General features: G+C 43.0%; 4 protein-coding genes across 9 annotated transcripts; 2 read left to right on the top strand and 2 right to left on the bottom strand.

The window, feature by feature from the left end:
* Nucleotides 1-17,829: 17,829 nt before the first annotated feature.
* Nucleotides 17,830-50,029, bottom strand: nagpa (N-acetylglucosamine-1-phosphodiester alpha-N-acetylglucosaminidase). Of its 3 annotated transcripts, none has more exons than XM_040118882.1 (13): nucleotides 49,854-50,029; nucleotides 48,985-49,073; nucleotides 42,105-42,310; nucleotides 41,305-41,572; nucleotides 35,594-35,733; nucleotides 34,372-34,480; nucleotides 30,609-30,737; nucleotides 30,191-30,396; nucleotides 29,162-29,209; nucleotides 27,055-27,183; nucleotides 26,375-26,506; nucleotides 24,096-24,177; nucleotides 17,830-19,943 (listed from the first exon to the last, which is right to left on the bottom strand). In XM_040118882.1, exons 3-13 carry the CDS (start codon nucleotides 42,301-42,303, stop codon nucleotides 19,679-19,681), a joined length of 1,707 nt encoding a protein of 568 aa, XP_039974816.1. In that variant the 5' UTR covers nucleotides 42,304-42,310; nucleotides 48,985-49,073; nucleotides 49,854-50,029; the 3' UTR covers nucleotides 17,830-19,678. The 3 variants fall into 3 exon arrangements, with proteins under 3 accessions (XP_039974816.1, XP_039974815.1, XP_039974814.1); XM_040118881.1 differs by lacking the exons at nucleotides 48,985-49,073; nucleotides 49,854-50,029 and adding an exon at nucleotides 47,646-47,825 and having other exon boundaries at nucleotides 17,830-19,564; nucleotides 19,654-19,943; XM_040118880.1 differs by lacking the exons at nucleotides 48,985-49,073; nucleotides 49,854-50,029 and adding an exon at nucleotides 47,646-47,825.
* ndufaf6 (NADH:ubiquinone oxidoreductase complex assembly factor 6) lies at nucleotides 49,570-66,347 on the top strand. Of its 4 annotated transcripts, none has more exons than XM_040118883.1 (10): nucleotides 49,570-49,878; nucleotides 50,550-50,806; nucleotides 51,825-51,924; nucleotides 52,203-52,325; nucleotides 52,611-52,667; nucleotides 53,298-53,400; nucleotides 53,657-53,790; nucleotides 59,628-59,729; nucleotides 61,042-61,098; nucleotides 65,138-66,347. In XM_040118883.1, exons 2-10 carry the CDS (start codon nucleotides 50,640-50,642, stop codon nucleotides 65,264-65,266), a joined length of 972 nt encoding a protein of 323 aa, XP_039974817.1. In that variant the 5' UTR covers nucleotides 49,570-49,878; nucleotides 50,550-50,639; the 3' UTR covers nucleotides 65,267-66,347. The 4 variants fall into 4 exon arrangements, with proteins under 4 accessions (XP_039974817.1, XP_039974818.1, XP_039974820.1 ...); XM_040118886.1 differs by lacking the exon at nucleotides 49,570-49,878 and adding an exon at nucleotides 50,897-50,987 and having other exon boundaries at nucleotides 50,699-50,806; nucleotides 51,825-51,928; XM_040118885.1 differs by lacking the exon at nucleotides 49,570-49,878 and adding an exon at nucleotides 50,894-50,987 and having other exon boundaries at nucleotides 50,720-50,806; nucleotides 51,825-51,928.
* An 18,781-nt stretch (nucleotides 66,348-85,128) lies between these two features.
* LOC120784695 (trace amine-associated receptor 8b) lies at nucleotides 85,129-86,369 on the bottom strand. Its single transcript, XM_040118698.1, is given in 3 exon segments — nucleotides 85,129-85,282; nucleotides 85,285-85,355; nucleotides 85,358-86,369. Coding segments are annotated over 3 exon segments (1,140 nt in total). The 3' UTR covers nucleotides 85,129-85,225.
* Nucleotides 86,370-110,584: 24,215 nt separating this feature from the next.
* On the top strand, nucleotides 110,585-143,572 carry plekhf2 (pleckstrin homology domain containing, family F (with FYVE domain) member 2). Its single transcript, XM_040117858.1, has 2 exons — nucleotides 110,585-110,743; nucleotides 135,794-143,572. Exon 2 carries the CDS (start codon nucleotides 135,805-135,807, stop codon nucleotides 136,543-136,545), a length of 741 nt encoding a protein of 246 aa, XP_039973792.1. The 5' UTR covers nucleotides 110,585-110,743; nucleotides 135,794-135,804; the 3' UTR covers nucleotides 136,546-143,572.
* Nucleotides 143,573-144,179: the final 607 nt, after the last annotated feature.

Genomic DNA, 144,179 nt, shown 5'->3' with positions numbered 1-144,179 from the left:
ACCACCAAACAACAAAAAAAGGATCTAACATTGGAGAAGCTGGAGGCTGAGAGGGATTGGAAATTTTTTACTCCAACTTTGTGTCAGCAGTTTGTGTGTGATAAGGCCCCCGCGCTGCACAAAGCCGGCTCCCTGAAGACACCTCGTCCTCCGCAGTTTGCTGGATCATTTTGAAGTTGACCAGCACTGGGCGACTTATCTCATGGGCTCTGGTTCAACCTCCAGGGAAAACAGCCTCCTGACCCAATCCGCCCCTGCTCGAGGCGCGGAGCTACAGAACCGGATACTTGGGTCGGCAGTGGGTTTCACCAGGCTCCGTCAGCTTCAAAAGTTGGAAATCAGGGAAACCCTTCCCCGTGCTTCGCTCTTCCTCCTCCTCCGAGGATCCATCATCTGGAGGAAAAGACACAAGCTTCAGACAAAACGACCTCCGGGGTAAAGGAGGCCGCTCCAGCGTTACCTGATGCTCATTTGCATCTACAACCGTTAACATTTTCTCTCTTCTTTATCTCAAACTAGAAAGTGGTTCTTTAATCTTCTCAAATTTTTTTTAATCTAATTTTGTAAAGATCCACGATTTTTGGATCTGAATCTGTGACATTACTGAGCTGTTGATATGATTGTTTTTGATTTTTGATCTTGATGTAAAATCCAGGTAAAACAATTCAGCTTGGTTCAAAATAAATCAAATCAGCCCGATAAAGTGCAGGGAATGAGAAAGAATGAAATATCCAACAAAAATAACATAAAAATAAGATTAAAAACTGTGACATAAACAAAGAAAAAAGATCAAATGTATTAGAACTAAAGTAAAACAAACAAGTGACATTAATAAAGGCCTTTTTAAGCATAGAATGAAAATGTTCTCTATTTTCAGTGTTCATTACCTCAGATTGCAGAAAAATCCATCTCCAGCCAAGGAGATGTTCTGTTCTGTCTTTGTACTGAAACAGGTTCTGCGAGCCAGCGGCGGAGAAAGTAACCAGAGCCTTTACCTGAGTAAAAAGCCCTGATACCACCTGTTACTTAGGTAAAAGTAAAATGTACGTCAAGTGTCAAAAGTGAAAGTTCTTCATGCAGAAATTTGGCCCCTGTGACTGTTAAACTGGATGCGTTAATGTGTATTTCACCGCAGTAGCTGGTCGGGGATTGTTTTCCTTATGGATGAACCTCCTGATTATTTTCTGATTAATTTGTTAAGTCGACACTCAGCATCTGCTAAGTTGGATCCCGCTTCATTACCTGATCTTGTGCTTCTGTCTGGCAGGTGGCACCTGTCTCACGATCTAATTATTTTAGTTTATCGTGTTCATCTGGCGCATGTTCCTCAGGTGGTGAGTAGGTGCTCAGCAGCAAATCTTTGCCCCCAGACCCACTAACTCTTCTTTTTTTTTTTTAAGTTAATCAAAATAATTAAAAGAAAAAGCAGCAAATTTATACGTTCGCAAAGACGGAACGATGAAACTTTTGGCATTTTACATGAAAAAATAACTCAAACGATTTCTTTTCTGTCAATCAATTAAAGGATCAATCATTTCAGCTCTACTTGTAAATGCTGTTGGAAAGTTTGATCTGAGTGTCATATTTTATAAGCTCTGAATGTGTTTTCTATGCAAAAAAAATCAGAATTTGAAAGCAAAAGCAGCTGCCAGATTAATGTAGTGGTGGTAGAAGTATAAAGCCAGGTGAAAACACAAAGTACAACTGCCTCAGATTTGAGTAAATCTTCTTAGGTGCTTCAGGCCTGGGGACTCGCTGTCGTTGGATTTACTAATCATCCCCTCCTCCATCTGCGTGCTGCGACCTCTGACCCCCCTGACGGCTGCTCGCTCGGCTCGGCGCAGACTGGAGTTGCTAAGAGCATCAGCCGAAAGTCAGACGAGCGGAGAGTAAACCGCCGCCTCTGGCCATGTTAGGCGAGAGTCTGTCGGATGAGGGCGTTGGTAAAGACGTCGCACGGCGAGCAGACAGACAACAGCTGGTCGTCTGAGCGCTGACGGTGACACACACCTCTGGCCTCTGCCAACACTGTCATCCCGCAGAGTCTTGTCTCTGCGTGTTTGTTATAATGACAACAGGAGCGTTGCGCCGGCACTCAGGAGGAATGCCGCATCATCTTCTGACATATTCAGACGTCTTATGCGTCGACAGGCAGGACACATGAAGAGGTTTTTCCCCCAAGTCTAAGGCCTTGGTCCAGAGCAGGATATCTCATGACTACAGGCCAGATTCTTATGATCGTAGTGACCTCTTGACCTTTTCTCTGGCACCACCGTCAAGACACAGGAAATATCTAATGTCTAATGGGCACTCACTGATCACTTTATTAGGAACACCAAGCTGACCCTGGGTGGTTCCTCCCTCAGGTCCTCGTGGCCTGGATTCCACCAGATGTTGGAGACTTTCCTCTGACATTGGAGCGTTATCCTGCCGGAAGCAGCCATTAGAAGATGGTGAACTGAGGCCGTAAAGGGAAGCACATGGTCAACGACAACACTCAGACAGGCTGAGAAGAAAACCTTCCCCGCACCGTTACACAACAACCAGCAGCAGCCTGGACTCTGACACAAGGCAGGTCTGGTCCATGGACTCATGCTGCTGATGCTAAATTCTGACTCTACCATCTGCTGCCTCAGCAGAAACCCAGATCCATCAGACCAGGCTACGTTTCTCCAGCCTTCGACTGTCCAGTTCTGGTGCAGCCCGTGACCACTGCGGCCTCAGGTTTCTGTTCCCGGCCGCCAGGACTGGAACCTGACGCGGTCTTCTGCTGTCGGAGACCATCTGCCTCAGGGTTCCACATGTTGAGACGCCTCTCCGCTCCCCTCAGTCGTGAAGCTCGGTGATCTGAGTCACCGCGGCCTCTCTGTCAGCTCCAGCCAGTCCGGTCGTTCTCCTCTGACCCCTCTCATCAACACGGAGTTTCCATCCACAGACCTGCTGCTCACTGGAGGACTTGTGTAGTTTTCCTGTCAATGTGAACAGCTGTATCTGAAGGATATCATGCACTGATGCCACAATATCAAGCATGTGTGCAGGTGTCCCTAATAAAGTGTTCAGTGAGTGTATAAAACACTAATGAAATGTATTTACAGTATGTGCCAAAAGTATGTAGACATATCTGGTTCACATACTGTACATAAACCCAACTGGATACAGGATGGATCCTGACTGGTGTTGGAAGGTGTTTTGTTTCACCTTCAATAACAGTTTCCCTGCGGTTCCGGCCTGACGTTTCTGTTATTTTGTCCACATCCATTCCTGTGGGTTTACACTTTTTAAATGTCCTTGTCTTCTTTTACAACTAGACTTTTTTTCTGGCCTCTCCAGCCGCCTGCGGTATTTTTAACCCTGAATGTTTAGACAGGCCGAGTTACACCTCAGTGTGAACTGTGCTGCTTTAATAAAACTGGATTTGACTAATGGACCAGAAGGGAGAGGGGACTGTTTGTAGAGGATGTTCTCTTTAATATACACAGTGGCACTTAAAGTTGTATAAGCACAGGAGACCTTTACCCCTGGTAGCGTCAATGCCTCCACGTTCTTCTCCTTTAAACCCCCAACGTACAGGTTCTCTCCTTAACTTAACCAACTTTAAGGTTGTTTAAGGCTCGGGCCGTATACCATATTATCTGTTTCATGCTGTCTCAGCACATTTACAGTGAGGGAAGCATTCAAACCCGAGACTCCACGTTCTTCACGGCTGCACCGTCATTCCATCAGATTGAAATATTTTACATGTCTGCCGCATCATTTAGACACGTTTCCTTAAAAATTAGCCGGAAATACCTGGTATCTTTGCAAACTCTGGGATCTCCATTAACACTTAAGATAAAGTTCTAAGGGTTTGAAACAAGTTTGGCTGCGCAGCATGAGTAAAAACTAATCCCTAATAGAGGAACATTATCACTGGGAAAGAGAAATTAAAAAAACGATTCTTCATGCTAATTGAGTTTCTCTGCTCAAGACCTGGTCTGTGCTGTAAAACACACACCAGGCTGTCATAAAAATACCCGACCTAATATATGACCTGAATAATAAAACCCGTTTGTTTCATAAAGTGCAGGTGACGTTAGCCTGTCGGACAGGCTGACATTAAGGCTAGACTCAGATGCATGACTCAGAGGCGCAGAAGAAAAGTTCAACCGGTTCACCTTTATTAAAAGGTGGTGCAGGCCAGACAGGTAAGGGCTGGGCAAAGGGGGAAGTCAGTAAACAGGCAGGAACACCGGGCAAGAAGACAAAACGGGGGCTGGCAAAGGGCCGGGCCGGTGGAGGTGACCCGGTCTGAGATGAAAGGACAGTTAGTGAACCACGGCAAAGCAGGCAGAGAACGAACGGTGACAGCTGGCCCTTTAAAACCACGTGAGACTGCAACCCCGTCTCCTGGAAATCACGTTTCTATGAGCTGCAACAGCAAATGCTGTAAATGCGGCAGGAAAACGTAATCGTGGGCTGGATTATGTCCAGAGATTTTACGCGTTACTTCACTGACCGACACAAAATGGCCAAATACAACAAGTTACAAACGTTTTTCATGTCGGCATCAGGTTGAAATCCCAGCGTAATGTCTTCCACACCATGCTAACGGTAAAATGCTAACAAACGTATTCATAAAAGACTGAGGACAAAGAAACTTGAACATTTCTCTCCGTGTGTGACTCTCTGATTTTCTTCCACCTAATCCAGATTTTTTACCCTCGTATTCTGAGACAGAAGGAGTCAACGTGTGCGTGAAAGCAGCAGAGCTTTTCCTTTCAAACTTTCGCTCCTCCGTTGCCCGGCGCCACGCAGGGAATCGAACCACCGGCTCTGTCAGTGTCATCGCCCTCACCCCGGCCCTGTGACGGTCCGAGGAGATAAACCAACGTGTGTTGGATGTTCAGGGTTTGTGTACAGAGCGGCTACGCTGCCGTCCTTGTCTTTTATCGACAGCTAAAGTGTGTGAATCATGAGACACCACATGCTACGGATCCATGTGGAAAAAACACACGCAGAGAAGCAGGACACGGGGACAACATGTTACCCTAGATTTTTCCATTCCCAAATAACAAGGTCGTACCTGTACTTTCCTCACAGCACTGATAAGACGTCCTCCACCCCTCCCTTCCTGTTTTTTCTTTTATTTCCACTGTGTGTTACATCACAGTCTGAAACTACAACTGGACTGTAAAGACCCAGAGCAGCACAATAGATACAGTACGGACTGGGAAATATGACAAGTTAAAAATGTCCTTTTTGATTTATTTTTTTAAAGTTTAGCTTCCTGTATAGAAACAGAGAGCAAATGAGGGAACAGAAATCCTTGACTGCAGACATGAAAATGCCCCATTCACGTTCAAAATAAGATAAATAAGTAACTTCATCGACTAAAACAAGTGAATTTATTACTCAACGGACCAAACAGAAGCCCCAAGTGTTTGTTCTGCTCTTACATCCACGATAACGGAGATTAAACACTTAATTTGAAGTGTGCTGTTCAGTATTTTGCAGATCCAAAATCAATAGTATTGCGTGTGCGAAACACAGCCTGATTTATCTGAGTCCTCTGAGCCACAGAGCTCGACTGTTGTCCCGAAACTATTGGTGGGTCTCGCTGTTGCACTGGGTGACCGTGAACACACACACACACACACACACACACACACACTGTAGTTTATTTAGACCCAGTCACACACCCGCACTGACCTGCTGCCCCAAATAGTCGCTACAGCACCAAATGTGGATTAATCCGCCGCTGAAAGCAGTCCCCGACGACTGCGCCGTTTCTTCCTGTTTGTTTGATTAGAAACTACAGTGAGCGGCTGTTTTAGGAGAATTACTGAGCCTCTGAGGAAGAGAAAACCAAGACATGAAGTTCAGTCATCGAAGGCACCCTGAGTGTTAAAGCGTGTGTTCACAGACAAAGAGACGACTCAGATATATTTCAGATCAGCCTCTCACATGTCCACTCACTCCATGAAAGGGTAGGACTCCATCGCCGGAGTTCCTCCTTAAAACTAGATTTGGTCACACGGTCCCTGACGAACCTGCAATGAATGAAAACACCAAAACAAACAGAAAAACTAAACAAATGAGAGCAAATCAAGGGGCCTCAGAGGCCCCAGGCTCCCAGACCCCCCAGACCCCCCGGGACAGTCGCTCTAGAGCTCTGCTCTGCTGGATTAGATGTAAGTAATTGGAGCATTTACAACACTACAACACTATTCAACTCCTCCACCATTTTCTACAGCCCAGTAGAGCAACCGGCTTGAAGCCACTCTCTCTTTCAAGCCCTCTGGGAAATGGAGTCTCATGTTCAGCCTGTTTAATATAAACTAAGACGAACTGGACCCTTATCTTCCTTATTAAGTGACACTACAGCACTGACGAAGTACACAAGGTGTCCGATGCTCTCTATGTGTTTGTGTGTTATCGGGAGTGCCACGAACAAAATGTCCTGCCCGCCACCATAACAGGCGATCGCTGTTACACCTCACAATCCTCCGTCACAACAATGAGTCACCTTCCTTCTGCCCGCGTCTTTACATAATCTGGCTAATGTTTACTGTGTGTGTTGCCCAATGATGTCCTCTGTAAGCACTGCAGGGGTCGACGACCTCGTGTTCTCGTCACTGCGGACTGACTGACTAACACATCCTGCCAAGTAGGCCGGGGCTAATTCGGGAAAAGTTTCAGTCTGTTTGTTCTCAACACGATACTTTATCGTTTGAGTGCTGCAGGCTCACTTCCCGTGGGCTTGAAATGTGGATTTAGAGAGAGACGGAAAAGGCCGAGTCATACTGGAAAAGAAGTGGTTCGAGCAACGTGTCGTGCGACCACGTCGGAAATAAAGGGGCGGTTACAGTTGTTGTGAATAAACACACCTGAAGGTGGAGCGTTTCCGAAAACAGTTCAACCTTCCGACAGGGACTTCTGTGGTAGTTTACTGCCTCATTTGTTCTCCTGAAGTAAAAGTATAGAAGTATTATCCGCAAAATATACTTAAAGTATTAAAAGTAAAAGTACTCGTTGGTCAGAAAAGCCTCCGTCATTGTGTTGTTGTTGTTGTTGTTATTATCATATTTATAAATGTATTATACATATACATTTAATAATAATATATTCATATATTATGAGAATATAATTACTGATGCTTTAACAGGTACGCAGCATTTTATTGCACAGCTGTATGAGGTGCAGTGACGTTGAGCAACACTGCAGGGTAGACTAATCAATACCAATGATCATATTTGATTGTATGTTTGTGTGTAAAAACATAATTTGCATAGTAATTACTCACTTTACCTGTTAGATAAATACAGTGCAGTAAAAAAAACACAATATTTGCCCCTTAAATGTAAGGGAGTAAAAGTACAAAGTAGCGTAAAATTAAAGTGCTTACGTAAAGTAAGAGTACCTCAAAATTGGATCAGCATCATCATGATACATCGTCTGGGGACCGTGAACGTTTGGACAAAAGTTTGTTGCAAGTTGGTCCATTAGATGTTGAGATATTTCACCGGAGAAGTGAAAACTTTGACCTGCAGGTGGCGCCAGAGGAAAAATCAGAGGATCGCCGAAGTCAGTGGGAGTCATCCTCTGGGGAACACGAATGTCCGAAAAGAGTATCGAGGCCATCCCTCCGTCATTTGTCGAGATATTTCAGCGGTGGACCGATATAGCCGTCCCTAACGTGGCTGAAAACCGTACCTGTGCTTGGTAAATTCGCAATTCATGCTCTGGAATTACGAGTTAGTGCACACGAATATTGTTTAACGACAACACAACAGCAGCAGCATTAGACCCAAGCAGCTCATTTGGATCACAATGCCCACGTGGTTATTTTTCACTCTTTATTTTGCACTTCAGCAGAATTAATCATCCGAGAGCAAAAACTATTGACCCTTGCCGTTTAATCACTTTTTCTTATCATGCATTCTAGTTTTATATTTTCTTAAAGGCTTGGATTTTCACCTTTTCTATCCATAGAGTAGTAAACTCAAACGCTGCCTCTCAGGCTGTTTTCAGTCGGTTCGTACTCCCTCCGGCTGTTGACCGTTGCCGCGGTGACGAGGCCTGTCAGTCGGGGCTGGGCGGGCGGTTTGTCGTCTCGTAAACACGCGGAGAGGGATGTGGGCCGGGCCCCCGGTAACACACTGACCTCTGTGGTGTGACGCGTGAGGAGCCTCTGCTGACCTCAGCTCTCTCTGAGCCTGAGGAGAGGAGGAAAAGCAAAACAAAAGTTAAAAAGAAGTCAATTCTGCATCTAGTCTGCACGTCTCTTCTCACAGTGGGAAGCCGGACAAATATTACCGCTGTGGATCTTGGTAGCTGGGAATCTAAAACACAAGCAGTAGATGTCGCGTTCGTCAGTCGTTCAGATTGAAAAGAGCGATGGCTTCATTCTAGAGCTTCAATTTTTGAAGCTTTCAATAATCACAAAAGGGAGAAATTTTGGTTACACTTTAATTTTACGGGTCCGTAAATTCCGGTGCCAAGACACAAAACCAGGTAACAGGTGAAAAAGAGGTAAACAGTTTGTCTCAGTTAGTCCCTACAGAGAAACAGCGATATTCTAAACGCTCTTTGAACAGCGTTCTTCTAGCTTTGTGTTGACAGTTTTCTCTTCCCTTTTTCATGAAATAGTTTTTTCCAGTGTGGTGTAGAAGAACTTGACTGGTCTGCACAGAGCCCTGACCTCAACCCCATCCAACGCCCCTGGGTTGAACCGGATCACAGACTGTGAGCCAGACCTGATCACTGTTGCTCTGTGCCTGCAGCAGGTTTGACATCTGGTGGGAAGACTGGAACCAGTGGAGGCCTTGTATACAGTACTAATCATACACATGGAGAGAGGAGTGGATTACGCTGTGGAAGTTGTCACAGTTTGAATCCACTGTAAGTGACTGAATTCAAGCTGGTCGCCATTAATGAGGAAATGAAAAGTCTGCAGGCTCTGAGTGTTTGATCCTGAAAAAGATTCTGGATGGGGGTGTCACTTTAACTCACGATAAGGTTTGGAATGCCAGACCAAACACACACACACACACACACACACACACACACACACACACACACACACACACACACACACACACACACACACACACACACACACACACACACACACACACACACACACGCGAGCACAACCAGAGGAAAAATGCAGTGTCAGAGGAGGAGGGTCTGATGAGCTGATATCAGACACAGACGAAGAGTTCGTTTCCATCCGTCTGTCTGTTTCTAAACAGTACAGAGGATTCGGAAAACTCCTCACACACTGAAGCCGGCAGGAAAACTGAAAAATGACATCCTCCTCCTGAGTTGCATCAGCTGAGCCGAGCAGACCGGGGGGGGGGGCAAAGAGCAGAGTCAGCGGGCCATTGGCTCTTAATGTCCTGTCAGCTGGCTTTGTAAACTAGTTCTCTCCTGGCTGCTCTCCAGCCCTCCGCTCCTGAAGTGAGTTAATAATAGTGGTGAAGTCGTAAAATGCAGCCTGTTTCCTTTCGCCATCAAAATAACTTGAGGAAAGAAAGTCAGTCGCAGGAAGAAAGTCAGACACCGCCTTAGAAGAAAAAACAAAAACAAAAAACGTTCCCAAACAATGTACACAGTGTGGCGGAGCGCTGAAAGAGGCCACTGCCATTGAAGGGGTGAACCTGGTCTGCAACAATGTTAAGGTAGGTGGCATATGTCCAATAGACGTCCATATGAACACCTGGACCCAGTTTTTCACTCCCTCCCAACTGGCTTCTCTTCTTCCCACAGTGCATCCTGGTGCCATCACTTCCCCGGCTAAATATTGCACATGTACCCGGCCGCTCATGTGATGTAAAAGAAGACGGGACTCGTCGGACCGGACGACCCTCTTCCATTTCTCCAAGCTCCAGTTCCAATGCTCAGCCTTTGTGAGTATTTTAAAAGGTGGACAGGGGTCGGCATGGGCCCTCTGACCAGCCTGCACCTGCAGAGCCCCATACGCGGCGCGGTGTGATGCACGGATTCCTCCCACACCCATCTTTAACGGTAGCCCTCCTGTCTGTCCGGACCAGATGGGATCAACCTCGTGCCTCGATGATCCCTCCTTAGACAACTGTCATTAGGAACTGACCTCCGCGACTACGTTGACTACGAGAACCGACCGTTCACTTACCGTCTAATATATCCCAGATATATTGTTGTTTTACATTCATAGGATTTAATCTCATACATTAGTGTATGAATTAGATTCATGTTGATGGGACGTTCTGAGCCTTAGTAACGGTAAATCTCATAGTACAAAAAACAAAAAAACAAAATGTATTCATGTATTCTGCCTCACCAATTATTTTTTGTTTTTCTACGTGGAATAAACACACTGAGTTTTGGCACTACAGTTGCCATCATGCTTTGGTTGTTGCAAAAGGAAACACAAGTAAGTTGCTTGCTAAACACGAGTCCTGTTTTTTTTAGCCTGCATTCTGATCTTGATGAACCTTCACCATGAAGAGTTATGTGGAAGACTCTTGAGTTGGCTTGAAGGTGTCAGTGGGCAAGTTTCCCGAAGCCTTGGTGGATGGTATCAAAATAAAGTAATCAGTAAAGAAGCACATAACAAGACTGTCTCTTAAACATTTGCAAAACACTTTTTTTTTTTTTTTTTTTTTTTTAAATGTCAATCGGTTTCAAAGGTTGACGAAATGATGGAACATTTGCAACCTGGATCCTTAAAGAAAACAAGTACTGAACTTCAGCTGATGTTTTTTAAAGATGCGATGTGCAGATCCGCAGCTGAACCTCTCCTCTGTTTTGGAACATAGAAAGAAAAAAAAAAAAAAAAAAACTTTAATCCAGACTGGAAACAATCATCAGATGCTTTCCTAAGCTTCTTTCTGGGTGACATAATTGGAAAAGTGAAGGTGGCTGACAAAATGGGATGATGACACGGAGAGAAATCTTTGGAGAGAAGTGGATGTCTCCACAGAGACCTCAACAGAAATTTGCTAAAATGCTTCCTGAAAGGAGGAGGATGTGAGAAACAGCAAACACAGGGAGGAAACTTCCTGACGACAGCTCAGTGTCCACCAAACACTCTAGAACTAAGACTGTGGTCAGACTAAATAGTATGCTCTACGAAAACGGCTGGAGATGTGGTCCCGTCCATCTTTGCACTTCCTGTGCAATGTGCACTTGTACGTACTTGATTGACGCAGTGTGATGGCCGGTGACATTACATCGTATGGTGTTGTATTAAAAGCCCAGCCAGGTTTGAAACCCTTGCCAGGTCCCTCTGCACCGACACAGTGGTCTCACCGAAAAGAACTGAGGGGGAAACAGTAGCCGTGCTGATGTTGGTCTGAACACGGCCGAGAGCTGCAAGCGACGTCAGCGATGTCCCTCAGTACAGTTGCGTTTACGTTCCCGCCTGGTGGCGTCGGTTCATGTCCCCTCTTTCTCTTGCTGGTTTTCAAACAGCTCTTGATGGTCCTTAAAAATTGAAATTTGCTTTTTTTTTTTAACTCATTTGTAAGTGTGTTTCCATCCACCTGTTTTCAGTTTGCTCACAAAAAAACCGGAGTGGAAATTTGAAAAACAAAAACAAAAGAAGTTGAAATATTGCGAAAATGTTTTTTAATGCATGGCTGAGGTGGAAAAGCTGTTGCGTGGATAAAGATCCAGAGCGAAAGAGACAGTAAATAACTGTTGACGCCCATTAATTTTCTTTTGGCGATTTCCTGGAAATTCTATTAGAATTTGCAGCAAATTTGCAGGGAAACGTGACTCGTGACTCTGAGTACAGCCAACCCTCTAACTCCAACCTGGTAAAAGTCGACCTCCTTAAAGCTCTCGGAAAAATGGGAGTTTCCATGACAACTGGGCAAAATCCGTCATGCGATTTGTTAGAAAGCGACAGAACACCTACTGAATGGACCCTGACAGGTAAGACTGTTCTGCCAAGTAGTCCCTGGCTGGTGTCAAAGTCCCGACTCAGGAGCAGGAACCAAAACCGGAACTATTATTTATTTATTATTATTATTAACTATTAGATCTAAATGGCAGTTAAGATCCTAGGTACCTACTGTAAAGGGATCCTGGAAATGTTACTCTAGACACAGGAGGTAATTGCTTCAGCACAGGAGTTTGAGAGAAGTTCTCTGTTTAAACCAGGCATGTTTGAAACATTTTTCAGGCAGGATTTCCATTAGTTTGGTTTGTTTGCGAGCGAAAGGACTTTTTTGGCACCAAATAATGCGATGCCTATAAACACGACTTTTACATATTTTTATGCAGCTCCTCTTACCCTAACGCTTCCTGACACGTACCAAGCCTTTAAATACTTCAGTGCCAAAAAAAAAAAAAAAGCGAGTTTCATTCCATAAAAACAAGAGCAGTGAGAGAATCGCCTGAACTAAATACAGTTACCAACCCCAGACTGAAAGCAGCTGAAACTACAAAGCTAATCAGAACAAAATGAAGAGTCGAATTCAGCTTTTTGTTCACGGCAGCGTTAAAAGAAGAGAGCGACAGGACCATCATGTTGAACCGACGTTACAGATAAAGTGGAATCACTTGTGTTTCGAACCCACATTGCTGCCAAAAACCTCAAACCCAGCAGAAAGACATGTCACAAATAAATCTAGACAAGGTACTTGTGAGCCTTTTGTTTACGAAGCCTGTTTTTCTTAGATGTAAGTTCAGACAATGTCAATACAAACAGGATTACTGACGAATCTTTGCAGAGGAAATGGAGGCTGAAGTAGCCAGCAGAGAGAGATGAGAAGCAAATGAGCAGGGGCTCATGTTGAATCACAGGCTGCGGAGACCTGGTTGTTTGTTTCCCTCCACAGACGGTCAGTGCAAAAAGGATTACTGAACGCGCTGCACCTCTGCAGAGCCACTATCAATGGCTGCTCGGGTAAGCGGTTAATGAGCGCCCTCAGTCATCCAGTAACACTTTGACTCTGCCTCCAACGAACACGAGAGAGCGGAGCGGTGGCGGACAGGAGATATCTGATCAAACTCAAACTCAGTGGGTGAAGCTGCTCAGCTCAGTGACCTACTGCGTTGTGGTGCCAGTTTGTACAACATGAGGACGACCATGTATTTTTTAATACATTTTACACACCTTTAAAGAACTAAATAATGTCAGACTGATGTGTTTATGTACTCAGATGAATGTAAAGACTGAGCTGAAATCGAAAAATGTTATCAATCTCATGTCTGTGCATTGAGGACGAAGCTGGAGTCAGGATGTGGTTAGCCTAGCTTAGCATAAAGACTGGAAGCAGGTGGAAACAGTTAGCCTGGCTCTGTCCGGACTTGAAAAATACACCCACCAGCACCTTTAAGGCTCAACGAGCAACACATTGTATAGTGTTTGTTTAATCCCTAAAAAAACAGAAATGTACAAGCGACAAGTTGTTGTTTTAAACAGAGTTGTGAGGAACTAATGGACGCACCGACGTGAGACTGATGTCAACTTTCTCATCTAACTCTCTACAAGAAAGGAAATCAGCATATTATCCAAAATGACCTCGGATTCCTTTACAATCACAGTTACAGCTTTGTCGTAGCTTTAATTTAAGGATGTGTGTTTAGCCTGGGTGTCACAACCAGGTCAAACCTAGAGCGGTGGGAGCAGCAGCAGCATGTACCTAATAATAATTCCTTATAATGAATAAGCTGACTATTCGTACGATTCCAGAAGCACAGTTTAGATTTATAGAGCTACAGTCTGTGTCTTTTAAGTGATGTGCAAGTTTTTTACCGTCGGCAGAATCAAATTTCACAAGTGTGTGTCACTCCTAAAATTCACATCATTTTTGAAGCACCGCAGGACTCTCTGTGGTGCTTATAATGATTGTTTGGATCAGGGCTCAGGACACAGAGGTCATTATGTCTTCAGTACTTTTCCTCTGCGGATACGTGCACTTGAAGTGCATTTTACCTTCTTTAATTTAAATTAAATTTCATTAACCAAAGCGACCCATAGTGTGCAGATATCAATATTTTTAGAGCCAGTTTCTTTCATTTTTTTAGGCCAACAAAAAAAAAGAAAAAAGAAAAACGCATAAAAGAATTAATATAATGATTCCTGGGAGAACAGGGAACTGTCTCAGAAAGCAGCTTTTAGACAATTAATGTAGTCAAAGAAATGACAAAAAAATAATAGAACAGCTGAATGAATAAACCACTGGAACATATCCAAATGAACAGAAACCTTTACAGAAAGCTTGGGTTGGAGGAGCTGCCTGAACTCATGAACCCCTGCGTTTCTAAAACCCAGGCTTCAGCCTCGGCGAGGAGGAAAATGCTCAGGTCACATAGGATACAGGATACGAATCCAGATTTTATCTCTGAACACAGATTGTTCGTGCAGGGTGTTTTTCTTTTTCAGTTGGCATTTGCCTTTTATTTGGAAAATGTGTCGCCAACAGCAGTAGAGCCTGGTCTCAGATATCAGCCTCACAGTCAGCAGACTGCGGGTGACACACTGGCTGCGGCTCGTACCGTTGGGCCTGTTTCTGTTCACATCAGCTGAGAGCGACTGATACGGTACTTGTAAATGTTTGGGTATTTTAAGAGCCCGTGGCAGAGAATGTATCCTGACAGGTTTTCTGTCTTTCGAAGAGAAAGAAGAAGCGATAGCAGCTGACCCGATTCTTCAGCTGCTGGAACGACGCTCAGATTCCTGCAGCTCCTCTGTAAATGACAAGGCTCACATATGTGACCTGCAGGGCGAAGCAGTCTACCGGACACGTCGCTGGGGACGTTTATATGCAGCCTGTCAGTCAGTGGGCAGAAAAACATGCACGTAGTCTCTACGACGTTACGCACGGGCATGTTTCACTGCTTTGGATCATGGTCCTGTTGTGGAAACCAGCATCTTTTCAATTTCTCGACTGACTGAACAGCCGGCAAAGGGGGGGTTTGGTGGCTTAGTAGCGCGCCCAGACTTTTGCACATGCCACAATTACTGTGGGGTGAATTAACATTTGAACAAAGGCTCATCTTTTAATTACTGTCTGCTGCTGGAGGTGGATTTACTTCTTTTCACTTCAAAAAATCAACAAAACATGTAATTTGCCCAAACTTTTGCGCACAGTTTTCCATGTGCAGGCTTATTGTCATTTGCTGTATGAAATGAATGAGGAAGGTCGCTTCACCGAAACGTAGCTGTTGAATAAATTCGCCACAAGTGTCGACAGTGAGCGAGAGCTGAGTGTTTTGTTTTGAAACACTGTTATTTTAAATTTTCATATTCATCTTTTTCATTCTGTCGTACAAAACAAGTGAGGAGGTGTGATTTCCGGAGAAATAAGGGAAAACCTCCTTTATGTTGCTTCAGGTGGAGTATTTCTCATCCAGAGTGCAAGAAGATAATGGCAATACAACGAGGCACGAACTCGGGCTAAGCCGGACGCACTCTGACGGAAAGAGACATTTAACTCACTTGCAACTGTCAGCGCAAATAATTAGATTACTGCTAATATACACAGTGAGCTCCTGCAATCTGCCAGAGGCTAAAACACTGTCCAGAAACGACAGCTTTTACCCTGAGAGAGGAGGGGAGACGCCAGACACGGTCACACAGAGTGAAAAATTTGTTTTTAAGAATCTATAAACATAAGTCCAGCATTCAGACAACCAAACATATCAGTGACCACAGCACAGATAGATCCAAAACACTCCCGCGTCAGGCTTCTGCGGAACCCCGAACATTCAAGTAACAGACAAAAAGCTGCAGAGACAAACTTGGACGAATGGTTTTCACGTCAGAAGCCGAGCGAACGCTCCAGTGAACTGACAGTCGACAGAAAAGCGCCTAAAGGTGCAGTGAACTGGGGGTGAAACTTCAGCCAGACCTGGACGTCGGAGGTAGGCAGAAAGACCGTCTGCACATAAACAACCCTGAAACAAGAAAAGTCTGCACGCAGTCAAACCTGATGGCGACATAAAGCTGCTGCTGGGTGGAACACCAAAAAAAGCAAAAGCAAAATGAAGCCAGTCAGTGCAGCAGAAAAGGCTGACAACCAAGTGTTTCTAACAAAACACACCACGTCTCAACAGTTAAAATGAGCCAGAAAACTTTCACTCCACAATAAAGACACTAAACACAAACATCATGACCCCAGTGTGATTCATCCATTGTTTTCCGTGGAAGTTGTAGAATTAACTGAATGGAAATTATAAGTGGCAGAAAACCTGGTCATGAATCTACCACTGAAGAGGCCTCGTTTTGGAGCTGCACTAGCAGCCCGGCTCTGGGATGGCAGCGCTGCTCTGCTGTCAGTCCACCACTTTGCTCCAGACTGAAATATCTCGATGACTGACAGGAAATTTGGCTCCAATAGTCATGCTCCCCAGAGGATGAGGCCTATTGACTTCCGTGATCCTCGGACTTTTCGTGTAGCGCCACCAGCAGGCTAAAGTTTCTGCTGGTTCAACACTTCAGTTCATGACGGGATCCCTCTGAAACTGACGACCAAATTCCCAGCAACACGCACGCCGGCCTTAGCACGTTAACAGAATCAGTGTGGACATTTTCATTGACGCAACGCTGGTATGTCAGATGGGGATCATGTCCTACACTAACAAGTTCCTTTCTGTGGAAGTCTCCCTTCAGACATATGCGTTAATCTAGGACTGCCATTAGAGCAAAACCACAACTATTACAGAAACATATGACTGCTAACCTGAATCACACTCATGTATAGTTAGAATTTAACAGCACAGACAAACACGATGCCATAGTTTGTTTTCTGATTCAGGGGTTTGGGGGGGAAGTTAAAGGAAACTTAAATGCGACTGATTCTTGTTTTTTTGCACCACTCATTGTTGCGAGAGGTTGTTACACACCCAGGTGAAAGTCTTCACGCTGTTTGAAACTGACTTTCTGAATTGTGAAACCGTTTATTTATGGAAGCAAGAAAAAAGGCGACTTGACAGTTTGCTCTCAACAAATGCGGACAACGGCGGGAATGGCACAATTACTTGCCAGCACGACGGAATATTTTTCAAAACCAACGATTCCTCTCATTTTTCACCACTTCCACGACTGCTAGATTTTCCAGGGTTTCCAGGACACGTTGGAACCCGGATTATTGCAAAAGCCAAGTGCTAATGCTAAAATGCTAACATTTGACAAGAAAAATCTTAACTCAAGGTCGACCTACTAGCTTTTTCTAGGGCTCTGAATCTCATCTCAGAGTCTTCCTCAGCAGATGGAGCAGGAAGAGTTGAAAGCTCCAGAAAAAGAAAGAGATTTTTTTTTTTTTTTAAACTGCTGTTTCCATAAGTCATCAAGAATGAACTTTCAAGCTCAAAATTAGTTTTAGCTTGTTATGGCAACAATAGTGTATTAACACGCTGGTGTTTTAGTTAGCATGTACCATCAGTATGCTACCATGCTAAACACTAACGTGTAAACATGGAAGCTGCTAGCATGTTAAAATTCTACGTCAGCATTCAGCTCAAATACTGCACACTTTATGGCGTAAAAAAGATGAAACTTTCTCATTTGGTTAATAAATTCAGGTAACTACAGGGCTTTTCCTCTGGCAACAGTCCAGACACTTTTTTTTTGTTTAACACTTTTACCCCCCAGTAGTGGCAATGATCTAAGAGTGGAAAACAAATAATGTGTAATGAACATTACAGTTTCACTAGGTCGCTGACGCCGCTTTTAATTTTTATAGGTTCAATTCCCCAGAAAGGCCAACGCTTTTCGAAGGGATTCCCTTGTGCCTGATCAGTAACAATCTCTGAAAGCCTCGAGGAAAATCTGTGTTTATCTGACAGAGTTACTGAGCCAAGACACAAATCAGAGATAGACTAATTTTTCAGTAGTGAAAACTGAAACTCGATATTAACATTTATTTGTTTTTTTAAAACGGGCAAAACAACCTGCTGACTACATATCAGGAGTTTGGTGATGTGACATTTACAAATTACATTAAGAATGTTTTTTCAGTGAACACTAGCAATTCCTGACTAAATGGTTATACTACTTAAGATTTCAGTTGTGGTTGATTTGGTGACACCGGTGGTTGGTGGCGGTGGTAACAGCAAGCAGGGTGTAATATACTACAAGTCCTTAAATTCTCCGGGCAGCAAACTTTCTCTGAGCAAAAATACTTGTAACAGAACAGTAACTGGTAGAACAGTAACTGAACCCAGCCCTGACAGTGCTGCAGGAGAGTGAACAATAAAAACCGAGGCTGACAAATCAAATCAAATTATAAACAGTAACGAGATTACACGCTGCGTCGTTTCGTGTGAATCCTTTGTGCATCTGAAGGCAACTTGAATCCTGCCTGGAACAACGTTAACTACTGTTTAGGGAGGCAGTTATAAAATGGGAAATAAATGGCTGTTGCTAAAATAAAAAAAAATTTAAAAAAGGGCAAGGCTTTATTTAATAAAAATCGAAGAATTACAATTATAACTTCAAAGCGAGCAAATATTTGTGGCTTCTTGATCATTTTATCTGATATGAATCACAGTCTGCACGTTAACCTCATAGTTATTTTACATTCAGACACGGAGCTCAATATAAGAAAACATCTAAAAATCCCCATGTTCACAAGAAATTGTCTGTCAAAATCTAAGTAACAGTTTGTACCCCGGCACCTTCCGTTTCAGAGTTCATAGTTCATCTGGTAACATGGCAACAAGTTGAAAGCCTCATCCTACCTGGAGTCTGTATCACGAAGCTCAACGTTCTCAGGTTCTGTCTGGGTTCCCTGCTTCGCTGAGCTCAGGAATTATGATGATTACCTGCAAGGACTACCTTCTTCCACCGCTGTACGTAGGGAGGTGAACCAGTGGCACACAACTGGAACATAACAAGGTGCTGCAGAAGTAGTAGTACACTTGACATTTTTAACACACTTAGTAGTTTTGAGGGAGTTTTGAGACATTTTGGTGCTTTTTGTTACATGATAAACCAACGATATATAGCTATAATATCTATATAGGAACATTTTGCGCGATTAAGCCACATATGCATCTGTGATTTCCATTTACTAGGCTGCTGCTGTGGTGAACTAATCTCAGAGTGGATGTGTGGTTCTGTAAAAAAGTCTTCTGACGCTAATAAAATTATCATGGGTATCAAAGTAACTCTACTGACACATAAAAGATGTCTCAATTGGTCTTTATCACCAGTGACTCTTTTGTAAACTGTATGTGGTGAGCAGGTTCACTGTTACCTTTCGGATCTACTCTGGTGAACAGTTAACCTGCTTTGTGATACTGAAAAACCTGAGTTCAGCTCAAAGATAGCTGGATAACCCACTGACCCTGCTTTGTGATACAGGCCCCTGGTTAGAGTTCAAAGTTCATCAGTTTACACGACAACAAGATGAAAACAATCATCCTACCCGGAGCCGGAATGGAGACAAAACAAAACTTTGACCTCTGCCTTTCGTCCTCAGATTCAAAGCCTTCGGCTGTAAACGGAAACTGTGAGCGATCACCTGACCAGCTGCCAACAGCTTCTTCTCGAAATACCTGCAGGCGGTTTGGTATCACCGGTGCATAAAGGATGTAACAACACAGTTGTGCTTCGTCCGTCAGCTTTCGTTTCCTTCCAGCAGGACTGTCAATGGAAATTTGTCAAGATTACATTAAGCAGAGGAACAACGAGTCGCAGTTGCTTCTCTTTGTGCAGTAACAGAGAGTCCTCACTCATCGTCCCTGGTCTTCCTCACAGCTACGACCTCCCTGAGTCCGACGGAGACCAGATTTCATCCTGAGAGTCTGAGCCGTCCAATCCAAAATCCCCGTTCCTGGATTTCCCAGTGTCAGCTTTGGCTTGTGAAGCGGCTCCGTTGATGTCAGTCAGCGGGACGTAGGAGTAGTCCCGGCGTTTGGGGAAGTGAGCTGCCACCGAGCCGCGGCAGCCCCGTACGAGGTGAATCAGCAGGCTGACTGAGAGCAGAGAGGCCAAGGTAAAGGTGATGATCAGCCATGTTCGCCTGGGGAGAGAGGGAGGAGGCTCTGATTGATTTGATGACTTTACAGCTCAGTAGGCAAAACTAAAAACATGGAAGATGTCACAGAAAGCAAGGAGCCTGATGTCAGGTGTATCAGCACTGAATCTTGGGAATTATTAAGGCACCAATATTGAAAATATCAAAACATCAAAAAGGGGATACACTCAGTTTTGGATGATATCTAGCTCTTGTTCCTACGTGATTTGAACGCACGTATTGTAAATTGCTTTGGACAAAAGCGTCCGCCAAATGAATGGGATGTAACGGAAGTAGGTAAGTAATTAGATAACCAAATGATTGTAAATCTCACTGTAATGACAGCAAACGGTTTTCAATACAGTACAAACATCTCTGCATTTTAGTGCTGTGACTGAAGATGATTTTCATTGTAAATTAATCTGCCAGTTGTTCTCTCGATTAACTGAGTAGCTTACGCTATAAAATGACAGCGTATAGTGAAATATATTCATTATAATTTTCCAGAGCCCATTGTGACGTCCCCACCTTAAGAGGTTTGATTTGGTATCTTATACTACGAGGAAAAGCATCAAATTTCAACATTTGAGAAGCTGGAACCGTCAAATGTTTGACATTTTTGCTTAAATAATGACTGAGGTAAAATTAATCAACTATCAAATAGTTGCCGATCAATTTTCTGATGACCCAATGACTGTTTCAGCTCTACTGATTTTTACCAAACGTCAAACGTTTAACAGTAGAAAACAACTTATTTAGACTCAGCGAGGCTGCTAAGTGTCAGTTTCACAGTAATTTTGAATACAAGGATGCATGTCTATGAGTAATGATCCCATCACAGTGCTACTTTCCTTGCCTGAAGTCTTTGTTATGCACATGTATACATGTAAAAAAAATAAATAAAAGCCGTGTAGAAACACAGTTGTGTGTTGACAGTGACACGGCCAAGAAAGCGACGTTCTCCAGGAGAAACCTAGCTGGGATATCGGTGTGTTCGTACATGTGCCATTTAACGAAAATCCCATTACTGCAGAAAGCCTGACTGTAACCTGGTTACATCAGATACAGCAAATCATGACAAATACTTCTAACCTGCCACCTCCCCTTGCTACTTGAGCAGAGCGTCTCACTCATGGCTCAGACGTGGCCTTTTTCCTCTGCTGACTTTACACACTGGGTCTAAATTTAACCAGGGAGCTCTGAGGCTCAAAATCCACTCGTGAGTGTCTGTGAATTCCTTTACTTATTGAAAGCTGACATGGAATTAATATGTGATGACGAATTTCATTTGTTACTGACTTTGTCTTCACATATAAACAGCAAAACCAGTTTTTCCTCATTTGTACGTAAGCAGCGAGAGAGAGCGAGACAGAGGAGGAGAAACTGGAGACAAGAGAGAGTGAGGGAGACAGTTTCCTGTTGCTATTATACAGTACTCAGGAAATACAGATGAAAGCTGTAGCATATTAATTACATTGGCAACGCGTTATTTTACTGGTTCCTTGTTTTCCGTCTACTTTCCTTGAAGCTTTCCATCCTAATTTCCTAAAAAATAGCTGGCGTTTAGCTGTAAATTACGATGATACGCAATTGGGTACGAATTACAGAGGAAATGGAGAAAGTGATAGTTGCTACAGTTATTAAGTAGCCGCTTGTTATATTTGCTTAACAAGCCAGTTTGACCAGCCACTGTAGCTTAACCTGAGCAAATACAACGCAGATATAGGACCGGGTCATGTTGCCAAGAATCTGTGTATCTGATTCAAGGACGCTTTAAAAAAGGCGCACCAGGCCAGAGAGTGGTCATTTTGTGATTTAACTAGAAACTACTAGTAGGACTAGTGGAGCTAGATAACCTGGGATAATGGCTGGATTACTGGAAGGGCTGTGGGATTCAGATGAAACTGCCTATCAAGCCATTGACGCAGGCAACAACAGCTGAGCCGAAGCAGATACAGTACAAAGGCTGGGTCAGGCCAAAGAGTATTTGCTCTTTGCTTGGGTGAGAGTAGGAGTTCAAAGCGGCTTAAAAGTATGTTAGGTCAGTTTAAAGGTGCATTAGGTCGGGGTTAGAGCATGGTGTTACCTGTCATTGGGCCCAGCAGATTTAGGATGGCACAGCCTGACACCCGCTGCGGGGCCCAGAGATGGGTCAGACATCCTGCTACGAATGTCCACACAACGTTTGACACATTTAACTGAGCGTTGATAACTGTGTTTTTTGTTTAGAAAAAAATAGAATATTGTGGCCGGTAAGTTAAAAAAAAAGTTCATGAACAGAAATCAGTATCCATCAGACTTTCCAAGAAAAAACGAACAATAAAATCTTATTTGGAGTCCTGATGACGTTGAGCTGCCATACATTATAGAGCTGCTCGATAATCAGTAAACATTCAGTCAGCTGACATTTATGCTGCATGCTGGTTGACCTGCATGCTCACCTGTAGTTTTCAGCTGCAGTGAAAATTCCTTAGTTTGTGTTTCAAACGGACGATGATCAAGAAAATAAAACACAGTCCAGGCTGTAAAATGTCACCGACTCAGAGTTTTATACTCAAACATATTTCTGCATAATTTCCACACACCGGACCTATAATATAAAGTAACTCACTGTGGAATCATTTCTGCCTAATCAACAACTGGGAATTTCTGTTAGTCCTTCTAGGAAACTCCGATGGATACTGACACCTGTTTATTAACTATTTTTCACTTACCTGCTGTTTAAATCCCGATTTTTTTTCTTAAAAACCTTGAAAGAATGGGTAATTAATAACTGTATCAGCTGACACTTTCTCAATTTCCCTAATATTTGGTACCAAACTGTGTACGCCTTTCTTGGAAATATTAACGGTTAAATATATGAAATTATGAGGAAAGTTTCCAGAAAATGTGATGGAAAATAATGGATAAAACAAAGCTTTAATGTTAAATCAAGTCAAGTAAAACAAGTAAGCACGTGTTATACCACCTAAATGAGCTGAAAACATGTAATAAATCTAACCCTATGCTCGTAAAACACAAAAAATGTTGCCAAAACTCTGCTTCTATGTGCACATCCAGTGGATGTTTGCGTTGTGATAGATAGAACAGAGCTGTAGCACAACCAGAATGTGAAGTAGCCGGATGCAGCGGACATCGAGGATACAAAGCTCCCAAAAGTAAGTATGAATGTGTTTGTAACCCTCAGTTGTCTCACCACTTCTACTCCTCGGGGCTGGTGCAAGTGAAAATGCGTTCTAAGCCAACTTATTTGGTTGAATAAGGGTTATAACAGATGATGTTGGGAAAAAAAAAAAGTCCTTTACCCATCTGTGACAAGAGCACTCCTTCACAAAGCACTTACCAGAAACCATAGCAACAACTAACAATCCCTCACTTGCATGTGAAAGGTAAGGAGGCTAATGAATGCGTCCCCTTGGCCTTGTTTACATGTAGAGCAGAGTCTGAGAAAAGAAGCCTAACGCAGGTCTGGAGAATCTCACTGTGTGTGTGTGTGTGTGTGTGAGTTTTTAACTGGCCTCCATTAATCAGAGCAGAGGACAGAGTTAAGAGATACGATTATTCCTTGTTAAATATCTCACATTAAACTGTGAAATGTGGCACTGCTGTTTGTGATTTCTCTTCATCTTACAAAAACATCTGCTTAAATTAGCCTCCAACCATTCTACATAGTTTTAGATTTATTTTTATAAGGAATTAGTGGGTTTAACTTTAAGCCCCACTGACAGAAAACAGACCCTCCTAACAATGTGTGTTTAAGTGGCTGGAAGTGAAGATAAACTGACCAGCTGCGGTTTAAATTTCCTAACATTTGGATGGCAGATGGGTCAATTTCACACCTCAGCTCACAACACATTTTCTACATCTCAGGGTGAATCTCTGTATCTGTAACTGTCAGTTATATGAGAGAAGACTAAAAAAAACAAGAAATTCAATTTTCTACACCTTTTCCTACGTTCTGTTCTCCTCATTTTGCTCCATTGCGCACGATCAGGAATATCTGAGGTTACAGCGAGAGCTGGAATCGCTGCAAAAAAAGGTGATGGAATAGCAAAATGTGGAGGAGACAGTTTATTAAACAGACACGAAGGACGGACAGAGGGGGTGAAAAGGTCAGAGGTCAGGGTGGTTTCATGTGACATGACCTTTGAAACTTACTCTGTTAGATAAGGCTGCTCTCTGTGAGCTTCTTCCTCTCGTCTCCAAGACGTAATTATCTGTTTGGCCAGACAGTGTCCAGCTGCGGGCAGACGAAGAAGAAGAGTTCAGTAAAATACAAAGACGTCTGTCACGGCTATTTTCACAAAGTCACTGTTTGTCTGATGAAAAGTTGGATACTACCCAAAAATAAAGACCAATTCAAGTCTAATTTTCACCCTTAAAGTTAGCCACCAGGCTTTCTCTGGGCTGAGAGCTGTGTAAAGATCAGTGACAGCAGAGTGTAAACACGGCTCAGCTTGTGGTTTACAAATAATGTTGGAGCGAGCTATGAAAAGAAAGGTAGAAAAAAGTAAGAGAAAAGAAAAGATTTTATTTCGATTTTATTTTCGGCAACGACTGTAAAGAAACGTTTTTGCTACTTCCACTACACTGTGTCTTTACTCCATAATCCATCCATGAGTTTCCAAATTTAAACAATCCTGTAACTGCTGATGCACAAAGCACAAGTGCCCCAGGTTCAAGTCTAAATAGTAACTCTAATGAGCTTCGGATTCTGCACTATGTTCGTGCTAGAAAAGTGACAGCATTTAGTAGACTCAGCTCGGGTTTGAGACACTATGGTTCCACAACGAAATGCATATCATTAAATGGAGGAGCCGCCCACAGCTGGAAAACATTCAAATAAACGGTGGATAAATAAGTCCTATGTGTTTAAAAGACATTTCGCTGTCTCTTTGTGAAATGTTTACATACAACATGGCACAAATATTGTGTTTCATTTCCTACAAAAACACTATGGTTAGTGTTTCAAACGTACTGTAAGCAGTTAGTCTATAGTATGGAGTACGAGTGTAGTATGCTGTCAGGAACCACAGAGCTTTATGCCAGTGAGGAACTTGAACGCCTGTCTGAAGTGGATCAGTCCCACAGAGCTGCTGCAAAACACATAATAGTTTAACAGCCAACAAGGAGACGTCTCGCTTCGGATTTAACTGACCTCTTGATGTTTTGTTTTTTCATTATGTCACCTCAAAATGTGGTGGCATTTTGCCTGTGACAGTTGACAGAAGTGGGACAGACCAGCAAAGACACAGGCCGTGTCACAAGCTGCGCTCACTGAATGCCTGTTTGTCTTCTGATTGGTGTGAATGGACAGAGCCTGGTAGGAGTCCGGGTGGAAAACCTGGCTCAGTGTTTACTAAGAAATTTGCTTGTTTGGTAAAGCCGAAGATCCCAGATGTTAAACAATGAAAAATCACTTTTTTTTTTTTTTTTTTTTTTGGAGAACTATTCTATTCAAGGTAACACCAACTGCTCTGGATAATGATGAACAGTAAAGCTGAAAAGATCAATCAATTAATCAATGTGTCGACAGAAAATTAATCAGAAACTATTTTGATAATCCATTCATTGTTTGAGTCATTTTTTAATGAAAACAATGCCAAAATGTTTCTTCTTCTCACTTCTCCAATATGAGGATTTTCTGTATTCTCAGTTTAATATTATTGCAAACCGAATATTTTGGGGTTTTGAACCGTTGATTGAAAACGCAACCTGATCAGTGAACTGAGAAAATAATCGTTAGTTGCAGCCCTTATGACCAGTATAAGATTTTGAGAGCTGATGGGCAGATGAGTACCATTTCCAGTACTCCCAGTTGAGTCGATACAGCGCTGCTCTGTTTGGACAGCAACAAAGACTGAACTGTTACCTCTGCTCTATGCAAATACAGCCGACATTTGCTAAATGTGAGAACACACACACACACGCACACACACACACACACACACACACACACACACACACACACACACACACACACACACACACACACACACACACACACACACACACACACACACACACAAAGTCCCTACATTACGAAGTAGTGGAGACACATTTGGTGAGTATCTCTGTGTGAGAGTATCTACACCTACTTCTATGAAGGATTCAGAGGTCAGAGATTTAATAAACCAACAAGTAAATGATTGGAGGTTCATCAAAAAAGCTGCAGCAGACAACGCTATGTTACAAGCTTGTTAAGATCAGACCGGATTTCTCACATGCGCACACACACATACAAACACACACGCACAATATATCTCTGTAAAATTTAAGAATGAGGATGAGGAAGAGGAAGCAGCTGAGATGCTGCAGGTAGATAATCTTTTTAAATCAATCCAGTCATCAGCTGGAAGAGGGAATGAAGACAATAACTCATTCACCACCATCAGCCACCCTGTCAACCCCCCGCGTGTGTATGTGTGTGTGTGTACCTCTCTGTAAGGTGTAGTTGGTCGCTTGTTGCAATGTGGCGTTACAGCTTCCTGTCTGCGGGTCACATGGGCACTGGTCGTCACAGTGACACTCCTGAGCACAGGACAGGCCGAAGAAACCCAGAGGACACACTGACACAGACAGAGAAATTTAATTGAAGGTGAACTAACCTTTTTTTATAACTGCACAAAGAAAAACTATATTGGCAAATGGGAGGATGTACTGTTATTCCATCGTTCAGTGGTCTAATTTAGTGTCACTAAAGGGAACTAAAAATAGTGAAAGGTAAAAGGTTGTAGTGAGCGAGAAATGGACCCGAAGCTGTAGTTGGTCCCTGCAGGGTTCACCAAGTTTAATCTAAACAGCCTCCAGCAGCTCAATCCCGTCACTACAATCCCACTTCTAGGTTAGAGGTGGAGAACGTCTCCTGACAGCCGCAGTCACATACGGGAGCATTTTACAAACTAACATTACAGCCTACAGCAGCCGAGAGAAGGAATTTAAAACATTCCATCGAAGACCTTTTAATACGTTCTAAACTGAATTCAAACCTTTTTTAAGACTTTTTAAGACCTGCAGTGAGTTCCGCTCTAACTCGTTTAGATAAAGGTGTGATGTGATTTAACTGCTCGTCAGGAGTGTTTCAGTGACACAAATTTTAAGTACACCGCAGCTCTACCTTCTTCACAGGCGTTTCCGTGGAAACCGGGCGGGCAGGCGCAGCGTCCGTGGACGGGGTCGCAGGAACCGCCGTTAGCGCAGGCGCAGGTCTGATTGCAGCCGTCGCCGTAGAAACCTGGGAGGCACTCTTTAAACAAGAAACAAAACCGACGCAACAATAAAAAGAGGTTCGTGCAATGAACGGTCTGAACATTTACTTTAAATCATCCATCCCTCATGGAATTATTCAGACACATTAATAAACAACACACCAAACATTCGGGTTTGTAAACCCACCAGCATTTAACAGCACAATAAACTGACCAACAATGGAAATTAAACAAATATATACACACAGCCTCACAAGTATCACCGTAATATAGAGATGTAAACAATCATAACCCTAACAAAACAAAATTCAGTTCATAAATAAATAGTCTTCAGGCCATATAAAGGATGAGGAGTGTAAATACAGCTAGGTGATCTATACAAACATTGACTTGTGTGGACATGGCTCACACAAAAAAAATAAAGGCACTAAAGCAACGACAATCATTTTCACTGTCCAAGTACAAAAGTTAGGAATTTGTAACAGTGCACCAAGGCTTATTATTAAAACAGATACAGGACTGATTAGTCGATGGACAGAAAAATAAATGGCAAATACATAGATAATGGGCTAATCTCTTTGAGTCATTTTTTAAAGAAAATATATTAAATTTCTCTAGTTTCAGCTTCTCAAATATGAATATTATCTTGTCCTGTTAGCCCTTTATGATAGTAAACTCATTATGTTTGAGTTCTGGACTACTCATCTGACAAAAAAAACATCAGAAGATGCTGCTTGGGCTTTGGGAAATTTGGCCAGATGACTAATCAGTTAATTGAGAAAATAACCGGAAAAAAAAAAAAAAAGGTTAGTTGCAGCCCGGGCTAGATGATTCACCACAGATGTTTATTTTCCCACTTCAGTGTCGGTTATGACCCAATCTTCACTCAATTCAACTCACACCTGTCACACATCTTCATCCTCTCCTCTGTCAAAAAATGCTGAAAGAAACCCTTCTACCTCTCTTCTCAGCCGTAACAATGTTTTCCTGACACCATCACCACAGGACCATAAACCCTACAGAGCGCTACAGCCCTGTCTCCCACTTGTGATGCTGATGATCCAGAAGCTGACGGCCATTCTGCGGCTTCGCTCTTTTTGGTTCAGACGTCCCACAATGTGACATAAAAAAAAACAATGCAGCCAACACTGTTTGTGGGTTGTATCAGTCTGCACAAAGGACTGAAGAGGGCCTGAATCTGGGCAGGTAAAGCTGTGTGTAAGCAAGATGTTTTTGTTTTCGAGCCAAGAATGAGCTGTCAGTATGTGACCTTTGAACTCTAAGAGATATGATTATAACTGCTGAGCATGTTCTGCAAAAGCAAAGTTCCCCAACAAATGACAGACTCCTGGGCGAAGGCACCTGATGTTTAAAAACTACATCAGACAGACAGGGCGAGAAGACAGAAGACACTGTGTGTGTGTGTGAATGATCTCGGTCTTCTATCCCTGTGAGGACCAATTTGAGCTTTAGACCTTGAAAGTCTGGAAATTTTGGTAGCTGAATACAGTATTAAGACTCGGTGTTAGGGTTAAGGGTCAGTTACCAAACTTGTTAGCTGGGCCCCAAATTGGATAAAAAGTTCACACGGTTTATTCAGGGGACGTATTTATACTGTACCATCGGTTAATGACTCATAACTGTTTGCAAACCATTCCCCTTTTATGGAGCAGTTTATATTTTGACAGCTCCGGTTCTCTGTTCTCTCAAAGGTCAGCACTGTTAAAGCAGCTTGCTATTGTTCAGCAGATTTCTATGTCATACTTAACCAATGTTGAACTTGATGCTAAAAAAGTTCTGCGGGTTTTCTGCCACGGATTCCAGTGATCACAGCAATTCATCTGAAATCAACTGATTTTATTGCATAAAGTTACTGTTTTAATTGTTAATGTGAACGGACCTTTAGGTTTATGTTAAGGTTTGGATTAGAGGCAAGGAAATGTTATATCAACTGTGTGTGTTTTTGTGTGTGTGTGTGTGTGTGTGTGTGTGTGACCAGCTGAAGCTCCTGATTACCTTGGCTGCAGTTTTTCCCTCTCCATCCAGCATCACAGACGCAGCCATCTGCAACACAGAAGAGGCAGACAGAAAGACATGAAACCCTGCAGCCACACAATGAGGCAAAGACTGACTCAACTTCAACTGTTCAGCACCAAAATATAAGTGTCTCAATAGAATGTAAAGGACCCAGAAAATGGAAAGAACAAATATTCCTGTGCCCCTGAAGAAAAAGATTAAAATGTAAAGTCTCAGTTTGGTAACGGAATGACAATAAACCTGAACCTGAACCTTCCAAATAAAGTTGATACATTTTTGGTTTCTGCCCAGCGTGTCTGATCGTCTGACTTCTTGTGTTTCTTTACCTTCGTTGTGGTAGCCATCGTGCACCCAGATTTCAGCAAGTAGTACGAAGAGTACAACATTATAAATTGATGGGCCAAACAGTGAAAATGAGAACCAAGTTGTAAAAAACCAGATCAATCCTTTAAGGACTGAAATGAGCAGGTGCAACTGTGTTACCACACAGCTTCAATTTTTGTGGAATTTCAGTGTTTCGGTACATTTAATCTCTTTTCCTCCTTTCCTGTTTTGTATGTGGTTTCGTTTCTTTTTTTAAATGCCCTGAACACCCACTCACACAATTCATTTGAATTATTTTGGCTGATTAGACCTCTTCTCAGGACTGTGTGGGTGTGTACAGACTGTGCTCGGCATCTCCTTCACTCTCCTGTTGGGGCCCTTGTTGCGTCTGTTAGGTCGGCAAAAATTATACCTCATTAAGTCGAGTGAAAAAAGGCATTTTCTCTCAGGTTTACTGGGTACGCCTATTTAGATCTCATCCAGTCTGATACAACTTTCCTGCAATAAATCCTCCTTTAATGGAGGTTATAATGTTCGGTTTTTGATAAAGCTGTTTTCGAGAGGTATTGATTCAACTGTATGATCATTTTGTAGACTGCAGTTTGTGTGTTATTGCGTTATAGTTCGAGGTTTTTCTAACAACGCTCATTGGTATTTATAATAATCAAAACAATCCACACTTACTGGCAGTGCAGACACCATGGGGGCTGCAGGCTGGCGGCTGACACACCAGGGAGTCACATGCAGCGCCCTGCCAGCCCTCCTGGCACCGGCACCTTCCGTCCACACAGTCACCGTGTCCGCTGCAGTCTGACGGCCTGCAGCGCCGCTGGTGAACGCACAGGATGGTGGAGACATGCCGGCCACAGCGCCACCTGTTGTCTGGTTTACTGGGAAGGGAGGATGAAGGGTGGAGAGCATAGAAGGATAAAAAGTAACAGATGAACCGCGTGATGAAAGCAGACAACAGATCCAGAGCTCTGAAGCCCAAAACACAATTAGATCAATCACATAAATCAAATCTGTTATTGAAACTTTTGATGGTACTGTAGGGAATAAGATGGTCTTATATAACCCATGTGTGATGGGTCCATTGGCTCACCAGTGATCAGAGGGATAGCTGGCCAGTGAGCCATCAATCACGTAGGTGGAAGACCCACCTCCATCCAGATTAATGGCATTAATCACTCCGTACTTCTTCAGGAACTCAGCCATCTCCCAGAGACTCATTCTGCCCAGACGCACAAAACAATAAATTAAATACAGGCTGAAATGGAAAGACTGGACTGTGACCAGATAAAGTTAGTACAGCAGATAGTATTTTTAGCCCTGATAAGAGTGTGACATTAGGGAAGGCAATGTCAGTCAGGCGGTCAACCCATCTGTCAGTCTGTCACAACAGAATCTTGACAACCATTGGATGGAATGTTGTTTTGTTTTTGTACAGATATTTGTGCTCCTCAGAAGATGAATCCTACTGACTTTGGTGATACTCTGAACTTTGATCTGACGCCACCAACGAGTCAAAATTTTCACTTAATTTCAGAGCAGGATAAATCTTTTTTAAATTTTCTTTTTAGATTAACAGAAACAAAGAACGTTAGAAGAGCGCGTTGGTGGATATCATGGATAAGGGATGAAGTGTTCCGATGACGTATTTCGGACACAGTCGTGCTGGTAAATTTTCCTGGGAGCTGTAATTTTTTTGAAGGCTTTTATTGCTTAGGAAATCTGGAAGAAAAAAAAATCACAAAAGGTTTAAATTAAGTGCTGTAGTAGATAACCAATAATATTAGACTATGGATAGTGAACCCAAAGGACATGTTTCAAAGTAAAACACGTAAAAAAGTGATACCCTCAATAAGAGATTGCATTGAGCTACGAAAGCTAGACGATCAGAGGCCTGAGATGTGCTAAAATCGCCACAGTGCAGAGGATAAGTGGAAAGGATTCCGGTGTGAAGGATCTAAGAACAGTGCAAATTATAATCCTGGAGATTTTTATAACATCAAACCCTGTTTTTGCCCTCATTTAATGTCTGCATTTTTTCTGCTACAGCCATTCAATGTATTTATATTCTGTAATTACCTCTCCACGTTGAAGGTTTCATTGTAAGCAGCTGAGTCCACCATTCCCATGCAAGATTTAAAACGCCTTCACATGCAGGAAATTATGTTGCATGTAACGCAGCGTTCCTGTTTGTAATTCTATCTCACTGCCTGCAGCCTTACTGACTTCTTTAGTAAAACAATATGAGTATGTTTGGCTGCATTGTAAACAGACACACCAGCTGCTCATCTGTTGTGTTTCTGACAAAAGTAGCTGCTAAAGGAGTGTTAGCTGAGGTGTTAAAATGCACATGCTGTTACCGCCAACGACCACACGTGCCGTCAAATAAACCAGAGCTGAAATCTTAAAGAGTAACTAGAACCTGAATTATTCGTTTTGGGCTGCACACATAATCACATGGTGTCGACACGTGCGTTTTTCCTAGAAAATTCATGTTGTGCGTAAAAAAACAAGTTCTGTCTGCTATTCCAGCTGCCGGTGAAGCCAGATAAGAGCCGAAAAACGAAGTACTGTATAACAAAATGTAATCCTCTGCAGGGGCAGTATTCTGAGTTTAACAATATATTTAATGTTGACCAATAGTAGAAGAGATGCTTCTGGCTGAATTAGCTGAGTCATAGGATGTAGTTATCCTTTAAGGATCATAACTTTGAGTTCTCCAAGATTTCATCCATCAAAGACATTTATTTTCCAGTGCGTAAGAATTATCATCAACAGCCATTAAATAAATTTCTGTCTGTTGACTTAATAATCTAAGCACTAAAACACACCTCACCCGAGCCCATGTGGATGTCCTCTGAAGGTGAACTGGAATTTCAGTTCTCAGAAATGCAGGTTATTATGGGAGTGCCAAATGTAAATCCAACTCTGAATCCTACCTTTCAGGAAGAAGTAACAGAATTTATTATGAAAATGCTGAGAGACATGAGCAGGCAGAGCTACAAGGAGAGAGTGGACATGTTCAGACATGTCGTCTTGCTGTGCATTTGAAAGCCCGATCATTAACACCAACACATTAATCTCCAGGGTCACTGCAGGTCTGAGGGAGGAGGGAAAGTCAGATCAATAGTATCGATTGGTGGCGAGATCTGAACGGGTTGATGTGACGCGAGTCTGTTAGTGTTAATTCATCTCACAAAGTGGCTCTTTCAGGGATTAAAATGCCCTCTTCTCCTGCACCCCCATTTACCACTTTCACCGTCACATTGTTTTTATTCTCAGCCCCGGGTCCACCTTCTGTGTCTTCTCATTCTCCTTCTCAGCATTTTCAGCATCAGGCCATCATCTCAATGTGCACACTTTTCTGTCTTTCCAGGCAGTCTATCAACATGTGTCGCTCTTGTTATCCAAGGATTTCTGTTACAACACGTTTACCAAAGTATCCCGCTGCTTCTTGAATGCTGCAGTGCCCGAAACAAGCTCCGCTTTGCCATGTGTATGTTTACGTGCCATAATCATTGAGAGACCAACTGTCACATCCATCTTCATCTTGAGTATGTTGTGAAAATGCACATGTTCTGTATGTAGGGAAGTGTTTTGTTTGCCTGCTGTGATTAAATTATTTTGTGGACACATTTCACTGAACACAAAGCCGGTTTTACTTCATTTAAAGACAGTTGTTTCCTTGTCACGTATAAACTATCAGGAAGCAGACAGACAGGCTGAAGAAGATTATTTGTGTGTTCAGACAATAAAATTTCTGTTTGCTTTGTTTTGCTTTATACATTGCCTTCTTTGATGTCTGTCCCAAACAGCCATGAAAAGTGTTCCGAGTATGTGGTCCAATCGAATTAAGGTTTCACCTTAACACTTTTCCAGTACCGACGTCAATGTGTCTGTTGTGTATTGAGTATTGCAACTGTCAAGAATCAAAAGTTGTCATTGAATGCCTGAGGAGATCTTTAGTATCGTTTACTTATTCTTTGATCAGCTACTTCTTGATCTAAATCACAATTTATTTGTGTATTTTAAGCTGTATTTTATTCAGTCAAAGTTCTTGTATGGCTGCTCATTTTAAGACAAGTTTAAACATATTTTGTTAAATGAAAGAAGGCAGATTGTCTAAAAACACGTTTATACCACTCAAACTAAGGTAACAAAACAGTATTGATTTGGAATCAGTACAGAAACTCTGGTATGGTATTGGCACAGGCATTACGGTCAATATAAAATGAGCTCCTATCTATCTGAAGTTTAAATTTCAACACATCATGCCATATTTATTTTTATACCAGTTTCACATCTTTTAACTCTCAGAGTTACTCTCCGAGTTTCTGATACAAGGACTAGCAGTCTGTGTAAACCTGGAAAATTCAACTTGGTTTTTGAGGTTTTAAACTTTTTGCTAAATTTTCCAATAGTGATATTAAACAGACATGTTCTGAGGTGAAGCAGGTAAGGAAATTGCAAAACTTTATTTGTCCTAATCATATCAAAGGATGTTCTCACAATGAATGGACAAAGAAAACCTGAAGTGCATGGAGCTTGTTTTTCTCTGTGTTTGGCTCAGTGGTGACTCAGGCATGCAAAACCAAACCCTGCATATTTAATTCCTACTTGAGGCACTTTGTATTGATCAAGGGCCAGTGAGTCACTTTATGTTAATGGAATAAATTATCATGTTTTTGCTCATGCACATCTGTGTACGCTCTCTCTTTCCTCCCCAGAGAGAAACTAACTCTTTCATCCACTTCTTTTCATCAATTTTTGTAGCTGGCTAGATTTTTAGAAGGTGCCAGTTGCTCTGGATAAAAGCATCAGTTAAAAAAAAATTTTCAGCTCACTCCTTTTCTCACCCTCTTATTCTGGTCTGTCCATCAATCTGGAAAAGGATAAGTTTGCCCTCAGCATCGTGACCCACCGCTGTCCTGGCCGACACCACATCCACAAAAGTGCGGAACAGCCCTGTGAAAAAGGTTTTGTATTAAGGTTTAATACTAATAAAAAGGACTAGAACACTTCAAACTAATAATCTGTCATATTCATTCTGCAGCAGGACAACGAGCCCAAACACACAGCCAGAATCATAAAGAACTGTCTTCAGAGACAAGAAGAACAAGGAGTCCTGAAACAGGTGGTCTGGACCCCACAGAACCCTGATCCCAACTTCATGGAGTCAGCCTGGGATCACATAAAGAGACAGGAGACACTGACACTGACTAAATCCATCGAAGAACTGTGGCAGGTTCTCCAAGATGCTTGGAACAACCTACCTGTGTGCAGGTGCACCGAGTAGAACTGGTGCTGGTTTTAAGGCAAAGATTGTTTTCTTGCTTTACTGCACTTTTTCACAAACATGTCTGAAATCAATTCCCTCATTTAGATCTGGGTGGATGTCTTTACAGAGTTTTATACCACGACCTTGACTTCATACAGAGCGGAGGTCAAGTTTCAGCATCATGTAAACACTGTCAAATCAGCTCTGGGAAAACTCATCCTCATCTATAAAGAATAAATGCGTATGCAGTTATGAAACCTGATGTGAACTTTGGCTGGTCCACAAAGTTTCACTCCTGTCCCTGTTACTCAAAAAGTGCAGTGCTGCGTTTTGGTGGTGTGACAGAGTTGTGTCAGGTCACAGACAAATTTCTGCCTAATGCAAATACTGCAAAGCAGCACTCTGAGATACAGTTACACTTAATTACTGCTGAAGTGAAACTGATCCAGTGGCTGCCTGCCAGCCTGTACGGTGAACCGATCCTGGACGAGGGGACGGCCAGTTAACTCGATCTGTTCAACTGAAATTAAAGGAAAAACCTTGAATTTTCCTGGAAAGCCTCTGTTCCAGAAACCAGGCTTATTGAAAGTCCGTGTCTGTCACTATGGCAACCTGTGACCTGAAGCTAACCTGTTAAAGTTTCCTCTCTTGTGAAAGAGGTTTGTCAAATCTGCCCCTGCAGTGTTTGACTGGACTGAACACTTACAGACTCTTCTACGGCCAAAGACTAAACCCCGCTAGTTGAGAGGAAATTTTGCTGTTGACCGTTTGCATTGTTGAGGTGCATGTACACTATGTACCTGTCTCCTGTGTCGTGTCACACTCAGCTTCCAGGCTCTGGTTGATGTAAACCTCGCCATTCCTAAGCAGCCACACAACACCACTGACCAGTTGGACGAACGGGTTGGACTGGTCCAAAACATCTTCCTGTGACAGATACCTGGGTGGACAGAGGGGAGTGGGATAATCAGGACATCACGGTTGATCAGAGATGATACTATTGTATTTTTACAATATTTTTTTTTAATTATTATCTCTGTATCATCATTTTATGTTATTCCATTTAATGACTTCAGTAATATACCAGTCAGTCAGTCCAACACTCTGGTCCAGACTGAACTATATCAGTAATTATTGGATGGATTGCCATTAAATTTTATGCAGACACCCATGGTCCCCAGAGAAAGAATCCTAATGACTGTTGACCAGTATAACGTTCAGCCTCTACATTCAATTTCTTTCAGACATTCACGTTCCCCTCAGGCTGAATTGTACTAACTTTGGTGAACCTCTGACTTCTCCTCTAATGCCATCATCAGTTCAAAGTTTTAATTTGTCCAATACTTTAATTTATGACCGAATGCCTGCAAAACTAATGACATTCCCATCAGCCCTGCTGTTGCGGTCCAGCCAATGAGAAAACTTGGGCATATAAAAGTGAAATAAAATAATTATGTTTCCCAAAAATGATCAGTCTTTTTTCCCCCATTGTATATTAATCCTGCAGCTGGACGAAATAATGAAAGCACAGCCTCCCTGCTGACTGTGACATCCTGATGTCAAAAAACGCAGAGACAGAGATGAGGTGATTTAACCAGTATTTACAGCTGTAGACTGTTCTGTACAAATAATTAATATGCATGAGCTTTGAAGTGTTTTACCTTTTCAAGCTCATCGAGCACTTAAACCTGCACTGTTGTATCAACTATGATCTGTAAATTGAGCTGAAAAAGGAGGAACAGTGTTTGCACTGCAGGTGACTCATCGACAAGTCAGCACAGCTCCATTAATTTTCTGTGAGCTGGGACAAATTACAGGACAGGTGTTTAAAGATAACGAGTAAGAAACAGGATGAGTGAGGTGTGACTGTGAGGAGACAGTGTCCTTATGTAGAAAAGAAAAACAAACTATGCGTCCAAACTGCATGCGACTGACCAACATCGTGATCTAATGATCACCAGCTGAGGATGAAAACCCAACACAACCATCACAGTGGAGAATAGTAATGATGTGAGAATCACAGGCTAGTTCAGTTAAGAGAAAAGTTTAGAAAAAAATGGAAAATTTATTGGTATTCTCTTCATTTTTTTAAAGAAAAAACAGATTGTCATTGTTGGTTTCACAGTTAGGCTCTCAATTTACCGTTTGCTCTATAAAGTGTCAGGAAATCTTTTTCCCCAGAGCTCAAGGTGGACTCTTCAAATTGTTTCTTTTGTCCAGACATTAATGCAAAGATATTCAGTTGGATATCATATATAAACAAAGAAAAGCATCAAATCCTCACGTTTTTGAAGCTTGGTATTTGCAAGCCTAATATTTTTTCTTGGATTAAATGATTTAACAATGCTACTTCATTAACTGACTAATAGCTTCAGTTCTAAATTAAATGTTGCAATACAGGGAATTTTCTGAAAATGCAGGTAAGAAACCATTTACAGATAAACATACAGTACAATTTCCTAAAGGCTGAGGTGACATTTTCAGATTGCTTGTTTTTTCCCAACGACTGTCCAAAACCCAAAGACTTTTAGTTTAACATCAGTGAAAACTGAGAAAACCAGCAAATATAAATAAACAAATAAAACATACTCAAAAGATACAATAAACACAATAAAGAAAAGTTAAATACCATCGAAATGTGCAGTTGCATACTGAACCACCAGCAAACACCTTCTTTTTGTTACCAGAATTATTCCTTATCTCAGTATATCCTACAACTCTCTATCTTATTCTGAGAATCTTAACCCAGCTCAGGTTGTTCAAACTGATGTTTTGGCAGCTGACGCGATGCCACAGATGTTACACAACTCCAACCACTCTGACCTCGCCGGTTATTTTTACTCCTGTAATGTTACTCCAGCTCAGGGTGAGGAATCACCTTACCGTGTATAACCTGACCTAAAATTACCAGCCGGATCAACCAGCCAAAAGTGTTTCTTTATAAATACAACTCCACCGTGTGTCTGGTTTATATGATGGTTAATATGCTCTATTAAATGTTGTCCTGTCCTCCTGAGCTCACCGAGGCAGGGTCCTAACAAAGTTACGCCAATAACTCCGCAAAATTATGAAATCCACAAGCCTTTACAACCACAGAGTGAAAACGAGTGACCTGACCTGATACTTCGACCTCTGCAAGAACTCCACGTGTTCCAGGTTGCTCAGTTTTTATCTGTATCACTCACCTGAAGTGACACAAAACTATAGGCAACCAGTTTGTTTCTCCACTTTGAGCTGTCAGACCGGGAAAAGCACAGGTGGAACCGATAACATAAATAATGATAGATGAAGTCAGCATGCACAGTGTCAAGGCCCCGACACTGACACACCTAAATGGAGAGCATTATTATTACGTTATTTTAAATGTTATTTGTTACACCTGTGTTTTTCCAGCTCTGACATGTCAAGTGTCTGCTGTAAAGAGGCCCATTCTGTCTTCTTTTTTGAAATGCTTTCTGTAATTTAATCTTTGCATGCTCCTCTGTGGGCTGAGAAAACCTTTTAATATACATCCTTTACACTCAGCAAAGTCTGGTAGCTAAAAAACATTATCATTTTTAAGTCTATTTCGTATCAAATCACAAATATACATACACACATAAATACAACAACAACAAAAAACTTCACCGTTTTCGAGCAAATTAAGTAACACTATCCTACGGAAATAGACTTTTCAGGATTTTTCATCTGGTTTGTTTATTTATAAATGATTCTTAATTTAAATTTTCTGAAAATGTACTACATGGAGATACTAGATTACATTTAATGTGTCAGAAGATTTTATCAGCATCCCCCAGTTCTAAAACTGAGTAAAAGCCCTTTTTACATAAGGCACATTTTTCAGGGCAAATAACACCACAAACACACGGCAACATTTTTCTCTGCTGAAATGCAGCGTGAAATTGATGTATTGACTTCAAGGTCAATTTTCTCATTTTGTTGCTCGCAATAAGAGTTTCAGGCAATTACAACAAGCGACGTCACACTTGGAAACAGCTACATGGCAACGTACAGTATCAACGATGGCAGATAACCTCGTTGTTCATGGCTGGCAGCAGCTAGAACACTTCAACAAAGCTCATAAGACAACACTCATATATTGACACTTCAGACCTAGTTAGAAGTATGTTAATATTTACACGGTTAAAAACTCTGTTATAACAAACAGCTGTTATGACTGGACTTTATTTATCTCAGCAGACGGAGGCTCCAGAGCTTTTGGACAGAGGGTCACGAAGCTGTGAGGCTGTTTTTCTACGAGCCGGTCCCTGTGTGTTTTTCCTGTGCACGGGAGCGCGGTTACACACGAGCACGTGGATGATACGACCATACAGCCCCACTAATGGCGTCACGCAATTCAACTGATGGACGGTAACACGCCAAGATATGCTGCAATATGCCAGCAAAGGCAGTAAAAAAAGAAGACTCTTTACCAGTAAACATGGAAGTCAACAAAGCTGGATTTAAACTACTTTTAAAAAAACAGATTTGTAAATGTTTTTTGAGGAAATAAAGGCGCACAACGAGTTTGTTGGACCTAAAAGATACACACAATGTGTAGTGGGGAGTAACACTAAATGTAAACATAACTTTTGTTTGTGAATAGGAAACGCATTGGGCCAGCTTTAAAGCTCCACTACATGACATGGCTTGCATATTGTATCTTTAATCGAGCTGGTTTACATAAGGATCATACTGGCAGAATTCTATGACTTCTACTATTTATTTACACAAATGAATACGTATCTGATCTGTGCCACATGTGAATGGGTCAATTCTTCCAAGAGGTGCAACGAAACCCGACTGTTGCATCACACTGGGACCAAAAGTTGAGTTTCTGTGGATGAAGCAATATTTTCATTTTTAAGTGAACTGTAGGTCCGTTGATGGCCTGACTGACAGCTTTCACTCACTTGTGAGGCAGGACAGTGGCTGGTTGTATCAAGTTTGTGGTTTGCTGTGTGTGAGGTAAATCCATGTTTCTTTTATTTTTTATCTGAGCTTGACCCACAACACCCACAAAGGGGGTTGCATCATGTTAGAAGTCCTGGGATTACTGACCTCAGGTATCAAAAACAAGTTTAATTGATTTTTTCATGGTATATAGATAAACTGTGTGAGCATGTGTGTTTGTTTGTTTGTGTGGGTGGGTGAAGTCTTGACCTTAGAGTGGCATTACAAAATCTAGTTCTATCCTTGGCGAGTAATCAAGGAATGACTTTAGAATTATTTATTGACCTCTACCTATTTCATCTGCTGGGTGAATCTTCTGTAACCGTTATTTTAAAGAAACTTACTTTGTTATTTATTAGACAATCCGAAAGCAGTTGTATCTTTCCACTGTGAAACTCATCACATGTGGATTGTTATTTAGTTGTTCATCCAAATCAACCAGAAGTTATATGTTAAAGGGCCTACACAAACAGGAAGCTACTCAATTCTTGCAAATGTGGTTCACTTCAGTCAAAACTTGAGTGGAGGCTGGCAGCTAGTGAAACGTGAAGAGAGGTGATATTTTAGAAACCTGCTGTCAGGTGCAGACGAGCAGAGAGAAGGGACTGAAAGTGGCTTGAGTTTAGGCAAAGTCTAGTTTCTGATTGTTTGAAGAGACATTCCAACACTGACGGTTACTCTCATGAAGAACGGTGCCCTGTGCCTTATCACAATACAAGTCGGTGGTATACTGAGCTTCTGTTGTTACTTAAAAACATCCTGCTGTTTCTCTAGGAATTTGTGAGTTTGTGTAAACAATACCATTGTGCTTATTTCACAGATTTTTAAAAGCAAAATCAGAGCTGATTTTTAAAAGTCAGCTTTGAGATTTTGCTGTTTATTGTGATAATGCCAACAGTTCATGGCTGGATCTCAGATCAAACTGCATCAGCACAGCGTCCAGTATCACAGTGAAAAACACGTTCAGTATTGCTGATCCAAATCATCAGAGGTACACATAGATGGTGCAAAGGTGTCCATACACAACTGCACAGCAGACAGTCAGTCTAGACGCACTTATAACACTCACAAATACCATTGTGTTGCCCGCGTTTGGAGTTTCTTCATGCATCATTAGTAAGGTAGTTAGCACTGTCACCATTGATTATTTTCATTACCGAATAACCTGTCGATTATTTTCTCAATTAATGGATTAATTATTTTGGTATTTAAAATGCCAGGAAACAGACACAGGGTTTCTTAAAGCCCGGGGTGATATCATCAAATTTCCAGATTTGATCAACCAACAGATCAAACTCTAAACATGCTGAATTTATTATCACAAAAGACTAAGAACAGTATCAAATCCTCACAAATAAAAAGCCAAGTGGGGAATGTTTTGGCTTTAAAAATGACACACTTTTCAAAATAGTTGCCAATTATTATCCTGCGATCACTTAATTTAGGGGGCTGATTGTCTTACATTGGGGCCATATTTAGGCTGGGGTCCAACTATCTGTGCCTCAAAAATCATTCTCTGACTTTTGTCAGCGTGACGGCTCCTAGGTGGCTCTCTTACCCGAATGTGAGGGTGCCGTCCTTCCTGATTCCAAACTGGGCGTTCTGCACCCCGCCGCTGTCCTGCACCATCCTGCCGTCGCTCACCACGTTGCCCAGACACTTGCCTGACTTTGTGTTGAAGAAGCCGGCGTTCTGGGCATACAGACACCCAGCAGCTTCGGCCGTCTCCTCCACCGAGGCCCTCTGATTCATCCCGCAGCCGCCCGGCCCACCTGGCTCCAACACTGACACCGTCCTCAGCGGGTCATGGACCACTGTCATGTGGCCTGGGAAACAAACACGCAATGGCTTGGGGTGACACTGAGGCTAATGCTTCAGGGACACAAACCAAAACCCACACAAATAAAAATCAGAATATAAGGCTGGTATTATATCATTACCCCTACTCGGAAGCAGACATATTCTGAGCTTCTCTCCTCTACAAAGGCAGAGTGCAGTAACTACAGAAGCCGTGAAGTTGAGGAAAAAAAGGGTTAAAAGTTAACTATAAAACAGGTTGTAATGATTTCGTCTGAAGTCTTTTTGGGCTGATGCCGATTGGTCGTTCAGCACAACCCCCAAGAGTGCAGTACCCAAGGGCAGTTGTGTCTGTGAGAACATTGTTTGGTTAAATCAGCAGCACGTTGATGTACTGCACTGAATTTGTACTGTCGGAGCAGATTACTATACTTTCAACCCAGATGCTGCATAACTGGATTTGAAAAATGATGCCTTTTCATGTCAACTTTTATAAATGGATCAGAAGTCATGGAGTAAATTACAATTATTTTGTATTCCCGTAACATTTCCATCACTGACCGTAAACATATCTGGAGCTTCCCGGCACATCCGTCACAAACACTGTGGACTCGGCCAAAGGCAGCACGCTGTGGTTACTGGACGGCCAGCTCTCATGGGTGGTGTTGCCATGATTGATGGGCTGGCAGTCTCTAATATGGCGGTGAGAGTGGGAGGGACCGTGGCCGTGGGCGTACGGTACCAGAACATCATCGTCCATAGAGACTCTACAAGGGAAGAGAGAGAGAATTTTTATTATTATTTTTTTTAAAAATATGTCGAGGGTAACAAAGGCTAACTGCAAATGACAACTGCGGTATGTGTGTGTGAGACACTATATATTGTATGGATGTGGGTGTGCCTTCAGTCCCAAGTTGCATTCAGGGTTTCCATAGTGTTCACCAAGTTAAATTCACGGCCTTTAAAGACCTTTTAATAGCACACAGAATGCAATGTAATACCGTTTTCACCTTCATAGCAGTCAAAGAATGGTGGAAAACCATCCATCCGTGCATCCATTAGCTATAATGCTCATCCTTTTGAGGGTCGCGAGGGGGCTGGAGTCTATCCCAGCTGACAGTGGGCGAGAGGCCGGGTACACCCTGGACAGGTTTGTCAGTCTAGCACAGGGATGACGTACAGAGAAAAAACAACCATTCACGCTCACATTCACACCTACGGGCAATTTTTAGAGTCGCCAATTAACCTGCAAGTCTGTGGACTGTGGGAGGAAACTGGAGGAAACCCACAATTTAAAAAAAAAAGAAACAGTAAGGACAAAAAGGCTTACACTTATTATTAAGTACATAAATTTATTGACAGTTATAACACATTGAATTAAACTCCACAAAAAAAGAGATTGAAGTCCTTTCACAATCCACTGTGGCAAAACCCCACTTTCAGTCTGTAACATCTCCCAGAAGCGTGCACTCACTTTTGTTACTGTGAATTTGGTGCTTAGACACCAGTATACCTGTCCAAGTCCACCAAGCTCCTTATGGCTTCTATTTGCAGTTTGGTTTTTTTTCCATTTTTATCAGGTGAAAGAAAAGGTTGAGTGCTTGTCAGCACTGAGTCGTAATGTCCTGCCCAACAAAGGTCCAAAGTCAACCTTTCCTTTCACATGATTTCATTTTCCTACGCAAAAAAGAGCACATCCTTTTAAACTGATTTTCTTGTGCACTTTTCCCCCTCCACTTATCTAAAACGTGTTTTCTGCTGGAGGAAGACACAGTTCACTGCAGTTAACAATAAGGTAAGTCCTCTTTTGGGAAGCACAGCAAATAAATTTGTTCATGTAAGAAAAATAGTGAGAAAATGTTAATAATTTCCTAATCTTGCACCGAAGTCCCTCACAGTAGTTCAAAAAGTTAAATTACAGATAGAGCTGCAACAGTCATCTGAATAATTGATTCAAAGAAAATTCACCTACAATTAATCTCTGATTTGATCATTTCAGTCATTTTTTAAGCATAAATGCTGAACATTTGCTGGTTACAACTTCTCAAATGTGAGAATGTTTTGCTTTTCTTTATCATATATGACAGTCAATAACATATCTTTGGATTTTGGACCGTTGGTCAAATCAGGCTCTGGAAATTACAAGGGGCTTTATTCACTAGATTTTGACATCTTATAGACTAAACATTCAATTAATCAAGAAAATAATCGGCAGATTAACTGATAATAAAAATATCTGTTGGTTGCAGCCCTAGTATATTTATAATCTGATTTACACCCCAAATTTTGCACTACTTACCCTTTTAAGCAGATTTGCATTTTAAAATTCAAGATATACACTGATAAACTGGCAAATTAAGGTTGGGTAATATGATGATACACAGTGAGATATAAATCTGTTTACAGAGAGATTCTGCCATACCGTTAAAATGTTTCTGGGTGTATTGGGCGATGTTAGAAATCAACTAGCAGGACCGTTTGTGGTCATAATGGATTTTTATAACATTGTGATGGAGTATTTTGATTTATCGGGTATTAAAGTTTCTGAAATTGACAAAAAATAGATACTGTATTTCTACTTAACACTTGTCGAATTACAAATACTGCAATAGAGGATTTTATCCATGCTGCCCACTGCTCATCATGTTTCGGAAAAATAAAAACCAAAAACAATGAGCCCTGTATATGATGCTTACAACTACACACCAATGTGTTACTGTCAAAATATCCTGCAGTAAATCAAGCGTCATATCTGCTGACTGAGTGAAGAAGAAAAACATTCCCACAACTCTAAAAGAGCTAAAAAAATAACTTTACTCAAAATCGTCTGAGGGGAATGCTGTACAAATAAAAATATGTTTTTAGTCTCCGAGTTCATAAATAAATCCTATGTTGGGTCAATCTCCCCATGTTGACTCGTTTAATGGGCTCGATTTCATCACACAGCCTCCGCTGGTCAAATTAGAGTTTCATCACATGAAGGAATGTGTTTTCTGAACTGTGGTTTCACCTCGGCCTCACGTGTAAAACGGGTCCAGGCTCTATCCAGTTTTAATACGTCTAAACATGTTTTAATATTTACTTTTATCCCTGACTTTCTCTTTTTGTTATGCTGCTAGTAGACACGTCTTGCTCCTGGAATTGGGTTCACTCACCTGTCACGAATGATACTTAAAATGTCAACATAATAATGTGGGAATGTTTATCATGAAGAAATTTAGAAAATAATGACAATAACTATGTTGCTTTTAATAAGAGGCTACTCTGCAACCTAATAATTGTTAATGTTATTCAAAGGCCAAACTACATGGATCTGAGATGACTTGTTAACTTGTTTTGCCCTGTAGTTTTGCAGAGAAGAGATTTTGTGCAATCAACGGAAAATACATGCAAAATTATTTTTTTGAAAAAGACTTGTTATATTTTTATATGATTTTTATATTTCATATGAGACCAAGTTAATGTCTACAAATATCTTTTTTCTGATCAACATTCCAAAACCCAAAGATATTCCCTTTACAATAACATAAAACAGAGAATAGTGGTAAATCCTCATGTCTGAGAAACTGGAACCAGTTGGACATTTTTGCTTGATAAATTCCATATGATAAATCCATTATCAGGATTGTTGATGCTTAATTTTCTTCCGATCAGCTAATCTATTCATCGATAATATGTTTCTGTATGAGTTCCCAAAAATAAATGACTCCGTCTTAGGGCTGCAACTAATGATTATTTTCATTATGGATTAATCTGCCCATTCTTTTCTCTATTAATCATTTAGTCTATGATATGTCAAAAACTAGTTTAAATATGGCATTTGCAATTTCTCAGAGGCCACAGTAATGTCTCCGATTGTTTGTTTTTTTATCTCTCTACCAGTATTAAACTTAAAAGGTAATCAATTTACACTCATACATGATCAAGAAAGACAGCAAATATAAACATCTGAAAAGCTGTAACCAGAGAATGTCTGAAATTTTTGCTCGATAATTTACTGAAACGATTAAACGACTGTCAAACTAATCGCAGAATAATTTTCTGTCGATCAACTAATCGATGAATTGACCAACTGTTACCTCTATTCAGTTTGCAACTATAACACTGCAACCGAAACACTACTACAGTTTCCAGGTGTTGAGGTAGAGTGCGTCGTCAAGGGTTGGTAGTTTGACTCCTGGTCGCTCCGGTCCACATGTCTTGGGATTCAGTGTCCTGCTCAAGACGCTGAATCCCGATTGCTCCTGATGGCTGGAACGGTGCGGCGTGGGAGGGTGTGTGCAGGTGAAAGTGAGGAGGCACAATGTAAAGCACTCAGGTATAAAAGCCGTATATAACGCAGTCACTTTACCATTCACTAAACTGAAAACAACAAACACACCAACAAGGTCAAGCTGAGGTCACCACAGGGTGAAGGGATGAGCGGTTATGCAACTGCAATCTCAGGGCCACATAGGGTGTGTGTACCATGACATGGCTGACTTCCAGGCCAAGATCAGATATGGGGTTAGTACGCAAGTCTTTCTTATTTTAGTTTCCCTCATATACATGCAGGCCTGGGCAAAGTTTTGTTTACACTTACAGGTTGTCTTATTTTTGTACTTTTTACTTTTGGCATTGGCAAGTAAATTATTATTTTTTTTTTTGGCACGAGTTGGCCTGTGTTGCATTTGTTCATTCCTCATAAGTTTGTGTCTTGGTCCAGGATCTTCAAATTTAGAAGTTTCGATTCTTCTCCATCGGGAGTCGTCCGATCGGTCTGAGATTCATTCTGCAGCGTGAGACAACGAGCCCAGACACACAGCCGGGGTCATAAAGAGCTGTCTTCAGAGACAAGAAGATCAAGGAGTCCTGCAACAGGCAGTCTGGACCCCAAAGAGCCCTGATGTCAAAATCATGGAGTCAGTCTGGGATCACATGAAGAGACGGAAGACACTGAGACACAGTAAGTCCATAGAAGAACTGTGGCAGGTTCTCCAAGATGCTTGGAAAACCCCGAGGCAATATCTGAAAGTTTTAGTGCCCAAAACCTTTGGACAGCGCTGTAAAATCGGGTTTGACCTCAGCGTCAGTGTCTCTACTCTTAGTTTAAATGTTAATGTTTTATTTCTAGGGCCAGAACAAACACTGTCATTATTTTCTCAAATGTTTTGTCTGAAAGGTAAAGTCTAAAGTGTCAGAAAATATTGAAAAATGCCTGTTAGAACTTCTCTTCAAAGCCCAAAGAGACGTGTTCAAATTTCTCATTTTATTCAATCAAATGTCGGAAAGCCAAAGGTGTTCAGTTCACTATCATTTATTAATAAGAAATCCCTCAAATTCTCCCCTTTGAAAAGCTGGAAACAGAAAGCGTTGAGAAAAACGAACGAAGTGATGAATCGGTTTTCCAAAATAGCTGCAGATTCATTTTTCTGTCCATCAATTAATCGACTCTTTGTTGCAGCTCGGTCCATTCAATAAAGGCTTAAATAACGTTTGCCATGTTGGAGGAGCTGTGGACGAACGATGCAACGGGACCACCTTGTGGCCGAAGCGTCCAACTGCAGCGACGTTTTCACCGGAGCCGTCAGTCTCTCCTTGAGGAACGAAACCAAAAACGTGACGGCGAGTCTCATCCCTCGTGAGAGGGGTTCGGTCAGAGCGAACGTTATCGGCAGTTACAACCGTTGCGGCGCAGAGTTGGTCTAATGTACCGAATGCTGTCAATGAGACAGACTGGCCACGGTTGTTTTATACGTATGTCATTCGAGTTTTAAGCTACTTGTTTTGATGTTTAGTCTGGTGGGACGATTAAAGGCTTTGTTTGTGTTCGAGGACTCTGCACCCAACACCACTGATAAGAAGTTATCTCATTGACAGCCAGTTGGACGCTGTTGCCCAACAGCTGGCAAGTTAGCATGAGTTTACTTATGTCTTTGCAAAGAAGCACTGTGTCATTACACATTAACTACATTTTTCTCAACTCTAAATACCTCAACTGCCACTTAAAAAAAAAAAAAAGAAGAAGTCCGGAAACACTTTTCTCTCGGTCCTCAGGCTCCGCCGCCAGCGGCTAGCAGGCTAACATTAGCAGCTGGCTCAAACCGGATCCGGCTCTCTTACCGGGTGTTTCGGGTCCCGGACGGCCGGAGGCAGAGCCACAGCAGCAGCCACACACACGGACATTTCACCGATACTGCTGCCATATGAGGAGGAACGCTAGCCTGCCAAACTCCTCTCTCTTCCCGCGGGTTCCCACATCATCCAGCTACCATACGACATTAAAGTCAACACACCAAATCACGGAACTTCCTGTTACTTTACAAAATAAGAGCCGTTTGAGCAATTGTATTTAATACCACTACTACTACCAATAATAATAATAATAATAATAATAATAATAGTATGACTCCTAATTTTGACTTTAAACCTCACAATCCTGACTTATCTCATAGTTTTGACTTAGTATCTCATAATTTAGACTTAAAAAACTAAAAACTTTGACATCACGTCATGATTCTGACTCACTCTGAGTATTTATTTGTTCATTTATCATTTCTTTTTTTTTTTTTTTTTCTATAACATTTTGGGTTTATCACCGGTCAGAGAGATATGAGTCTGTTTCATTTGCTGTGTTGACAGCCATTGCTGGTGTAAACTTGATTTACATTTAACTACATCAGAAAATACTGACTAAAAAAGTTGTTGTTATCAGGGATTTAGGGATTGTTACAGGGTTTGCAAAATGGAAAAGAAAACGAATCTGTTAAGATGCAAAAAGGAGTACATTTTGTAAAGTGAAAGGAATGAAGTTATGCTGAAGTTAGTCATTTGACCAAGATGTCAACTTTTTATTCACATTTTTTCACGGTGTCACTTTTTACACATGAAATAAAAACTCTTTTTGCATCTTTAGAGCCTCGTTTACTTTTCTATCAGTGAGCGGGTAGTTTTTCTATTAATGGGACTGTTATCAGGGGTTTGCCTGTCAATTAAAAGACCTGTCAATCGGTTTGGTGATAGCAGGTTCTAGCGTTGTGCTTCCAATTTTCAGTGGGACCACACATATTATTTACATTTTTCATCATGGTTTGAAAGCAAATATTCAGTTTAAAAACTTCCAAGTATTTATTGTTTTCTTGATGTCAGATATGCTCTTCTACTGTAGATAATATTTTTCTGCATTCAATATATGTTGTATTAGGTCCATATCAACAACAGTGTTGGCAACAAAAAATCAACTGTGAGTCTTGGTATTGTTGCATATCAAATGAAGAAATTAAATACAGTAAAGCAGCAAGGGCTGTCTACAATAAAGGGAATGTATTCCCTCCAAAAGCCAAGGTACATCACTACAATAAAGAACAAAAAAAATAAAAAGCGTTGATTAACAAAAATGTTAATACTTTTGTTTTGAAAGTAATACCAGCGTTTTCCGGTGTTCTATGATGTAATGTAGTACCTTGACACCGTGCGGTCACATGACTGTCACCGACTCCTGACTATTGTCACCGCGTGGCAGGCATCCCCGCCTCACCTGTCCTGACGTCACTGTGAATAAACGGAAGGAGGGAAGAACGTGTTAATATTAGAAGAACACACACAATTATAATCAACCCAAGCGCCCGTAATTGTGTCCCTTTTCCTCTCCCGTCCAGGTGGTGCTACCTGACCAGGAGCACCTGGCCTGGGAATGCAGCGCTGAGAGGCTCCGGTGCCAGCATCAGAGGGCAGGGGCCTCCGGCGTGGGCGCTGCTGGCCTCTCTCAGCCTGGGACTTTATTTTCTGCTGCTGTTGTGTTGTGACTTCTCTCTCTTTTCTTTCTTTTTTTTGTAGTTTTGACTTAGTGTCCTGGTTGCCTTCTATGCTTAGGTTAATACATTCCTGGGTTTTTTTCTGTGGTCGATTTGGGACAGTGGTGGAGCGTTGTACGCCCCATCGGGTCACCCGAGGCCGGGGCACAACAGTGCAAAAACATATTTATATGAAGTGCTCTGGATTGCAAGCACGTCCTACAGTTTCCACGTCGTGTCACGGTTAAATCACTGGCCCGTGCGGCTCAGCGCGGCCGGACCGTCTCTGCAGTTCGGTCCGACGCAGCTGGACCCGACGCTGCTCTGTTTTCCTGAAGGCCCCGTGGGACCCAGGGCCATGCCCTTGACGTTAGGGGGACGTGTACCGAGTTCGGGTGCTTCCGTGCGGCATGGAGGGGGGGCGTCCTCCGCCGGGCCGGCGTCTCAGTGAGGGCGAGGCGAGCGTGGTCCCGTCGGCGTCCCTCGGGGGAACATTTGTGCAGGAATGGCGGAAAAAACACACCGTTTTCAGACTCACCCAAGCGAGATGAGCCAGCACGCCGGTGATTATCAGCCACGTCCGTCTGGAGAGAGGGAGAAGCTTAGATTTACGTTTTGTTTGATTGTGTTGAGGTCTTCACATCAGTGAAGCAAACATCCTCCAGCCACCCTGCTTACAAAACCAGGCTGACACTGGGCGAGAGGCAGGTCACACCCCGGACATGTCGCCAGGGGGGGGGGCGACAACCATCCGCACTCGCATCCAGTGCAAAGTTAAAGGAATTCTTCGGCATTTCGAGAAATATCCTTATCGACACCACTCGCGGTGTCCGGAACACGAAGCCAAGCTAAACAACTTAGAACCACGTACGAGAAACAAAACGTTAGAAAAAAAGTAGGGCCCTTGACAGGGACGACATGAGACAAAAAATGATCAAATTGGGACACTTTCAGTTATTTCTTGGCAAAGTAAACAAGTTACAAGCAGGGGATATACTTTTGGCCAAATAATACTTCATATAGTCCCAGATATTTAATGCAAAACAAAAATAAAATCCAAAATATTGCAAACAGATAGGCCTCGTAATAATACCGATTTGACCGAAAAATCGTATGTAAAGATTGCTTTTTTTATTTTTCTAATGAGAAATAAACAATATAAAAAGAAGAAAAGGGACCCGTTGAAAAGATGACCCATCATTTATCTATGTTTGCTGTTTGCTCTTTTAATCAGATGCATCGGAATTTAAAGTCCGCGGTTGAGGCTCGACCCGGGGAATGTTTTTAATGTGGCACACGGCGAGGTTGAAAGTTGAAGGGGAACATGGCAGCTGGCGTCACCGCCAAACGCGGGTTATTAAGCAGTAAAACCTCGCTGTACCGCGCTCTTCACAGAAGGATCTCACCCGGCAGTGTCTTTATACGAAGAGCGGCTGCCAGCGCGACGGTGGACTCGCAGTACAACGAGAAGTACTGCCTGGAGCTGGTCAGGTGGGTCTGACCGCCCTCGATGCTAACAACACAAGCTAGCCAAAGTTAGGAGACTGTACATTGACACAGCTTGTATCTGTATGACAGCAGCGTTTACACCGCTTAATTTACGACCAGATACATCCCGTCCTCACTGTAAAGAGAGATAGCAATCCTACACAACGATAACCAACAAAGTAAAGTAAAGTAAGTAAGTAAAACCAAAAAGTTTTGTTGGGAGACCCCACCACGCCAGACTCCATTCAAATATCCAGTATAAATGTAGACGACGCAAAAATTCATAACACTGAAGCATATGTTTTGAAAGCTTGGTATGCTCTCGAAATATTTTGCGTATACTGTTCATTTCAGCTCAACCCAGCTCACCAAGAAGTACGTATTTAAATGTAGTTTCAGCTTCTAAGAAATGTGAAATTAGTCCTACTATCACTACTCAGTCAGTGCAGCGGAGTGAATGTATCGAGCCACGTTGGTGAGATCCTGGAAAATCTTTGTTTCCAGCTATTGAAACGTGTTTTGGAGTTTATTATAGTTGGTTTTATCTACTCTAAGATAATTATATGTGTAAACTTTTTATATAAGATGTCCTGGGGAAATGTCATTAAAAATGAGACGGCATTTCATAGGTGTGCTACACACTGACTGCTGAGTCTCAAAAAATATCTCATTATCTCACAGGTTTTGTAAAAAGCAGGCAGGGCGGATGCGTAATGGCAGCATACAGTTAGGATGATTTCTGTTCATTTGTTTTTGTGCTCTTTTTTTTCTGCCAAATATCTGTTGCACCATTGTTTGTCTGATAAATGTTTTTACGGTCCTCTAAGTCCTGAGCATTTGAACTTACCTGGTTCGCTTATATAAAGGTAAAACAGGCTGGATGAAGAAGGGGAGAGAATGTCGTCAAAGGCATTGTGCAGCAGTGGCAAAGTTTAATTCGGTGTAAATGTAATTTATCTTTTCACCCTCTCGCCCCGTTCTCCTTGCTTCCACCTGCCTCCCTGTCACTCCTCCTCCTCAGGTCCAGAGACTATGATGGCTTCGTGTCCTCCCTCCTCCTACCGGAGGAGCCACGGCGCTCCTCTTTGGCTCTGAGAGCCTTCAATGTGGAGCTGGCACAGGCAGGTATTCCTGCAGCCGGACTGGATGGGGAATTAAATCTGTCAATACTGCTGTTATTACCATTTTACTGTTACTAATCTTACGGTTACTACTGCTACTACCACTGTTCAACAACTGTTACATACTGCTATTATTGCTACTATTGCTATTCCTAAATTATTAATATTTTATTACGAATACAAACTGTATTGCACTCTGAACTGTCACATTTCTGATACTAGTCCTTTTTTAAGTGGCTTGTCGAACATTTGCCATCTTGTGTTCGTTTCTCCACAAGGTGAAGGACTCAGTTTCCCAGAAGACCATTGGTCTGATGCGGATGCAGTTCTGGAAGACAGCCATAGAAGAAATCTACAGAGATGAGCCTCCAAACCAGCCGGTCACCGCCGAACTGTGGAGGGTAAATATCAACCTACAGGGAGCAGAACGTTAGAATGTATTGAATTTCTGATTTCAAAAAGCTCCAAACTTACTCAGGATGAACCAACGGAAACTTACTCACATAAGAAAGAGTGTTAGGATTTGTCATCAGTTTAATCATAGCCAACAATGTCGACATTTCACTCGAGAAAGCATCTGTTTAATTCTGTTGTCTCCGTGCCAAGCTTCGTTGTTATCTCAGGAACTTTAAGTTGATTAATTCATGCGAGCTCAGTTGATCAACAGTCTGAACAATGTTTTGTAGGCGGTGAGGAAATATTACCTGACAAAGAGATGGCTGCTGAAGATCATAACAGAAAGAGTAAGACACAAATGTAACATTTGAATGATGTGTTTTTGTTTTTGTTTTTTTATTCACCCAGCTGCTATTTGTAGTTATCACAGTGAGAGGTTACATAGTATGTGTCTTTGTGTGCTGATTTTACATATTCTGTTTTGTTTTTTTGTTTTTTCTTCTTCTCTTTTTGATCAGTTGGTAACGTAGAAGAACATTATCACTTTTAAGTCAGTGTTTCTGAACCTGAGGGTCAGGAGCCTCTCAAAGGGCCGCAAGAAAAATCTGAGGGGTTGTGACATTATCAAGGGGATAGGAAGGAAGACATTAAAAAAAAATCTTCTTCAGAAAGTTATGCTCATTTTTTTGTCAAATACTGGAAAGTTTTTCTGGACCTCTTCCAGTCTCGAAAATAAACAAATAAATCAGTCTGAAAAAGGAAAATCCCCCACTGATTGAACTGCACACAGTTCCAAGACATTATGAAACCTCAAGTGGTCACAAGTGGAAAATGCTTGACCTTAAGGGTTTATAAGCCAAAATGATTTATATAAAAAAAAAAAAGTTTTAAATAAAGACAAGTTAAGTACTGTAATGTAGCAAGTCACCATTTAGTGCAGATCACAAAGTCAACTTTGATACTGTGTGTTTGACCAGGAAAAGGATCTGGATGACAGAGCCTACAGGAACCTTCAGGAGCTGGAGTCGTATTCAGAGAACACACAGTCCTCCTTACTATATTTGCTGCTGGAGTGTTTAGGTAAGGAGACTTGAGCCCAGTAGGGCGGCATTTGTTGAAACCCCTCTTGGACTGATACATATCCTCTCCTAGGCTGGGTTTGCCATACACTGCGCCCTTCCTAGTGATTAGTTATATAAATAAAAATACATTTGGTACGCTAGGGTCCAGCTCAGGATTTGGTCTTCGGTGGTGAGAATTGATGAGAAAGTGTGACTACTGTTAAAGTAAGCCTGTCAAAAGTAATCCCAGACTGTGGGTCTGTTTTTCGTTGCAGGTTTGAAAAATGTCCACGCAGACCACGCAGCGAGTCACATCGGTAAAGCTCAGGGAATCGTGACGTGTCTGAGAGCGACTCCTTATCACAGCAGCCGGCGGAAAGTCTACTTGCCCATGGACATCTGCATGTTGGTGAGTCGATGCTTCACAGTGGTGTCAACTCTGTTTGGTCAGAAATTGTTCAGCCCTGAAGGGGAAATTATCCCCAGAGTTCCCGGTATCCCAGGCTCCTCTCATCCTAATTTCAGGAAAGTGAGGAGGGTGATGTGTCTTAGTGCTGCGCTTCAAAATTTCTTTTATTGACCCAAGTTAGGATGGAAGTTAAAAGCATGAAGAACACTTTTTACTGTAAACTGGGTTTAACAGTGTCTGTTCTAGGTGTTTGAAAATTTTCAACATCAGTGACAGTATGATAAATGACTTTTGGTACTGATACCCAAACCATACTTTTTTAAAATAATATCATCCTTAATTTTATAATTTATATAATCTTAATTTGGAGGTTATAATCCTATTTAATCCTTGTTTTGTTAGGATATAATCACATTTATTTCAGTGTGTATCATATGTTTATTTGAACATATCTGAGCATGTTCAAAAAAACTGCCAATAGTTGAGTCAATGTATGGTGGTCAGTGGTCAATGTATCTGTTAGACACTGAACTTTGCCTAAATAAAATGTAACCTGAGGTTAGATCAGGAAATATCTCATAGAAGAGAAGTAAACAAGCCTAAGAATCAAAGCAGGCTAACTCTTTCAGCCTCCGTTTTGAGAAAGTGAAAATCATTAATATGATTGATTGTTTTGCTTGGTTTTTTTTTGTAAATGTGTGTTTGTTTTCCTCTTTGTCTCTGTCTTTCATTGACTGCTTGTACTACAAAAGCTTTGCTTGAATATGAACTTTTTGGTCATTCGATTCAAGTCTCCCCTTAGCCTTAGTTGACATATTTCTTACCTTGACTCTAACCTTTCCCTAACCCTAACAGAGATGTTAAGTAGTTAAACCGTGTCCCCTGTCAGCTGGTTTAAAGTCTGAATTCTGCTCCCAAGGATAACATAACGCAGTCCCCCACGCACGCCTACACACATTTGTCCGCCTCATGGCTCAGCTGTGACATGATGCCGGCTGATATTTTTGTCGAAGCAGTAATGACATCGTCATCCCGCACAAAGCGTCAACAAACCAGTGAGGGATCGTTACACAACGACCATATGGCAAAAAGCAGAGAGCCTCGGATTTAAACCCCGGTGCCTGAGATAAATACACACTGCAGATAAACAAAAAAAGCTTCAAACAACTCGCAACCTTTGTCTGGGCCATCTGTCCCACATAGAGAACAACAAACTGCTGCTGCTGGAGGATCTGAAGGGGGTGGGTTGCTGTATATACTGTGCAGATGTATTTGGGCTGCTGCATGAGGCACGCAGGCTCTGCCCTTAAAATCTTCTGCTGGAGAGATGACGCCTGTGACCCGAGGCCTCCTGAGCACACTCACCTCACATCACCTCCACTCTGCTGCCTGAAGAGGGGGCTGGTGGCGTGCGGGAAATCCCCCCGCACTCACACAGATTAAGTTCATGGTCTCCATCCAGGGGCGTATCAGTTAAACGAGCACAACAAGTGTACTATGCAGGGGGAATGCATACGTATAAGCCGAGGGGGGAAAAAGAGGCTGACCGAGGAGCCAACAGACAATGTTTGTGGTGTGTCTAAAAACACACCAACAATCAAACAAATCAAAACTAACAAAATCACACCACTGAAATGATTCGCGTAGAACTCGTAATTTTTAATTTTCTTTGATTCTCTGGAATGGCAGTCATTGTCTTCACAATAACCAATAATGACAAAGTAAAATCGCATCTGACGGTTGAAGCTGTTTTCCATTTTTTTATTTTTGGATGCATCACTCTCAGTTCTTGTCTTAAAAAAAAAAAAAAGATTTGTTGTATGTTGTCTTTGGGTTTTGTCTTCAGTCAGACAGTCGACAGGTTGAGAGGGGGTGGATGGTCAGTGTGTAGGTGGAGGGGCAGGGCTTTTGGTTTGTAAACGGATCCCCAACAAGGTTGTAGGTTTGGCTGTAAATGTGTATCCACACTAAGCCAGTTAAATTAGTAAATACGTCTCTTTTTATGTTGGTTTGTCCGCTATTTAATTCACCGGATTAGCCCAAAACAGATTTTTTTTTTAATCTGGTTTTGATCATGTTATTTTAATGTCAACAGATTCTTAATCTGACTATAAATGGAGGAATCTCTGTCTGTATTTCAATTTTCACGACAACCGCTCATCCGATCGACTTCAAACTGCACGTTGGTATTGCTGAGGACCCAAGGAATTGCAGTGTCGACTGTGAAGTTTTTTTTGGATGGACGGTTCTCGAGAAAGCTTTAAACATCACTACTACACTACGAGGGCACCGCAGCACCCGGTTAATTTACAACTTGCTCGTGCCAGGGTTTCAAGAAAAACGGAACTCAACCTCGACGGCATGACTCCAGAATTAACAAATGAGACCGACTGACCACACACACCGCAGCCCGGAAAGGATTCCTAGCAATCAGCCCCCACCGACAGGCACCTTTTGAACGGACACTGCCCTGGTTGAATTTAATACAATTTTGCAATATATACAAATCCTTTGTTATATCAGAATAGAATATCTAAACTATATTGATCAGCTCTGGTTTCTTGGCCTGGAAGAAAAAGGACTCCTGCATGACAGACATATTAGTTTGAAGACACTTAACGTTCAGTTGAAACAGCAAAATGAGCTTAGAGTTTTGGATTAGTTGAATTTAAGGCCCGACAATCAGGCAGGAAGGACTTGTTTTAAGACTAAATATACAGTCACACACACCTTTTGTTCACTGAGACTGACAACTGACTGACTGACTTTTGGTGGGACCTCTTGCCTGTTCTGGCAAACTCTTTTCATTATGGACTACTGTGGCTCAGGAGGTCGAGTGGGTCGGCCGTTAATCGCAGGGTTGGCGGTTCGATCTCCAGCTCCTCCTGTCCATATCCTAGGACACTGAACCACAATTTGCTCCTGATGGCCAGGCCGCCAAGCTTGGCATGTCCGCCGTCATGGATGAGACGCCAATTGCGCTTTGTCCATTTAAGGTAGAAAAGCATTTTCAAAATGAATTCAATTTTAAGTCTTTATCAGCAGTGAAAGAGGGGAAAAAGGGATGGGGAATGACATGTAAGCAAGGCCCGCAGCCGGATGCTGTGTTTCAGGGCTGTGACCCCTAATCCACCAGGGCACCCCAGGTTCTGGTAGACTATAGGTAAACACTACGGTGATGCATGACGCACGTCAAAACCCCTGCACCTGTTGTTTTCCCCAATGGTCCACACATTGTTGGTGTCTTGATGTGAGTCATTATGCCCATTAACTCTCCAGAAAAGCAGTCATTTTAGTCAATTTCACTGCCCAGGTCGGCAGGTCTTCTGTCTGTATGACCTGTCCCATTTTGTTAATCCAATTTTGATACTTATGTTTTGACAGTTTAGCATAGACAGACAGGATATGTATGGGGAGAGAGAGGGTATGGCATGCAACAAGAGTTCCCCGGCCGGGAGTCGAACCATGGACGTTGGAGTTATGTAGTATGCACATTAATCATTAGGCCCTGGGCCGCCCCAAACTTTGATGCTTATTACTTTAGACACTCAAGGTATTATTATCTTTGTGCCTCCATACTTATTTGTACTGTACATACTGTGTGACTCCCAGACTACAAACAGCAGCATTGCTCTTGTAGGCTGTTTATAGTCCACGATCACCCTGCTCAGTTTCTGTTTACTTATGTCGACCCCGTGACATAACGTGATATTTCAGCGCTGAGTGTGAGGCAGTTTTGTGGGACTGAAAGCAAATCTGACTGTACCCCGAGTAGAAAATCTGCGTGAGAGACTCGTTCCAGGGCAAGAAAATTCCCCCTCATGTTCAACAAAGGTCACAAAGATTATTTGGTGAGTGCAAAGTAAAAAATCGAACACAAGAAGAGATGACTTTGTATGGATTTATATCTACTAACCGCATTCATACTCGGGTAACAGCTCGGTAGTATGGGTACACCATATGAGCCAGTTTAAGAAATTCACCCATATCTTTGCCCTCGAAATTTGTGCGACAAAGAATAGAAATCCCCCCCCCCCCCGATCATTGGCAGATACTGTAGGTAGTTTGGTTTAGAGGTAGATCAAATGTGATTGAACTGTAAGCTGATGGTGTATAAGTTTGGTGGTTTATAGGTAAATTCAGGTGACTCTGAGCCAGTAGAATAGAGTTAGACTAGTGTTGTTCACAGGTACATTAGTTGGCGCTTAAATGGCTTTGTTAGTTGGACGATCCATTGCTTGGGTCAGAATTGACCATTCACCCCTCTTCTCCTCGTCTGGAAAAACTTTCTCCTCTTCAACGTTCCTTCCGTTATTCATGCCTCATTTTTTTTTTTAGCACCATTTCCCAGCTGCAAGCGTAGGCAACCCACAGGCAATTTTCCCAGTTCTTTAGAAGACGGTAGACATTGTTCTCTGAGAAATTGGTCTGTTATTTTGGACCAGTATTAGAGAAAGAGATGAGGTCAGATCACTTCCGCCTGAGAGCCTCAGTATAGTAATCACAGTCTGCAGGTCTGAGATGTTGAGAACAGAGAATATCTGACTAAAGACATTTAATGTCCTTCGTTGAAAGGAAATTATACAGAAATTGTTATTCATTCCACTCATCATTCTTAAGATGAAGTTGGATTATCTTATTTCTGAATAATACTGTTTCATTAAGGCTCACCTTTTTCACAGAAAAATACACAGATCTTCTAAAAGAAGCATATTAGAATAAACTGATTTTTACCTGGATTTTATCTCCTCATTCATCCACAACTGTATTCCACCGCAGGAAGACACTGACCACTGTGGCAAATGACAATTTCACTTTATCCTGTAGTGTGCATCACAGTTTCCCCAATTTTAAGGGCTTGCAGTTCGTTTCAGCGTCAGTATAAATTGTATTATTATGCCCTTGTATTATTACGTTGAAAAAATAATTTTAATACAAATTGCAAAACTCAAGGTGACATCAGGTCCAAATAATGTCAGTCATTGGTAATAAAGAGTAACTTAAACACCAAGCTGAAAAGTTTCACTGGCCTCCCTGGTTGAAATTTTACCAGTGTGATCTGCGTCACCTGTAACCATGCCCAACAGTGATGTCACACACCTGTACAGGACGCTATGACAACAGCAAGGTGAGATTCAAACCACTGGAGCTCAGCAAATCTAAGATTTTCAGGGGGTGCTATGTTACTCTCTAAATATTTTGTTACTTAAAAGGTTTGTCACATACAGTTGTTAAAACTAAACCAAACTATATTCTATTATATTATATTATGATATATTTTTTTAACCCAAATCCCACCGTTACCATGACCACTAATGATTTATGATCCAACTAAGAGGGAGCTAAGTTCTAACCTTGAAAAAGAGCAAACACCTCGAAGAGGATAAGATGAAACTTACCTTTAACTACGGGTTAAACAAAGGGAGATGCAAGTTACAAATGAAGTCGCGGATTTAAAAAACAGCAGTAGTTAACATCAGTGGAGTGAGAGGTTCCATTCTGGTCTGCAGCGATCTTGCATTTTACTAGCTAGACTAAGTTAAGGACCATTGGATTTGAATATGATTCTGTTAAACACGACCAGAGTCCAAAAGTGAAACCTTATGCAGTCCGATGCGGTCGAAGCTGGCAGAATGTGGAAGTGCAGGGGGGTACACGACCTGCGATGCGACCTGGAGCTGTTTTAAATGTCTTCTTTCAGCAGAATAAAGAAAAGCCTCGGCTCACATGTCACTGGAGCTAAGATGGATACAGCTGAACTGGACTGATTTGTTGTTCAACTGACGTGTCAATCATGGCCCCAGAGCACAAGCATTTTTGTTTCCGTGTCTCTGCAGCATGGAGCTTCCCAAGAGGACTTCATCCGCGGCAGCCGGGAGCAGAACGTCCGGGACGTTGTGTACGACATTGCCAGTCAGGCTCACGTACATTTACAACACGTACGTACCACACACACATACAAAAGGGCCAAAAGTATGTGGACACAGGACCAGCACACTAATATGTGATGGTTGTCCAAAACCATAGGCAATAATGTGCCGCTGTAACAGCCTCCACTCTTCTGGGAAGGCTTCGCACCAGATTTTGGAACCTGGCTCACATCTTGATTTACATTTACATTGACATTTATTCCTTTGGCCGATGACTTTGTCCATTTTGCTGGAAAATTTTGGATTCTTTAATTCTGATTTTTAGTCATGAAAATCAGTAGACACCAGTATCAAAATGGGAAAATTGTCCTGGAGAGCAAAAAGTTGTCCTGCAAACATCACATTTAGGTTGCACAAGCTAAACAACGTATATCTGCCTCTGCTGCAGCTGTTGACTGAAATTAGTCACAGGTGATGCTCTGACATGCAGCCATTTACAACCTACCAACGTCTATACCCAGGGTATAGACACACAGTACAGTAATGTAGCTGAGAGGAGTCTGGAAACAACTGGTTTGAAGGTTTATTAACCTCCAGGTACATGCCTCATTGATTGCTTTTTTTCATTCAGCTTCAGCCCAAACGTTCATCAGCATTTATGTTTTATTTGAACCTTGTTTATAGCAATTACGAATGTTTTTACCATTCAAAGCAGGATATGATTGAGGATTTACTTCTTCCTGTATGTATTTAATGTGTTTACTGTTTACTTTCCTCTCATGGACCAGAGTCAGTTAGAAAAGTGCCACATTAATTAACTAGACAGAACAAGAGAGGATGTTCAAATAGAAGTTATGCAGTCATTAGAACGTCTAATGGCGTCTGTGTTGGAAAACATTTCAATCCAAATTCCTGCCTTCAACCAGCAGCAAACCATCTTTATACAGTTGGTTTTGGAAGTCTGGTTCACAAAGTCCAGATACAGGGACCTGCTGTTATAGCTACTGTAAATAATCTTTCTCTGCACAAGCCCTGTGGTGTGTTTAGGTGCAGTCTGTGTGTATTTACTGACAGTCCAGACTGATGGTGCATTTTTTAGTTTGTCTCTGCTCGACAGCAGAGTGTAGCAGCTCACATCTGAAAATTTTTTTAATGTGCCTGAGTGCATCTTTCCCTAAATTTGCACCACCCAGAGTGAAATGATCCGTTTTATGTGTGGTCACATCTTTGCAGTGACTTTATGTGCAATTGCTTCCCCTCTAAAATTCGGTTTGAACACACTTTTGGTTTGTCTGCTTTTCGTTTTTTCCTGGGGTTTTTTTGTTTGTTTTGTTGTTTCTTTTTTTTTTTTTAATGTCTTTTTGTCTCCTTTCTCTTTCAGGCAAGATCATTTAGCCACAATGTTCCAGCAGCTGCCACTCCGGCCTTCCTCCAGACGGTAGGTCATCAGTAAATATTTAAAAAACACAGATGACTTTTAAAAATAAAAACCAAATGTCTTACGATGTGTTTTTTTGATTGTGAGCTGTGCACGTAGAGAAAACACGACCTTCCACCAAGGCTAAGCAATTCTTCAGGTTTCTGGTCAACAAATCAGTAGTCTGAAGCTTGAAATCCCAGATCCACATCACCTAATCAGATGCTCCTTAGCCTGAGGGCAACTGTCCACCGAGTTCCACGGAAACCTGCACATATATAGTTATTTTATATTTACCAAGCTTCTTGAGCAGATGAGCACAAACCAAAACATGATGCCCTTGGTGTCAACGACTCATCGTTCTTCATCCCCTTAGATGCCAAAAAGGAAAGGTCACATACAGCAAACACATTAAAAATGTGTTTGCTGACCTGCATGTTACCAAAAAATTAATCCACGTCAGGTTTTGTTTTTAAAGCAGCAGGAGTTCAGTGCTTCCGAAGGTGAAAATACGCAGAGAAAAACAGTTTATTCTGTGCAGTGATGATGTAAGTTGAAGGCCATCATTAAAAACAGTGATGACGTTCTGCTTAAAGGAATAAAAAACATGATGACGTTCTGCTTAAAGGAATAAAAAACATTCAAAATTAGAGCACGTGTTTTCGTTTCTACGTGTAGTTCATCCATGTGGCACGAAGAATATCGAATTGAAACGTTTTTTAGATGCAGAGCAACTCGGGAAAGTGACTTAAAACTTACAAAGAAATTAAAAAACACTCTCAAACTCACTTGTGTATGTTGAGCAGCTGCAGATTCTCCACAAAGGGGAGCAGTTCAGTCTTTGTCACACCAGTTCAACAAATAGGAAAGGAGAGTAACGACGGCAGTAGTTCAGACCTGCAGATGTAGAAACGTTGATGTCGGTACTTCTGCCATCTGCAGGCAATGAATGTTAACAGCTGCAGGTCTTTTTGTCGTTTTAAACTGCGTAGCTTTTCACATTCAAGGCATTTGCCTTGTTGTCATGGTGACAACATACAAAGTAAATTAAAAATGGGTTTTAAAAATGGTCTGTAACAAACTATAACTTAGTTGTTAGCAGATCTGTTTTTATTAATGTATTTGCTGACAGATAACTCCCGTCAGGGGTATAAACAGATAATAAATGATAACATAGTCGTACACAGTTGTAATGATATGAACTATGTCCTGGTAGGAGATGTTATAATTCATTCATTCATTTAAAATGTCCCGATATCCGCTTACAGCTACATTACAGTGTGATATTAAATGTTTATATACTGCTAATTAAATGCCAAATATGGGGGACTGAGAGTAAATTTTTCCTGAAAAAAAAATATATATATGTTGTTAAAATGAAAGGAGCTGTACGTTGTTCAGAAGACGAGAATGGAATGTGCAAAAATATTGACTTGGAAATGTGCACTGTGTAAAGAATAAATGGACAGAAGCGGGAGTCGAGGAGCAGTAGCCTGTTTATCACGTTTGCTCCGTGATTTGGCTAAACCGTGGACAAATGACTAGCGCTGATGCTGGGGAATAAGACAGCGGTGCTTCCTGAGGCGCTAATGCCTCTGCTGTGTGGGCTTGCATAGAAAACAGGCTGTTTTAATGTGAGTCATACACCGCCTGTGTGTGTGTGTTGCCCTTCAAAATAAAACATCACTTTGTCCCTTTAACCTGTAGTAGGTATTTAAAGGCTGGGTTTACATTTTTCCAGATCAATCTTAAAATGACATGCGGGTGCCCATATGAATATTAAAACGGGTTAAATGCTTAGATGATCATTTATTTACCTCTGTGACCAGACATTAGTGAATTTCCATTATTACACTGGACGACCAAGAGAGAGCCCCTCAAGTTTCTTTTGTTTTTAGCCGTTTTTAGCCCCTCAGGTCAGATAAATGCTGTCATAGCCCTTTGATGGGTGGAGGTTATTGGGATTGTTTGTAGCAGGTCTGGTAAGTTTGCACTTCTCAGGGCTGAAAAAACCGAGCTCATCGCCTCAGCGTGTTTTTGAAGAAACAAATCATCGCATCCATATTTTGACTGACAGTTGATAAAGAGTGCAAGTATAATATTTCCTCAGAAAGAGCCTAAATTGAACATCAGAGATGAGGGAGTAAAGAGACGGTACCCTTTTTGTAAATTGCCAGGAAGAACGATATCGCCGTCATAAATGGTCCGGCCCTCTGTCAGTGAAATGAAATTCTAACAAGGGTTGCTGCATTAATAATACAGAAATTTACACAGCATTCTTAATTTGAAGAAACAAAAAATCCTCCTGACCTAATTTTTTCCCCTGCGCTCCCTTGGAAACAGTGATAGTGAAAGAGTTTCACCAAAGTAAAGCACTAGTATCTTAAAATTGAATGAGTCGCCCCGACAACATGCGTGTGAAAGTTTGTAATACAACACATCTTGAGCAATACTTTCTCTTCAGAAAATGTAGAACACTGCTCTTAAATGCTTACTTATACATTCAGCATGTACAACAGGATGTACAAGACAAGCGCTCATTGTTTCTGGGTTTAACTGATTTTCACTGAGAAATACCCAGATTTCTTAAAAGTAGTAGATTGGTTCAAACTGACTGTAACCCAGGCTTTGTATCCTCACACATTGGGATGGTGATCGTAGTTTACAGTGAGTGAGTTGCCTTTACGATGAGAAAATCCAAATGTGATGCTGCCGGACCGGCTACGAATACAGCACGGAGCTGAGAAACGCTTCGTTTTTCCTGCAGTCCGCACTCTGCCCTCCTGAAAGTAGAATTATGATTTTCACGCTGCGGTGGACCTCTGCACTGCAGCGGAGGCTATTTGTCTGCATATGTGATTTTGTGTGTGTGTGTGTGTGTGTGTGTGTGTGTGTGTGTGTGTGTGTGTGTGTGTGTGTGTGTGTGTGTGTGTGTGTGAGAGAGAGAGAGAGAGAGATGCTCTTCCAGCTCAGTGTGCTTGTCAACATGAGAAAGCCGACGCAACGACTCGGGCTTTCTCACCGCACTGAAACTTTAATTCGGATGAATCACAGGTTTGGATGAGTGTCATGTGAAACAGCAGGCACCGCAGACCAGTGCTGGTGAGGCCTCAGGGACGTGAAACACATCGACTGGCCTCTGTAGCTCTTTTCCTTGAACACATGAAGCTTTATTTAAACCTCGCTGAGGCAGGTAGCGCCGTCAGAGCTGACCAGAGCTCCTGGACAAACAGTATCACATCTCATGTAAAGTTCTTTATGATTTTGTAGATTACAGATTTCTTTACAGTTCACCCGAATTTCAGAAACAAACAAATACTGCTGTCTACTGAATTCTAGCAAAAAAATCTAGCGTGTTTTGCTCAGTGATTCAGACATGTCTGCTACTGTGTTCACTGACAGATGTTTCTGTCAAATTATAGTGTCAAACCCACAGAAAATTATCACCTGACTCAGCCCTACTGTGCTTTTAAGTGTCTTTCAGCCCTTTTTTTTGGGTTTTCTCGGTTGCACCTTTACTGTCCTGGTTCACTCTCACCGCTCTCATAGCTTTTTTTTTTTGGCCACAGCAGGCAGATGTTTTCAGAGAAACGGCTCTAAAAAGCCACCGTCCACTACCTGCTCACTAGCAAACAGCAGACAGAGCCGGTCAGAGAGCAGCTGGTGAACATAGCGGAGCATTTAGCAACTGAAGAGCCAGATGTTTCCCTCAGGAGCTGGTGGAGACCAAAACCAGAGAGAGTGAATACTGGCCATTCACCTGGTGGATACAAACACCACCCAGAATAAATGATGATGTTGCTAAATAAGCAACTGTTTGCGAACAAGTTCACCATATCAACTTAAATGATGATGATAATAATGCTAGTGTTGTGTTCGCAGCTTGATTACACTGCCCAGAATTGTTAGGGAAGAAATGCAGATCAAAACTCTTAAAATGTCTTCGATTGCCCTGAAAAATGTTAAATGAACTGCACGTAGAAACCACAGCTTCCGTGTCGTCTGAAACTTTCAGTCAAACCTGATTAGCTCTGCCTCTGTGGTGTTGTGTGTGCTGCAGGTGGTGTTGGAGGACTACCTGAAGAGAGTGAGGAGGGCAGATTTCGATGTCTTCCACCCCAGTCTGCAGAACCGAAACCCCCTCCTCCCCATCCAGCTCTACATCCGCTCCTGGAAGAAGACCTACTGACATTACTCCCCCACCCCCACTGAAGTCTGCCTCTTTATGAAAACACCGACAACACCAGAGACACTGACCGTCGTTTCTCAACCTCTGGCTCACACACACCACCTTTGGTCTTGATAATATTCAGGCAGGGAACATTTACCGCTTTAAGACGAGGGTTCTTTGGGGACGACTTGTTGCAATGATCACCAGAATCCAGGCATTTAATATTTAATATCTAGTCTGCCGTCTTAAAGAATAACCCTGGTTCAGTACAGCTTAGTTTTTATTTTTGTAGTTTTAGGCATCATTTCTATCAGTGTTAATAACTGTAACCTGCAAGTTTAAATCCTGAGATTGGTGAACACGTCGATGACACTAAAGAGAAGTCAGACGCTCAAGGAGCCAGTGTAGACAAACTTGTTTGGAAGAGAAAAAGTAAACGGTAAAACTTTTACACAAACATCCATCACGGTTTGCTGACGGACTTCCTGCCTCGACACTGAGCTGTGCTGCAGACTCACGTCCTCCTGTATGGGCACAGGGACATGAGGAAGAGACCAGTGTCTTCATCACGTTGCCCAAGCTGTATTAACACTTCTCTCCGATGCGATAAACACTGCCGTCACATCAAAACAGCTGTATTTAAAAACACGTGGAGGAAGTGTTGATAGTATCTGATAATACTGACCTCTAATACTGACAAATGGACCACGGACTAGTGGTTTTAGGACTCAACTACTCATCAAGCCAAGTAACAGTGTTTTCCTCGGCAATGAAGGACATACCCACCACTTTGGGTGCGCTCACTTCCAGTTTTACCTCCAAATAAAGTGGTTTAGATTAGGCCCCGAATCCGGATTTTCATAGTCAACGCTGATGCATTGACTCGCAGGGGGGCGTCTTTGGTATATTCCCTTGTCTTTTTGTCACGCACTTGTGGTTCATCCTTATTCCTGTCTATAGTTTTTTGTTTTCATAAACACTCATCTGTGTTTCTGATGTCTTTTCTCCAGTCACCTTACCTACAAGTAGGAGAAATACATTATTAATACACTCCCCTGCACACTTGTGGGTGCGGTCTTTGCTCTGTGTACAATGAAGCAAAAAAAAAAAAAAAAAAAATGCAGTGACCCATGTGGACGTGGGGTCGACTTTTAGGGGGCAGCCCTCGGTGAGATAATCTGACTGATAGTATCTGACTACAACAATAAGGTCCAAGTTGTCACAAACTTGAATTAAACATGTTTTGTAACATTAGGAAGAAGAAGGAAAAGAGAAACTAGAGGAAGGGCTGAGAAAGACGCGTCAGTCTGCCAACGACACGTCAAATCCTGCCGGAACAGCTGCCGTACAGCGTTCAGTGGGTTTCCATGGTAACAGAGGGAATTTCGTTATCCATAGCATCCAACAGCATCCGATCCAGATCTTCAGTTTTGCTGAATTATAAAACGAAAACTTACTCCCAGTATTTCATCAAACACAGACACGTTCTGGTCTGTCTTACTCCCGTGACAGTCAGCCTCACCGGTTTCAAGGAGTCTGTCGTTTGTTGCCAGGAATATTTGTTCTTTTGTTGTTGTGTTGTTTCTTTTTTCTTTCCTCTGCTGGATGCAGAATTATTGAGGCAGCAGAGGAAAGGATTACAGAGAGCTTTGATGCCATTTTATAATCAAATTCACTGAGCACAGAGAGACACTCGGAGGAGAGAACGCTGATCGGTCACCGCGCAGGCAGCTCCGAATAAGGAGCATTTTCACAGGACAGGCTGGTGCAGCCGTGGAGACTTGCCGGAAGTTTCCCACCGGTGCTCAGTCGCGTCCCGCTGTCTGTGTGTGTTACCGATACGGTATCAGTATGTGTTTCTCCTGAGACAAATCTCATCATCTGCAGCTGTTATCAAACCAAACTGAGCCCAGAATGGAAAGGAAGCTGCTCACACTGCGGAAATAAAAAAAAAAACATCTGGGGGGTTGAGAAACGAAGGCGACGGACCAGAGGACCAAGCGCTGCTCTTTAGACTGAGATGGTGGAGTGTGTTTTGAATTAACCCGAGACGAAACACACAGCAGCTCATCCTGTCTGTTGTTAAAATACCACCAGTATCTTTAAATAAAGAGTATGACGTGTGTCTTGTTTGACTGATCTGTCTGTGATTCATCCTCTCTTCATCTAATAGAAGCAGAGGTGGAAAGTACATTTACTCAACTCACTGTACGTTTGAGGTACTTCTGTCATACTTAACGTGAGTATTTCAATATGATGCTACTTTATACTTACACTCCACAAGATTTAAGAGGGGAAAAGATGTACTTTTTACTCCACTTCATATACCGGACAGCTGGAGCTACTTTCTAATGTTCAAATTTTATATTACAATGTGTGAAAAGGAACTGAGTATAGTGATATCAAACAGGGATTGGCAGAAATTGGAAGAAGCCACAAACCAATTCACGGGCATGGAGGGAATTTAATTGGATTTTTTTTTTTTAATCACACTTCAACACTGCTGCAGAGAATGTGGTTCTGTAAGTGTGGATCATTGTCATTTATTCTGGAAATGCCCCGAAGTAACCAAATGCTGGGAAACGCTATGTAGGGCAATGAAAAGAATATGAAGACGATATGTTCCGATGGATATTTCTCTGCTCTGTTTTTGTAATTTTACAAACGGCCCCCTACAGCGAGAGGATGAATTCATGGTTGAAATATTAATAGGGCTCGTAAAAAGGCTATAACCTGGAAACCTGACCCACCAACTCTGGATCGGGGGATACAGATAGTGGAGTTAATCTGTGTGATGGAAAAGCTGACAAACCTACTGTCCTGTGTTTGTATTTTCTTAATCTGTCACCTCAGCAGCTCCTGCGGTTTGAGAATAGCCAGGCTAGGCTACACTGGCACGTTTACAGACACGTTGATCTACGTGCGTTGTCCTTTTTAAATTTAAAAATGAGAAAGAAATGAGAATGAAGATGAAGTCCGTTTCGTGTCTGCACTTTCCAGTAAAATGCCCTTTGTTTCTGTTGAGCTCTTCTTGATGGATGATTACGAAAGACTTGTCCTTCAGGTGGTGCCCGGAGGTTCCTGTGTTACTTCGCCTCAGTATTTTGAGTTTTCGAAACTTTGGCTGTTGCACACGTTTCAGGCCACAGGAGTGCAGGGCAAACTAACATGATATGCAAATATCAAGCGGAAGTAAAGCTTCTATCATTATCCCTTCGAAATACGAAGCTGTAGGCTGAATACAGATGATGAATTATGAACTCGAGATGTGTCTTTCTCAACTTAAAATTTTTATTCTTAAAAAATGACCTGGAGACGTTGAAAAGTATTTAAATCAAAATGTAAGAGACAAACGGACGCTGGAGCCGTCCATCCATAAAACAAACTGCAGCAACGAGTCTTGCCAACGTTCACAGGCAAACAAGCAAACAAGCACCGTACCAGTCAACGTATAAAAATCCGAGAAGGGAGGAGAGGGCGAGAGCTTTTTTCAGTGACGGACTTCAGAGAGCAGCATGTGGCTATTTCCTGGAGGCAGCACGTACCAGTGCAGAGCTGGTGGACATCAAAATCCAACCTTCTTTGTTCATATTGTAAAGTTATATGTCAGAGAGTTATGCTATGAAAAATGCTTCACCACTGCAGCAGAATTTTTTTTTGTGTCTTACAAGTCCCAGCGGGCTGGGCACTTGCATGTGCATTACACAATAAATTACATAACAGCAATTCCACACGAAGGCGAGCAGATTAAGTACTGGCAAGGAGCAAGCTGTGGCTGGAGGATGAGAACAGTAGCTCTCCATTTTCTTTTTTCCTGAAAGGAGCTTAATGAGACACTAACAAGCCAAATCAAAGTAATAAAGATGATAAACTACCAACGGACGACAGGCAGCTGTGCGGATGAGGTGAAGCCTACAGGGGTTTGAAATCGAAAAAACTCTTCATCAGACGTAGGTTTTCAGGCAGTCGGACGCAAGGTCGTCCACCCGATTCTTTATCGAGACGTCGTTATGCCTTAATTTAGCCGCATCCCCTCTGCCGCCACAGATGTCACTGTCAGCGCAGAAACCTGTAATCACCAACTCCGACCAAGGATGTTCACAGCGTCAAACGCACCGGCTTCAAGCTGCCTTAACTGGACCATACCTGCCCTATCACGAGTAATTACGGTCGGTGGGGGAGACGCTTGTTTGCCTTCACTTCAACTCTAAAGCTCCGCTCATCAAGTTTTTGGCCACTAGGGGGCAAAGGACATAAGATCGCTTTATACAGTTGTTATGGAAAATATATCAGCAAACATTTATCTAGGGCTACAGTGTGTGATACATCAAATTGGAGAGGTGTTTGTGTCCAACTGATGTAAGACCAATGTTCACGCTTTTTTTTTACGCTCGGGTTTCGCACTCCACCGACTCCTGTCGACACTATTTTGTTATTTTTTTTCATAACCTTGGCGGCGTTGGCACGATACGAAAATTGAGTCAGAAAAACCACCAATTCAAGACTGTGAGATAAGCCGAACGTGAAACTCAAACGGCTTCGTGGGAGCAACTAAAAATCCCGCTTTGCCTGACCTCCGTTGGTCTCAGCTTGCTGCAGTGGATCCACGGTGCGTTCAGTTCACCCTGGCATCACCGGTGGTGGTTCTGGGTGCTCAGCATCAATCGGCGACGATGGCTGTGGGCGGAGGCGAAACACTTGCTTGTTCTTAAGTTACTTTTTAAGTACAGCGTAACCCACAACGGGCCCTGCTGTCACTGAAAAATAAGATAACGTGAAAACTAAGGTTTGCCTCTTTTTTCGGTACCACTTTGGTCAGTGTGGATTGTCACATGTTCTGTGCTGAACAATGGCGCCAACCAAGGCCCTGGGCCGGACTTGTTTATCGATCGCCGTGAGACGTAATCGCGACTAAATTGGCTAGAATTTCTTGCGACAGGTGCAGCGCCCTCCGAAACCCTTTCATTTGAGTATTTTTTTTTTTTAAAGAAAATGATAAATTTGACGGTTTCCTGAACTGCCGCCGGTAGGATCAGCACTACCTGTAACCATGGGATGAAAAGGTTCTCCAGCCTCCCACCCCTGGGTACTTTACAACAACATCAGAGTCTTAATGACCACGGCCATTACAGCGCTTCGTCACTAGAACGTAAACGTATGTTGCTTCGGTGCATTTGCTGAAAGGGCGGATGCCGTCATGTCTTTTGGGCGGACGGTCTCTGAACACGGGGTTAACATGATTATGATAAATTCAAATAACTTGAGATTTTTGACTTTCACCGGTCCCTCTGTTACGGATACCAGCCCACACCTGTTAGGGTACGGTCAAATGACGCTTCCGTCCTGCCGATATCGATACAAGTACAACTGACGTATTAAAGCATGTCTCGCGTTTTAACGCAGTCTCGCTCGACTTTGTGCCGCTTCGACGGCCAGAAGGTACAGTGATGCCCCGTGTGGGGAAATAGAGATTATTCTAGTGACACGTCAACCCCTTGTATTTTACTGTATTACACTGCTAGAAAAACAAACTGCAGATCCGCTACACATGGACCGACTGCGGATCAGTTTCCTTCGATGGAAGCGCAGTGTGAGCTAGGGTGTATTATACGTATGAATATTTCAGCCCGTTTGAAAATTAGTGGAAGAGCAGAAAATCAAATGAAGCTTAACTAAACCCCTGGCGCAAGACCAAAAATCCCATCGAGAACTTGAGATGAAATCGGGTCGGTGTATCACGGTGGATTAGTGCAGCAATCCGAAGTTTAACTCAGCCTGTGACAGCATGTTATCCCTGGAAGCAGTGTTTGTGGAACTAATATTCCAATTTGCAGTCACAGCGGGAAACTTGTATTAAGATTTATCCAGAACACTGACGTGTGCATGTATGTGGTCCTGGTAATGTCACCGCAGCATCGGGAGCACCTACTTCTAATCCGCCCCAGGGGATTTTGGGACATGCTGAAACAAAAGAGTCTTTAGATGTATTGGAGGTCAACACGTCCCTTTAGGAAAGAGTTTGATTCAAATCTAGAAGATTTAAAAGACTTAAGACGACAATTTGGCCCTTCAGTAAAGATGGGAGACGTGTGGAGCTTGATTCATTTCGAGTGTCGTTGCCTCCGCCGGGGCTGAAAGCAAAAAGCTGAGACCCCGGTCAGTGCAAACAGTGATGAATGTAACTGTCAACTGTAATTGGACGATGGATAGTGAGGACAAATACAAAAAGGAAAGCAGATTCTCAGCAATTTAATTTGAGGGGGAGAAAGAACCACACTGCACTCACTCTTCACAATGCGAGACATTTATTTGGTTTTCTTGCATCACACGGCAGTGGTCGTGACTGACAGGAAAAAGCCAGGAGCCATCGCTTACACGCATAAGTTGAAACCGTGCACGTTCAAGTCTGTGTGATAAACCTGAACATTCGAAAGGAACCAGTGCTTGTGGGACTGTATTGAAATTCAAGACTTCTGCAGTAAAAATAGGAAAAAGTTGGACAGAAAGCTCGGTTGCTCTCCCTCTGCCCTGAGGCCTGCACACGGGTTTGTCCATTCTTTATGCACAAACACACCTCTTACAGAATTCGTTATATAGCGCTTGGGGCTGTTTACACAACAAGTACTGAATGATGAATATAACTGATGAAAGTCTTCTCTGTACAACCCTGAGAGACAAACCTTGACATGAGAAAAACATGGGATCCTTTTTTTTTTTTTTAGCCACGGTCAGGACTGAAATATCTCAATCAATCAACCAATGGATTGCCTTGCAATTTGGTACCAGACATTCGTGGTCCACTGAGGATGAATCCTGATGAAGTCAACATTTTAGATCCGTAAAATACCGTGGTTTACGACCTTTAATGTCTACAAAACAAACGACGGTCCCATCAGCATCCGATGATCAGCGCTAATTATCAAATGCTAGGATGTTCACGCGCTAAGCCCAGATGGCGAACATGCTCACACTGTCACTGTGAGCACGTTAGCATTCTAAGGCAAGACCGGATTACCAACTGGGCAAAGTGTGCAACTGCCAAAGGCCCTGAGACCCCCAGGTTTACTCCGTCATATCAGTTGGGTCTACACAATTTGATTAATTACAATGTAGTTGGAAATCTGCACCGCTGTAGTACCGGTACTAAAGCACAGTATCATCCACGGCAGCTTGGTCTTACGGAGGAACTCTGTATCAAAATCTGGCGCGAAGGCCTTAGCGGTCACAGTTTACGTTGTAGTCGTTTGTTGTGAAAGTGTTTTATAGAATTTCTTCAATTTTTTCAGACCGTGTCGTATTATTCCATCATGTGATTGCTCAGTGTGAAGAATGTGAGAAAGTAGTGGGAAAGACCCTCTCATCCAGAACACTGCACAGAGGTTAGTAATACTCCGAGAAAGGATTTTACAACCCTGCAAAGTTGGCACAGCGACAGTCATTTCTCCTTTTGTCCTCACGGTCACAAGCTAAAGAGAATACGTTGTCATGACAGAGTAATCTACTAGGAAGGTGTGTTCTCACACGCTGTATTCGTAGGCCAGTGCAGCACCTTGGCTGGTGATGCTGCACTGTGACCTGGCAGAGGTGGAGCCGGGTTCGTCTCTTTTGCTGCGGCGTCGTACGGCCTCACAGAGCTGCATTGCTGAGAACTCTCGGTCTTGTTTCAGCCACGTTGTGGGGCTGTCGGCGCTGGTCTAGAGAGTCAGGAGTGAGCGAGCTGGTGTATGTGTAGTACGATACAAAAGTTTTAGGTCTTTTAGATGTTTCGATTCTTCTCCGTCATCGGTCGTCTGATCGGTCCCAGATTCACTCTGCAGCATGAGACAACGAGCCCAAACACACAGCCTGAGTCATAAAGAACCGTCTTCAGAGACCAGGAGAACACGGAGTCCTGCAGCAGATGGTCTGGCCCCCCACGCAGCCCTGATCCTAACATCGTGGAGTCATGATCCTTCCAGCGTTCTGAGAATCGGTTATGATACCGAACGCATTTGTATACACGTGCAGATGTGTCTGGAAACTGCAGCTGCGCATTAGTTAACCATGTAACACAAAACCCAAGCCTTTTGATTCTGTTCTGTTACTCCTCATATCAATACCTTTTCCTTTCTGTTAATCAAGGTGTAGGCTTTGAGAAGTGTGAGACAGCTTGGGCATATTGAGGCAGGAAAATACAGGATTCTGCTTCATCACTGGAGTGAGTCGTTGTCAGTTGATGGTAAATAATTTGAAGGTTACCGGTGATGTGATTTTTTTTTTTAAAGATATTTTTCTTCTACAGTGCACATTTGACATGTGTACTGTCAGTTCAAAGGGATAATCCTAGCACTTGCTCAGAAAGGTGGCGACGTCCTGGCAGAGTGCAGCCAGATGCAGGAGAGAGACTTTCAGCGCAGGGAAGACAGGCAGCACAAAGTCACGAGACAGGACAGGCCCTGAATTTCAGAGACGTTTGCTCCTCCCTCTGTCATGAAAAGGTTTGTTTTTCTCGGGTCCATTTGCCTCGTCGGTGGACTAAACAACTGAATCACTCACTGAGACGGTGGCGTGTGGTCGCTGGATGTTTGGCGGCCGCTCGCCCGTCTGCTAAAGTCATCACACAACACTCGTTTTACCCGCATCCCACCGGTGAGTCACCGCCTGCAGTCTCTCATGTTACGTCTCCAGAGAGCCATACTGACGATGTGGACGAGCACGAGCGCGTACATTGGTAAACATTGAAGGCCCACCGGTCACTAATGGCTGACACTGCTGCACAAAGAAACCAGTGCAGGAGAAGGGAGCTTTTATAGCAGCGGCGTTGTCTCTGTGGGCAGAGCATAAACCCTGAGATGGGAAAAATCTGAAGGTTGTGTAGGTTTGTAAAGTATCATTCTTTCCCTATGTGCTCATCGGCTTCCTTTGGAATAATTCCCATTAGTGAGCATCACAGTTCTCAAGAAAGGAGGCAGACGTAAGAATAAAGAGCTTTTAGAAAAAGGAAAAAAAACGAGATACGAAAATCCAAGCAGGCAAACCGAGTACAAAAGGTCGGGCCGAGGCAAAATCCCAAAAAACAAAGTCAAAGAACAGAGCGCTGGAAAGTTGAGGCACATGGCACCAACACAAGCCGGCAGAGAGCAAGCGGAGACGGACCAGTATACATGCCAGTATACATACCAGGGAGCTAATGAGGGAATGGGGCGCAGGTGAGCAGGCGAGTGGGGGGGACGGGGAAAGGCAGGCAGGCGGGAGCGGCAGGGTCTGAGACGACAGCAGAGAGAGACTGAATGAATGAGCAGCCTGGAACTCCAGACCACGATAAGGGGGTCAACCCTGGCATCGTACAGGTGTCTCCGTGGGACAGTTTACTTCACAGAATTTACACTTTGCATTGCTGCGGAGCATCTCTCAACGGACGCCTCGACATCTCTCTACAGTTTTGTGGACCGTCTTTAAAAACATGCTGCCTGGATGGATACTTGTGTGTAAAAACAACGTGTGGTATCCTGCCGTAAACTCCGTACGTAACACGTGGAATCCACCGCTGCATATAAAGTGAATTCATGTATGCGAGTAATTCTTTTTCCCCGACAGTGGAAAATCGGTGACACAGCTGTGATCGTAATTTCCAACGTGGTTAAAGGCCGGTGTTCTTCTGTATTTTTCTTTCTATGTTGCTAACAACTCACAACAATGTGTTAGTTTGTCGCTTTCTCGACTCTGTCTGTGGCTCTCAGCTCCGAGCCCGTCGGTTCCTTCTGAAGGAACCAACGGGAGGAGCCAACAGGAGGAAACGGGAACCAACAGGAGGAAACGGTGCATTTGCTGGGGACTATTTTCATCGGCGGATTAATCCACATTTGTCGCTCTAGTGAGTATTTGAGGCAGGAAGACGGTGTGTGTGTGTGGGACCGAGTCAAACTAAATTACAGCGAGTGTGGGTTCATGTTGATGAAGGAACATGTCCCAGAGTGCAACAGTGTTAAAAACTGTTAAAAAAAAACAGCAAAATAATCACCTCATGTATTGATCTTTCAGATGAACTTATTTACAAGCGAGTGGCTGATAAATCTGATGACACAATTAAGCATTTCTCAAATAAATACAGAAGAAAAAAAGGTTTAAAGGTGAATGAGTCATTTAGAGAATGTGGGACTATTGTGTTTAATCTTTCAGTCCAGATCATTTCTCTTTGACACGGCACCACAAGATAAAGAACTTCAACAGATTTATACTTTAAAGGACACAGGCTCTGAATATAGTTGTTTAGTGCACACGAAGATGTGTTAATTTGTATAACTGGGTAAAACACAGCCACATTGTCCCTTACAAGGAAGTAAATAAAAAGCAGATGAGGACAAAATCCACGTCGGTGATCTCCGCAGGATTAGAGTCAGTGGAGTAGAACGCCTGCTTCACCGGCAGGGTGGAGCCGGCGTTAACGTTGTAAGTGACGCGTCTAACTATCTGCGGTGGAAAAGGCCTGTCGTAGCAGCCATTCTTTACAAAGGCCCCTGATTTATCCCTTTTGGCTCCTACCAACACATCAAAGTGAACCTAAATGTCGATGGACAGTGTAAAAAGTACTCTGTGCTTCACCCCGAGGCGCTGTGGCTTGGATTCACCCTCGCTCCTCTCCAATAAGATCATTACCCAACAGTAAGGTTTTGTGGAGTCACGCTCACTTCAGGCAGGTCCAGCGCGTTCGGCGAACATCCAGTCAACTTCTTTTCAATCTCACGGTGCTTCCATTATTTAGCGCGTTTTTTTTTTAGAGCTTATTTAATATTAAAATGACAAAACGCGATCCCAGGACTGTTTGCAAAAACTGCAGCAGCACGTCTGGGATGAACACGGGTTTGTTTTTAAAGAAATCAGCTGAAAAAGTTCCGGACACAACGCTTGGGGACATTTCTGCCCCCGTCTTGTCTCTTCTGCCCTCTCGTTTCTGACTGAGCGGATTTAAACCTATATTATCCATAATTGTGACAAACGAAAGCCGCTTTCAGGCTTCATTCCTCCCGGTTTGTCGTGTCCTGGGTGATAAGTACCTTACGCCGGCAGAGGTTTTAACTGGACCCTCTGAAACATTCACCCGATAGCAGGGATTTAGCGAACGGCTAAATCCTGACACACGCATCAACGTAATTGGTTAGATAAGGTGTTTGTTTCTGCATGGCTTTGACTCTTCAGCGTCTCTGACACTCAGAATAATTTTCACTCTTGTTATTTTTAAAAAAAAACACTTCCACATAATAACCCACCACAAAAGAACACTGTGAACCAAGATGCTTCGGCAGCATGTAAACATCAGGCTGAATGCAGGTTACTATAGATACTTATAGTAATGTGCACAGAGTGGACACAGTAACACAATAATTCACGTTTTTAAATGTGAAACATCCCATTTTACACGGGAAACGTCCCATAACCACATATGCCTACATGAAAATGTATCACATGCACCACAGGTGCCAATAGTAAGTGAAATTCCTCACATGCGACGTGGTTTTCCACCTGTGATAAACATGTTCGGTACGTTTCACAGATAAACTCTTTTGTAAAGGAAACTGTCCTGAGAAAAGGAGAGTAGGAGCTGAATGGACACTTCAGTGACAAACTGTCAACAGAGAGTAAAAATGAAAAAAGCTACTGTACTGGATTTCACCGGACCGTGTTAGACGGCGCTCTGCACCTCCATCCTCGAAACGCCAAATGAGGGAACGTCTGCTGGAAGAATCGTGTCCATCCCTTCCAGCAGAGTCCGGAGAAGGAGCACTGACGCTGTTCTGGCTGAGACCATGTTGGTTTCTCCTCTAGTTTCTCACCCGCCTGTACATAAAAAACACACTGTCTCTGCCTATTCTGAAATCAAACCGCCGCTGGCGTATGTAACGATTGACTGCGGTGAAAGTAATGGAACCGTGTGCTACGAGGAACAGAAAAAACGCACACAGGAAAACGTTAAACGTGAGACGATGACAGGAAACCCCTCTAATAACTTGGGCCACATCTGTTGCCACGGAGACCCACCTCTCCTTTCGTCCTGAGGCTCTGAGACCTCGACTCATTTTTCTCCATTTATTTGCCTGGTTGATCATCAGACTCCCGGGAGGGTCGCAAATCAGGGCTCCAACTGACACCTGCGACCAGACCGCTGATGGAACAGCACCTACAGCATTCAAATCAATGAAACACACGCACACACACAGGCGGTGTGTCACATCTTGAAACTCCCAGCCACTTGCGACGAGACCGGCTACTATTTTAGTCGTCAGTACCGGAGCATCTACCCACAGCATCGTGCTGCCTTCACGGTGCTGCCGGATGTGTTAGAAATACGAACACACACACAAGAGAAAGGAGACCGGGAAGATGGGAGACGCCTCGGTCCACGGCTTTACATTCGAATCAATTTCGGTTCTACATTTAAAACTAGTCGTGAAGAGACTGCAGGTGACATTGTGCTGAGGTTCACGCTGTGAATGTTCTTTCTTGGACCTTTCTGAACGCCCAACATCTGCATGTTGTCCTCCTGTTCTGACCCACTTCCACAGTTTGTGAAGCCATGTGGAAGATATTGGAACAAAGACAACAATTCCCGTGATCTCCGTGGCTGATGTGGATGTGGGTCACGGACCAGGTTTGCGAGTCCTTATATGTGAACACCGAGGAAAACGGGGCTTCGGTCCGGCTCTTCCCCGTTGTCCTCCCGCTTCACATTTCTCAGTGAGTCCACCCTGGCGTTTATGTGCTGAGCTCCAGAAAATGACAGAGTGAAATTCATATGGTGGCCTACTCTGAAAAGGACGCCTGTTCCTTCTGGCATCGAGTTTGTATTTACATATTCACACATTCTCCGGAGTGGTTCACGCTCACGGTTTGTAGAAAAAGGAAAAAACATAAATGAATAATCACACTGTAATATAACACACGAGCTGGGTTGAAGATTCCAGACGAGCTGCTGGAACCAAAGCAGCGAGAAAAAGGTTTTTTCTGAACATTATGGAGTCGTTCTGAATCAGAGACCCAGCTTTCTCCCGATGCACGTGGCTCTGATGCTGATTGCGCTTCCCTCAACGCGGCCTCTCACGAAAGAGTCACTCTGCCTGGGGAGGAAGCTGCAATGATTTCTCTTTTTCTAACTGTCTGAAACTGGAGTGTGGTCACAGTGGAAAGAGAAAGTGCCAAATTCTTCGGCCTCGTATTGAACCCCGTTTTTTAATTCAACAGTTTACAAATGGCTCGAAGACAAACGCCTTCATTACTGAATTTCACTCTAGTTTGAATTTTAGTTTCAAAATCAGCTCTACATTATTCAGATTCAGGCTCATGAGAGACATAATTTAGGGAATGTTCATCCCCAAGTGCTGACTAAGAGGTGGCCCCCTTTGCTTCTCTGCACCCAATTGAATTCATTTAAATCTAATTTCCACGGTCAGTGGATTTGCTGGCGGCGACTAAGTAGCTTTAGCTTGGAAGCCAACAGGTAAACTGACCAGTAGCAAACTTCCTGCCTTTCAGGGGACAAAGATACATTGGAAAAGTCAAACTGAAGGGAAGGTGTCGCCTACATCCGGGCCTGAGGGATGTTGACCTCTGACGTAAAACTCCTGCACCAGTCATTTCAGGATAAGCCCAGAAATGACAGGTTGACGTTCAAGTGTCAAACCCCTCAAGTGGTGGTATCTCAGTTTGGTGAATCTGAGAGATTTAGGATGAGAGTACACAAATGGCCCCGTCTGTTTATTTGAGTAGATTCTCCATTCGTTTTTCATTATCTTGGATGCAGTTTCTATGCTCAGCTCATGTTAACTGAAGTTTTCCTTCTTGGCCGAGCCCTGAGAGCAGAGAGCGCGTGTTGACCCCAACGCTACGGGCGGGCTGGAGCAGGTAAATCCGACACTGGCCGTGAGCTGTGAACAGGCCGAGGGTCGTCGGTGCAGCTTCAACGCCGTGAGAACAAAACCGCATCGATGCGAGCTTCCGAAGCTTCTGGACGAAGCTCCCTGCTGCCGGGGATATCGACACCGCACGCACGCACAAAGAAACACATACAGAGAATTGATCCACCATGTTAGTTAAAGCCAAAAGCTTTTTGTCAGAACCACAAACTGTGTCCTCAACTTACCCCTAATTTTAACTTAAAATACCTCAAAAATCCAAACTTTAACGAGCTTCTTTGGGAGAGAGAATGACGGCAAATGTCAAAATGATTACCCCAATCCATCTGCTGTGAACATCCAATCTATTTTGCAGACTTCCTCCTTCAACTCTGACCCACTGTTACTCACTGTAGCTGTGAGCGCACGTTTCTCTGGTGCGATCGGGGAACTATAAGCAACATTTTACCTCCAAATAAACCGGGTTAGTTAATTTGGCTGCCCTAGTGGTTTGTTCACAACCTGACTGCTCACGTTCCCGCCCTGTTGAACTCTGTTCTTCCAGTGCCGCTGCCCCTTTCCAGAGCTCAGCAATCAGCGACCAATCGGAATGACGATAGGAACCTTCCCCGGGGATGTTGCAGTTGGCGGTCAACACCTTCATGGCAAGGCCACGTGGGTAGGAAAGGCACAGCCCGACCCTCAGGGACAAAACGCATCAGCTGGCACCAGGCAGTCGTCCTTCATCCGTGATCCGCAATCTATTTCCCCAATTAATCATGGATCTAAGTATACGTGTGTGTTTTTATCTCTTTGAACGGTGACACGGCAGCCCCTCCCCATCGTCACACACTGCTCGTTGCTGTGGGGACCTCTGATCCCCGTATGCTTGAGACCGTCTGCGGATGCCGATTGAAACTTACAGAAAGCCGGGAGTTGACTCTAAGCGCCTCACCGAGCAGGAATTGCCGCCGCAGGCTGTAGCAGGATGTCGACTGACCCGTTATCTGCGTTCAGAATGCCACAGGTTTCGATCCGCGATGCAACCGGTGGGAGTCCGGTCAGCGTGGCGCTGAACACCTGCCCGCCCATGGTCTTCTATCTCTCTCTCCCCCATTATCTCTACAGGTGAAACAAACAGGGGCGCTAATCTCACTGGAGGTCGGAGTTGATGCTGCTAAAAGCCTCAGCTGGAGGCGTACAGTGAAGTGTAACCACCCCCGCTAAAGACGTCTGCTCTCTCGATGGAAGATGCTCTTTGGAATCTGCGCTAATGGCCCTTTTTCCCCCCACTTTGATTCATTTACTCATGAAGTTGTTTTCCGTAAAACTCTCCCTAAAACTGACTGACTGATTGGATCGATCGGCCGTCTGATTAGATTACTAAACAAACCAGATTCACCAGCTCCAGAGGACTGAATCCCTGCGGAAAGGCAGCGAGCAGATGGGAATATAGACTGGAGCCAAGTTATCAGTCAAGCTGTATTTCATCTTTAAAGATGTAATCTGGGGCCAAGTCACGTCTACCTCATGACTTTTCGAACTTGTTAGCTACTTTTCCGAGCTTTAAAGAAACAGGTTTTTGAAATAAATCATAGCCTCAGTCAGTCTGTGAACCTTGAAGGTGATATATGTAAGAATGTATTCATCACTTTTTATTGTCAGCGTGTGAACGGATTGTAACGTGATTTAAAAAACGAGACCTTCCCCGACTTTGTCGGGACCGATCTCTGCGTAAAGGACTCGGGACGGATTTTCTGGGAAAATCAAAAAAACTTGTTCCAGTGACCAACAAAATGTTAAACAAGTCAAAACTGACGCACTTCAGACTATTCTGAATGACCACACTTCACATCACTAAAGTCAGTCTTTCCTCCCAAATTTCTCTGTGCTGTGGTTGAAGTTATTGCCCCTGGTTTCTTGCTAAGGTTCATTTATCTTTATCTCCGGCTGCCCGCATTCAGCCGCTCTTAGAAAGAACCAGGTCTCGGTCCTTCTGACTTCAGCGAACCAACGACCAATTTCTAAATTACCTTTGAGTGCAAAAAGTCTGGAAAAGACAGCGTCCCTGCAGCTCCTAAAATCCCGCAAAGGTAGCCAAGAAAAAATCTCCTTCAGCTAAAGTCCAACAAAACACAAAATTCCCCTGCCCCGACCACCTGCAACCTCAAATCCAGTCCTCACTCGGTCCCCTCCGCAAATGTCGACACCTGTCAGAAACCTCGGTGGGATGATCGACTCTAGCATCAACTTCCAGACACACGTCGCCAAAGTAATCCAGTCTTGCTTCTACCATCTCAGTAACATTTACAGAATTCGTTCAGTTTCAAGTTTTGAAGGTACTGAATCCATCATACGCGCTTTCATTTCCTCACCGTCAGACGACCATGACGGCCTCCTAACTGGCATAAATAAGGTGTGAACCTCTCGGATGAACCTGCACATTTACCCAGCTGGCTCTACATCTAACTGCATATTAAATAATAACTATGCATTAAATAATATTCATAAAATCAAGAATTATTAAATTTTAAAATGTTTCTGTGACACCATAAACCGCTACATGAGTTTCATGGGAATGATTTTTCTTCCGTTAAGGTGCTGACAACACGTCTCGGTTGCAGGAAAACATGCCTCTTTTCCCCCTCGCGCTCCCCCAGGACAAAACCCACGTGTGCAAAAACGTGACTGCCACCCGTCCCTCCGCCCGCCTGCCCCGCCCCTCCTCCTGCTCTGAGGGGAGTAAAAAACAAAGCCACACTGACGAAACATCACAGGCATCTGTGTGAGGGTAAAAGGTCTTATAACCGACATGTCAATAGAGGCTTGAATCACAGAGCCTGTCTCTGAGTCGGGCTAAATCGAACCCACTAACAGTCAGACGCAGAAATTCGGTAATACAGCGTGTAGCACCGGGGGACCAGGCAAAGCAGGGGGTACAAAAGAGCACGTGTAAAAGCCAACAATCTTCCTGTGAGCAACACACCGAAACACGTTCGTGCTCGCGCCTGAGAAAACAGATGTGACGGAAGCAAAGTGAACCCCGTCGAAACCGGTCTTGAGTCTGTGGTGGTGTCCCAGCTGGAAAATGACTGAATTAAGTACGCTCAAAACAGCCAGTGCACGTGTGGAAAATGCCGGAGTTTTCGGTGTGCGTCGATGGACCCTTTTTGTTATCATAACAAAATGAAATGAAATGTCGCCAGCTGTGGAAATGTCCCTCGTCGGCCACCGTAGGGCTCGGGGAGTCCTCGCCCTGGATGTGTTAAAAGAGCTGTTTACGGCGCTGCCCCCCAGCCTCGCTGCCAATTTGTCCCACGAAAAGATTTCCCCATAGACCACCGTAGGAGGGCGAACAATATCCATCAGATCGACTTACGAACAGTCACACTGCGCCAGTGTTTTCTGTGAACCCCTCGTGCATCTGAGGGCCAATCTGAGAACGAGGTTTGTGTACCCAGAAGCAAACCTGCGCACGCAGCAGCACAGCGGCTGATCAGTGCACATCCCCCCCTGGAGTCTTGAAAGACCTGAGCCTGCGGGTGGATGAGGCGACACGGAGGGATGAACGCTGCAAACAGACGGACCGACGAAACAAACTCGGCTCTACACTTCTCTCTCTCTCCCTGCGGTTCGGCTGCGCTAAGGTGGCCGGCTCAGTCTAAGCTGAGACTCGGCGCAGAGGTCTCCACTGGTCCCCTTGGTTTCCAGTCCGCGGGACCCCTGGCTTGGGGTCTCAGGACACGTGTTGCTGTCCCTGTTTCGACACCAAATCCACTCAATGACCGCATTTTTTAAGACTCACAAGCTATTTTTCTCTCTCAAACTCCACCACCACCCAACCGCTGTGTTCACACTCCCTTTTACTCATGTTTATATGCTCTTTTTATTTGGCTGAAGAGAGGTGTGTGATGAGTTCCAAAGAAGTGACCTCAGCACAGAGAAACACGGGTTAGTCACCGTAAACATCCAAAAGACGTCAGAAGATGTTTGTCCAGCCTAAAGTCATGTTTGGTTTTGGCCACATACTGATTCATTTCTAACTGTGAGAACAGGCCGACTGTGATTTTGTTTTTATTCTCAGTGAACCTGTTTCCTCCTTTCTCCACATCTGCCTCGCTCCCCTTTCACGTCATGCCTCCCGTCACGTCACGCCACTCTCTTTCCGTCCATCTTTCCGTATTGATTGTGTCCTTGCTCCTTTTCTTCCCTTACACACTGTGACTCCTCAGAGTCGACGTACGTTGCAAAGTGAAGCGATATCTTCATCAGCGACTGTTCGGGTTTTCTTACTTTTTTCCCCTTCTGCAGCTTCTGTGTGACGAGGACAGTTCAGGGACGACAAGCTCCTCGTGTTTCTCTGTAGACGTCGGTTCCGGCATCCTGGCCTGTTTTCAGTCTAGAAATACTGGTCAATTCCGACTCTATTGCTGTTTAAGGCTCATCCACCGCACCAGGCTTGTTGAGGTGATACTGGGTTCTAGCATTAGTTTTGGCATGTGGTGATATGAAGAAAGAATAATTCATTTCCAGCACTTTGATTGTTTGCTAGATAGTTTAAAATATGCAGCAACCCTTCGTTTTTCATTCCTCTCATGCATGAGACAAGAAGAGAAAAAGAGACATGAGGATTAAATATTCACACCCTGTCTCATACACACAAACAAACGATATGTAAGTAGTAGATTTTTGATTTGTATGCTGACGTCCTTCTCTCCGACATGTTTCAGATGTCTTTACACCTCTTGGCCAGGCTCCAGAGGACGAACCCTGATGGTTTTGTCCACCTTGCGCCAAGATCAGCCTAAAAGATGCTAATCTAATAAACAGATTGTCATGAAATTTTCATGCTCCCCACGGGATTGAGGTTGTGTTCTGGGCTTTGGGATCCCAGGATTTTCTAGGAAGCGTTGTGTGAACCTATGTGGCTGGGTTTGTTGTTGTCGTTGCCGTTTTTTTTCTAATAATACCAATGCGTGTCCCTCTATCTGTCTGAGGACAAAGAGTGAAACAAAGACATCGTCTCCCAACCACCTCAACCACCGGACGGATAAACAATGAGCTGAAAACTCACCGTAGACTCAGCTGCTGATTCTCTGCAGGCTCATAAACCGGAGACCCCAGATAAACCCAAAGGTGACTGAGCATTTTCCGTCGCTGGCCCTAAGTTGTGGAATAGTTTGCCACCAACTATTGGATCTTCCCCTTCACTGATGTCTTTAAAAGCCATCTCAACATCCATCTCTTTTCTTTAGCCTGTTAATAGTCATCATGAAAATGAATTAATACGACTAACATCCTCTCATTGATGTCTTGTTTTTATTTGCTCATTCCTGTGTGCGATGTGATTTTTGACTGTAATCAAAGAATATCATAATTTCGTCTCTCTGTAAAGCGCCTTTGGTCGACGTGTGTTGTTTTGAAATTTGCTCTGCAAATAAACGGACTTGGCTTCGCATTGTCACGTTGCTTTCACGTCGTTACTTCATGCGAGGAGGCTGGTTATAGCCGCTTTAGGAGAAAATACAGTCAGCAGTGTGTTTTTATTCCGTTTCAAAGGTAGTGTACTTTCAAGCCAATGAATATGAAATAATAAAATTAGAAAATGTGATGTCTTGTTATGGGTGTTTAGTATTCTAATAATTATGGCAGGAGTGTATACTTCATATATTGTATGCTTTTAGTCCTGATCATGTAATGTGTCAGTATCTCATTGAGAATCTGTGTTGACTGACGTCCCATTTCTCAAATGGAAATATGTAAAATGCATCTCCCTCACCGAGACTTTCAGCGACTGAGGAAAACATTGTAACCGTGACTTCCGTCCGCGCTCCGGCGTACGTACCGCATCGGTACGTCCAAACACTCTTCACAACACAGATCTTACTTTTTCTCATGTTTTATTTATCATGTTTTAATCAGTCAGGTCAACAAACCACTCCGCAGACTGAAACAGGGTTCTGTATTCGCAACTTCACACAGAACAAGACAAATGCCCACAAAGAAGGACATTTAATATTTGTGATATTAAAACTTCTCATGCTTTTTAATGATGTAGAAAAAATCTGAAATAATTTCACAACAGCAATCCGAAGACATGCAGACACATCTCTTAACGAGACTCACAATGTGTGCTGAACAAAGAGTTTGTGCGACAAACAAACATCTAAACGATGCAGATCTGCTCAGGTTCGTCTGCGGGCTTTTGTCCCCGAATTTCTTGAGGGTTAGGTTGTGTTTATTCTCTGGAAAGGCATTAGGAGCTTGTGTGCACAAAGTCTGAACTTCTGATCCCTCACACTGTAAATAATGACATTCCAGCAACTGTTGCTGGCCAGAATCCAGAAGGCGAAAAAGGAAAAGTTGCACCATTTATTCCCCAAAACATTCCCCACAACGAAAACGGCAATGGGGGTGAACGATGCTGTAAACGCCAACGTTAAAGTCCCGATAGTCTTAGCCGCCTTAATGTCAGAGAACGTAGGATTGGTGGTGTTCTGGCTCTTGGTCATGGCCAGGTGTTTCCTGCGCTTCGAGTGCTGCCTGATGCTGGACAGAGAGATGATGTTTATCACCACAGTGCCGCCGAGGAGGGTGAAGTCAAAAGCGGGGAACAGGAGGAGGATGTTCCAGGCCTGGCTGGGGAACTCGCTCATGGTCCCCAGCGCGTAGTTACACATCCGGCTGCAGGAGTTGTACTCCAGAGCGATCTCATTGCTGAAAACCATCGGACACACGGCCATGAAGAAACTCCCCACCCAGGATAGGACGATGAGGATCATGGTCCTTTTACGGGTAATCACAGAGTCCTTGTGCAGCGGCCTCAGCACAGCGATGCTCCGCTCGATCGTCAGCAGGAAAATAGTCGTTATGGAGACAAAGGTGCACCCGGCGAAGATGGGACCAATGACGTTGCACGGGTGGAAACTCACCAACTGCGAGTTGTATGAAGTCCATTCTGGTGCACAGTCGGTCACCATCAGATAGACCTCGGCGTAGACGGACACCGGCACCACGAATATCCCCACCGCCAGATCAGCCACAGCAAGGGACGCCTTCAGGTACCCCTGTGGGGTGTGGAAGTGTTTAGTCCCCAGAACCACGGCCAGAGTCACCAAGTTCCCAAACAAGATGGCAAAGATCAGCAGCACCATGAAGACCACCATGAGGATTTTGTTGGCCAGCGTACAGCAGCACACGGTGCAGTGCGCCGGTTCAGTTCTGTCCAGCATTGTCGATGTGCTGGTCTCAATCATCGGGTTGACTGTCGCTGCAGTATTCACTTCATGACCTGAAATACCAACAAACAGAGACAGGTGTCAGGTCAGTTACATGAGAAAGTGAGAGGCGTTAATGTGTGTCCATGGTTCTGGAAGTAAAACTCCCGTTCATTTTTTAGCATAGGAAATGTGATGAAAAAAAAATCCTCAAAGACACTAGCCTGCGAACGTAAAAACACAAAGAGACGTGTCAACTACAACTCCCAGGGTGCATTTCAGTAAGAAACATCCAATCACAGAGATTTAAATTCAGTTGCATGAACCGCTGAGGGCAAGTTGAAGCTAAAGATTACACAGTAAAAAGCAGCTGATCAATCAGTTCCGCTAAAAAAGCAGCAATGTTGATCACATTTGATCCCTGGATCAAAAAACCCAGATACTGCAGCCAACTACCTCTTTATGTCTGGTCTGTGCTACAGGCGTTAAATGATGCAACGTCCTGCAACACAGCTGAAACCGGATTGGACAGGGTAAAGAAACGGAGGTGGATAATACGTATGACAGTTTAAACTGAAGGCCATGGAGCGCCCCGGTAGCCGAATGACTACTGTGTGTTCCACACCTCAGCGAGGTCCCTGGTTCGGTCCACGTCCGGAGTCCTTGTTGAATGTCGTACTCCTCTCTCTCCTCTTCACCGTGGCCTGCGCAACGAAGGCCAAATTTCCCGGCGGCAGCCTCAGCCCTGTTTTTCCTCTCTGTCACTCCCCCTCAGCCGCTGTCCCACTACCCCGGGTCCCTGCAGTCGCTGCCACTCCCCGTCCATCCGCCAGCCGCCCTCTGACTTTCCCGCCTTTCCCAGTCACCTGGGTCCCACATCCACCCGTGTCCACCAATCACGCTTGTCACTATATGCAGCACGCCAGCCCCTTTTAACCCCACGCAGCTGCCAGATCGTCAGTAACAGGGTTTCCATCCCAGCGTAGCACAGCTTTCAACTGAATTTTGAGAAAAAAGAGACGTTTCCATCCATTTCCATCCGTCCTGTCAAGCGACTAGTGTGAGTTAGTTCTTCAAGATAAACAGTTGCCGGAGCAACTTTTCCAATCGGCTGCCATTAAACCGTTGCAGAAGAGGAGGGTGACATAATTAAAAGAGCTCAAAACCTCAAACTGTGAAAAACAATCTAGAAAACAAGTTTGGCATTTTGGTTTGTCTCATGCATTAATGTGATGAAGGTTACAGCCTGCTGATTGCTCCACACAGATGCAATGTTTTTGTCTCTTCAGCTGTGACATTTAAGTCACTTGCTTCATTATATTCACAGGGTCTGTTTCCATCGCACTTGGTCGCATTTTGCTTTTATCAATAAACCAACTTTTCCACCTCGGCCCAGTGTAAAAAGGTTTTTGCGATACTTGGGGACTTTTTAAAATGTCTTTGCATCATCATTTTACCATTAAAAACCACCAAACTGTTCCTGTCTGCCTGGTTGTCTGCATTTGGGTGTGTCTCCCCGCTACTTGACGGAAAACACAAACCAGACAAACTGATGGCCGGAACGTAAACCGGCGGTAGAGTTAAACCATCCGGGAGGAAGCCGCCCTAGAATTTACAGTCATGAAAAAACTACCAACCCTGTGCTGTGGAAATAAAATCTCCAGCCAGATTTCACTGAGGTCAGAGGCTGAATATAACCTACAAAAGTAAACATATAAATAATTAAACAGGCCAATGGTCCTTTACAGATCATTTAAGTTGTGGCTCCTGAGTGGTCAGTTCTCAGTAAACGTTTTAATTTAGTGTTTTAATGAAGCTAAAACAAAAGCTTTTAATTAAGCAAAATACGTTTTTTTTGGGTTTTTTTTGTTTTTGTTTTCCTGTCTTAAGTTCCCACACTGTCCATCACATCACGTCGGGGATGCGGTGACGTCATGATGAGCAGCATCAGCATCACCTGGAATAAAACAAAAAGAGGTTTTGACGTCGGATATCACGTGCGCTCCACTCCGCTCGCTCACGTGAGGCTGGACCGGAGGACCCTTTGGTACTGGAAGGATGGATGGATGGATGGATGGAAGGATGGAAGGATGGATGATGGAAGGGTAGATGGAAGGGTAGATGGATGGGTGGATGGATGGATGGATGTATGGATGTATGGATGGATGGATGAATGGATGGAAGGATGGAAGGATGGATGATGGAAGGGTAGATGGATGGGTGGATTGATGGATGGATGGATGGATGGATGGATGGATGATGGAAGGGTAGATGGATGGGTGGATGGATGGATGTTGGAAAGATAGACGGATGGATTGATGGATGGATGGATTGAAGGATGGAGGGATGGATTGATGGATGGATGGATGGATGGATGATGGAAGGGTAGATGGAAGGGTAGATGGATGGATGGATGGGTGGATGGATGGATGGGTGGATGGATGGATGGATGTATGGATGGATGAATGGATGGAAGGATGGAAGGATGGATGATGGAAGGGTAGATGGATGGATGGATGGATGGATGGATGGATGGATGGATGGATGGATGGATGGATGGATGGATGATGGAAGGGTAGATGGATGGGTGGATGGATGGATGTTGGAAAGATAGACGGATGGATTGATGGATGGATGGATTGAAGGATGGAGGGATGGATTGATGGATGGATGGATGGATGGATGGATGGATGGATGGATGGATGATGGAAGGGTAGATGGATGGGTGGATGGATGGATGGATGGAAGGATGGATGGATGAATGGATGGAAGGATGGACGATGGAAGGATAGATGGATGGATAGATGGATGGATGGAAGGATGGAAGGATGGAGGGATGGATGGATGGATGATGGAAGGATAGATGATGGATGGAAGAGTAGATGGATGGATGGAAGGATGGATGGAAGAATGGATGGAAGGATGGATGATGGAAGGGTAGATGGATGGATGGATGGATGAATTGTGGGGGGGGGGGGCAGCTGTAGTGGTAAATAAAACCCAGGTGGCGCGCGACACTAATCTACACGTGCTGCAGAGTCAGACATCCTCCCTAAGGTACAATAACATTTGAATTTGAATTTAAATTCAGACAAGGTCCGTAATAAATATAGTGAGAATAAAAAATGCACATTTACACCACGAGTCAGTTTTCTTTTTTCACGTCCCGCATAGCTGAACAGAAAACCCATACGTGGTCTGGAAGCGATCCACGGAGAGAAAACACCGCTTTAGAAATGTTGATCGGAACTGTGAAGGGATCATAAACCTGTCTCCAAAGACAAAGGCGCAGCTGTGGGCGACCCTGTCACCACTTATTTTGCTTTTCACTTTCAGATGTCGTGACCTCCGGCTTTTGTTTTTCTTTTCACTGTATATCCATCTACCGCGCTCAGCCATGCAGAAACATGTCCGGCCAATGATCCTCGGGATGCAAAGGGAGACACTTTCCAGCGCGCACGGATCAGCGCTGTCCTGCAAGACTCTGTGCGTCCTGCAGGACATCCACTTTAAAAAAAAAACATCTATTTGTCTTCAGGCTGCTGCCACAGTCCCTCTGTTCTACCGTTTCTCACAGGAATGCAGGCAGTTTTGGCTGTGAAAGTTTAGGAAAACGCTGAGATCTTACGGGTTCTAGCGCCCTTCCAGATTCCCTGGAAAGACCCCGTTTAAAACCAGCTTCCCTACGTTATTATAGAAGGTTGACTCATCCGCTGACCCACGTATTCATGGTCAGATAATATTAAATATTGCAGTCAACTCACTTCAACTCACTTACTTCGGCTTTAAATCCCCCTCAAGACGCGGAATCCAGCGGTGCGTAAAGCAACAATCCTCCGCTGGTTATCCACACCGCAGGTTGTCACTGCGGCTTAAAACATCCTCGAGATGAGAATAAAGGAAGGAGAGAGTCCAGGACCGGGAGCACAAAACTGACTTTCCGATGTGCAGATGCTGGTGCACGTACGGGAGGATGGATCTGTGGAGCCGGGCGCTGGGCGCTGAGCTCTGGTCTGCTCCGCTCCGGAGAGACGGTTAAAGTGTCTCCTCCGCTGGTTTCACCATTGGCTGAGGATGTTGATGACACCCCCCCCAGACCCAGCCCCAGCACCAGCCCCCCCACCGCCACCCCCGCCTACACATGAAGCCTGCTTTTTACACCAGGACTTGAGGATGGTAGTCTATCCTGTCACAGAGACTGTGGATTCTGGGCTGTAGAACAATTCCCCATCATTAACCAGGATCCCTCCTTTCATATATATACATATAAACCCAATTTTATTCTTTTTCACTATTTTTGAATGCCAGGCTTGAGTCCTTTCAAAGAAACCGACCTCGACGCCGTAGCCTGAGTCACTGCTGCAGCATCGAAACCAGGTCCCACCTGACTCTGGGTCCTGTAAGGACAATGGCCCCGACCACCCGTAATTCACACCTGTGAGTAAAAGGCACCCGATGTTTGCTTTAACAGCGAAACAGTTTGAACAGACTGAGCTTGACAGTTCATCCTTTACCCTGGCACCGGCGGCCGACAGGCCCGATCTCAACCCAAGGTCCGCTTACTTGCTTCTGGCAGTATGGCGCCTACTTTAAGCCAGGCGGCACCAACGAGATGCCATAGAAGTGCCCAGAATAACCCGAGAGATTAAACACGTCCAGCTCGTTGACAATTTGGCAAACTCCCTCCGAAGATGAAGATCGTGTGTGATCGTGTGAAAAGCTCCAGAACAAGTCGAGGTTGTGTTTTTTGCAGCTGGGAACGAGTTTAAAATCGGGTTCGTGCTTTGCGAATGTTCAACCACAATTTGAAAAACTACAGTTGAACACCGTAAGAAATGCAACAGATGTAACGTGCAGTACGTTGGGCTACTATCTGAAGCTGATTCATGGCCACAATCCCTAAATTCAATGCAAAACAAAAGGGAAGAAACAAATTCCAGGAAAACATTAATGAAGTCTGGTGACACTGTGTTACAGTGGAAGTCTCTCCTTTGACCCTTCTATTTCCTGCCTTCCAGGAAGCTTCAGAAACCCTCTGACTCCAGCGGTCTGCGTGTGGTAAACACTGCCTGTGTGTGGTTTGGCTCCGGTCCTGCACTGGCAGCCGTGGACACAGCAAAACAAAAGCATAATCCCACGCTTCTCAGTGTGCGGTGGTGTGTAATCCTTAATCCAGAGGTCACCGCAGGCGGCTTGGGTCCAGTGCTCGGGGTCGCAGCGCGGGGAGCTTCGCACTGAAGCTTAAATCAGCCGGGTAGCCACATGAAACCCGTCGGCTGCTCCATCTTAATGTTGTTTTGTTACAGTTCTCCATTTAACCTCCAGTCTTACATATCATGAAGATTTAAGAGGCATTCCACCCATTTTTTAACCTTCACATACCTTCACATATGTATGTCTGTTCCGCAAAGCACTATAAAAACATCCATTTTAATTTCATAAAGCTGTGAACTGGAGAAATTAACCACCGAGCATGACGACAATGTCACAAGCGTTTCAAACCTGCTTGTCCATTGACAGTAGATCCTGAATTACTCCTTGAAATTGGCCTTGAGATTTAAAATAAAAGCTTTCTGCACTGTATGGAAAGATAAAATACACATTATGCATCTGCCTGTAACTAGTATTATTAATTATTATTTTTTAGACACTATTTACTTTCACAGTCTTTTCCACTCTCAGTGTTCTTCCTCTGTTATCCAGTCATTTCGGCCTCTTGGTGTTTTCCATTCTGTTAATCTCCCTCCCTCCCTCCTGCTCCACCATCACCGAGGACATTACAGTCTCTTAAATGCGTCTCGGAGGAGACAAGGGGCGAGAAGAGACGAACCACAAGCGTATCCTATCTGGCAGTTTTTTAATTCTGTTGATTGGTCACCTGATCTGATGGGACAGTAAAAGCAGCAGCCAGCCTTGTGTTAATAATATAGTGTAGATCTGACAGGAATCATGAAATCTGTTTCTTCTCGGTTCTCTCGGGAAACCTGTTGGGCTACAACGCTGTGGTTATTGTTATTGGTTCTATAATATCAGCCTGACGTCGGGCTGACTTTAGCGCTGGTATTTCACGAACCAATAAGGTTGAATGTATTATTCGCCACACATATGCAGTAATAAACGTATTTCAAGTGTCTATTTGTCTTATTTCTTATCAGCCACCTATGTCCTCCTGATGCCACAGTAGATTTTTAATCAATATTGGAGGTTATCGGTCATCAGGTGTCTTCCCGTCGTTGTTACTTATTTCTGCACATTTGACGGTTGAGATCCGTCGTGAACAGTTCAAAATGACGCTGGAGGGAGAGAAGACGAAGAGAAGATGTCCCGCTCGGTAAATGAAATTCCTCCATCCCCGTAGAGAGGAGGCGGGGGAGGGAAGCGAGGAGCCACATGGGCCAAATCAGCCGAGAGCAACCCATGTCGCACTCACTCCTGGCCAGGTTGCCTGGTTTCTCCAGCTCTCCAGCCTTCATCCTGGTTTGCTGGTCACAGAGAACAGGAGGCTGCCAGGAATCCCCCCCACGCTCAGCCGCCCGGGGGAGGGGGGGGTTGTCACATCTCAATCCAAACGCACTTCACGCCTGAACCTGCTGCTGTTTCAGCTCGCAGTGATACAGAGCAGCGCGGGAGCTGCATCCTTCCAGGGTGTTGCGAACTAGCTCTGATTCACAGACGAATGTCACGGTGGATCTCAGCTGCTGCTGGTGCAAAGCAGCAGAACTGCAGTGATGAGAAATGACACGAAACCTGAAAGGTCAAACAGAAAGGAGTGTAATGTTGTGATTTCCTGTCACTGCTTCTTCTTCTTCTTTTTTTCTGTGTAAATGGAACCCGGTGCAGCCTGTGACGACTTCTTCCTCATAAAAAGCTCTTCGAAGTTTTGCGTCAGGTAAAATCTCCCCCTCCCTCTACGCTGCCTCATCAAACACAGAGCGAGAAACGCCGCTGTCAGGTTATTAATCATTTCATTTAAAAGTCAAGTCCGCACACGGAAATAACACCAGCCTTATTAATACTAGTGCTGGACTGAAATGTCAGTTTGAATTTCATTACTGCAGCTTCCAAATGAAGAGCTTATTAGGTCTCCAGCAAACGCGGGCTGTTCCTCGGCGTTTTTACTCCAAAAGGATTAAGTTGTGGAGGAAAAACTTTTGCTCTCAGCAGTTTCAGTTCAACTACTGACACACGCTGAGGTTCTGATATAAACATGCAGAGGAAAAGCCTCGTGTTCCACTGCACGCAGACTGAGTGGCGAAATGCCGGTTGGAGACGGATCCAGCTCTGCATCCTGTTGTCGGATTCATCTCTTCGTGTTCAGCTTACAGGTTCTCTTTCCGGTAGCCTCGCCGGTCAGATGTGAATGGAAGTATCAGTCTGTCGGTCAGCCCGCCGTCCTCTCGCTTCTCCTCTAGCGACGCCAGGAGGCTCTTCGTTTGCGATTTTCTAGTCAAATATCCAAACAACCGTTTGGATGTATTGTGATGAAATTAGGTTCAGAGGTTCATCTTCAATTTGAATAACTCTGGCGATCCCCAGGACTTTTCTCCTAGCGCCATCATCAGGGCGACGTTTAAATTTTAACATGCTAACCTGAGATGGTGAACGCAGTGAAACATCCATATGCTAGCATAATAACAACAATGTAAAAATGATTAAAATAGCACGAGACAATATCTTTACTACAAGAGAAGTATCGCACATTCTTATTTAGGGGATAAATAATAAATGAATATATGGGTTGAAAGGAAAAGAGAAACTATACGGGCAAAAAATGACTATCGCATATGGTAAACAAAACATTTCGGCTATAAAGGATGGATGCAAAGGTGTTTGATTTCCCATCTTTTCACAAACTTGTCTCCTGGACAAACTCGTTCGCTCCATCTCTCCTGTGCGCAGCTTGTTGTCGCCGCTGCGGATGCCGCTAGGTAGTAATTCGAACCCACCCACACCGTCCCCCTCCGCAAACCTCGACTGAAGCACCTCGCAGGCTTCCTCCTCCTCGGCAGTGAAAACCCAGAGAGAGTGTTCGAGGCATCATGGTGAGAAAAGCTCCAGCTGTTTGCCTGCGAAGAGCCGGACAGACCCGCCGGACGTCAGGCTTTCACCCAGAAGCCCGGACCCTGTCTGGGGCGCTCCGGTTTGTCTGGAGCATCCGCAGAACAACTTGTGAAAAGCTGCCGAAAGCACCTAAGCAGGGATGGCTGGATGATTTGCAGGTTAAAAAAAGGTTTTTAGGTGTCGTGGTTGAGCGTAGTTATTGTTGCAGCAGCCATTTGGCAGCAGCATAGTTCGTCCTGCTGTTAGAACCTTCTTCACGCTGGAATTTAGTCATTCAGATGCTGCTGACCTAAAGGTTAGGTGTAACCCTAGATGTCTAAATATCATAACCTTTCAACCTTGCGGAGGATTAATGTTCGCCTTTTTATTATCATAACCACAACCTTTTTCTAACCGTGACCGTGGCGTTGGGAAATGTGTGGATATTATAGAAGAATGTTTAAAATGTGTCACGGAGCACAACACGTCGTTCAATTTCAACGTCTGGCAACAGGGCAGCTTTCCCCACACTGTACACTGATGCCATTTTAAATGGGCTTTCCAGGTATTTCGCACTGCACTTTCATAAGCTGGGGGACAGATCAAAAGAAGAACGGCCGAAATGAACATAACACAGGAGACAAAGTGCTAAATTGAGAAGTAGAAATGCTGTATGTCGACTGAGTGCATGGACCAGCAGTCTGAGGGACTGATTTGTAAAACACATCGCCACACTGACGCCCGCTTTGTTTCACTAGCTCCTTCAAATCCCCGAGGTATTCTCGATGATGATGATGGTGATGAAGATGAACCCCCTGTCCAGAACACCCCCAGAAACAACCTTAATAAGTCTGGACCAGAGGATTTAGGCTGGGTGATAAAACGGCCGGCGTGAGAGGGTTGAAACCTGCGGCCTGACTAAAGCTCTGGAGTCGGTCGACGTCGCATCGGGTGGAGCAGCTGCGGGGGGCGCTACATGCAACAGCGTCCATGTGTGTCCTTACAATGTTGGGAGCATACGAGAACGAAACACATTCATCTGAAACTCGCCTCCGTCACTTCCTAGCTCCGTTGGCTCCTGTGTGGCAGCGGCGCTGTGCTCTGAGGGGCGGCAGCGTCACGAGTTAGTACTTGAGCCGCTTCTGAGTACTTCAGCCTTGATCATATGAAAGAGGAGGTCTCACACACACACACACACACACACACACACACACACACACACACACACACACACACACACACACACACAATATGACAACAAGAGCAGACAGATTTTTTTGAAGTCTCGTAAATTTTCATGAAATTTGCCCAAACTCCAGAAAGCAGATTTTGTGTAGTGCACTTAAAGTCCCCCCTTTCAAGTCACTTGGTCTCATTTTCAAGTGTAATTTTATTTCAAACAGGAAAAAAAAAAGAGCCAAAAATGATAAAAAGATTATGTTTCTCCGTCACGGAAAGATTATGAGACAAACCCAACCTGATACACCAGTTTCCCATGGAAAAAGGTCGGTAAATGTTTTCTTCTTGTCATCTTTCGTGAACTGAGCACATTAACGATGTTGCACTCACCTCAAGTCATTTCATAAGACACAGATGTTATCCGGTAGCTGGTTTCCTGTTGCGAAGCACACTCAGGCGCAGTAAAATGCCAAATTGAGTGGTGGCAGGAGACCTTATTCGGTTTCTCTTTCTTTGAGCTCAAACTGTGAAGCCGGGAACAAGAACACGATCGTCCAAGTCATTTCACAGTCTTCCAAACAGAAATGAAGCTCTGCCTCTGTGGCTCACGGGAATCAATTGAAAAACCCTGAATCCTTTTTTTTTATATGTCACGTTGGCATTTCTTCCACAGGGAAGCACATTGCATCTCTCGGTCTGATTGTCCAAACCGAGGTCGAGTTGTCTCTGCTGACACCGCTCTCGAAAAGGTCAAAGCGTGCAGTCAAGAGTTTTACACGTGTAAGATTAAACCCCAAACAGAAAACGCGCGGCTCTCGGCTTTGCCTTAACGAGCCCTGCTTTGCTTCAGCTGCCCGAAGCCGCCACGCTAGCGCCGCCGTTCCAAGGATGGCGGTCTCCCGCCTTGATCCAGACTGCTCGACGGATTGCCGTTAAATTTTGTACAGACACTCACGTTCCCCAGAGGATGAATCCTGCTGACTCGGTTAAGCCGCTGGCTATTTCCTCTAGCGCCACCAGCTGGTCAATGTTCTCACTCACACAGTGACCTATCTACAGCATATCAAATCCCTGTAGTAGCATCATGCAGTAATATTTACTACGTGGATGTGTCACAAAAACAGTCGGCGTATTTTTTCCAGGGACCTGAGGGTTTTAGTAAACACCTACACATCGGGTCTGTTTTATAGAATATATAGTTTTTTTAAACGCAACTGAGCAGCTGACTAAATAAATAAGATATTAAAAATGCCATTGACTCAAACAATTTTGAGAGTTAAACTCACGACCTCAGTATTTCATGGCCTCGAAGACACCTAGTGCTGCGCGGTCTAAAATTAGACCAGATGTCTACGTCTATGGTCAGTGATATCCCTGACCATGTAGCTTATGTTTGCTAACACGGTTTGTTTGACTTTTTTTGTTTCTTTTCTTTTCTTTTTGACGAACTTGCCTGTCGGTTTCAGTCACAGTTTACATTTTACTTCTCTGCAGCTCGACGGACTGACTCCGCAACGCATTTCACTTTGTCGGGAGTCACTGACATCCTCGGAGAGCGTCCCCTCACAAACGCTCGTCAGTATCTTGTGAATATGCAAATTCAGCTGCATATCTTTGACATTTAGAGTTGTTTATCCATTGTTTATACCTGTACACTAATAAATCCCTTTCTTATTTGTTAAAACCAGGTCTCACATGGCCCAACGTGGCCATTGTTGAGCACGTTTTAAGCAAGTTTCTGAAATTGAGCTCGACAGTTCGGTCTCGATCTTGACTTTCTGAAACTTTCGGCAAAATAAAATGGGAATCGGTGCCTGTTTCCTTCAGCTGTCTTCATGTAAATATATCCAAGAGGACAGGACAAGACTACATAATGAGGGTTCATCGGGTTAAACCTGCGCTGTTTCTAATGCCTCCTGTTGACGGTCTGTCAGTCCGTCCGTCCTCGGGGGAGTTTCTTCAGATTTGGCACAGACGTTCCCTCGGACCCAAGGATGAGCTGATTAGATTTTGGTGGTTAAAGGGCAAAGGTCACTGGGCCCTCACAAAACACGATTTTGGTCATAACTCAAGAATTCATACTTTGATTATGACAAAATTTAACGCAAATGTCTGATAGGATAAAATGATGAAGTGATGACTTTTTATATCCAAAGGGTCAAAGGTCAACTTCACTGTGACATCACAATGTTCTACAAAATCTTATTTTTATGTTATTTTTTCAGGAGCAGAAGGGGAGATTGTGACCACATTTCCTAGAGCTTGACCGGTTGGCGGAGCCCTACAGTCACAATTGAGTCATTAATTCTAGTTATTTTTTATTTTTTGGTCTCACTGTGAGGAAGTGGATCGAGGCCTGTAACGGGACATTAATGCTTTGTTTGCAGTAGAAGATCAAGTACCACAACTTTAAGTGAACTTGAGAAATCTGCGTCTCAACTACATCATCTATTTTTTAGCATGCCAACTTTTCTGCCTCACGCAATATTTCAGCTTTCTTCTTTATGCTCCAACTGTGCATAAAAACAGGCAGACGGAAACATACTGTACCTTGTAGAAACTGTTTTCCTAGATCACTAAATATCTACGACAAAATATTGTAAACACAAGGTTCATTTAATTAGCCATTGCCGAAGCTTTCAGCCGTACCCCACAGCTTTCCTCCGCAAGTCTTTCTCCGGTTGACCACCGACTCCTGGTCAGTGGCCTTTGAGCCCTTCCTGGTCGAAGCTGTGACCGGTTTCGGTCTGTTTCCAGTGTTTGTTTGCTCCTTGCCGTTTCACCGGTTTCTCCACTGTTCAACACAGCTGTCGTAAGTTCCCAATGTCAAGAACCACACCACAAAATGTGTTTGGTGTTAATTAACAGAAGAGGATTACTGAGCTCCTCCTCCACATTATTGATGTTGACTTCACTCATCGGAAAACGTGAGCAGGGGCAGCACAGCGGCGCAGTTGTCAGCACTATCGCCTCACAGCGAGGAGGCTCTGGGCCTCGCACCCCCCGACTAGTCGGGGCCTTTCTGTGTAGAGTTTGCATGTTCTCCCAGAGCCTGCCTGGTCTTTCTGTGGGTGCTCTGGTTTCCTGCCGCAGTCCAAAGACATGCAGGCTGGGCTGAGTGGTGACTGTGAACGTGAGCGTGACTGGTTGTCTGTCTCTGTGTGTCGGCCCGGTGGCTGACCGCTGATCTGTCCCTGCCCAGTGTCAGCTGAGATCAGCTCCGGCCCCCCTTGACTCTCTGAAGCGGTCAGCGGGTATAGGTATTGGACGGATGGAAACGCAAGCAGCCCAAGCTGACAATCGTTCTAGTGGTCTCTGCAGGGTATATCTACAGATGCATTGACTTTTATATAGCATTTTAAACGATTCTGCAAAAAACCCCAGAGTACCTTCGATGCCAGTGTTTTTAAAATCCATTCTTTAGACAATATCTGCACCAGGCAACTACATCTTCAAGGTTTGGGCAGTCTCGTGGTTACGGTTAGTAAAAACGCAAATTTTAGTCATAGGCGTGTGAGGTGACACAAACTCTGGTCTCCTGCATGAAAGCTGGATACGTCACATGCCCAGTCACGACCGCCACCTTTTTCCACCTCGCTATGTAGAGGACTCACTACTTTCTGCACTAGACATAAATCATGAGGTGCGAATTCGTCCAATATGAGAGTAAATTCCCCAGACAAAAGCGGAGCTCTTGCACAGAATTTACATTGGACATTTACATAGGTCAAATCCATGTTCAGGAGAAGCCAAGACCGAGACCAGTCCGTTTAAAAAGAGGCATGAGGACGACAAGTCTGCAGATTCAAGGGCTGCATCTCTCTGTGTCATCAAACAACTTCAAAATTCCCCAGAGGCAGAGCAGCAAAACAACAACAGAAGAGAAGAAGCCCGAGGGCAAATTCTACAGTATACAGAGGGATGGAGATCATTGCTGTGGAGGTGGGGGAGGATGACACAGCAGCTCGCAAGGCAAAGGCGCCCCATCCGACGGTCGCAGTCGGCAGCCGGCACGCCACCACCAAGTGTTGGCTTAATTCACTCTGACTGTGACGTGCTCGCTTGTCCGTGGGGAAAGACAAGCACTGAAGCGCCCTCCTCCTCCTCTTTCTCCCTTCGCACCCTGACTCCCGCTCCTCACAACTACCTCCCCGCCTCACCCTTCACTCCTCACCCCAGCTGGGTCAATCTCCGGAGGGCCGATGAAGCGCGGCTGGGGGGGGGGGGCTGATGCTGAGGATTTCAGGCGACAGATGGGAGACTCTGCGGGCAGCTGAGCTTCACGGTCCGCTGGCCCGGCTGGCTGTGTGCAGAGTGCGGCCGGTCGCTCCGAGTCACGTTTGAGCGAGCGGTGATGTCATCTCAGTTTGGTCTTGCGTGTCCGGGCGAGCGAGGGGGGGGGGGGGGGATTTGTGGGAGGGGTTGCCTCAGCTGCTGCTATAAGATCATTACAAGAGATACAGCCAGGCCTCAACAGCTGCACTTTAAATTTATATAACAAAGTAGGGGTTTTATTTAGACGGACATGATGATGGCAAGCTGAAACATGAAACACGAAGATGCACTACACGGCCAAAAGTATGCGGAACATTCTTCTCAAGTGTGATAGTTGAACACGTGATTCTAAAACCATGGGCATTAATGTGCTGCTTTAACAGCCTCCAGTCTTCTGGGTTCAGTGTTTCAGCAGATCTGGGATTATGCCTTAGATTATGTAAAATTTAAAGAGGAAGTTCAGCGTTAGCAGCGCCAGAATCCCAAAGTTGCCGGTGGAAACAAAGGCTGTGATAGCAATCAGAGGGTCTCTAAACTTTCTAATGACGGGAAGTAACCCCGTCTCCCACAAATTACAGTCATATACAACTAAACGGCAACTGCAAATACGTTTTACAGGAAACGTAGTCCTGTAGGCGTCTTGAGTCAATACAAAACTAAAGAAAAAAAAAAGAATAAAATAAAATAGAATTTTTAAAAAAAACCAAAGCTCCAGGGATTTCCTCCCGTTCAGACACAAGAGCCTCAGTGAGGTCCATGACTAAGTCTGGCTCACGGTCTGTGATCCAGCTCATCGCAAAGGTGTCGGACGGGGTGGAGTCAGGCTCTTTTCACAGACTGGGAAATCGTTTCTTCATGGAGCTGGTTCTGTGCAGGGAGGCTTTGAGGTGTTAATGGGATGGTTTTAATAACCAGGATCTGCGCGTGTAAACAGCTCCTACTCTTTTATTGTGCACTTTTTCTGTCTCTGACAAAAGTATGTGGACGGGGGGTGTCCACGGATTACCTTTCTTTTAAATTCTGATATCCTGCCAGACGAAGGCGTCTGAAGCTGGGTATGAACAGTCAAAAGAAGGTGCCCTCTTTCCTTTCCAAACCGGTTTGCCTTGATTCTGATTAAAAGCATCATGAGGTCAATTCAGAGATGCGAAGGAGAAGTGATGACGTTACTATTTTTATTTTGACAAACACTCCCCCACCAATACACTCATCAGGAGGAATTTTGGCATGTGGACAGGAAGAGCTGGGGAGCTGGGAGGGCAACCACAGTGCTACAAATGGGACTAACTGGAAGTCAACTGCACAATGACGACTTGAAAAAACCATGCATCACGTCTGTATGGTTGATTTATGTTGTGGAAAAACAACGTCAAACGCTGACGATACTGCTGCTCGCCACAAGCCTCAGAATATACACAGGCTTGTCCCCAAAGTGGCTTTCATTCAAACATATCACAATGACGTGTAGTGACATGCCTTTCCGAAGCAGCACATTCTGCATAATTCAGCCGTCACAGAAATAAACGACAATGGACGCCTGGTTTCCCTCCATCAGCAGCACACGCGGCCTCGAGCCCCTCGGTCAAACGGAGCCGTGTGACCGCTGCACTGATGCATCGTGGGCCTGCAGAGACTGAGTCAGCTCGGCTCTCAGACGTGACGACCTGAACGGGTTGAAAGGGACGGAAGCGGGAGACGAAGAGGAGCAAGAGTCCAGAATTAAAGAGCAAGGAGGGTCAAAGGTCAGTGATCTACCTCAAAAACCAGACCCGAGTCACACAGCGGCTGTTTGTGAGAAAAGCTTTTGCTGAATTGATTGAATATATTGACCATTATAAGGAAGAAAACATAGTGACAGACCCACAGACCTGTCAAATGATCACTTTATAAAGTTGTAACGGATAAAATGTAATGCTAACAGTCGCCTTCTACCACATCCAGGAGACACGGAGCAGCGTGATCACCCCAAAACCTGATGAACATTAAAGTCCAGTATTCACTCTCCTGTAGCTCTGCTTTGGGTCTCCACCAACTCCAGAGTTTCTTTAGCTGATAGATGTTCCTCGTCTGCCGCTTGGTGCTGCGCAGGCAGTGGCCAGTGGGTTTTTACCAGAGCCTTTTTGCTGAAAAACACACTGAGACTGAACCACACAGTAAATGTGTCGCAAAACCAAAACCACGGAGCCAAAAGGGGCTTAAAAAAAGCTCTGCAGAGCGGCAGAGTCGATTCGTTACTATGATCAACCTCTTTTAAATTTCCGTTGGTCATTTGATCCAGTGTTAATATTTTTTAAAAAATTCGACTCATCGAGCTTAGAATTGTTCAGACACACACATGGAGGAATTTTGTCTCCAATAGTACATTGTAGAACTAAGGCTGGTGTAACACCAGCTGCCCGAGTGTGATTCGGTCAAGTCGAGACAGATGAGCTGGACATGAATCCGTGAAGTAGGACCAGTCTCTCACAGGGGCTGTGGATGTCAGATATTAAGGTATAGACCTGGTGCTATTCTGTCATTCATCAGGTTTATAACTCATTCCATTCACACACTCGCAACATTCAGCCCTGAAACATTTGGTATCTTTGGAAACTCCATCCACCACTCGCCGCTTGTAAATCGATCAGATTTTCAGTACCCATGTCCACCCCTGAAATCAAACTGCAGGAGTCACAGAAGTGAGGAGTAAAGTGATTTTGACGTGACGATGATGATAAAGACGATGTCGCAGGCGGGAGGTGGCGGTGGCACCTTGTGGCCTTGCCTCGCTTGTGTCGTGCTCATAATCGGCCGCTCGCTCACTCATCAATCTTGCAGCACTCGCCGCGCTGCAGGACTGACGGGAGCTTGAGCTGCTAACGCTGACAAAGTCAGATTTTCCCTGCCCCGTGGTTGTGCGCTGCAGAGCTGGTCATCTTTTAACGGTCAGCATTCAGAGATGTGAAAGACCCGCTACTTGTGTATGAGGACAGTCCCTAAAGGACCTGAGACTTCAGTTGTACTCGCTCCAAAAGACGTCAGGAGTAACAGCAGTGTCCCACGCCTCTCTCTGGTTCACCACGCTCAGCATCGCTGTCATCATCACGGGTGGGGTGGTGCGCGGACACACCTTGGAGTAAGCCTCTGTATCGCTGCATCAAGGCGGGACGTCAAACCGCCCTAGGTCAGCAAAAACAAGATTCACAGTCGCTCTCTAAGGTCCAGGTCTAGTTCGACCACGTCTGAAGGCAAAAGTGCTGATACAGCAGCTGTTCTGAACGGCCACAGCTGGAGGGCAAAAGCCCGTCATCATAGCGAGTGGCAGGACGTGAGGAATCTCCCCGATGGGGATGAGTGAATGTATGAGTCTCTTTCAGTGTAGTTTCACAGTCCCTTTCTCTGGGTGTTAGAAACACTCCTTTGCAGGTCATTTAGATGTCATTTCGTTGATTTCTTCCGACGATCTGCGGCTCAGGAGCAGTATTTATGTGCCTCGATCAAATTTCGTACTCTTTTTCTCTCGTCTGACAAGAAAAACAGAAATATAATGTACATGAGAACATCGACCTCATAAATTCAGCTACTTTAAAACACAACATACGTCCCAGAGAGTTGGAGAAATTTGCTCTCCTGCTTTTCTTTCTCTCACTAAATACAAACACAAAAAACAAATTTTGCTGTTCATCCTTAGTAGTTCATTTGAAGACAACTGTCTTGACCACACTGAAGCCTTTACAGCTCCGATACGCTGCCTTCATGGCTTTGTATTATTTTTACGTTGGTAGTTGGTTAGAGGGTAAGATCGATGTTGACAAGAAAAAAGTGGACCGTGACCCTCCTCCTCCTCCTTGTCCTCGTCAAAAATGGTGGAGATATTTTGCTGTGCGCCGTTTAACACCAACTGTGAACGGAGGCACATTAACGGCGGGTCATTCATATTCTACAGCGACCACAGGAAACGCGACCCCATTTAACGCCACCAGTGATCTCAGACCGATGGCCAGATGTTCGAAATGAGACACTGGGTTGTGGACGAGCTTTAGATTTCTCAGCTCCCCCACAGGACCAACCAGGATTTCCCGTTCACTTTGGTCGAAGGTGCTGCCTTTCTTTCCCCGTTCAGGGAGGACTTCATTTGCATTTAGCTGACATGACTTTCATATCGGGGTTAGCAGGTCTGGAGTCAGTTTGGAGGTCGGCTCAGGGTCACAGAGCTGCTGATGGGCTCTTTGGCAGTTTGCGGGATTGAACCCGTGACCTCTCTGTTACAGCACTCAGTTTTCAGATCGCCAGGCCGTCCTGCCCCCAATTAAATCCGCCGCTACAGATGGCTTACCAATCGGCAGAACAGGTCATGATTCTGGGAAGATGGGTTCCTTCTTGCTTTTACTTTTACATAACTAAATTATGGAGATGTGTTTTATTTTCATCACACAACACGTACCGTCGTCAGAACTAACGACAAACCTTCGGCTCTCATCTGACAAACAACGAGCCAGAAGCAGAAATGTCCTATAAGACAAACAAAACGATCCAAAGTGCATAACGTTCCTCTCAGTCACCTGGTGACAGGACAGAATGGAAATCTCCTCTCCTCCTTCAAAAACCAATTTAATTGCTACAGTTTGTATTCACTGTATATAAACTTCCTACTTGGAGCTCCAGAAGGCACCTGAAGAAGGGAGAGGTGCGAACAGCGGTGAATCACAGAAGGACGAAGGAGGCGATGGAAGGAGGGATGACAGGAGGAGGGGAGAAAAAAAAGAGGGTTGAGATGGGAGGGAGATGACAGGTTATTAAACCCCAGTCGGGTATAAGTTTCCCTCACGCTACATGTTTCCTTTTCCTCTCGTAAGTCTTTGGAGTTTATCATCAGAACAACAGAATTAATCTGACGAAACAAGCAGAGACACAAATGTGGTAAAATGAAGGGTTTTTTTTTGGTTCTGATGTGTTTGGTATTCACTCCTGTTACAAATCAGAGACGGCTGTCACAGTGACATTGGGATCAACAGCAACAGTAATAATAGAGTAATGAGACGCGGGCCTTGGTTGAGTGAAAATCTCGTCCCAACCCATACTCAGGCCACAGCTTGTGTATCCAGATTTAACTGGGTATGAAGGGAGCTCACATCTGTACATTTAAACAGGAAGACACTTTTTTCATCATTTCATTTTTTCTACTTTGTCATCTCTCCCGGACTCAAGCTCTGAGTTGTTACCCAGGGATTTGATTTCGGTACTTCCTGTCAATAGCAGAGCATCTCAGCTGAAGAATACGTAAACCAACCCTTTTTGTCTCTCTGCAGTCGATACCACTTTGCACATCGTCAGGCGCCCGATCTATGTGTCCCCCGGGGTGACGTCCACTTAGAGGAGGATGTCAACACCACAGTCTCTTTACTAAAGGAATAGCTTGGCATCCTCGGAAATAATTATCTTCCTTCTCTCCGAGAGCAGGATGACGATCCATCTCTCCAGCGCTCCTGTGCAGCATCTCCAGTGGTTGCCAGGGAAACTCTCGATCACAAGTCTCCGGGAACTCACTGAACCCAGGTTTTGTTTACAGAGAAATAATCCCATCGCATAACCCCCTCTAAAAACCACAACTTCTGGTGAACCAGTCTCGACAGGTGATCGGAGGGATGGTTGAGACACGCCCTGCTCCTCAACCTAAATTACTTCATTTAACAAATCTCGCTTTTGTACTTTTGTAAGCGGAGATGTTCAGAGTGAGGTCTGAGACAGTAATGTTTTAGACTTTTTTGAAATGGCAAAAAAGGAAGGATAAGTTACTCAGTGTTTAAATTACTGAGGGAACATACGCTGTATAACCAGGAGTGAGTCGGCCAGAAGTGTAAACGACGGGCGGCGGAAATGAGCTGCACATGAGCCCCAGCTACCTGCCTCGGGTTTGCCCGTGTGTATTAGCTTGTGGTCATTTGACCTATTTAGAAATTTTTAACATACAAGCATAACGTGAAGTGAGAAAAACATAGGAATTAAAACTAGATTTGGCACGAGCCCCTCCTCAGTAAGGCAGGACCTTCAGATGAGGTAAATATGCAGAAGCTGCCTCCTCATTTCAGTTTCTAATGTGATTTAGTGGCGCACAACACCAAAAAATGACTTTGGTACAAAAGCTCTGGCACTGATCGAGTCCGGGATTCAATTCTTTTCGTTCTCAACAGCTAAAGTTTGATTAAATATGGATTCATTTATGTTACAATGTGTCACTTGCATCATTTCATTACCCGAAAAATGAACCCGACTGGCCTTGAATGTGTGTGAAATATTTCCCTGAATCCATTCAGCAGAGTCTTTTTTTCCCCCCACTGAAAATGTAAGACGTATCACTACTAAAAACTGAAAACTAAAAACAGCCCGGTCAGGTCACCGTGTTATTCCAGGAGCGGTGATTAGTGTTGCTATAATAGTTGTGCTCTAATCTGGTCTCTTCCAGTGTCTCAGTGTGGCATGAAGCTCACTGATGATCCAGGTCAGTAATCACCTCTACAGATGGATCCAGGAGGTGAGTGTAATCGATGCGTGTCCTGATCCTCTTAAACTCCCTTCTCGGGTCATCTGGGACTGGTTTGCTTTGGCCAAACTCGCGTTACAAATGTCTCCAGGCTCAAAACTAAACATGGAGAAGAAGCGTTCAGTCTTTATGCTCCACATATCCGGAACAAACTCCCAGAAAACTTGAGGTGAAGGTTTAAATTTCATCAAATTAAACGATGGACTATTTATTCATATCTCTCTCTGCACTGTGGCTGCACTGTTTTCTGTCTATTCTGTTTTATTTTCTTATCAAAACCTCGTTATCAGGTCTCTTTTTTATATTGCTGCGTATGTATTTTATTCTGTAGCTTGTCTGAATATGTTCTTATGAATTATGCACAGCACCTCACGTTGCCTCTGTGTTGAACGGTGCTGCACACACAGACAGGCTTTTTCTTGTCTTGCCTTAACTAAACCAGGGGAAGACGCAAACTGGGTCTTCAAACCGGTGCGCACGATGACTTCTCCTCCCCACCATTACCAGTGGCCAGGACCTGGACTGGCTGCGCGTCTCAAAACATCAACCCTGTCTCAGAAGCACTTAAAAATACCAAAATAAACGATCTTCACCGTGTCAGATCCCTTGATTTATGGCTCTTTTCCTCTTCGTCTCTCTGATTTATTTGCAGCCGGTGGTGAAAGGGAACTAAGCATTTAAGATCAGTTTTGAGATATCTCCACTCGGCTTGACTATTTCCATTTTTTGCTCCTCTATACTTCTGCTCCAGTACATTTCAGACTGAAATATACTTTTTTACTGAACTACATTTATCTGACGGCTGGAGATACTTGCTACTTTGCAGATGAAGTTATTGTAAATAAAAAACCTGTGATACACTTTATGAATATTGTATTGTTCAGTATATAATACAGCAGTATGTAAGTTATAATTAGCTCCACTTTAACCAACTGCAACAAATAACGCAGCTTACGCATTAATGCACAGCCATGTACTTTAAGCACATTTCACAGCTAATGCCAACGTACTTTTACTTGAGTGACATTTTCAGTGCAGGACTGGTAGTGGTTTATACGTGGTGACATTGCTAAAGAGCCTGCGTACCTCTCCCACCGCCGACTGTGGCACACTCAGCAATCACAAATCCTCCGCGTACAGATCCTCTCCGACCCACCTTACGTCCGTCTCTGAAACCCTCATCTGTGACCTGTATGTTTTTTCTCTTTTGACCCATTTTCGTCCTCTTTTCGCTTGTTTTAACTTCTCTAACTTTTGCCTCCTCTCAAATCCAAACCCAATTTTAAAGTCCCCCTCTATTCGAAACTTTCAACCCTATCATGCAGTTTTCGTCAGCAGGTGCAGTTTGTTCTTCTGTTGACGTACAATCTCAGAAGCTGTTACGATTTTATCCACAGAACCTTTAGGACTTCTCAAGCTCAAAAAAAGAAAAAAAAGTTGGGACCGTTTTGTAAAAGCTACTATTTTCGAGGTCTAAGCCAACACAGCGGAGGAGTCCTAAAAGTGCTGTGGACGAAAAATCGCCCGCTACAGAGCTTGGATGTCAAGGCCTCCATCTCCGTGACCGCTGAGAAAAGCTCCATATGCTGATGAAGACCGTGCAATATTGACTGAAAGCTCCTGAGAAAAGTAGCCTTGGGGATTGTTAATTACAGCCTCCCAGTCTTGTTACAGTGGTCACTGGTGTGGGGGGGGTCAAATCGAAAGCTGCTTTGGGCCCCCAGAACTGTTGGGCTGGATCAGGTCTGACCTGATATGGGACTAATAAAGCCGCCTGCCTGAGGGGAAAAGCAGCAGAGCTTTTCCTGCCTCTGGCATCCTGAAACGTTTCGAACGGGCGTGTTGTAGGAAACGTATTTCAGCGAAGACAACGCGATTCAAAGAACCTGAAGAGGAAATTACACTCGTTTTCTCTTTTTTTTTAGACCGGGTGACTGTGTATTTTCGCCTGGTAAGCCGCAGCATGTCCTGTCCTCTTCACTTCTCTGAACCAGAGGCAGGTCTCCTCCCAACAGTACAGCTCTTCTGGCCCTGCTCATGCTGCCTTCGCAGCACGTGGGAATGATCTGCTGCGGCTCTGTGGTAGAGGAGTATCCCCACTTGTTAAAACCTGTTTGTACGCAGGTGTCAGAATGCCAGGGCTGAAGATGATGAGACTTTTGTGGAGGCGCACTCGTGCGCGTTATGCATAATCCCATTTGACAGTAAATCAAACACCACAGTGGCAAACACAAATGAGAAATCTTGCAAGATTTCTGTCCTGACATGTCATTTCAAGAGTCCAGATCGCTCAGTATAATCAGTCATTTTGATCATTATATTTAAGCATAAAGTTCCACACACTTGACTCTTTAGTATTGTCGTTCTGGTGAGTGGTGAGAATACAGAACGTTTGTTAAATCTAGGCTCCATCGGCTCTTGACGAGGAAATAAAAGTTGTGGTTTAGGTATGATTTACTGAAAGCTGACGTCACAGATGTAAAACATTATTCACTACCCTACCGCTGAGGTAAAAGGTCATTTCTGGTAGAATCACTCAAAATCTATGGTAAGCGCTAGCTCTTGGTCTGTTTCTGTTTATTTTAATAGTTTAAACAGAAAAAAAGGAAAAAAAATCACAGAGTGTCTTGTTGTGAAATGAAAATCATGACGAGAAACTATGACCAAACCAGGAAACTGCACAAAAAATATCTCGTGAAACATCTCACAAAATTAAAACTTCCTATCTAAGAATTATGTCTTGGTGTAGTTCTGATTCAGAATGCCAGAACATAAAATGTCACCATTTTGATATAGTAATTTAGAATTCATAGTTATTGTTGTATGATTGTAAGTCAGGTTTGACCCAGCAAAAATGCTTAGTAATAATTGTGACTTAAGAAGTAATCAATATACATGTTTATCTAATAATTCTGACTCAAATATCAATATTCCATCACAATAACTGCACTAAATCACGATCGCGACCACGGATGATTTAATTTGTCAGCAGTCACACGCCGTCGAGGGCAGTGATGAAGATCAGTGAGCGATTGTTTATTAGATCTTCGTCTGACTTTGCATCAGTGTGTTTGCGTACTTTGATTTGTCAGGTATTTCATTGGCCTTGTTAGCCCAAAAACAAACATTCATGTCATGTTCTCAATTGATTTTCAAGAAGTTTACCTTATAACAATATGTTCAGATATCAAAATATAAATGACATATAGTAGAAATAATGAAAAGGTTCTTAGAAATTGTTATTTTTTACAGTTTCTAATTGAAATTCCATTTTTTTTCACTTAATATTTTTATTTCCGTGTATTTAATTGCCATTTCAGGTCAGGAATGGGTTGCAATATTTGGTGACACGTGGTGTAGAAGTTACAAAAGATTGAGTTTACTTTACTCAGTGCTGCTCTTTATGCCAGAGGTAGAAGAAGAACTCAGCTCCTTTACTTAAGTAAAATAACCAGAGCTACAATGTAAAAAACACCTCATTACAAGTGAAAGTCCTGCGCTCGAGATCCTTATTATCAGCTACGTTTAATTAAAGTAGTAAAAGTAAAAGTACTCATGGAGATGAAAACTGTCCCTTGTGACTGATATAATAATTGACATTATTAATACCGAGTCATCACTGTGTAAACAGCATTTTACTGGTGGAGCTGGTTTTAAATACGTTATATAGAGTTAGTTAGTTGGGCCCCATCCCAGGGCTCACCACATAAATCCGAGGGTCGTGGTACGATTTGTGGAAGAGGAAAGAAGACAAATACACTACTTTGTTTTTTGGGGTTTTTTTTTAAATTTTTTTTCTTTCTCTAATCTTTGATTTTTTTTTTGTTTGTGAAATATTGGTGAGTTTTGCCTCTTTGAACCTCGATCGCTTATTTCAATGTCAAATTGTCAGAGGTTTAGAGGGGAAATCTCTCTTTAGTAGAGCCGCTCACCACTCTGAAACGTGACAGGAAGCCTCAAATACACACTGTTGTTTTTTAAAAAAAAAAGAAAGACAAAAAGTGGTTGGGAAATAACTGGTTTAATCCCTAACAATGTGCTGTATTTTATAAACTGATCATATGTCTTAGAGTAACAAGTAGGATATTTTTCTCCGAGTTGCGGTGGAGCAGAGGAATAGAGCAGCATGATAAAGATAATAATACTCTATCAGTGCTATGAGGCAGGATTTGTTTTTCGCAGTTCGCCCCCTGTTAAAAACCGACCGTGCCGTGGTTCCGTGAACGCAGCGCGGCAGTCCGCTGCCATGTTGTTGTTTTATTTTCGGGGCAGCGGCAGAGTTTCCAGCTGCTGTCGGTGTCCACGGACACAGCGGGCACTTTCTGAGGGGGAGGCACGGCTTTACTGACTCTATCTGGAATACAACTCAGCTTCAAGTCACCGTAAAAGTTGCCGTCGGGTATGTGGGTCTTTTTCTTTTTCTGATTTAAAAGTTGTCTCTGTAGACTAGCTTCGTTGGTCGGTGCTACTTTTTTTTTTTTCCCATTCATGCTAACAGGCGCTAGCTGCTCAACCCAGCGCAGTAAAATCTCTTTTTCGACTTTCCTTAAATCGCCGCGAGTAAACCGTGAGATAAGACGGGCCTCCGTTTGTGGTGTTAATGACAAGCAAGCGGAGTTGGGTTCGCTTCGGCACAAATATCAACAAACGAGCGGTGTTTTTTCGAAGCTAACTTGCGTGCTAACTGGCTAACACCGGCCAAACTTGGGCGATACCTTAAAAACCACTTGGATGTAGATCGCAGGGAACTCTCAGTCGTGTTATTGGCAAAAAGTGTGACTATAAAGGGACAGTAAAGTCACGGTGACTGTACGCGGCTCGCTTGTTGTTGGCTCTTTTAAGCCTGCGGGATAAAGTCACTGTGGTTTATTGATTTGTGGCAGATCGGGACGGACTCTAAACGCACCACTTATCAGGTGTTCCTCGGGTTATAACTTTAGCCCCGCTGTGTCATTATTTAATGAGCACTCTTCCGAATAGTGCGAAGTTCTGGGTTTGTCTGGGTTACCCCACCCACCTGCACCTCGCTGTGCGGGGGTGACCTACAGTCAGCGACAGGTCCCGACTCCGTCGAAACGGCCGTGTGGAAGTGAATGTGTGGTCCTGGCTGCTGGTGAAACTTTCCTGCCGCAAAAACGGGAAGTTTGTCTTTTCTCTTCGTTGCCTGAGTCAGGTCTGTGGTTGGGATTACGCCGCTCTAAATCTTCTCCGGTTTTCACTTGACTTCTCCTATGAAAGGAGGGTGTTTGTTTCTCTTAAAGTCAAAGGGTCGTTCCCGTGTTGCTCTGCCCTGGTTGGATTAAGCTTATTATCCGTTTACATCCAGTAACCGATGCGTCTTAGTTCACGAAGGAATTCCTAACCCTTTGCACTGTTTATAGACCTGCTTAGAAACTGCCTGTTGTACTGAATTTCAAAACAGCAGCCAGGCGGTTTTTTCATCTTTGTCTGCTACAGCTGCAGCTAACTAATTACTTTCATTACTTACTTTCATCAAGCAATCTCCTGATTATATTCTTAAATAATTGCTTAACCTGTAAAATATAAAATACCTTTCACAAATTCCAAAGGTGTAATGTGACATTTTTAAAATGTCTTATTTTGTTCCACCAACATTTCAAAACCCAAAATATTCAATTTGCAATAATATTAAACACAGAAAAGCAGGAAATCTTAATATTAGAGAGGGTGAACTGCAGATCTTTTGGCATTTCTGCTGCTGAAACAAGACTTAATTCATTTATCAATTAACCAGTTTTTAAAATATTTGCCAATTATTTTTCTGTCATTCAACTAATTGATTTATCGATTAATCATTGCTGCTCTCCCTTCAACGAATGATTATTTTCATTGTTGATTAATCTGACGATTTTACCAATTAATGGAATATTTATTAAATGTCAGAGAAGGGTGAAAATGGTTAAGATTATTTTGATTATTGATATGTTGGTCAGTTATTTTCTCAGTATATTTATTTAATTGTTTTGTCAACAAAATATCAGAAAAGAGTTAAAAAGTGCCCACTATAACGTCCCACAGTCCAAGCAGAAGGAAGAAAAAATCAAATCATCACATCTGAGAAGCTGCAACCAGCCAAGTTAATCGAGAGATTCATTTGATTAAATGTAGCAGCTCTAGAAATTTTTTTTTCCATGGCTTGTCCAACCAACAGTCCAAAATTTGAAGCTTGAGAAATACAATTTAAAAAAAAAAAAAAAAAGAAAATTTTAATTAATTATTCATTTTAATTTTTTTGTTAAATCATCTCATAACAATAAAATTTACTCTGAAACAATTCATTTAATATGCAAAAATATCCAATATTTGCTGAACCCAACTAATCTAATGAGCATTTCCTGATTTTTACCTGTTTTTATGTCATTGTAAATTGAACATTTGTGAATTTTGGACTGTTGGTCGGACAAAACAATCCATTGGAAGATGTCACCTAGGGCTCTGAGAAATTAGGATTGGCATTTTTCATTTTTTTCATCGACTAAACAAGTAATAGATGAATCAAAAAGATCAACGTATTATTACATACATATAAATGATGAAAATAATAGTTTGTTGCAGCTCTAGTAAAATGGCTAGACAAAAAACTGTCTACACTGAATCTTGTACACAGTTTTTTGCACAAAAAAAAAAGCATCGAGTTATTATTTCCGACTTCTGTGGAGAAGAGAGAGTGTGAAGGGCGGAAGATTTTCACTTGAACTTTGAACCTGAACTTTGTGATCTACCTGCCAGGAGATAAATTACCTTTTAATAGCTGTTGGGACACCTCGGAAAGAACCGGGCCAGCTATAATCCAGCTGACCCACACCAGCAGCTTGGAGTAGAGTAGAAACACAGAAAGCCCGTTTCATGGAAACATTATCTTAAAACATGCTCATGCCTCGTCTTCGGCAGAAGTGCAGTCATAAATAGATATATACAGTCCCAGGCGAAAGACGGTTTTGGAATTGGATGTGGAAACGTGGTGTATTAAACGTGAGATTGCAATTGTTTATTTAATGTTATATTAAATTATTTCATCCACATACATGTTGCTTGGTTAGACTGAGCACCTCTGCAGGCAGAAAAACATTAACGGAAATGGTGGTTGAGATAGGATCTTGTATCAAAATGTGTTTTCATCGGCAGTGACACAGAGTATTAGAAGTGTTTGGGGGGGTTAATTAGATTGTGTCCAACATGACAATTTTGTGTGAAATGAAACTGCTGCAGATTTACAACGACAAACTAGACGTGGTTATGCTCTCAGTTTCTGTTAAAGGTGGTGTTTCTGGCGTTCAGTGTTGCAGCTGCGAATGCCGGACTTAGACTCTTCAACTGGATACTTCGCTCATAATTGGCTTCAAGGCCTGTGTCCTTATTTAGCCTTTATGAGACTGAAATGCAGGCCTACCTTATATGGCTGAACAGCCATCTAAAGATTCATAAAGATTATTCTCGTTATAGGTTAATATGACAATTTTTTTTCAAAATTTTTGAATTGTTTAGTCTATAAAATTTAAGAGAATCATAGAAAATGGTCATGAAAATTTCCCCAAGCCTGAAGTGCCGCCTTCAAGTATGTGTCTTGGTTTTGTCCAACCAACAATCCACAACCTAAAGATATTCAGTTTACAGTGATACAAAACAGACAAAAACAGCAAATATCCTCAAATAACGTGCTCAACCCAGTGGATGTTGACTTGGTAACTAACTTAAAGATTAATTGATTCAGAAATGTTGTCGTTTAATTATAATCCACTGCTGGAGACATAATGTTACACAACCACTTCTGCAATTGCAAAACACATTTAACCAGTGATGTTGGTCAGTAAAGTACACTGTCATTTCATTATTCCCATACAGGCAGAGGACTATAACGTGCTGCATCATGATCAGTTAGCTTAACGTCCAGTTACGTTTCATATTGTATTTCAGTGGAGTAGGATCTGTTCAGTTGACTATCTGGTTTTTAACTGGTAAGCAATTCTGAATCAAATGTGGAAGTTTGCTTATAAACAATTGATGCATATCAGGATATCTTCTTTTGTTAAGTAGACAAAAGCTGCAAATGTGATTATCCGTACTCTGTAGAAAACTCTTGTATTTCTAGCAGAACCCAGGAATTGGCACTAGAACTGGGGTAACCATCATTTTAGTCAGATGTAAATGAAGAACTAACAGGGGAACCTCCAGTTATTGACTCCTACGGGAAGAAACTGTCACTCTCCATTTCCAGCCCCTGATCAGAGCAGCTTTTGGGCGCAAGCAATCATCCGTTCTTTGTGATTTATCAGCTGCTTTAGCCGTTGGACAAGACTGCGAGGTTCTCACTGGCAAATCAGTCAGTGGAGCTGTCTTCTTCCTCTTTGTGTCACATGGTGAAACTAGTTCTACCAGTGCCAAAGACAGTGATACTGAGCTATAGTAACTACTTGACAGGTTATCACCTCCACCTCCCCCACCTCCCGCCCTTTCACTCTGCAAGCACAGAATGTCTGGTCTGCCTTCCTCTGTAATCCAACACCCAGCACATAATCCAATGTGTACCTGTTTATAAATGGATGCAGATTACATGTGTAAGGAGAGCGGGTTATTTCCTCATTGCCACGTAAAGCAGTTAAAGGTTACAGGTAAACAAACGGATTATGCGCTTTATTTGATGCACTACAGCTGGCATGCTGGTTGGGACGGGTATTGTCTAGATTTATTGTTTAGAAACCGTTATTGCTTGACGGTAAGGATACATGGGGCCTCAAGTAATGATTATTTTCAATATCGATTAATTCACCAAAAATGTTCTCAATTACCGGATTGATAGCCCCATCTATTAACCACAATAAAATGCTGAAACAAGTGCATCACAATTTCCTAGAGTCCATGGAGCCCTCAGTAATGCTGCAGCTAATGATTATTTTCATTATCAATTAATTGGGCAATTATTTTTTCGATCAATCCTTGTGTCAAAAAATTTGAATTTTTAACAACATTAATTAATTTGTATTGCATATAAAGCGATGTGGGAGATCTATACGGTGACTGGATTACTATCTTACATGTGTTTGTAAGGAAGGAAGAACAACCAGCTGCTATCTCCAGCTGCCCCATCAGAGTGGGTGGGTTGAAGTTTTGTGAAGTGCTGCATGGTTGGTCAGCTGCTCTGGTGTCTCAGTGGAGTTGGGTGCCTCGCTGTAATACTCCCCAACACCTGTAAACAGACTTGGATGTGTAAAATCTGTTGAGATCCCCTTCGAAATGAGCTGTTACACTCCATAAAGTTAATAATGTAAGAGCTATTATATCTGAAAATGATATTTATCTTGATTTGAGGTTGATTACACTTGCTATACAGCGGCTTTAAATGAGAAACTGCTAACATTCATCGCATGTTTTCGACGTACGACTTCCCTTAGAAAAAAACAACAACAACAAGGAGGGATAAAAGGTCTCTAAGAGATTCGTTAGCATCGTCGTTTAACAAATCTGGGTATTTTGCCGACCAAGAACGGGATCCAAACAGGAACCAGCTGTCGGAACCCTCAACACACCTAGTGCGTAGTTGTGCAACACTACAAATGCATCAACAGTAGTGGATGGCAATATTTTAGGAGGAAAAGTTAATTTAACAATATGCAAAGTGAAAATCCTGCAGAACAGTTGGTGTTACTGTTCTGATTAGGGTTGTCCCCTAAAAGTGGATAAGTCAATGCATCAGTCAAGAAGACCCTGAGTTGACTCCCTGCCCTTTTTTTTTTTTTTTTAAATTCATTTTTGATTTGATTTGATTTAGGAAGATGCCAGTGTTGCTAATGTTTTCACTTCCCAAAAAATAAACAAAGACATTAAAACGTGACTTTTTAGGTCAAACATGAGTCATGTACAGACGTATGGTGCGTAACTGTTGCTAAATGTTGAGGAGGGTGAATGATATATTTCTAATATTTATAGATGGGGTGTTATGAAGAAAAGACATCAGTAATAATGTTGAGTGTTTATAAAAAAGAAAAATGGTTGTTGCATCAGTTAGAAGTGCTGACTCCAAGTCGACTCTGAAAACCTTAACTCAGAGACAGCCCTAGTCTTGTCCAGCCAGGAACTGGAACCATTGGTAGTTGTGAAAAATATTCATTGCAGCTTAGAAAAGTTAATCGAAGATTCCAGTGTCTTTACAGTTGTTATGACAATGCAGTTTAATGCCATGAATATCATTTTGACTATAAAACCATATCAATTTCGGATAAGCCATAGGACAGTAAAGTAACAGTGGCCTAATGAGGACAGTAGCATTTACATTCAGTATCCACTTCCAACATCTACTACTTACAAGTGTTTTATAGTAAGACGCATTTTCACTTCTGTTTCATGTGCGGCCTAGCAGAGCATTTCACACTTCTGTCCATGTAGATTGTCTTGTCTCTGCTGTTTTCTGCTGATAAACAGAGATGGAGAGAGAGATACCGAAGCTGCACCTGAAAAGGGATTAATGAGTGAAATGCACCTTTACTACAGGCATGGGGGGGGACTGATTATTATGAGCACGTTTTTTTTACATCGCACCTTTTCATATCGCCTTAATGACTCCTTCATTTGTATATTCATCTGTTTATAGGAGGCACAAACAAAAAATAACTAATAAGTTGGTGAAGTTTCACAGACGACATTTTTTAGACCTTTAATTATGCCGGGAAGTGTGCGTAATTTCTCTGAATGGCCAAGCCCGGGTGTGGACCTCCTAATTGCATAGAGTATTTTGGGTTTTTGAGTATTGGGTGTTGCCCACCTTGCAGGTCACAAGAATGCAGGGAACACTAGCGTAATATGCCATTATCGAGTGGAAGTAAAACAATAGGCTTCATTATCCCCCCAAAGGATTAAGCTAACCCTAACCCTACATAAAGATAACTTGTGAAATCAAGAATTGTTTTTACTTAACTCAATGTTATAACTGTGTTGATGCTATATGTGTATTTTATTACAAAAAATTATCGAAAACCTATTAACTGCATGTGGCACGATGGCAGTTGCAGATATGAGAAAAATAACTTGGAGATGATAAAATTATTTAAGCCAAACGCTAAAGGAACTAAAAATTGTCTATCAACCAAACTGCAGCAGCAAGTCTCTAAAAACTCTGCAGTTTGTCGTAATAACCACAGGTTAACAGGCTAAAAAGCAGAGAGTCTACTGTCGAAAGCTCCCAAGCGGTCTCTTTGGTACTCTTTGATGTACAGGCTGCAGCTGGGCATGTACGGGAAGTGTTGAGGGCAACAAGTCCGTACGAGAGCTGGTATCACCAGCAGCCAAGTCGAATACGCATGTTTATGTGGAAGCTACCCGCTACAACAACCAGAGTCTAGTCAGTTGGCCCTAGGGCATCCTGCTGGTGGGGAATACACCTGACAACCTATTGAGAATTTCCATTCACAAACCTGCTTGACGTGCGTATAGTTCAAATTGCTACTGGTGGAGGTTTGGAAGAACCTGCCCAGGTTAAATCCAGGGTATTTTGGATTTCACAATTCCAAAGATGAAGCCAAGTTGTATAGAAACTCAGTTGTTGCAATATATCCAACACACAGGCTCACGCCCTTTGAAAATGAGGCTAGAAAGGTTGCATTACTTGCCTACAGACTCCAGAAACATGTCTGTAAGTTCTGTGCTCATTATGTAGAAATACATAGGCAAAGGCAGGTTGACAGTGTTTACTGTGAGATGATATAAATTTGTCTTACCATTTAAACTGAAGCAGCTGCTGTATTTCTTTAATATCTCTTGAGTGTATTTGATTATTATGGGCAGTTATGCGTGCGTTGAGCAGGACTGTTTCATGGCAACTAAAGATTTCTTTCATTATATATATATATTATCTGCCAGTTGCATTATTGATCAATAGTTCGGTCTGTAAAGCACCAGAAACTAGTGAAAATGTCAATCACAATTTCCTAAAGAGCACAAGGTGAAACCCTTGTGTGTCTGACAACAGTCCACAACCCAAAAATACTCAGTTAACAATTGTAGAAGACCAAGGAAAACAACAGATGATCACATTGGAGAAGATGAAATCCAAGCTTTTTTTTTTCCTTAAAATATAACTCAATATTACACAGTGCTTATTGGACTGCAAGTCGGGTTAAATAAGCCATTTAAAAGACATACCTCCAGGCTCTGGTTCCTTTTTATATGAGCATTTGTCATTATTTTCAATAGATGTGGCTAGATTGTGAAAATAATTATTCATATAGCCATTAATACAAAACACTGAGCATGTTAGTCAGCATTCTGGTTGTAACTTCTTCACAGTGATAGATTATCTTCAGGACAGAGTTCGTAGCCCCGACTTCTTTTCTCTGCTGTTTGGATTGGGTAAGAGTGAGTAAGCTTGAGGAACTGACCTGAAGTGATTCAAAAAAAAAAATTTTTTTTTTCACAGTGCATGCAGAAACACCCTGAATTAACAGTGTAGGGATGGAAAATGCAACACGAAAGCCAAAACTCTGGGTCACAGCTTTCTGCTACCTGTTGGGTTTATTTGCAGTGGAAAGGCTCAAAGGTTGACCTGCTGCACAGACGAGTTCAGCAGAATGAGGGAAACAGATGGAGGCCTGATCAGAGTACATTCCTAGGAGACACCATCCTGTCAGTCTCGTTTTCAACACACTGAGCTACAGGCTGTGCCACTTCGGGTTGTTAGTGTGTGTTTGAAACCACAGGCCAGGAAACCTCTGCAGCTGGAAAGGTTACAGTGGCACGTATGTCCTATAATTTCCTCCTCACTGACATATTCTACCAACCAAATAACCTATTTTAGTGTGAAAGTGAAAGTCTTGACTAATGTGGATAGGTTTTTACACTGAAGTTTATATATATTTGAACATATGTTTGTGGCACGGATTATGAGATACCGTCGAAGAATCTTGTCAGGTTTGGACACTTCTGTGAGCATGTAGTCTGGATCATGTGGCAGTAAAACTCACTGAAGCTCAAACCATTCAAACTTCTGGATGTAGTTAAAAGCTGAAACAAGTAGGCAACAATTTTGATAAGTGATTGATTACTAATCGTTAATAAGTACTTTTTCAAGCCAAAATGTCCAACTTTCTCTGGTTCCAGCTTCTCAAAAATGAAGAATTACTGCTCGTCATTGTTTACTAATTTAGAAAACTGAATCTCTTTTGATTTTGGACTCTTGGGTGGACTAAACAAGCAATGAATATCACTGTTTTCTCTAGCCTGTGAAAGAGTTGCATGCTTTATAGTTTGCAATTGTAAGGATTTCTGGCTTGAATGAACACTTTCTTGGAGAGATCATGTCTTGCCAAACTTCACACAGAATTTGGGTCAGATCTGTTGTGTATTGATGCATCTTTGTCTTTTGCATTTATTTTTTATATCATTTATCCTCTACACCCCAGTCAGTATACTTGGTCTGGCTGTCCAAGTATATCCTATGAACAGGAAACACTGGATGGAATTTGCAAGTTACAGTCTGTTTGCAAAGACTTGATAGCATGAGAAGACACGAAAAATCCCTGTGAAACTGTGTGGGTGTTTCAGATGCTGAAACAGCAGCAGCAACCAGTCATTCTTCTTGGGAATCCTCTTCTTGTTTGAACGTGCACTTGACTAATAAGTTTGCTAGATACCCTGGCTCGAACACTTAATCTGTTTGAACCTGTATGAGTGACTGATTAAACCTGCCTGGATGCTGACAGCAGTGAGTTCAGGATTGTATGAGTTCCTGGCTGGTTCACTGGCTGCAGCTTCCACAAGCGAAACAAAACCCTGGCACTACTGATACAAAACTCTATCATCTGGGTCCTTAATCCTCCAAACACCCACAGTTTTAATGCTCAGGACTGACATTTTTATAATGGTAACGCGTCCAAAGAGCATTTATTGCTGCACCACAGCCAGAACAGCTGCAGCTGAAGTGTCCCGGTTTGCAAATTCCCGTCAAAAAACCCAAAGAACTTTTATTACCAATTTTGAGGTAAGTCACATGGATATGTGAATTATAATCAGATCCTACAGATTGTAACCTCTGTACAGTCAGTTTCACAGTTCTTTATTTTAAAGGATTTTTTTTAAAATAAACTTTCAAGCCACCTGAAGCAGTCGTGAAGATGTTTTTTTTGTTTTGTTTTTTTTTCCTTTGGTCCTGTGCTGTCATCTTGTGACGATGGTGATGACAGTTTGCATAAAATTCTGGAAACAAATGAACAAAGGCCTGACTGCCTCCTGTATTAGCCAGAACAGTGGCCCGTGTAACTAGCAAAAGAAACAATTAAACAGAAGTGGATGCAACAACTTAAGTTAATATTGCATAACTAGAGCTGATGTATAACTTTTGGTTTCGGTCAGACAACAAGAAATTCAAAGACATCACCTTGGACTCTGCTAATGATGGATGGATTGATAGAAAGATAAGATATTAAAACAATACCATCATTTTCAGAATCATCTTTGTGGTTAAAAGTTGATGTGAGTATTACTCCACTTTAACAAACTTCTCTAAGTTTCCTCGTGTCTACTGGAAGTCATATCTCTGCTGATGTCAGCGTGTGGCCTTAAAAGGGAAAGGGTTTGGTTGGGAAGGCGTTTAATCACTGCGTTGGTCAGCATTTGAAGACAACTGAGGTCCGGAGGGAGCAACTGCCGGAGATGTCTGTTTAGGTCAGTTGTTCTTCTCTAAGGCTCTAGGAGCTAAAAATGAAGACTTAAGAGCTTTGTGTGGTTATATAATTAATGACTTTATGCTCTTAGCCTCTGAAAAATGTTATTTCTCATCTCTCTGTGCAAATATTTGTAAAACGTCTTCTTGGAAAGTGTTTGTTTTGGGCAGTGTTTCCTTGGAAGAGATAGCTTACTCTTAATTGGAAGAGGGAGGTAGTAAAACTTAGGTGGTAATTATTCCCCCTAGCATAGACTGCTCAAACAAGCCTGACATTTCAGTACAGGAAGAGCGTGGAGTGTTTTAAAAAAAATTGATATCTCAGTGTTACTGAACTGTCATTTATTTTGAGGTTTGGTCTGTTATTGCTCTGATTATAACCCTGGACCTGCCCTCATATCACTGTGGTTTTTAATCTGCTGTACGTGCCTTTTCCTTTCCCCTGAGACCTGTTGAGTGCAGAGTGTTTATGTGATTAGAGGCTGTTGTGATGAGTTGAGAAAATTGTCTTCACTATCCCTGCATACCGGTGGACTGTCAGAGAAGGTATGGAAACAGGTCTTTAAAGGTTTGAATAGTGTAAGGGGAAAACTCTGTCATTCTCAGTCACGTGGCCAGGAAGATTGTTTTGTTATCAGATATGACATGAACTGTCCTTGCTGCAGCTGGAGAGCAGCCCATTAACACCAGACCTACACTATAAAAGGAAGGAAATAACAGTGAAATTATATGACTCATTTGGACCTCATTTTATTGGAAAGTCCTGTTTGAGGAACCTTGAGCCTAATACATACATATTAATGTGATATTTAATTCAAACATAAATGTTTTTAGTTTTTATCACCAATGGACATCAGCAGCTTTGGTACGCCTGAGATCAGTCAGTTGCAGTGTATTTTAGGGCTGCGATGATTATTTTGCTATTAATTAATCTGCCAATTATTTTTTATCTATAAAACGTCAGAAGATAGTGAAAAATGCCTGTTTTCCAATGGTGACCTACTTTTAAAAAACAGCATAAAACCCCTCTCTTCCAGCCATCTATATTTTTACTATAGTAAGTTTAAGCATCAGACTGGATTCGGTATCGGCAAATACCCAGCGTTGGACTCAGATCAGGATATGGGCCAGTGAACTTCATTGTTGAGTCTGACCTTGGGGTTCATGTTAACCGTTTTCTTTTGCCCTGACCAATCAGTAGTGAGTGACTTATCCATCCCGTGAGTGTCATGAGTTGTTAATTCTCAAAGTTTACAATGACGTATAGAGCTGTGCCGCTTTCATTTGTGCTTGTTGCTATACTTTTACTATACTTTTCAGTCTGTGTGTTTCTGGCATACCTAAAGCTCTGGCTGGTTTGGTTATTTTTCCAACATCTGACCTCCTGTGAATCCCTGAACGAATCAGAAATGTGTTAAGCGATTCACAGGTGTCATACCAGGCTATGAAAAATGGACGGATGGATGTTTTGCTGAAATATCCGTCCCTTGAAGCAACATTGGTAGGTCTATGTACATTATATTCATTTATCCAGGTAGTTAAGTTACAGGTAATAACACGTTCAGTAATCAACATGGTAGGGTTAGCAGGACTATCCTGTCAAATTTCTTCTCACGTCTGCTTGACCTTTCTAGTGCATTCTTGTCTTGATGTGTTTTGTTAGAAGTTCCCGGACATGTTCGAAAGTTGAGATCATTTAATTGAACTATCCGCACACATTATAGTAGTAAAATGGAATTTGGTCATATGACATTCTGTCTAATTAGCAGAAAAGGTACTTGTCATTTTCCCATCCAGTTAGTGGTAAATGAGATACTGTGTGCTGGCCTTCAGGAAGAAGGGTTATTCACTGTTTTTAAAAGCAATTTAGGTCAAGTATACTGACACAGTAACTGCTAGGCTGCACATACGGTAATCAACAATAAATATTGTGCCGTTTTTGATGCATTAATGTAGTATTTTTTTGGTCATCCTAATTGTAGCGCTAATAATTTATCCATTCTTGGGAGTTATACATTTTGTCACTGCAATGCAGTGATAATGAGCAACATGCGAGTTCACTTTCGATTTTCAGACAGAAATGGGGACTGAGCAGACTGTATCACTGTTTCAGTTATTTATTGTGTGGAGACACAGTAATCTGTTAAAAAATCCCATTGCAAGTTGGTTAACAAGCTGGAGCATTGGCTCAGTGGTCATACCATCATCTCTCACTAAAGATTAACCTCCAGTCCCTACAGATGTATAATCCTGTGTATGGACTGACAGGATGTTGTTGACACATTCCACCAGAGTGGCATGTTCAGGTCAGCCAAAAGCTGATAAGAGCTTCTTGTAGTGGGATCTCTGTTACCAAGAACCATCCTGCTTCACTTCAGTCAGACCGGTGTACGTGCTTTATATCCAAAAATACTTGTCTAGGTGCTATGCACTTTATCAAAAATAACAAAAAGAAAGTTAATCCCCTCAGCTGAATAGTAATCCTTTATACCCCTTTCACACCAAAGCAGCTACTCTGGGGGAAACCTGTTTTTAGCCAAACTAGCAGTGTAGCCGGGGATTGCACCCTCTCTCCGTCCATCTGTCCAACACTTTGGTCCAGTCTGAAATATCTTGTAAAATGTTGGATGGGTTACCAGAAAATTTGGTTCAGACTTTCATGTTGCCCATAGAATGAACTGCACTAACTCTGATGATCCCCTGACCTTAAATCTAGCAAAACATCATGTCAAAATTTAAATTTACCCAGTACTTTGGCTTAGAGCTGAAATGATCAGTGGATTATACGATTAGTCTGACAGAAAACTAATCTGCAACTGTTTCGATATCGATTTATTGGTAAAGTCAATTTTAAGCTAAAATTATTTTTCAGTGTTTGCTTTGTGAATGGTTTTGAGGCAGGTGAGCCTGTGTGATGGCTGTCTTGCTGCAACAGATACATTAACAGTTGGTCCTAATATATGATCTATATAGAGCTAAGAAAACAGTTTATTAATTAATTTGTTGATTTACAGAAAAATAATCTACAGCAGTTTTGATAATTGGTTAATTGTTTTTTTGTTTTTGTTTTTGTTTTCACTTTTCAAATGTGAGAATTTGCTGCTTTTTCTTGTCTACTATGTTAACTGAAGATCTCCGGTGTTACGACTGTAGGTTGGACTAAACAAGAGATTCGAAAACTTAAGATAGGACTCTGAGAAACTGTGATGGATATTTTTCAGTATTCTCATTTACATTTTATAGACCATATGACCAATCAATTAATTGAAAAAATAATAGACAGATTACTCAGGGTTGAAAATAGACCTTAGTTGCAGCGCTACTTTTGTTTAATAACAAATACCTGCAAAACTAATGATATTCCCATGAACCTAAACTGCTACTTTATGTGTAGTGCTAACATGCTAGGCTACTATGCCGACTGTAGTAAACATTACCTGCTAAACATCAAAATGTTAGCATTGTTATTGTGAGCATATCAACAAGCTGGTGTTTTGTTTCATTTAGCTTAGAGCTCTAATCTTAATTACAGCCTCACAGAGCCAATACTGTGCCTGGAGACTCTACTACCCTATTCACACCTGCCATTTAAATGCAATCTGTAACAAGAAGATCCATGGATCGGATGTTGTTATCCAGATAAATTACAGATCAGGTGTAAATGGGGCCTTTTCTCTTGGTGTGAACAAGTTATCGCGGTTTCTTTTAACTGGTCTGCAAGGCTGCGTATGAGCTGGGTTTTTACGTACTGCTGCCAGTGTTAGTGTTTTCACAGTGTCTGTTTAGGATCTGGTCCGTCGAATGCATTTTGGATCTGGTCTAATTCGGGCGTGGGTCCATGCAGAGTTTTTCTCTGGCAGAATAGCGCTGGCAGGGCATTGGGGAGCGCTTCATCCCAGCACTCCATCAAAAATGCGCTGCTGGTTGGTTTCGTTTCTATGACAACAATATCTGTGAACAGAGGCTGTGTTAACAAAGGGTTGACTCACAGCTAACAACAAGCTTACAACGTATACGGTGATAAAGGCACAACACTCATCTGCTCCCGCAAATGGGCTTTTCTGAATTTGTTGTGATAGCTTCTGTGTGACGTATCATACAGCTCGGGATAGGCGGAGCAGAACGAGCTTCTCTTTCGTTTTCTTAGTTACCAGTGACGAGTCCCGCCCCATCCGATTGGGTTCCTGAAAATGAGCTACAGTGACGACACCAGCGCTTTTCTGAAAGGCTCTGAGATTTTCAACTACAAGCGCTCGGAGCAGCTGCACATAAAAGTCGGAGCGCTCCGAGAAAAGACGCTGGGTGCATTGCTTTTTCTCTAGGCGGCTGCATGCGGCCAAATACACTCTCTCCTCATTGTGAACAACTGAGAAAAGACGCTGGCGCTCAGAAAAAATACTATATAGACACACTCCCTTATCTTTGGGTCTGACTGTGCTCGATCGGGTCTCTGTTTTTTGAGAACTCATTTATGCAGGCCAGGTTCTGGTAAAACTTCAGGGAGTCCATTTTAGACAGGGTCCGAAATGTTGACCTCTAATTCTCAGTCCCCTTACAACAGGACAGAACTTGAGTAGTTATTGAAATATCATGATGTATATAACTAAATACTTTTTTAGTCAATTGTTTTGTGTTTTGTATCTGCATAGGTCTGTTTATAGAGATTTGATTTCACCTATAAAGTTAAGAAGCAGCAGCTTGAGCACAAAATTGTACAACAGGAAAGGCAAGGAAACTGACACTGCCTCATCAGTGACAGCATCTGCCCTCACATTAATCCCTCGGGATAAATGGGTGTCCTTGTGTTTGCGGCTGCTGTTTACAGCCCACAGAAAAACTCTTTCTCTCTTCACTCCCTGTCTTTGTCATCGTCACTCTCTCCCTTCAGCTTATGACTCATTGCTTCCCTCCCTTCTCAGGCTTCCCAGTGTGGTACTGCTGGAGGTTTAACTGCAGGTGATTTTGAGGCCTTAAAAACCCTACTTCCCCTTTTTTATTTATAAGCAAAATCACTGGTTCACAATGCTCCCACAAAAAAATATTTTTTTTTAAATATCTATATATTTCTATATATATATATATATATATATATATAACTATAGATCTCTATAGATAGATCTCTATAGATAGATAGATATATGTACACACACACACACACACACACACACAATTTTCATTTATTTGATTATTTTGCAAAATCAAACAAACTTTGCAGATTAGGTGACTGGTTGCACTGTCCCTCTTGTTATTAACCAGGCAGATTTTTAAAATAGGTTGAAATAGGTCTGTCCTGTGCTAAAATGGCATATTAGACTGAATTACTGGATGTTCTCTGGAAAAAAGAAAATAACTTCTGTAGCAATGAAGTCTTTAAAATGCGACCAGGATCAACAGATAGTGATAAAATGACTGTACATGTAATTTTCTAAGTCAAAAGTGGATCTAATGTTAAGTTACTCTTTAAATTAAGTTTAAATTTTATGTTACAACAGTAACTGTTTGTTTACTTAGTGAGCAAGTTCTTGTATAAATGGGTAACTTCAATTTTATATTGTCTCATTACTGGAAAGGAGACTGCTGATGTACAGTGTTAAGGTTCTTTCATTCAGAGAGTATTGATTGTGGTGAGCAGAGGGTTTGAAGTGTCTTTCTTAGATGTGAAAATGAAATGACAGCTGAGGAGTAGACCACTGAGAGCCCTCAACTTCCTTAACGTTGTCTTCACTCTGACCCATCACTGTACTGATGGGTACTGTCCCCACATGGTGTCTCTGTAGCTGCCATAGGCCTGATGTGTTGTGAAATTGTTGAGGAGGTGCACATCAGCTACTATGTAGCCTACAGCTGGAGTTATATTTGTGCATTAAGGGGCTACGGCCCTCTACAGTACACAGTTGTCAGACGCTGAAGAAGGCCAATGGCTGGAAAGTGTGGTGAAGCATCAGTGTGGCTTCCCAAGAACCTCAGGCTGAAGATCTGTTATTTCTTTATAGTCTGATTCTCTACCTGCTAACCAGTCAGCAGGACTTTTAAGATCTAGGAAAAAGCTTGTTAATCAATTTCAAGACATTTCAATATGCTTTTAGGATCTGCAGATGCCTTGAATCTGCTGCCAAATGACTGTTGGAGCAACATTTTGTCCTGGCGTCTGAAAAAAAACTGGCTGCATTTTTCTACAGTAGCTTTTGGAAAATAAATTAACTTCCACAAAAACCTGTACTTGAAGCAGCAGAGTCACAGAGGTGGCATGAGCTACTTTTTTTTTACTGAGTCAGGTTATTAATGGTTGTGTTTTACAGTGAACTATGGCTGTGGCCAAGAAGAACATTATCGTGCCCTATACCACCTGTAATTTCATATCTTTGTTCTAACGGTTATGGAGAACGAAGTACCTTATTTCCATAGGCTTTTTTTTTTTTCCTTTTTCAGAGAAAGTTTCATCCAATTCCTTCCTGGCAGAAAATGGCCAGCCCTTGTAAGCTGAGATAGAGGACGGCGCTCTTGATGAATAAATCATTGGGCCTATCTAAAGCCACTGCTGTTCCTATAACCCAAGGTAGCAGAGCCAGTCGCATGGACCGCATTGACATTCAAAACGGCAAACTCCAACTGAGCATTACCAAAAAACCCCCATGTACAAAAATAGCCATTCATTTTCTGCCCTCATCTGCCTTTCTCTGTAATTCTTACCCATTTGTACATGATGGCACCAGGGTGGTATTTTGTGGCATTTGTTGATGGATTTAAGCAGCTGAATATCTAGGGTATAAAAATGCTAATCCGTGAGACTGGGTTGTGTTGGTGCACACACTGAGAGCATTTCCCAGAGAGAAATTTAACTGTAAGCCTGACATTACCTAAACAATCAGAGGTACTTTGAAAAGCACCTTTAAGTACAACACAGGTGCCTGGAAATCAGGAGTCCATTCATTTATATGTTGATCAAAAGCGCTTTTGATGAATCCAATGTCATTTATCAAGCCAAAATGCCACAAATACCACATGTCTTGTTCAGGCTTTTTAAATGAGTATTTGCTTCTTCTGTGTTTCATTTCATTGTAAATTGAATAGTTTGGGTTTAGGACTGTAAGTTGAACAAAACAAGCCTATTCAAGACGTAACCTTGGACTCTGGGTTATGCGATTATTGTAATTATTGTAGACTGAACAAGTAGTTGATTAATCAAAAAATTGGCGATAATGAGAATTATAGTTATGTATTTTACTGGTGTGTAAATTCCTAATAATTTCTTGATCAATTCCTACCTAGAAAAAACTATGTAATTTGGAAATAGAAAGAATGTTCAATTGGTACACTTCCAGTTAAATAATTCCAGTAAATTTATTTCGATAAACTACTCTACACTGTCATTTTCTCCGGGTCTCTATGTAAAAGAGATAATTAATCTCAAGAGACTTCCAGGTTAAATAACTCTTAAATAAATTAAAAGAATAAAACTGTAACCTAGAGAGTGTTTCAGATGTTCTACAGAAGGTCAGCTAAACATGCAAAAATGCAGCTTCTCCACAGGCAAGCATACAATTTAACCTTAATGAGTAGTAAAGTTTTCAGTAATATATGGATAATGAATAAATACTTCCCTGGGTTTAAATGAAGCGTGTGTTTCAAGGGAAGTCCTCTGGAAATCAACAACTGCTTTTAAACTCAGCACACTTAACTAAACTAAAATTACAACCTCAAAACTTCTCTCTGATCACATACTTCAAATTACATAGTTATTTCCAGGAATCCCTACAGAAATTATTAGGAAATAACAGAGCTATAAAATAAACTTTCTGTCATTTGCAGCGCTTCAAGGGGGGGATTCAAACCCTTAACACTTTCAACTTGTCCAAGACTAATCTGGTGTTCAGTGGCCAATGCATGAAATGTTTTGCCCTGACCTGGCTCAGTTTAGGCTACATCAGTCTATCCAGGAGGCCACAGGCGGATCATTGCTGCATTTTATTTTCTCAGATGACACAGCAGCTGGTAAGGGTTAGGTCTACAGAGAGTCCGCCACCCTCCAGCTGGCTGACAAAGCCAATCTGTCCCCAAGGTGGGAAACTGACACCTCATGCCAACCTAATACTAATACAATACACTACTGGCTGCGAAGTTTTTCTCCACTAAAAGCCACTCACTGAGGTCATTTACCTATATTCTTATAATCATGTCAGTTATTAAATGATTAAAGATGGAGTAAGTAGTCGTCTGGAGTCTAACCCAATCAACACTTAACAAGACTAGGTCAAAACCTGGTATGTGGCCTTTATCTGTTTGCTTCTCTCCTACTCTCTGTGCTCACATATACAGTCATTCAATACAACCGAATTCCCAATAAAGCCGTTCTCATTTAAATCTTTTCTGTTTCTATTGTCAGAAAACAAGAACAAGTATGAAACAGTGACTGAAACGCGGCCCATTAAGACGACGTGTTAACCAGCAGTCGATTCCGAGACATTTCCAAGCTGCTGCTCTGCACAGCTACAATCCCGATTATACAACTGCAACGTCGCCTGACAAAATCACCAGACACATAGGTTAAAAACAACGGCGGTGCTTTGATTTCGGCCTTATTTACTTGTAAAATGAAACCCACTCTGTCATCTTTGACTTAGTCTTGTTTCTAAGTGTGTGTCCACCAGCAGAAGCCCTATCTCTTAATTGTATTTCCAATTTTAAATCTCACAGAGATTAGACTTGAGGTGGCAGCTGTATTTCTGGAGCTCAGAACTTGGTAGAGCAGCAATCGGTGCACAACAGAGAAATTGCATCTGTAGTATTTACATGCCGATATTTATTCGGGATTTGACATGTCAATTTGATAATTAGAGATAATTTAAAGATAATAAAAAACACACCGGAGGTTGCGGTGGCTGTCAGCAGCTGAAATATGTGTTTAGTCTGTGATCTGGGTTATTAAAGAGATTACGTTACTTTGATCCATGATACCATTGTAATTAAAGTAATTACTCCCAGTAATTGTGTGTGTGTGTGTGTGTGTGTGTGTGTGTGTGTGTATCCTCTCTGAAATGCTGATTAATTTGAATTATGTTGCTGCAAAATTTTGGGGTCACCAACAACTGTGGACAGAAAATGAGATTCCTCTTATTATTTTCATAAAAAGTGAGCAGACCTTGTATTGTTATCTGAATATTAGCCTGAGTCAACAGGAGGACTGCAGAGTAAGCTTGGCTGTCATATGCAGCTGCTGAAGGGACGCGATGCTGTAAAGCAGAGCAGCCCGTCCCCTGGACACCAGCTGACTTCAGCAAACTGTGCCAGACACACAGAAACAAAATGCACAGAACAGACACTCGCATGTTAAACACATTCTTTTGCTCCCCTGTTTAACAGCAGTCAAAGCATGCAGCTGTCTGAGGTACAACTGTTCATCATGCAGTTTGTTCAGTTTCTTTATGCGCCACTGAGTGTACAGTATAGAGCTCAAGGATTAGTCGATTCATCAACAAGTCAGTCGACATTTTTATCAGATAGTTAATTTCTATGAATGATTTATCATCTTAAGTATTTTTTTTTTTAGCAAAACTGGCCAAAATTCACATTCTATCTTCTCAAATGGTGAATATCTACCGTGTTTCTTACTCCAATATGATAATAAACTAAATTTCTGCGGGTTTTGGACTGTTGGTCAGATCAAAAAAAAAAACAAGACATTTGAAAACAATTTGCTGATATTTCATAGACCAAACGATTAGTTGAGGAGTAGTCCAACATTTTGAGTTAGATGAGAAGGTTGACACCACTCTCATGTCGGTAAAGCAAATATGAAGCTAAAGCCCTGGTACAGTACCTGTGACATTGAACAAGCAGAATTTTTTTATGTTGTTCTTGCAGTTTATGTTTCAGAGAGGGTATCTGTTTTTTAAACAGCGCATCTGCTGGTCTTAAAAAGACATTTTACAGGAACTGAATTCAGTGTCTTCAAAATGGCCTTGGAACGTATTAAAAAGTCTTGAACTGCTGTAGGCAGTAATGTTAGTTATGCAGTGTTTTTGTATGTGATTGTCGGCAGTTGGGAGCTGTTGTACATCTCTAAACTAAAAGTGGGATTGTTGTGGCAGTGGATTGTGCTGTTTAATCCCTTCTTTTTGTGGAGTTCAAGTTTCAGCACCATCAGACCTGCAGCAATCTTTGTCACTACTAAAAGATTTAAAATGAATTAATCCTTTTTAATTGATTAATCTATCCATCCATTTTATGATGCTTATCCGGGTCCAGGTTTCATCAATCAAATTAATTATGTCATTAGGAGTTACTGTTACGTGGTGCTCTTACGTACTGAAACATTTGGTAATTCTAAGTCTTACCGTCTCTAATAGTTTTCAGTAATACATTAGTTAAATCAGTGCATTGGATTAACCAGTAAACTAATGACGACTGATTTTACTCTTAAATTGTTATTTATTTATTTCTTCCTCCCACTTGTCCTCCGTTTGCTCATCGACGCCGTCATCACTGTCATTTGTAACTGCAGAGCAAAGAAAGCAAATCCTTTTTTTTCCTTCTGTATTTTCTGCGCTTTTTTCTCTCTTTTCTCTTTGTGTCTTTCATCCCACTCCGCCTCGTTTTGATTACTGGGTTGGGAGCCTCCAGCCTGTATTTATGCCGCTCTCTCTCTCTCTCTCCGGAGCCTCTGCTCTTTGTGCCCTCATCTGCCTGCTGACGGGAGCTGGATGCACATTTGCCTCACCAGTGGGCAACGAGCCCTCGCTAACAGGGTTGACATGTCAGCAGCCCCCCTGTCCTCTCCGGGGCTTTCAGCAGCATCTCCCTCTCTGGGTTATTAGTGTGCAGATCACTGGGGAGCCGGGCCCAGGCTGCACCGGCATCCTGGCTAATTAGCATCGTTTCTAGCTCAGTGGTTTTTGAAAATGAGCAGGAAAGCATGGGTGCAGTCACACCTACACTTTGTTTTCTTTGTGTTACAGTTAGTTTAGTTCTGGATTGTTCAAGCGCAGCCCACCGACTCACAAACAAACAAACAAACAAGTGCTCTTAAATAAACCCACAACATGGACGATGGGGCTTGTTTATTGGAAGGACTTGTGGTAACTTTCATCTTTTTAAGGTTGGACAGTTTGGAAGTCAGGAAAGAATGAATGTTGAGAATGAACCAGAACAGTAAAGCTGTGGTCCGGACAGATAAAGAATGAGCTGAAACTCACCGTAAAGCTCTGGATTCAGCTGATAAGTCTCTGTGGTTTCATCACTACCAGAGACACTTTTCAGATTGCCATTTCATACATTATAATAAATAAATCAGCTAAAGCGCTTTTAAAAAAATATTGCAATCCAGTAGAACAGTCCCTCAATGAACAGTGCCCGTCTAAAACTGACAATGTTCAGCTGTTGTTGGAATTTTGTCAGAGCAGTTTATTTGACTGGTCATATTTTAGGCTCTTTTTCTTTTTTCTTTTTTTTTTACGTTGCATTTACTTATTAGGCAGTGAGGGAGGACACTAAAGCTTCTGTACAGTCAGAGACCTTAAAGTAAGCGCGAGTGCAAGTGGAGGTCAGGGCCCTGTTCCAGAAACTGGGTTTAGTCAAAACTCTCACTTTGTTAAGCCTGAGATGAGGGAAATTCTTGAGTTTTTTTTTTTTCCAAAAACTGAGATGACTTTAACTCTGAGTCAGTTACTTACTCGCCGGGAGGTTTTCTTCAACTAACCACGAGTTTCTCTCTGTTTCCTCCTGGCGAGCCTGAAGGAGCGGTCTACACGGCGCTTCATTTCCTCATTCATACAGTCGACGTCAAAGCACAAATTAATAATAATTATCTTTAATTATTATTTGATTAATAATTTTTTCTGAATTTTACGCTGGGAGAAAAATTTAAATTCTGACTGGACATTAGTTCGATACCCAAGACCCGTCTTTACTAACGTTACCTCTCTTATGATCAGTCAGTCATCAGTGTAAGGGCAGAGGAAAAAAAAAATCCGAAGCTTTAGACACATAAGACTGATTGTCGCAGTGATTGGTCGCACTGATGGGACGCTCCAATCATAGTTATCATATTGTAAATTATGTGATCTTTCTGAGTGAACGTGATTGCAGTGCGGCTGAAGAGACTTTAACATTGAAAAACTGAACTGAATATAGTTTAAAAAGTTTTTGAATATAGGCTGCATATAGTCTTCACTTGTTTTACAGGGTCTACCACATGTTGAAATATAGTCAGTAAATGCTTTTGAGCAAGATTTTTAACAGTAAAATACACATCTTGAAAATGTACCTGAAAATCCTTTTCAACTGCAAAACACCAAAATCATGAGGCTGCTCCTGGGTCAGACTTTGAGGTTCCAATCTCAGATCTGTAAACTCATATCTCATCTGTTTGATCCATATTTTCATCTCCTGCTGCTGCCACTTTGTCCCCATCAGGTTACAGCTGAATAAATACATTTAAGATTTTAATCTAACAGACTAGGAGGATTCCAGCACTTTATTATCGTTCGTTAAGGAACTGAAAGTCTGCTAGCGGACGACGCTGAGTGTTAATAAGGCAGTGTGTTAATGTGTTAATAACCTATTGAATCTTTTCTCCAACTCAGGCTCTTTCACTGCTCTGGTTTTTAAAGAAAAATGTGCACTGCCACACATTAATCTTTCCAGCTCAACTGGATTAAAATGGAGGCTCTGCCCTTTATTTATCCGTCGCCATGGCGAATCGCAGTATCATTTTTTCCCATTCACCATGCCCACGCTTAATTCAGCGTGAACATACTCAGAGTTGATTGAACTGAATGATATCAGCTAAAAACTCTCTTGAGTTCCCCCATCTCAGGATTAGTCAACTCAGCGTTCAGGGTTAGGCTACGGGTCCATCTCAGGATTAGTCAACTCAGCGTTCAGGGTTAGGCTACGGGTCCATCTCAGGATTAGTCAACTCAGCGTTCAGGGTTAGGCTACGGGTTTGTTACACCTGCATTCTGGAACAGGCCCCAGGTAAAGAAGTGCACCAAAAGTGCACCGTTAGACATGTTAGGGTGTTCAGAGGTGTTGGGAGAGGTGGTGTTCTCGGAAGAGATGAGTCTTCAAGAGATTCTTGAAGATAGGAGATTGAAGGTTTGTGGTGGTATTGTATTAGACTGTCGAGGAAAACCGCTTGCAGCCCGGCATGGTGGATCAGTGGTTAAGCCCTGCTGCCTCACAGCAACAAGATCCTTTGGACCAACTGGAAAGCATCACACAAAATGTAAAATAATACTGTGAACTAGTATTCACAGCAGCAGAAAGGGGGGAAAAAAAAAACCCAAGTCAGAGAGGATCTAAAACAAGATACTAAATAAAAGTTCACCTGACTTGTGTTTTTGCCTTATGGGTTTGTGTATGTGTTACACAGTGTACATCATCATGCATTTGAGCATCTCTCTGAGGTCACGACTCTGCACTTGAGCCTTGGGGCTCGCCAGAGACCACCAGCTCCCTTCCATCTATATCGTCAGTGTACTTTGACCTCCTCCGTTGTGCTGTAAGAAAAGCCGGGGGGGGGGGCCCATTAGCTCTACTCTGCTGACATCTGGGGCGCAGCAGAGCTGGTGTGTGCTTGTCAATCTCATAGCTGAATTCTCTCTGGGGGAGGCTGGAGTCTTTGGAGCTGAAACCTTTATTTTCAAATAATATTCCAAGAGCATACGAAAGTTTGCTAAATGTTCAGGAACTTGAGATGCACTGACGTTGCGATTCAAATCAACACTGAAAGACACAGTTGATTCTCCACATTGCACATGTTGCTTGGTGCTAAGATTTCTATTACATTCCTCTTGTAATAAGTAAAAACTACAAAGTTCTCAGTTGTTTTTTTTTTTTTTTTTTTCTCTCCTCCAGGGCTGCCCTTTCAATTAGCTTTCGGATCTGTCGATTAACAATTGTTTGGACTGTTGTGTTTTTAATGGGGGATGAGCTGCTAGTAATTAGCCATTGCTAAGAAAAGATACAGAGAATATCCCATTGCATTATAACAGTATTCACAAGTACATGCTGGCCTATTTTAATATTTCCATTATTAATTAATGTGCCGACTATTGTTTCAGTTCCTTGTGTTTAGATTTACTGTTAAACAGGAGAATATTCCAACAGGGAAAAAATTGACAAGAATATGAAAAAAGGTTTTACTTGTAGTTCGCTAACTCTCTCTTGTGACGTTTTGGGTCATTTCATATTCCTGACTGCTTTGCTCGATAACCTGCTTAATTATTAACGGCGGTCTTGATGATTTACGAACAATTGAAGCCATGAAAAATACATCAGAGATACAGAAATGTTTTTCATGTAGTAGACTCCTTGTTCTCCCCTCTTCTAAATTTTAAACCAATGCTGAGGGGGGGACTATGTAAACAGGAAATGTATGAATAATAGTTTAACACTGTCTCAAACTGGTTGGGCGTAGATCTAATTCAGGGGCTTCACATGACCATGGGTGAAAAATGTGGATGGATTTAAGTAAATCTTGTTGGTGGAGGAGGAAAGAAAAACAGAGCTCCCATGCTTTATATTTACTATATATACTATATATACTACATACTATATATATTTATATAATGCTTTATAATATCGCCTTGACTAGTTTCACCAATATTACTAACGGTTGATTAAAGAGGAAATTGCTTTGGGATGAAGGAGCATTCATTTTTTTGTCTTTCAAAGGAGAGTTTGAAAGAAAGTTTGAGAACCACTGATTTAACGGAGCTGTTGATTTTTACCTGGAAGCTAAAAACGCTCAAACTTCCCCTTTCCTCTGTTTTCCTTCAGGTGAGGTGAAGATGGTGGACCGGCTTGCAAACAGCGAGGCCAACTCCAAGCGGATCGCGGTGGTGGAGAGCTGCTTTGGCGCTGCGGGTCAGCCCCTGGCCATCCCCGGACGCGTGCTGATTGGCGAGGGCGTCCTCACCAAGCTCTGCCGCAAGAAGCCCAAGGCGCGGCAGTTCTTCCTCTTCAACGACATCCTGGTCTACGGCAACATCGTCATCCAGAAGAAGAAATACAACAAGCAGCACATCATCCCTCTGGAAAGCGTCACCATCGACACAGTGCCGGACGAGGGCGACCTGCGCAACGGCTGGCTCATCAAGACGCCCACCAAGTCCTTCGCCGTCTACGCCGCCACCGCCACTGAGAAGTCAGAGTGGATGAACCACATAGAGAAATGTGTGGGAGACTTGCTACAGAAAAGCGGCAAGGCTCCCACCGGAGAGCATGCCGCCGTCTGGGTGCCCGACTCGGAGGCGGCGGTGTGCATGCGCTGCCAGAAAGTGAAGTTCACACCCGTCAGCCGCCGCCACCACTGCAGGAAGTGCGGCTTTGTGGTTTGCGGGCCGTGCTCTGAGAAGAAGTACCTCCTGCCCAGCCAGTCGTCCAAACCCGTCAGAGTCTGCGAGTACTGCTATGTGCAGCTGACGTCGGGAAGCCTCGCGCCGCGGTCAGACTCCATCAGCCGGCCGGGGTCAAAGTTCAACAGCAACAACCTGTCGGACGACGAGGACGAAGACGACAGCAGTGACTGAGGAACGCACCATCCTCCCGATGGCCTGTCCCCTCCCCTCGTCGAGGAAGAAGTGCTCTGCTGATTTTTCTTTTTGTTTCTTTCTCCTCCCCGATCGTCGGATCATGCTCCATGCAACCGTGAGATGAATTCCACCCCTGAGGATTAATTCACCAGTTCGCTCTGGAGTTTCAGTCTCATCTACAAACCAAATAGTTTTATTTTTTTTCCTCTAATTCCAGCAGGGATAAATATTTTCCTGAACATCGGTTCATTAATCAGTGAGATGTGGAATTAACCGGGTGACCAGCAGAACTGTGAGGGAAAAAGTCTGACTGCTCGTCGCTTCCACTCTGCTCAGTCCGCCCTTCTCTCTTGACTCTTAATTAGGCTGCAGTTAGTCACTACAGGACACAATGGTGCTAATGAGAAACTTCTCCTCCCCTCTGTCCTCCTCTTAAATTAATTTCATCCTTGAGGATTTTTTGCGGAAGACTCGTTTTCTCTCCCTTTTTTAAAAATTTTCTGTCCATGAACTACACAAGGTGACTGCTTGTAATTTCTGCAGGGAATAGCAAATGTTTGGGCTCTAACCTTTATCTCCTCTATCCTTCAGGTATTTTACCAAACAGGGCTTTTTTGTAACAGGAGTTTGGTATTTTTCTCTCCAGCAAAACGTTCAGCTGAAGCAAAGATCCCTTTTATAGATAACAGAATGTTCAGAGCTTTTCTAGTTGACATAATGTAGTTGCTTCTGACAAATCAGCTAAAGCTTCTCTCTCAGTGAGTGTGTTTGTGTCTGCTAACACTCCTCTGTTTGTTTTCTCAGCAGCTGCCCCCAAAAAATAACTCTACCTTTTGCCTATATGGTCACGTAGTGCCTTTATAGAAGAAAATTGAGCTCAACCTTCAGTCAGAAAAGGGTTGTTTGTTAATGAATCCAGGCTGCAAAAACCGGGATTTCATGTTAGGGTGACACTGAAACACATTACACAGGATGGAGTCGTTTGGTTTTGTGCATGTGTGCTGCTAGCAGAAGGGTAGGGATATTACCAACCAGCTGCCAGACGGGAAGTTCAATTTGGACTTATTCTCAAAAGTTTGTCTTCTACCAGAAACTTGAATCCAGAGAATAGACTTTAACCAGCCATCAGTCATTGTTACTGAAATGAGAATGTGTTTGAGCAGGTAAATAACCAGGTGTTGGTTTTGAGATTGAGCTGCTAAAAGGTATTTTTTTCCCACTACTGGAACTTCCAACAACCTGAACCTAGGTTTTAGTTCCTGTTTTGTGTTTCCGACAGACGTGTCATTAACAAGACGTCATTTTCATACAGTGTTTGGTCGGTCGGTGAAGTTCAGTTGTTGGGGCTAGTATCCGGCTTAACCATAAGTACCGTTGAATGGATGAAGGGCTCCATCCGCAGTGGGAGGTGGACAGAATGCATCAGAGACTGAACGAGACCAGCTTCGGACCAGCACCCCGGAGCCGGCTGAGTCCTTCCGGACAGGTCGGAGGCTGGTCTCGCTCTCTGCCTGCTTCATAGTGTCAAATCACCCTGTCTTCTGGTCCTCTCCGGAGTCCAAAGACAGGGAGGTGACGGAGAAGGTGCAGAAAACATTCTGTGACTCCAAATCACAAAATCCGGTTTATTCAAAAAGACACGTTTGGCTCCACGTTTGATAGGCTGACAGGCTCTATCATGGCAGGTGTGGCACCCAAATACCAACGCTACAAAGGCATTACTAGAAAATGTAATGAAATGGGTAAGGTACAGCCCAACACTGTGTAAACAGTCTACAGCCCAGTTTATATGGTCACAGCAGAATATCACCTTTATTTTTTTATTTTTATTTTTTATTTTTAGCTTTTCTGCAGAGGTTTAGACTTGTTCAGAGGCTGTGTGACCTGAGAGATGCATGGAAGAGTTGAGTTTTGTTTTAGAGTCTTAATTTTATTTTAGCGGGGGGAAAAAAAAAAAAGAAAAACTGATCAGGAACATGATATAAATAGGTTCTGTCACAGTTGATTGATACCTCCAGTGAATGAATGGAATGTAATGAAACGCAATAATGAGTCATCAATAATCAGTCTAAGTGTTAGGACCTGCTTTGTGTTTTCTTTTGCAATCACAAGATTGTGTGTTGCATCATAGTCTGTGTAGTTCTTCCTCATTCAGTTGTTAAGGTGTTTTGCATTTACTGGAATGAAACAGTCAGGAAATCGGTGTGTAGTCCTCCTGTCAGTGCCACCCCCCCCGAACTCTGCTCCTCCTGGACGGTGGAGTTGATGAACCGCACTGGAACGTTTGAGACTCTCTGCCAACACAAGCTAACATGGCCATCCCTCCCTCCATCCTTCCTGGTGTCCTTTCATCCCTCCTTCCCTTACAGCACCATAACTTTCCTGTGAAAAGCACAGTCTACTGACCATGTGACATTTGTGTGTGTGACCCAGATCATGTGATCAGACACCGAAGAAGGAATTGAAAAAGGCTGCATGGGGAAATTCTGACAAGGTACCTGCTGCAGCTTGCAGAGGATTCGGGTTCGCTTTCTCTCGCAGATGTTCGTGTCGTCCATTTCTCTTCCCAGCGACTCCCCTGAAGAGTTTGGTTCCTTTTTAAACGGGCGATATTTAACAGAACTGCAAGCGGCAGTGACTCATCCCAGACTCAGAAAAAAGAAGTGAAAAACACCTAGTAGATTATTGCTAATAAATTAGAAATGAATTTAGTTTTGGTTTCAAGTTCTTGTGTTTGTGTGATATCACCCTATTCTGCCCATTTTTTTTTTTTTTTTTGGGATATAAATGCATTTCTTAAAAATTCCCCCATGGTCACTTAGACGTCTTCACAGGTCCATTCAGTTTCTGGTATCTGAGGCCAGGCCCAGGACTTGGATGCCACTGGGATTGTCAGCCAGAGTCCAGATTGTATTCAGTCTAATCGGTTCAAGAAGGGTCCCGTTGTATCTCTGCATTTCCAGGGTCAAGAACTAAAGGGCAACGCGAACTAGCGGCGTCTTGACTTGCATCGTCGTGGGTTGATACACGTCGGTATCCCGTGTTTTTCCAGGGAGATGAAGAGTGTGAACTCTGATCATAGCTGCCCGCGTAGGTGTACTGGCTCTGTTTGGGGTTTGACCCCATTCTGGACCAGGTCTGACTTTCCTCGGGTGCCTTTCAGAGCCGGTCTCTCTTTATTTGGAGAACTGATGACTTATGGTTTTGGATAGGGTCTCCACAGAGCTGTTTTGTACTGGGTACAGAATTTTGGCACCTGTGAAGACTTCTATTGGTCTTTGTTATTTTACAGGCTTTCTTACTTCAGACCAGTTAATTGATGTGGTGCCTGAAGGGATTTAGATGTCGGTTTGTGGAACGAAACCCTTCGGAGGAGCAGTTTGGTGGAAACGGGAAACTGTGGAAAAACGCGCTGCATCTGTGCCTGAGATTAAGCAGGGAAAAAATGTGGCTGCAGTTGCATCTTAAAGAATATGAACAGCTCGGCCTCTGGCAAGCTGCAGTTGCAGCTACTACTTGGGATGAGTGTTACAGTGTTGTCTTCAAACACTCAGCGTCATCTTTCTACACAGTCAGTTATTGGCATTTTTGACAAGGTTATAGCGGCAAGCAACTCTCAGAGCAGCGGAACAGGGAGAAGAAAGGGATCATTTTCTTTTTATGTCTTGATTTTATAGATTCGTGTTACTGTTAACGTTTATGTTACTGCAATAAAAAGCAACCTAAGTGATTGGAGAGATGAACACAGTAATGATCACTAACCAGCTGTCCTTTTATACTCGCTGCGGCCGAGGTGCTGACGGAGGAGACGACTTCACCGTCGAAACTCAGAAGCACAAAGTCCGGCCTCAGGTTTGCTGTGGATTGCACTTAACGTAGCTGTGGCATGGACTCTGATCCAGGATGAGTTATCGCCTCATACTGTCAGATCCACAGTGGCTCTGTTGGATGTTTTAAAATGAATCTTCATGTTGTTTCAGTCCTGTTGATTTTTGTACATTTGTACAGATTTGTTGTGGGTTTTTGTGTTTTTTTTTTTTTTTTTTTTTTTTGGTTGTTGTACAGTTATGATCAGTTCTGAAATGACGATGTTTCAGGTCTCGCTGTGCCCTGCTCCTCCTCCTCCTCCTCCTCCATTAGTCACATCTGAGCAGCATCTCCAACCCTTTCACACCAGCACGATTTAAAAAAACAACAAAAAAACCTTTGTGTGCCAGTCGCAGCATCAGGTTGATTCCTGAGCTCGGCGGACACTGCTGACGTTTACCGCATCTGTACTTTAAGCATCCCTGTTCCTCAGGGAGGTCAGAGGTCAGCAGCAGCAGCAGCTGGAGGGGATTCAGTGATTTTTCTAGTGTCCTGGTCGAAGATGTGTCAGCAGCAGGGTCGGAGGCTTGAACGCAGCTCCTCCTGTTGACAGCTTCAGCGTGTCTACGTGCGCTTCAGTAACCAGGTCACAGTCGACTTTCTCCAGCGAACTGATCTCGTAAACGTATAAAAGAGGAAACTGGGTTTACCCGGCTAAGTTTTTCCTGGAGAACGCTGGTTTCTTGCCCATGTATACAACTAACCAGGTTTCTGGTTGACTTTTTCCATGTATGCGTGTGCAGGACAAAGACTGCAGACGGGGAAAGCGTTAGAGCAGCTGAATAAATGAGACATAATCAGGCTACACGCAGTGAAGTGTTCTCACATAAAAAACAACTCCAGTCTGAGTCTGAGTCTGAGTGATACTGGCTCCAGGTAGCCTCTGGAAGGCTCAGTTTGTGGGTTTCCACTGCTGAACATTGGACTGTTTTTCTAATTCAGACACTTGTGTCCCGAGGAAGAAGCTCAGAGGCTCGGTCTGAAAACATCGAACCCCCTCCAGATGTTGGCTGGTAGACGAACGGAAACGAAACCTCACACATCGGCAGTGTTTTGGTTTTTTTTGATCTTCCAGACTGGTCACAACTGGTCTGCTTTGAATGATATCGTCCAGCTGCTTGCTTGTTCACACTGCGAGCGACGTGTTTGACACGTGGCTCGCTTCTTTTTGAAATCCCCCAAATAACAAAAAAGGTGCTGATAAGGTCCCGTTAATAAAGAACGTGAAAAGAGAGGGAGAAACGAGGTTCCCGCTTCTCTCAGACCTCAGAGTCGATGTAGTTCGACTTCTTCAAACATCGGTTTGGACCTGTTTGGTTCTGTTTTGTTTATTCGACCTTAACAAGCCTCTGCCGCGTTCAGTTGATCCCTATCGACTCATTAAGTCTGAAAATGAGCCCTTCAGCGTGCGACACCCCCCAGGTCCTTATGCCGGCTGATACTCGTGACCCCGTGGAGCGATGATAGGCCACCGCGGGCCGTGAATAATAGAAACCAAACGTAAACACTGTTGTTAATCACACGTAGGCCGCTGCATTCATTTACGGCAGAATGGTGATAATGGAAGCTCGGTGGTTGCGTGAAGCTGGAATCGGTTCCCCGGACTAACCTGGTTCCAGTCCTCTGAACCGACACCCACGTCAGATCTGGGTCAGAAATCTGTGTCAGCGCGGCCGGAATAAATGAGTTGTGCTGAATGAATACGTCCATGTATGCAGGTTTCCAGTAGAGCATTACCAGAACCGCCACAACGTCTGCTCTCCGCCCTGCTGTCTTTGTCGTGGTCCAGTCCCGGACTTCATGGGGTCCTGTCATCTCTCTGAGCCAGAGCCAGAGAAATGGGGACAGAGAAGTGCGTGGATGAGATGTTTGCAGTCGCTACAGGTTGTTGTAAGTCGACCTACAGAAGTAAGTTTTAAAAGGACACGTTTCCTTGACTGACATGACAAACACTAAGCTGACCGCTCCCAACAACCACCGCTGCAGCTTCTGTCGTCTGAACCCGACAGGACGGACGTGTCACGTGCTAACGACGGCTCGGAGTCGAATAATGCCTCTGCTGTCATGGAAAACATCTGAGCGTGAAATGATTTCGAACTAAATAAAGTGGCGCCTCAGTCTGACATCGAGCTTTCGTCCAACAGACGTGACACCTTGTCCTTTCAGATGCAGTTTCCAGGTGATTAAATTTGGGCATTTTCAAACTCAACAGGTTGACAGGGATCACCCTAAACTAAATCTGCAGCTATCCATTATATTCATTGTCAGTTAATCAGTTAATCAGTCGACAGTCACCCAGAGGCAAAGGTGATGCCTTCAAATGTCTTGTCTTGTCTGAGCAACAGTCCAAAACCCAAACCAGAGATATTCAGTGTCCAGTGACATAAAACGAGGAGAAGCCGATAAAGACAGAAGCTAAAACTTGCGAATGTTGCGTGTCTGTAGTTAGTCTCTTGAAGAGGTGTAATTATACACATATGAAAACGTGAAAAGAGAGAAAAGTAAATGTTCTGCTGAGGATCCGCCTGGGATCAAATCATCTTTTTGGAGAAGTGTGCAAGCGTCACATTTCAGTTAGTCTGTCATCAAAATAGTCCGTCGATTGACTGACCAACGAACCGACTCACCGTGTCAGCTCGACCCTGAACGCATGGTAAAATTCCACGGGGGGGAAAAAACGAAGGAGCCGACCCACGTGGCCGCCGAAGGCCCCTGCCGCTCACAGTGTGAACACGCAGCAGCTGAGGTCCACAGGACTTGACTAATCGCTCATTTCCGAAGGCGAATTGAAGAAGAGCTGCAGATCCCGAGACTTAGGAGGAGGAAAACCGGATTTTCCCGGTGAGAGACCCGTGAGGAGGTCACCTGGGACAGCTGACAGACAGACGGTTGTGTGGTTTGAGTTTGGTTTTGTTGTGCGAGCTGCTCACTCCTGTCTCATGGATTTTTCCTGTTCTCTCTCTGTAAGGCTCATTGATGGTGGCAGATTTGGTGTTTTTTTGTTTGTCTGTTTTTTTTTGATCATTTTAATTCTTTTTAAAAAGCTTCTAAAAAGGGCTTCAATCAGAATGTAACCCAGCATATCAATGTTCAATACTAATTCCTTCAGAAATCTTTAAGTTTATATTATATATAAATAATGTATTGCTTGAAGTCAGCCTGTTGTCTCGTGTCTTCATTGGGCTCCTCTGGATTCTGTCGTCGGAGTAAAAACCAACTGAAAGCAACTCGAAGTAGAGTCCTCCGTCGCTTGGGCCAGTTTCGTTCGACGGTGTCGACAGGTTGTTACCATTGATGCGTTTCTCCATCTCGATTTTCGTGCAGTCGTGGAAAGTAGCTGAGAGCATTTGCTCCCTTACTGTACCTCGGTACAAATCTGAGCTATTTGCTTGAGTATTTCCGTTTTCCGCTGCTTCCTACTCCTGCTCCACTACAACTCAGAGGGAAATTTATGTGTAAATGTGTTTGTATTTTCTTTTCTACTGCGCTATATTTACTTTATTACTTAAATTACTAGTTAATTTGTAATTTAAGATTTCACATAAAAAACATTCTGTAGAATGAGCTTAAGATATGAAGCTTTGTCCTAAATGAAACAGTAAATTAGAAAACTTGGAATTGTAATGTGATACCAGGATTAAATTATAACTGTTCCCTAAACTTATATGTGTTACATACATTCATCATGTTGCTGAAACTCTTCAGCATAATCTGAGCAAAAACAAACAAAAAAAAACAAACAGGCCATGTCCTAAAATCATTTG

The sequence above is a fragment of the Xiphias gladius genome, chromosome 22 (assembly GCF_016859285.1).
Source record: "Xiphias gladius isolate SHS-SW01 ecotype Sanya breed wild chromosome 22, ASM1685928v1, whole genome shotgun sequence".
Lineage (NCBI taxonomy): Eukaryota > Metazoa > Chordata > Actinopteri > Istiophoriformes > Xiphiidae > Xiphias > Xiphias gladius.
This window is presented reverse-complemented; position numbering and strand designations above follow the sequence as displayed.

Excerpts from the sequence above, each read along its gene's own strand:
- nagpa (XM_040118880.1), bottom strand. The coding sequence starts at position 47,728 with ATGGCAGCAGTATCGGTGAAATGTCCGTGTGTGTGGCTGCTGCTGTGG. Across the intron at positions 29,210-30,190 it reads CCATGGTGTCTGCACTGCCA|ATGGCTGCGTCTGTGATGCT; the intron begins GTAAGTGTGGAT and ends TCTGTGTTGCAG. Across the intron at positions 24,178-26,374 it reads CAACTACACCTTACAGAGAG|CTGGACACTGTCTGGCCAAA; the intron begins GTACACACACAC and ends GTCTGCCCGCAG.
- ndufaf6 (XM_040118883.1), top strand. The coding sequence starts at position 50,640 with ATGGCAGCTGGCGTCACCGCCAAACGCGGGTTATTAAGCAGTAAAACC. Across the intron at positions 53,791-59,627 it reads CCATGGACATCTGCATGTTG|CATGGAGCTTCCCAAGAGGA; the intron begins GTGAGTCGATGC and ends GTGTCTCTGCAG. Across the intron at positions 59,730-61,041 it reads CTCACGTACATTTACAACAC|GCAAGATCATTTAGCCACAA; the intron begins GTACGTACCACA and ends TTTCTCTTTCAG.
- plekhf2 (XM_040117858.1), top strand. The coding sequence starts at position 135,805 with ATGGTGGACCGGCTTGCAAACAGCGAGGCCAACTCCAAGCGGATCGCG.